Source organism: Solanum stenotomum, chromosome 2, assembly GCF_019186545.1.
Source record: "Solanum stenotomum isolate F172 chromosome 2, ASM1918654v1, whole genome shotgun sequence".
Taxonomy (NCBI): Eukaryota; Viridiplantae; Streptophyta; class Magnoliopsida; order Solanales; family Solanaceae; genus Solanum; species Solanum stenotomum.
Window position 1 is genome coordinate 52,700,857 of NC_064283.1, and position 144,179 is coordinate 52,845,035.

Here is a 144,179-nt window from a genome sequence, read left to right on the forward strand (position 1 = left end):
CTCTTATGGTGAGTGACCTTGTAAGTGGTGTTAAAAATATTGGTCTCATGCCATCACAAAGTTTTAAAAAAAATACTAGAAGCACTTTTAAAATGCAAAACACATGACATGCTCCAACAACTTTATTTTTTCAGAGTACACACTTTCATGGAGCTTCTCGCACTATCAGTGACTTTCCAAGTGGTGTCACAATTAGTGACCTCATACCATCCGAAAGTCCTTCAAATAATTCTAGAAGCTCTCTTCAAACACAAAATTTATGGAATGCTCCAACAGTTTCATTTTCTCAGAGTACAAACTTTCGTGGACCTTCTCGTACTGTAAGTGATTTTGTAGATGGTCTCACAAATACTAGTTCCATACCATCAGAAAACCTTTCAGATAATGCTAGTAACTCTCGTCAAATGTAAAATTTATGGCATGCTCCAACTGCTTCATTTTCTCATAATACACACTTTCATGGAGCTTCAAGTATGGATTTTGTGGAAAATAGTACACATCCAACATTCTTCGAGCAATATACAAACTATCATGGTGGTAGTTCATCTGCTTCAACACATCAATCTAATGCTTTTACCCTGCCTTCAGGCGATCCAGTGAGATATTTAAGAGAACATGGATTATGGGACATAGGAAGAGATGTCTATTTCTTGAGAAATAATATTGATTCTCAATCACTTTCCCATGTAAGTGGTGAAAGTGTCGCGGTTACTTTTCTATCCTAAAATGATTACGGTCTGTGTTGATAATATCTTCACTTATCTTTTCTTTGCATATTTGAATCATAATCTTGGTAACTCTTATAATTTAGGGCTTCTAAATAATTTATTTGGACATGTAGGGTGGCATTATCATGGAGCCAGGTCACAGGGATGATCCTATTGTTATAGAGGTCAGAATTCTTTAATATCTAGTGTGATTTTAGTTTCCATTTTTACCTCTTTTTATTTTACCATTGAGCTCTTTAATAGTCATATTATATGAGAATACATAATACATGGTTTCCACTTGTTACTAAATGATTTTTCCAATTCATATTATACTTGTATGAGTAGCTAAAATTATTTTGTCTAACTATAGCAGAACATATCTATTCTCTTAGTTGTCCTTTATTTTTAGTAGTCAAAAGCAATCTTCATATGTTGAATATTTTATTTCTTGTCATACATACATTTCATGAAATATGTGGTAATGAAAGTAAGCAAAAGCGGTCCATTGCAACTGAGAATTTAAAGTCACAGGATGATGAAGAAGATGAACATGGTGATGCTCAACATGATGACATTTTTTATGATGGGGAAATGTCATATGAGGTAATAAACTAATATATAGTACATGAAAATGTGATATGATTTGAGTAATCGATCTTTTTTTTCAAACAACAAGTGATTTGTATTTTAGGCGTTATTGGAACTCCAAGAACATATAGGTGGCGTGGAAATTGGATTGAAGAAAAGTGATATTTCTAAACTTCTGAAGCAGAGCAAGTACCAATCAGCCAAGATGAAAAATTATAGTGAATCTTGTTGCATATGTTTGGTGAGGACAAAAAAAACTTTGGTTGCTTCCTCTTTCACTAATAAGCTTGTCTACGACCTTATTCAATTATATGTTTTTCTATTTTGTAATGTATAGGATACTTATGATGACGGGGCAGAACTAGGAATAATTAATTGCGGACATGAATTTCATTATCAATGCATCAGAAGGTGGCTGAAGAGAAACAATTCTTGTCCCGTTTGCAGAAGGATTGCTTTGACTCCATAAGATAGAAATCTTTGGTTCTCGTTTTAACCAACCAATTTCTCAAACCTAACATTTAGTTGATTGGTTTGGTTGACGCATTACATTGTTTTGTGTCTTGTTGATTGATGGAGTATGAAACGATGGAGTAGAATAATTCAAATGATAAACTATGGATGTACATTTTCAGTTTGACATCTTTCTTAGCTTTCGGTATGAGTCATCAAATCAATCATTTTATCACTTTTAGATTGGAAAATGTCATTTTTTTACTTTTTTGGTATGGTGTCTTTTCAATATGAACTAAGGTAGTAATTAATACTTTTGAGATTTTAGTTTCCACCAAAGTACTAGTAATATTATTACCTTATAATATTTTCTATATATTTCTCAAATTTCTCTGTCAATCTTTCCGGCATATCAAAAAAGTAGTGACATTATTAATTTTGATAGTTGATTGAATTGTAAAATTTTGATTAATGATTTTCTTGATAGTTGAAAATGATGATGTATCATGAATCAATAATTTGTGTTATTTTACTATGTTTTGGTGAAAATTCTGATAATTAACTCTAGAGATTTCTAATTGTTTATTGATTCCAAATATCTTATTGAAAAATAAATTTTTTCATGAACCTTATATAGAAGTGTTTGGTATAATAGTAGGTGTTTATATTTCAATATAAAATATTTGATTTCTCCGTCATGTTTATTTATTGAACAACCTCATCAAAAGGGACAGTCCTATGCACTAAGCATATGTTATGCATGGGGTCCGGAGAAGTGCGTTTCATTAGAATCTATTTTACTTAAATTTTATCTTTTATTATTTTGGAAGAGGCTTATTTCACACCTCGAAGTTGTGGCTTTATGATTACATGGAAAAAAATTATCAGTTATGCCAAGGCTCTCTTAAATTGAGTCAACATGACATTTATACCTTTTTTTGTTGATTAGTTTAGAGAGAGACCTTTACTAAAATCAAAAAGACTTTCCCACCAAAATTTAGTCAGAAATTTGTGTTATAAAATATGATTTTTCTTCACAAATTTTCCTCTATAAACAACTCACTAACAAAATTCACGCTGGAAAACAGGTTACCACTAAAATATTGGTAATCTTTCTAATTTTTTCGTGTGAAAATACTATTATTTTTTATTTTCCCTCTGTTTCAATAAGAATTTCTATGGAAATATCAACGGAATAATTTTCAGTAAAAATATTTTATGAAAAAATACTGATTTTTTTAATAGTGGACACACTCATTTTTTATTTAAAGTCTACAATAGTTCGTTTGTTGAAAGTGTATGTTCATATAAATTGGCACCTTAATGACTTATCCTCATTTTAATCTTTTAGTTCTTGACTTGTATTTTTTAAATGAATCATTTAACACTGAATATAAGTTTTTTGTTGGGTTATAAAAATGCATAAATTTCATTACTCATATTAGATCAACTGAGGATAAGATAAGTTAGCTCTTTTCAGGTTATCATTGCCCTCATATTGTGAGGTAGATTCATGATTGACAAAGTTAATATGTTGTCGTAATGTACTCCATACAACTAATGTCAGCAAACCTCACAATGAACTCCATACAACTAATGTTGTCATAGCTTAAGCACAAACACTACGGCTGCTAACTCCAAATAATGGGTAGGGTAGTTCCTCTAGTGGGTCTTCAACTTCCGAGAAGTATAGGCAATCACCTTATCATTCTACATCGGAACTCCACTTACGTGATTCTAGAAACATCACAATACATAGTGAAGTGAACAACATCTTCGGGTAAAGTTAAAATAAGAGTCAACATTAACAAGGTCTTGAGGTTTTGAAAGTTCTTCTCAAATTCATCATACCATGGGAAACTCACACTTTGCCGAGTCAATCTATACAAAGCAGATGCAATAGCGGAGAAGCTCTAAACAAACCCCCGGTAATAACCTTCAAATCTCACAAAACTTTGGATCTCAATAATCGATGTAGGTCTGGTACAACCCCTAACCGCCTCAATCTTGGCTTGATCTACCCGAATACCCTTCTTGGACACCACATGTCTATAATCACTCATCGAAAACAACAATTCCCATATCAATTCTCTTGAAAAGTATCAACACAAAACACAATTGAAAAATTAAGGTTTGAAAACAAAATTTAATACTTCAAAACATTACACAAGGCTTTAAGAAGTTATTAGAGAAAATCATTTCGAAAAAGGACCTAAAAACAATTCAAAATGTCCATTTTAGTTTAGAGCTTGAGTTCTTGAAAAAAGGTCATCATTCCCCAATCAAAATCTCATATTTTGATGTTAAAACCCATAAATAATCAAAGCGAAATTAAGTTAAAGGATTATCTAAGCTTACCCAAGCGATTTAACAAAACCTTTCCATAATCGTCACCAAGGATTTCTCAAGCTCAAAATTGGAAAATAGGGCTTAAACCCCAAAATTTGCTGGCCAAAAACTCTTTCAGGTGTCGCAAAAGTGACCCTCAAAATGCTCGGGCATCAAAAAAGTGAAGCCTCCTTCGCTAAAGTGAAGGTCGCTTAACCGATAGATCCTTTGCTTAAGCGGAGGTCACTTAAGCAACAGGACACTCGTATATGCAAAGCCTACAGACACCAACAACTCAGCAAACTCTCAAAAATTCAAAAGGACCCTAAGTATATAGTCCTCGTACACACAAACCATATATGAAAATGAATTCTACTCGACGTTTCAGACACAATGGAACCGTCAAAACACAAATCTGAGGTCTCCTTGTCCCGATATCCATGAAAACTACAAGAAACTAACTCGCGCCTAAAAAGGCTAAAACAAGCTTGGGAACTCTCAAAAATTAACCAAGACATCACCTAGGCCTAAAATCATCCTCCTAATCTAATGGAACTCTCAAAATCCGATCCTAGCATTCGAACCTCGAATATTGACCAAAGTCAGCCTAAACACTATATTTTCCACAAATTCACAACTTAGGACCTCAAATCTTCAAAATGTAACGACATGCTCCCGTCTTTATAGAAAAGCTAACGGGAGAAAATTTGGGGTCAGAAAACTTTTTCGTAGTATTTGAATTTTCCCAACCTTGTCTAGATTTGGATGAAATCGGAGTCTTTGAGGTGTATGGAAATCTGGTAACAATCGGAGTCTTTGTGAAATGGGAATTGGAATTCTTGAAATAGCTCTCTGTTACATTTTGGCTGCTTTGGCTGGGACTTTTGCCGCTTTTCGTCTCCGCTGTGGCGGGCCCGACGTGAATTAAAATCATTAATAAACCCCTTAACGATCTCATTATGCACTTTTTGACTTTTTGAGCTAAGGAACGACCCCCATGCAACTCATACTTGTTTTTCACCATTCTTGAGGCTAAAGGTATGTTTTTCACTCCCCAAATCCATTTTTCGATCCGTAGAACATAATAGAATGGGTGAATATTGATGGGGAGGGTTTGGTTATGGATTCTATGGTGAAAACAACCCTAATTTGGATAATTGGGATCATGGGTTTTGTCATGACCCGATTTATCGAGTCATGATGGCACCTACTATAACCCACCAGCAGGTAAGCCAACCCGTAACCCGGAACAACAAGTAACGGGTCTGAGGGTAGAAATTAAACAAGAGTAGGAAAATAGCAATATAAACAGGCGGAAGCAAGCCAAAAACATATATATACAAATACAGGTCCCTCCCAGAACCTGGAAGTCACTAGTACAGAGCTACTACAAAATGAGTACAGGTCCTAAAACCGGACAACAGAGACTAGACTGTCTCGAAAGGAAAAAGACAAGTCTATATATACAGATGGAGACTGAGATAGTACAAAACGCCGTGTGCTCACCCCCGTCTCCGGATAAGTCTACTCCAAGCTCGATCAACGCTGGCTACTAGTGCTCGGACCTGCATCACAAAATAGATGCAGAGCGTAGCATGAGTACCAAAACAACAGGTACCCAGTAGGCATCATCGGCCGACTGAGCAAGATAAGCAAAAGTAAACTGAAATGCGAATAAAGGGTCACATCAAGTGCAAAGAGTAGTAAATGGGGGGTATGTACACGAGCGTACAGGCAACAAAGACAAGCAATCTAACTAACTCCGCCGGGCTCCCATAAACCCGACGGGTACGCTCGTGCACAATAAAAGAAACCACCTGCACGGACCCCCATAAGCCCGGCAGATGGACTGACAGTTGAAGTAAAATAATGGAGCTAGAAGGTCTATCACAATATTACCAATTTCCGGACTTGTAACTGAACCATTCCCAATCATATTCCAAGATCTCATTACGTCCCGGACTTTAACCGGAATCTCTCCAACCTCCAAAACCTCAACCTGCAGATGAGAGTAATCAAGACTAAACTGAAGCTTTAGTGAGGAATTGGGAATACACCACGTGCAAGCTGGACCACGGACTCGAACCGGGTACTATAGCTAATGAGTCAACCTATATGGGCTGGACCACGGACTCGAACCGGGTGCTGTAGCCAAAGGTCGGGCACGGGTGGGCTGGACCACGGACTCGAACCGGGTGCTGTAGCCAAAATCAGATCACAGGTAAGCTGGACCACGGACTCGAACCGGGTACTGTAGCTAAGCCTGGACATAAATGAGCTGGACCACGGACTCTAACCGGGTACTGTAGCTGAAACCAGATCACAGGTAAGCTGGACCACGGACTCGAACCGGGTACTGTAGCTAAGCCTGGACATAAATGAGCTGGACCACGGACTCTAACCGGGTACTGTAGCTGAAACCAGATCACAGGTAAGCTGGACCACGGACTCGAACCGGGTACTGTAGCTAAGCCTGGACATAAATGAGCTGGACCACGGACTCTAACCGGGTACTGTAGCTGAAACCAGATCACAGGTAAGCTGGACCACGGACTCGAACCGGGTACTGTAGCTAAGCCTGGACATAAATGAGCTGGACCACGGACTCTAACCGGGTACTGTAGCTGAAACCAGATCACAGGTAAGCTGGACCACGGACTCGAACCGGGTACTGTAGCTAAGCCTGGACATAAATGAGCTGGACCACGGACTCTAACCGGGTACTGTAGCTGAAACCAGATCACAGGTAAGCTGGACCACGGACTCGAACCGGGTACTGTAGCTAAGCCTGGAAAAAGTAAGCTGGACCACGGACTCTAACCGGGTACTGTAGCTAAGAATCAATATCCAACCATCCGTCGCGGGAAATATCACCAAACCGATTACCATAAATAATCCTTTTAGTCCGACCCTCATATACCCCAAATCGCCGAGGAAGTATCCAATAATGAGTAAGCTAGACCACGGACTTTAACCGGGTATTTGTAGCCGATATAAAAGCAGGGCATTATGGATACAAGGTCATAAGCTGAGTTACCGACTATCAGACTCAAGTCTGCTATATCAGTCTACAAGGAGCTAACCGTCCGAAACGACGTCGGAAAAAGTTCTACTGCCCAACGACATCCGAAATCTCGCAAGTCTATGGCAACACTAGTCTAAGCCTAGACTAAGGCCAAACATACTTCAAATCAATATTATCATATACACCACCAGATATGGCTATTCAATAATATCAAGAGACATGCTGTCATAATCCAACACTTTCCCGAAATAAGGTCTAAGGCAGGAATTATAGAAATTTAGCATGCTCGACACCCGAACCCCTCCATACTCAAGCAAATCAATAAACAATTGCCTAAACATGCTCAATCTCACGAGAGAAAACCATAGCCTACCTGAAAGCCGATCACGCGTGCTCCAACTCACGGTACCGGATCTTTTCCTCTCCGAACGGTCTCCAAATGCTTCCCCACTAACAAAAGGTTAATCACCTCGTCATTACGAATATATTGACACTAAAATTATATTTTTCGGAGACGGACCCAAAATCGGGTCTAAAACGGGATTGTGGGGCCCACACTTAGAATCTCAAAATCGAATCCGTGGAAACGTCCCAACTACCTTACTAAACTAATATCCCAAAATTTTAGCACAAACAGATGCCCACAACACCGCAAATCAGCCACAATAATTAAAAAGGACAGCCCTTTCATCATCAATTTCCGGAAAAACGAGACCCTTTCAACCCAAACAGATTATACCACGACGATCCTTGCGAAAAACTCTACAAGTTAGCCACAAGAATGACTCAAAACGGACTTACGATGATCAAGATCTCACATTTCAAAAATTCAACAACAAAACATCCGAAAATCACACTGGCAGTGGCTAAAAATTGATTTCTTACCTCAACGAAGCCTCCCCTCGCGTTTTCGAGATCACCGCTAGATTCCCCTCGAAATTCTCTTGAAGTTTGCCTTTTGAATCACTTAATTTGGATTAAAAATGAAGGAGCAATCTCAATTTGAAGTTGAACAAAAATTTGGACGAAATTCGTTCTTAAAAATCTGGAAATTTCCACCTCTGCCACGTGTCGTCACGTGGCTCTGCCACGTCACCGCCGCGTCAAAATTTTACAACCCTCCAAACTTAAATTTCGATGTTTCGGACTCGTTCGGAGTCGGAAAAATACAAACCTTATATGGAATCTGATTGGAAATGATATTTCGGACTCAATGGTGAAGGCGGAATTTCCATTTGGAGCTCGCTTCGACGAAAAGTGGGTCCCACACCCAGTATCATTTGAGCCAGATTCCACAATTGCTATCTAAAGTCTCGGGAAGTGAACAAAGGGTCGTTCTAGACCAAAATCGATCTTCCGAAGCTAACCTAGCTGTCAGAATTTTCATCTGAGCACGTCTTCCAAGAAGGTTGACCAAAGTCAACTTTTCAAGTTATAAAAATCTCCAAAACAGGAGAACGGGCCTAAAACCCAAACGAACGACCAGGCGACCGAACAGTCAGTGCCAGCAAGTCATAAATGACTTGGGGTCGCTACAGGAACGCTCTAAACGATGAAATGAATTCTTTAATTTAAAAATGACCTGGAGGGTCATTACAATATCCACTACTAAAAGAACTTTCGTCCGCGAAAGTAAGAGTCAAGAAGTACCTGAATGCTCAAATAAGTCGGGGAACTGTGCCCGCATCTCATGCTCGATCTCCCAGGTAGCCTCCTCAACTGGACGATGTCTCCAACGGACCTTAACAACAGGAATGGCTCTCGAGCGCAATCTCCTCACATCTCTGGATAGAATGGCAACTGGCTCCTCTACGAATGTCAAACGATCATCCAACTCGACTGCATCATACTGGAGCACATGGGACTCATCAGGAACATACCGCCGCAACATCGAAACATGAAACACTGGGTGGATGGCTGAAAATACTGGAGGTAGGGCCAACTCATAAGCAACCTCTCCAACTGTCCGGAGTATCTCAAATGGCCCAATGTACCTGGGGCTAAGCTTGCCCCGCCTCCCAAACCTCATCACGCCCTTCATGGGCGACACACGGAGGAATACCCGATCACCAACAGAGAATCTCAAAGGTCGACGCCTCTGATCCGCATAACTCTGGTGCCTACTCTGAGCCGTCCTGAGCCTATCCTGAATCACCCTCACCTGATCCAGGGCCTCCTGAAGCAAATCTGTACCACGCGGCCTAGGCTCTGTAGACTCAAACCAACCCACTGGAGAGCGACAACGCCTACCATATAAGGCCTCAAACGGGGCCATCTGAATACTAGAGTGGTAGCTGTTATTGTACGCAAACTCCGCCAAAGGCAAGAACTGGTCCCACTGACCTCCAAAATCCATAACACAAGCCCGCAACATATCCTCAAGGACCTGAATAGTACGCTCTGACTGACCATCCGTCTGTGGGTGAAATGCTGTGCTAAGGTGGACACGGGTTCCCAACTCTTCCTGAAAAGCCCTCCAAAAGCTGGAAGTGAACTGTGAACCTCGGTCTGAAATGATAGCAACAGGCACACCATGAAGACGAACTACCTCCCGAATATAGATACGAGCTAACCTCTCAGCACTGAAGGTAGTATGAACAGGAAGGAAGTGTGCTGACTTGGTCAATCGATCCACGATGACCCAAATGCTGTCAACACCTCTAGAAGTCCGAGGCAACCCCACAACGAAGTCCATAGTGATACGCTCCCACTTCCACTCCGGAATGGGTAATCTCTGAAACACACCACCAGGCCTCAAATGCTCGGCCTTTACCTGCTGGCAACACAAGCAACGGGAAACAAAGTCAGCAATATCTCTCCTCATGCCACTCCACCAGTAATGCTGCCTCAAATCGCGATACATCTTCGCTGTGCCTGGATGGATAGAGTATCTAGACTCATGGGCCTCAGAAAGTATCAACTGTATCAAATCTCCAACTCTCGGAACACAGATGCGGCCGGCAAATTTCAACACTCCATCAGGATCTAAGGTAGCCTGACCACCATCACCCGCTAACACTCGATCTCTAAGGGCCACCAAAGTATCATCCTCAAACTGGCAACCACGGATCCTATCAAGCAAAGAAGACTGAACTCCCATAAAGGCCAAGACGCATCTAGAATCTGAGATATCCAACCGAACCATGCTATTAGCTAAGGACTGAATGTCCAAAGCTAAGGGTCTCTCCTCAACAGATAAGAAGGCTAGACTACCCATACTCACTGCCTTCCGGCTCAAGGCGTCCGCTACCACATTCGCCTTGCCCGGATGATAGAGAATAGAGAGGTCGTAGTCCTTTAGGAGCTCAATCCAACGACGCTGCCTCGAATTAAGGTCCCTCTGACTCATGATGTACTGAAGACTCCTGTGATCGGTATAGATCTCACATCGAACTCCATACAAGTAGTGCCTCCAAATCTTAAGTGCGAAAACTACCGCCGCCAACTCTAAGTCATGGGTGGGGTAGTTGCGCTCATGAATCTTAAGCTGCCTCGACGCATAAGCAATAACCCGGCCCTGCTGCATCAATACACAACCCAAACCAACGCCGGATGCGTCACAATATACCGTGAAGCCCTCGCCCTCAACTGGAAGAGTCAATATAGGAGCGGTGGTCAATAACTCCTTGAGCCTCAAAAAGCTCGCCTCACACTCCTCTGACCAAACAAAAGGAACATCAACACGAGTCAATCGAGTCAACGGGGCTGCAATAGTAGAAAAGCCCTCAACAAAGCGTCTGTAATAGCCTGCTAGTCCGACGAAGCTCCGAATCTCAGTAACTGAAGTGGGCCTGTGCCAATCACGAATAGCCTCAATCTTCGCCGGATCAACCCTAATACCCTCCTTGGACACCACGTGCCCCAAGAAGGCTACAGACTCAAGCCAAAACTCGCACTTTGAGAACTTGGCATAAAGCCGCTGATCTCTCAAAGTCTGGAGCACTATCCTCAAATGCTGCTCATGCTCACTCCGGCTCCGCGAGTATACTAGTATGTCATCAATGAAGACTATGACGAAGGAATCAAGATAAGGCCTGAACACACGCGTCATCAAGTCCATAAAGGCAGCAGGGGCATTAGTCAACCCAAACGACATCACCAAGAACTCATAATGGCCATAACGAGTCCTAAATGCGGTCTTAGGGATGTCCGCTGCCCTAATCCTCAACTGGTGGTAACCGGACCTCAAATCAATCTTAGAGAACACTGAAGCTCCCTGTAGCTGGTCAAATAGGTCATCGATCCTAGGCAGAGGATATCGATTCTTCACTGTCACCTTGTTCAGCTGCCTGTAGTCAATACACAATCGCATAGTACCGTCCTTCTTCTTCACGAAGAGGACTGGGGCACCCCAAGGCGATACACTAGGCCTAATGAATCCCTTACCCAAGAGATCCTGAAGCTGAACACTGAGCTCCTTGAGCTCTGCAGGAGCCATCCGATATGGCGGAATAGAAATAGGGCGAGTACCTGGCTCAAGCTCAATCGGAAAGTCAACATCACGCTCTGGGGGTAGGCCAGGTAGATCAGTAGGAAACACATCTATGAAGTCACGAACAACAGGAACTGACTCAACCGGAGGAACCTCCTTACTCACATCACGTACATAGGCCAAATATGATAAGCATCCGCTAGCCACTAGCCTCCTAGCACGAATAAAAGAAATAACCCCAACTGGTGTGCTACCACGAGATCCCTGCCACACCACCGGAGGAATACCGGGAATGGCTAAGGTAACGGTCTTAGAAAAGCAATCTAAAACAGCGCGATAAGGGGATAACCAATCCATGCCCAGAATCACATCAAAATCAACCATGTCAAGCAATATAAGGTCAGCCCGGGTGTCACACCCCTGGATAGTAACTAAGCAAGATCGAAATACCTGATCCACTACTAAAGACTCACCCACGGGGGTCGACACACGCAACGGCGCTACCAGAGGCTCAGACATCAAACTCAATCGAGAGGCATAGTAGACAGAAACATACGAAAAAGTAGAGCCTGGATCAAATAAAGCCAAGGCGGGCTGCTGGCATAATAACACTGTACCTGTGATCACATCGTCCGAGGTCTCAGCATCTGCTCTAGCTGGAGCTGCATAAAAGTGGGCCTGGACTCCCCTACCCTGTGCATCGACTCTGCCCCCTAATCTGCCTCCTCGGGGACCACCCCGTATACCCTGGTGACCACCCCTACGGTCCTGTCCCTGGCCTCTGCCTCTAGCTGGAGGTGCTGGCGCATGCCTAGCTGCCTGTGGAGCGGGTAAGGCTAACCTGCGATGGGGACACTCGCGGGCCCAATGATCTAACCCCCCACATTCATAACACCCCTGGAACTGTCGACTGAGAGCTGGAGGTCGGCTACCCCGGCCAGAAGAACCCATCTGTGAACTATCTCGGCCCCGACTAGGACCGGCACTAAAACCAATATGGCGGTGCTGATCACCCTCTGATGCCTGGAGAGCAGCCTGGAAGGGGCTACTAGACTGACCCGACTGAAACCTCTGCTGGGATCTATCATAAGACCCTCGGGGTCTGAAACGGCGCCTATCATAGCTATCCTCCTGTCTAGGTCTCTTGCCGCTGCCCCCTTGGGCCTCGCGACGGAGCTGCTCGATAGTGCGGGCATGGTCCACTACATCTAGAAATGAGCGGCCCGCTGAGACTAAAGACTGAGTCTCAATCCGCAACTGTAGTCTCAAACCCCGAACAAAACAACGAACCCTCTCCTCCTCAGTAGGTAATATCATGGCGGCATGCCTGGAGAGCTCGTGGAATCGGGCCTCATACTCTGATACTGTCATGGAGCCCTGCTCTAACCGAGCAAACTGATCTCTGAGCTGATCTCTGATGCTCCTGGGAATAAATCGGGCCAAGAAGGCCTCTGAAAACTCAGTCCATGTGACCGGTGGAGACCCAGCTGGCCTGGTCTCTAAGTATGTACGCCACCACTGCCTGGCGGGACCGTCTAACTGGTAAGCGGTGAAGTCTGCCCCTCTCGACTCCACTAAACCCAAAGTCTGTAGCCGCTCGCGGCAAGTAACTAGAAACTCGTGGGCATCCTCCCCCACTGCCCCAGAAAACCTCGGCGGTGATAGTCTAAGGAACACACCGAGCATCTTCTGCTCCCGTAGTGGCATGACGCTCTCCAAATCGTCAGGCTGGACAATCGGTGCCGCTGGTGTAGGCTGGCCCTGCGGTACTGGAACAACTGGAGCTGGGGCCTGCTGCATACCCCCAATGGCAGCTAGTATCTGTACGAGCATCGCCTGTATATCTGGAGCTGCCACAGGCTCGGGCGGTGGCTGGGCTGATCCCGGACCCATCGGCTGCTGCGGTGCTGGAGCTGCTGGTGGCTCTATCACCGGCTCTGGAGTTTGCTCTCGGTCCTGGGCTGGTGCTGTAGCTCTGGCACGACCTCGAGGTCGGCCTCTACCCCTAGCTGGGGCCCTACCACGCGTGCGAGCCATCCCTATAAAAGAGTGGTACAAGTAAAATTTTCAGAAATCGATAAGACACACAATGCACGACAGTGATACAAAAGCAGCACGTTCCTAAAGACATCCTGTAGCCTCCCGAAGATAAGTAACGGACGTCTCCGTACCGATCTGCAGGACTCTACTAGACGTTAGCTCTGTACAAGTGAGACCGACGAACCTGGGGCTCTGATACCAATTTGTCACGACCCGATTTATCAAGTCATGATGGCACCTACTATAACCCACCAGTAGGTAAGCCAACCCGTAACCCGGAACAACAAGTAATGGGTCTGAGGGTAGAAATCAAACAAGAGTAGGCAAATAACAATATAAACAGGCGGACGCAAACCAAAAACTTATATACAAATAAAGATCCCTCCCAGAACCTGGAAGTCACTAGTACAGAGCTACTACAAAATGAGTACAAGTCCCAAAACTGGACAACAGAGACTGGACTGTCTCGAAGGGAAGAAGACAAGTCTATATATACAGATGGAGACCGAAATAGTACAGAACGCCGTGTGCTCACCCCCGTCTCCAGATAAGTCTACTCCAAGCTCGATCAACGCTGGCTACTAGTGCTCGGACCTGCATCACAAAATAGATGCAGAGCGTAGCATGAGTACCAAAACAACAGGTACCCAGTAGGCATCATCGGCCGACTGAGCAAGATAAGCAAAAGTAAACTGAAATGCAAATAAAGGGTCACATCAAGTGCAAAGAGTAGTAAATGGGGGGTATGTACACGAGCGTACAGGCAACAAAGACAAGCAATCTAACTAACTCCGCCGGGCTCCCATAAACCCGACGGGTACGCTCGTGCACAATAAAAGAAACCACCTGCACGGACCCCCATAAGCCCGGCAGATGGACTGACAGTTGAAGTAAAATAATGGAGCTAGAAGGTCTATCACAATATTACCAATTTCCGGACTTGTAACTGAACCATTCCCAATCATATTCCAAGATCTCATTACGTCCCGGACTTTAACCGGAATCTCTCCAACCTCCAAAACCTCAACCTGCAGATGAGAGTAATCAAGACTAAACTGAAGCTTTAGTGAGGAATTGGGAATACACCACGTGCAAGCTGGACCACGGACTCGAACCGGGTACTATAGCTAATGAGTCAACCTATATGGGCTGGACCACGGACTCGAACCGGGTGCTGTAGCCAAAGGTCGGGCACGGGTGGGCTGGACCACGGACTCGAACCGGGTGCTGTAGCCAAAATCAGATCACAGGTAAGCTGGACCACGGACTCGAACCGGGTACTGTAGCTAAGCCTGGACATAAATGAGCTGGACCACGGACTCTAACCGGGTACTGTAGCTGAAACCAGATCACAGGTAAGCTGGACCACGGACTCGAACCGGGTACTGTAGCTAAGCCTGGACATAAATGAGCTGGACCACGGACTCTAACCGGGTACTGTAGCTGAAACCAGATCACAGGTAAGCTGGACCACGGACTCGAACCGGGTACTGTAGCTAAGCCTGGACATAAATGAGCTGGACCACGGACTCTAACCGGGTACTGTAGCTGAAACCAGATCACAGGTAAGCTGGACCACGGACTCGAACCGGGTACTGTAGCTAAGCCTGGACATAAATGAGCTGGACCACGGACTCTAACCGGGTACTGTAGCTGAAACCAGATCACAGGTAAGCTGGACCACGGACTCGAACCGGGTACTGTAGCTAAGCCTGGACATAAATGAGCTGGACCACGGACTCTAACCGGGTACTGTAGCTGAAACCAGATCACAGGTAAGCTGGACCACGGACTCGAACCGGGTACTGTAGCTAAGCCTGGAAAAAGTAAGCTGGACCACGGACTCTAACCGGGTACTGTAGCTAAGAATCAATATCCAACCATCCGTCGCGGGAAATATCACCAAACCGATTACCATAAATAATCCTTTTAGTCCGACCCTCATATACCCCAAATCGCCGAGGAAGTATCCAATAATGAGTAAGCTAGACCACGGACTTTAACCGGGTATTTGTAGCCGATATAAAAGCAGGGCATTATGGATACAAGGTCATAAGCTGAGTTACCGACTATCAGACTCAAGTCTGCTATATCAGTCTACAAGGAGCTAACCGTCCGAAACGACGTCGGAAAAAGTTCTACTGCCCAACGACATCCGAAATCTCGCAAGTCTATGGCAACACTAGTCTAAGCCTAGACTAAGGCCAAACATACTTCAAATCAATATTATCATATACACCACCAGATATGGCTATTCAATAATATCAAGAGACATGCTGTCATAATCCAACACTTTCCCGAAATAAGGTCTAAGGCAGGAATTATAGAAATTTAGCATGCTCGACACCCGAACCCCTCCATACTCAAGCAAATCAATAAACAATTGCCTAAACATGCTCAATCTCACGAGAGAAAACCATAGCCTACCTGAAAGCCGATCACGCGTGCTCCAACTCACGGTACCGGATCTTTTCCTCTCCGAACGGTCTCCAAATGCTTCCCCACTAACAAAAGGTTAATCACCTCGTCATTACGAATATATTGACACTAAAATTATATTTTTCGGAGACGGACCCAAAATCGGGTCTAAAACGGGATTGTGGGGCCCACACTTAGAATCTCAAAATCGAATCCGTGGAAACGTCCCAACTACCTTACTAAACTAATATCCCAAAATTTTAGCACAAACAGATGCCCACAACACCGCAAATCAGCCACAATAATTAAAAAGGACAGCCCTTTCATCATCAATTTCCGGAAAAACGAGACCCTTTCAACCCAAACAGATTATACCACGACGATCCTTGCGAAAAACTCTACAAGTTAGCCACAAGAATGACTCAAAACGGACTTACGATGATCAAGATCTCACATTTCAAAAATTCAACAACAAAACATCCGAAAATCACACTGGCAGTGGCTAAAAATTGATTTCTTACCTCAACGAAGCCTCCCCTCGCGTTTTCGAGATCACCGCTAGATTCCCCTCGAAATTCTCTTGAAGTTTGCCTTTTGAATCACTTAATTTGGATTAAAAATGAAGGAGCAATCTCAATTTGAAGTTGAACAAAAATTTGGACGAAATTCGTTCTTAAAAATCTGGAAATTTCCACCTCTGCCACGTGTCGTCACGTGGCTCTGCCACGTCACCGCCGCGTCAAAATTTTACAACCCTCCAAACTTAAATTTCGATGTTTCGGACTCGTTCGGAGTCGGAAAAATACAAACCTTATATGGAATCTGATTGGAAATGATATTTCGGACTCAATGGTGAAGGCGGAATTTCCATTTGGAGCTCGCTTCGACGAAAAGTGGGTCCCACACCCAGTATCATTTGAGCCAGATTCCACAATTGCTATCTAAAGTCTCGGGAAGTGAACAAAGGGTCGTTCTAGACCAAAATCGATCTTCCGAAGCTAACCTAGCTGTCAGAATTTTCATCTGAGCACGTCTTCCAAGAAGGTTGACCAAAGTCAACTTTTCAAGTCATTACAGGTTTGATCTAGGGTTGGTATAATTGTTAGTAATCCGGGTAATTAGTGATTGTTTATTGATTCCCATATTATATTATTTGTTTGTAGACCAAGAACAAGCGGAAGGAATCCAGAAAGGGAAGGATCAAGCTTCTTAGGGTTTCAAGTTTGTTTCGAGATAGGTGATGGTTGTGATTCTATGATTGTGTGATGTATTCTTGTTCTTGCTTCATTATAATACTTGTATATGTATGAATGTTGCAATGTTGATCACACTTGTTGTAAATGAGATAGATAATCGATGAATGCCATGAAATCATGACTTAAATGTATGATCTTGATGAAATACTTGTGTTTGTGATTGTGGTGTGTTGAATGGATCGGTTACCACGTTCCGGCATAACTAACTTAGATCGGTTACCAGTTTCCGGCATAACTATGGAATCAGTTGCCACGTTCCGGCATAAATATGGGATTGGTTGCCACGTTCCAGCATGCTAACTATTTGGGTTTGGGTTCCATGAGAGGACCAATGATTTGACATAAAATGTGAGTTGATTGTTGTTCGCAAATGTTGATAATATTGAATATGTTGATATGTATGCATGTGATTATAATGTTGTTTGACTTGTTTATGTTGCATTAGTGGGATAGTCGTGTGATCCTACCAGTACACTGTGGTTGTGTACTGATTCTGCACTTGGTCTTATTTTGTTGAGTACAGGGCATCTTCAAGCGACTATTGACAGACCTCACTTAAAAAATCAGTGATCGTCGTTCGAATTCAAGGGTGAGCCAACTCTTTCGGGCTGCCATGGAATTTTCTTTCGTCTATGTCCACCATTTCCGGACTTAGACATTTGTTTTAGCTAGATGATTAGTTCATTAGTACGGAGTTGTATCCCTTCTTGTTTAGACTTGGATCATTGTTAGATGTTTTGGTACATTGACTTTCAGGTTCTAGGTTGTTCTTCCGCATTTTTAGTTATTATTGTTAGACTTTTGTTAGAGTTTATAGGAACTCTATTTTTATTTACGTAGTGTTTGATTTAAATGCCTTAGTTTTCAGATTATTTGCTTGGTTGGGTTGTAGTAGTAGTTTTCCCACCGGAGTGGTAGTGTGGGTGCCAATCACGACGATCTGGGTCGTGACACAAAAAGACTCAAAAACTGAAATCGAAAACTATCAAAGACTAGATTCCACAATACATAACGAATGAAATCGACTGAATTCCATCCCGACACTCGAAACTCCAAAAGGCTCCAAAATCCACTTTCTTAATAATATAAGCCTTCCAAATTCAAAACTTACAAAATTCTCAACTTCTAACTCAAATTTGAAAATCAGCTTTTCAAACTCAATCATATAAGACTCGTGGTTGATATCGGGAGGGACAAAATGATAAATTCACATAACTTTACAGCAATGACCGACCGGGTCATTACATATATATTAAGTATCACTCCTTCGATTGTTCATTTTCATTGCATAGTCAAGAGTTCTTTGTTTGAAAAGTTATTTGAAAACATAATTAACTGCAATCACCAATAGCTGTATATATCTAACATTCACCCACTTTAATTCTTCATTTTCATAGAGTAACATATATTTCTCTGCTTGGAATCTATTTAAAAATATTAAATCATATCATTAATGTAGCAATTAATTCTACAATCACCTAATTAATTAAACACTAACCCTTCAACTGTTTATTTAATTGAATAATAAATATTTCTCTTTTATTAGGATATGTTCATCATTCACCTCTTTTAACCGTTCATTTTCACTACATAAAAAAAATCTTTAATTTTTCATTCTTGCAAAATTGGTGAGTTTTATTCTTTTCACTTTTTTTACTATTGAAATTAGGATAAGCATTTTAGACTAGAGATCTGTATAGATATAGATCTTGGTTCGTAAATTCAATTATTTGTGCCACCATGTTTTTTTGAGAAATCATGTCGTTTGATCCATAAAAAATTTCGCATATATATGTTTTGATATCTGATTGAGTCACTGGTCAATTTGTTCATTTTCTTATAATTTTGTACTTGCTCATTCGAATCGAGATTATTATGTAGGGACAACATATTAGTTTTAATATCACTAGATCCATAAGTTTTAATGTATGCTTCTAAATTCACATAATTCTATCTTCTCTCAAGAGGCAAATTCATGATTGAGATGACATCAAATTTTATGCTTGTGATTTTTTAACTCATCCATTTTTTTATTTATTTCATAACTGAGATTGTGTCTTGCCTTCGTTTAACTAATTGATTGTTTGAAACTATATATCATATTGATTGTCATGCATGGGGTTTATTTTCTAGGTAAATTCAAGAAATGATTGGCTAAAATGTGCCATGATCCAAAAATGAAGAGATGGCACTTGTCTATTCCAACCAAGACAAGTCAGCATCAACCCAACAAAATGAAAGGAATGCATAAAGATAGAGCAAGAACACGATAAAAGCAGAAAACTTATTATTTCTATTAACACCCCAAAACTTGGTTGTCATGTGATTATGCCAATAATTTAAAAACAGAATCCGAAATACAAGTCTCAATATTTTTGTTTTTCAAGTAGAACAAAACATAAGGTAAGGGAACAAGAGGACCCACCAGAACGACAAGCAACTATCTCATAAAATCCTTAACAAGCCTAAGAAGAAGAAGAAGAAGAAGAAGAAGAAGAAGAAGAAGAAGAAGAAGAAGGAGAAGGAGAAGGAGAAGGAGACATGGGTCCGGCCTAGGAACCTACACAGGTGTAGAAGCAAGGAGTGAGTACCAACAACATGGTACCCAACAAGAAACTTAATAAACAACGTAACCTATCTAGAATTCGAATACTCTTTTTCATCCCAACCGAACCTCCTCAACTACAACCTGCACAGAAATCAGCCAAACCTGAGAGTTCTACAATATACAGTTCACAAGGCCTCAAAATTCACAGTCCAAAGTCACAAGCCAACAACCAACACGTATCATGTTGTCGAATCACAAGTATCAAATAAATCAATCAAAATTTACCAATAAGTCAATTATAAGCGTCAAAATGCATCAAAACACAATATCCAACTATCCCCGGAACCATTTCCCATCAGCTTTATGTCATATCGCTAGCCGAAACCATTTTCCATTGACTTTGTATCAAATCACTAGCCCGAACCATTTCTAATCGACTTTAAATCAAATCACTAGCTGGAACCATCTCTCATCGACTTTATATAAAATCTCTAGCCGGAACAATTTCCCGTCGACTTTATATTAATTACACTCGCCGAAAATGACCTCGACATCACAAGCATTTGTCAGAAAACACCTCGACATCAATGATCATCATATGTCACATCACCTGTTCAACAATCAATGCACACAAGCAATATCACACTACATGAAAATACAATAAGTCATGTAATTCAACCCCACATTCAAGCCATCAAGACATTTCCACTAATCAATCAAATAGGGTCACAATATTGCAGTAAAACTTTGTCGTTATCATCACGAAACCTTTTCATTTACCCCTTCTTTATTTATTAACATTAATCAAGTGGAGCAATAAAACCCCTCACCTCATTCCCAATTAATCCCCAACACATATCAAATTAAGAGATGTAGATAATTCTACTAGATTACAAAGTTTAAGAGATCACTTGCCTTAAACCAATCAATTAATTATTCCAAGAGTTTAGTTTTCCCCTTCTGAATCACTTCTGAAGACACACAACATATATACAAGTAAGTATTCATAATAATTTCTTGGAAACAATAATACCCACATCAATTTCCTTGAAAACCTTTCAGATAATGCTAGTAACTCTCGTCAAATGCAAAATATATGGCATTCTCCAACGGCTTCATTTTCTCATAATACACACTTTCATGGAGCTTCAAGTATGGATTTTGTGGAAAATAGTACAGATCCAACATTTTTTAGCAACATACAAACTATTATGGTGGTAGTTCATCTGCTTCAACACATCAATCTAATGCGTTTATCCAGCCTTCAGGCGATCCAATGAAATATTCAAGAAAACATGGATTATGGGACACAGGAAGATATGTCTATTTCTTGAGAAATAATATTGATTCTCAATCAATTTTCCTAGTAAGTGGTGAAAGTGTCGCGGTTACTTTTCTATCCTATAATGAATGTGGTCTGTGTTGATAATATCTTCACTTATCTTTTCTTTGCATATCTGAATCATATTCTTGGTATTCTTATAATGGAGGGAATCTTTATAATTTATTTGAACATGTAGGGTGGCATTATCATGGAGCCAGGTCACAAAGCTGATCATATTGTTATAGAGTTCAGCATTCTTCAATATCTAGTGTGATTTTAGTTTCCATTTTTACCTCTTTTTATTTTACCATTGAGAAATTTAATAGTGATATTATATGAGAACACATAATACATGGTCTCCACTTGTTACTAAATGATTTTTCCAATTCATATTATGTTTGCATGAGTAGTTAAAATTATTTTGTCTAACGATATCAGGATATGTCTATTCTCTTAGTTGTCCTTTATTTTTAGTTGTCAAAAGTAATCTCCATATGTTGAATATGTTATTTCTTGTCATACATACATTTCATGAAATTTGTGGTAATGATAGTAAGCAAAAGCGGTCCATTGCTACTGAGAATTTAAAGTCACAGGATGATAAAGAAGATGAACATGGTGATGCTCAACATGATGACATTTTTTATTATGGGGAAATGTCATATGAGGTAATAAACTAAGATATTGTACTTGAAAATGTGATATGATTAGAGTAATCGATCTTTTTTTCAAATAATAAGTGATTTGTACGTTGGGCGTTGTTGGCACTCCAAGAACGTATAGGTGGTGTGGAAATTGGATTGAAGAAAAGTGTTATTTCTAAACTTCTGAAGCAGAGCAAGTACCAATCAGCCAAGATAAAAAAAAATTATAGTGAATCTTGTTGCATATGTTTGGTGAGGAGAAAAAACTTTGGTTGCTTCCTCTTTCACTTTTAAGATTGTCTACGACCTTATTCAATTATATGTTTTTCTATTTTGGAATGTATAGGATACTTATGATGACGGGGCAGAACTAGGAAAAATAAATTGCGGACATGAATTTCATTATCAATGCATCAGAAGGTGGATGAAGAGAAACAATTCTGGTCCCATTTGCAGAAGGATTGCTTTGACTCCATATGATAGAAATCTTTGGTTCTCATTTTAAGCAACCAATTTCTCAGACGTAATATTTAGTTGATTGGTTTGGTTGACACATTACATTGTTTTATGTCTTGTTGATTGATGGAGTATAAACCAATGGAGTAGAATTATTCAAATGATAAACTGTGGATGTACATTTTCAGTTTGATGTCTTTCTTAGCTTTTGGTATGAGTCATCAAACCAATCATTTTATCACTTTTAGATTGGAATATGTCATTTTTTTTACTTCTTTGGTATGGTGTCCTTTCAATATGAACTAAGCTAGTAATTAATACTTTTGAGATTTTAGTTTCCACCAAAGTACTAGTAATATTATTACCTTATAATATTTTCTATTGCTCAAATTTCTCAGTCAATCTTTCCGGCATATCAAAAAATTAGTCACATTATTAATTTTGATAGTTGAGTGAATTGTAAAATTTTGATTAATCATTTTCTTGATAGTTGAAAATGATGATATATCATGAATCAATATTTTGTGTTATTTTTCTATGTTTTGGTGCAAATTCTGATAATTAACTCTAGAGATTTATAATTGTTTATTGATTCCAAATTTCTTATTGAAAATTAAATATTTTCATGAACCTAATATAGAAGTGTTTGGTATAATAGTAGGTGTTTAAATTTCAATATAAAACATTTGATTTCTCCGTCATGTTTATTTATTAAACAACCTCATCAAAAGGGACAATCCTATGCACTAAGCATAAGTTATGCATGGGATCCGGAGAAATGTGGATCATTAGAATCTATTTTAGGTAAATTTTATCTTGTATTATTTTGGAAGAGGCTTGTTGATGAGTCCACAAATTGGAGTCATTTAGGGTAATATTTTGATAGAATTAGTGTCCTCAAATGCATATTTTGTCTCAATATCTGATGAAAATCCTTAAGTTTTAGGTATTTAGAGTTTGAGGCTAAGCTTGGACACTACTTGGTAAGACGGAACAAAGCGGCTAAAAAGAACGAAGAAATGAAGGCTTGAGGATCGCCGAGCCCAGATGGTGAGTCACCGATCAGCCTGGAGATCACTTTTTGTTCCAGTGTGTTGAGCCCTGAAGGGATAGATCAAGTTGCCGATGAAATGGAGCAGTCGGCATGTCGCCGAGTAGTTCCATAAAGAAGTACCATATCGCCTAACGACTCAAAGCGCGAAGATGTTGAAGGCCAAAGCAAGAAAGCGATGAAATCGACCAAAAGGTGATCGCCGAGTGTATCGGTGATCGCGACTAACTGCGTCGAGTGATCCGCTATAGCACAAATTTTCAAACACTATAAATACTTGCTTAAATTTCTATCTTAATATCATATCACTATTATTATTAGAACTTTTTACAGTTTTTGAGAGAGTCTAAGTTTTAGAGGGTTTTGGAGACTTTGTTCTAAGACCTTGAAGATTCAAAGGGTTTCAACTCCAGAAATTGGACGTGGGTCTCTAACATTCTTCACTCTTGACGTGTTTTAAGACTTAATTTTTCATACCCAGTTGATGGAAACTGATATTGGTATAGATTTTTATCTCTTTTACATGTCTAGCTAAAACCGCAATTCTTGGGGTGTGATTTTGTGAATATGGGTTAGATTATCTGTTGGGTCTTGCTTGTTGATGGTTTATTAATTGTTTAAATGTGATTTCGTTTAGTAGTTGTGTATGAACTTAATGGGATTGTATTTGCATATACGATGTCATCTTAGTGTTTGTGGCTTGCTCGAGAGAGAGGTCGTAAAACTATGACTACTAAATTGATAATCGGTGGTGTTAGGTCGACATGGGTTTAGATCGAGAGAGTGAACCCTAGTCCTTTTTCCCACACAATTGGCTCGTGAGAGTGAATGGTCAAAGGCGGAGGTTGTGCTTAATGCGGTGACTAGGTGTTCGAGAGAAACCGAGTTGATTCGGGGTAAGTTGCTCGAGAGAGAATTTACCCCCACTATTGTCTAGCCTAGTCACAAATACTCAACATTTTACTATCAAAAGCATGTACCCGATAATTTAGTCTATCCTGTATTCCTATCACATCCTAAGAATCCTGTCTCTCTATCTCATTTTCTTATATTTTTTACTATTTTTGTTATTAGTATAATACAAACCCCACATTGATAGTTGACGCTTGCATCATCCCTTTGATTTAGTATGTTTTTATCCGATAATGTTTTTAGCTATGACTAATTAGAAGTAGATTTTATTTTTCTATTAATTCTCAAAACCACTCACTATGGGAACGATCCTAACCCTTGGTTAGGTTTTATCACTACACGCGATCATATGGCACTTGAAATGAACTAGTGTCAGTTGATTACGTCTTTAAATATCAAAATGGAGCCGCTGCCGGGGAGTGGTGTTATTAGAGAATTTGTAGTTAAATAGGATTTTCGTTCTTCTTAGTTGTAGTTTACTAACTTTATTTTTAGTTTTATTTTTCTTTAAGTTGTTGTTATAGGAAGATACCCTGAGCATGGCTGAGGGAAATGGTGGCAAATTGGCTTAGGCGAATCACGAAGTCGAGAGGGACTTCAAATTAACCATACTGGTAACTCAGCTGAACAATTTGGCCACCAAAATATCAGAGGTGGAAGACTAGTGCAAAAGTCAAGGGAGGTACATACCCCCTCATGAGAGGAAAAGGTCTAGAGACAGGAAGACAATAGTGTCGAGGATACACTACAAATCATTCTCCAAAAATCACCGAATAAGATCGAGTGCTGGGAGATGAAAGAGAATATTGAAGTGTTAAATCAGATGATTGGCTCTCATTCTAGATCTATACAGCTGATCAGGACACTCATGAGTTATGCATTGCCTTCTTTCCACTCAAATGAACTATTGGGGTTACCTAGTAACACTAGGGCCAACCGTAATGACGGAGAGTAAGTAAAAGACTTGCGTCGGGCCACAATGTTAACTAAGGCGCTTCTTGGGAGGCAACCCAACGTCTTAAATGCTTTAGTTTTGTTTTTGTAAATAATGGTGTGTTGGTTGTGCAGGTATAAATGCGGAAAGTCTTTGAATAATGTAGAGTGGCGAGCAAATGGTCCAGTCGGTGTATCGTCGAAGAGGTCAACGTGCCCAATTTGATCCGTCGTGTGACTCAACACAATTTCAACTAAGAGCCTGTAAAACTCGGCGAACTCAAGAGCAGTTTGGCGAGTCACCGACTAGGTCGGCGTCTACGATTAAGACCGTCGTCTTAACCCCCAAAAAATGAAAGTCATGTAGAAATCAGCGGGGTAAGTGACCACTCGGCGCATCACCGAGTGGATCGGCGGACACGACTAACGTCGCCGAATGGACGCGAACAGGGCAGTTATATATGGCCAAAGGTTTTAAAGTTTCAAACTCTTCACTTTCCCTCGCTTTTAAACTGCACAAACTCACACCAAGTTAGTATTTTCAATATTCTTGCTTTCAATAAGTATTTTGGTTGTTGATTGGTATTTGGAACTAGGATTTCTTTGCCGTCTAGCATTTTAATCCTATTTTAATCGGCATCTAAGGTTGGTTTCCGAATCCTGAGTTTACTTTAAAAAAAATTGTACTCATTCGCAATGATCATATCGTCTTGTCATGTGTTGGGCCTCTCTGAAAGGATTAGATTGTTTAAATGTCAATTTTAAGTTAATAATCTTGCTCGTATTGTTTTGATCATCAAATGCCTATCAATTTATACTTTTAGATGACTGAAATTTTATGGGGTTGTGCTTGCGTGTTGTTTAGATTGGGTGGGTGAAGTCAAAGTAGCCCATGTTTGCGCTAATTGACATATATTTCTCAATGATAGAACGGGTGACACCCTTCTTAAGGGCAATTGTCGTCAAATGGCCAAAATTTGGCAAAACCGAAAGAAGTCTGAGTATTCTGGGGTGATGGGTGCTATGGGTCTGAGCCTAATTTAGCTATTGCATGTTTTGATTTTGTTTTTGGGGGTTGCGGGGTTGAATTCGAGAAAGTGGATTGAAAATAGGCACGTTGGGTCACTTGGCGAGCTGGGTCGAGCTCGCCGAACCACTCAGCGGTTCTCCAAATCACCTTTTATCGCCTTAAATTTCTGGCTATATGTGTTGTTTGATTCTGTAACTTTTGGCTAAAAACTTGAGGTCACCGAAAACACTCGGCGACTCGCCGAAAGTATTCTTGATCTCCCATTATTTGCACCCCTGAACCTTTGTTGCACTATAACTTTCACTAGACAAACCTTTGATCGCTGAAAGTACTCGGCGATTCGCTGAAAGAGCCTTCCTGAAATGACCCAAAAAGTTCTCAAAAATGTGCTTCGGAAGTTACCGGAAACTTGTTTAGCTATATAAAAAAAAATCCGTTTCATTTTTCGAAAATCCAACTTCATATTCTTGTTTAGGGGGTGAAATTGAGTGGGAAATGGGTCTAACCCAAATTTTAGAGCAACCGTATCAAAATCCGAAATTTCCAAGTAAAGCCTTTTTCGAGGGTCTACTTTGGAGGGTCATATCTCCTAGCACACAAATAATTGGGTGGCCCATAACATATCCATGGAAATCCCTTTGAGTTAGCTACCTAACGCACTTTGTTTCACCTCATTCACAGTTCGGACGAAGAAGTTATGTCCATTTTCGTAAAATCTGTCCGGCAGGAAATGCAATTTCCAGTGAACGTTTTTACTGTTCACCCGCCTCATTTTTTTTTCGAAGTGTTGGACCATTTTTTTTCCAAAGGGCATATGTTATTTCCTATATACCATTAGTCAAATTCCCATCTCTAAAACATTTCCCAAAACACCTCTCCCATACTTAGACACATTTCTCTCAAGATTCTCTCACGAACCCTAATCCAAAACCTTCCTCAAGATTGATGAGACTCTTGCTCCAAGTTCCAAGCTTCCATTGAAGACACTCTCAAGACCTTCATAAGAACTCAAGGTATGTGGTGTTGAACTCATGGGTCCTTCCACCCATAGTGCCTAGACTCTATTCTACTCACTAATTCATGGTTTAAGTTAAGATTCATAAATTAGTCTTGTTCTTTGTAATAATTTCCTGCACATTGAATTTTAAACATGAAAAGTGATTGTTTTGACCATGTTGTGACTTTAGAACTTGAATCCAAATTTGGAATGGATGTGGAGATTTTCATGTGGTATTGTGGGTGTTAAAAGGTTTTGTTGTAGGTTGTTCACTGGTTTGGCTACATAATTACTACCCTATTTACCATGCTCTTTGATTCCATTACATGCCTTCAAGGTGTTTGACAAAATGTCCAACTATGGAGAATTGATGAATCGATGTTTTAAAGCTTGAGTTATGAGATGTATGGAAATCCGGAGATGTGTTGATGACAAACTAAGCTTCTGTATATGTTCATTCCATACGTGAGATTGCATTAGAGCCTAATGGGAATTTCCTATATAAAGTGTTGCATGACCATGCCCGATCCGGGGGAAAAGAACCGGACAACCATGTGAGAGGTTTATATCTCACCACCTAGGATGCTTGGGGTGTGACCAACATCAACTATGTGAGAGGTTTATATCTCACCACCTAGGATGCTTGGGGTGTGACCAACATCAACCATGTGAGAGGTTTATATCTCACCACCTAGGATGCTTGGGGTGTGACCAACATCAACCATGTGAGGGGTTTATACCTTGCCACCAGGGTGTCCGGGTGTGAACGGCATCCCCCATCCTAAGTTGGGGTTATAGATTGGTTGGATCATGCATACACATATGATATCTACTATTAGTATAGATTTACTTAAACATGTTTTGACTTCACTTTGATCATGCATCCTCATATTGTTATTCATAATGCCTATGAAACTATTTCTTGTATTTCGATTGTGTCCTTGTCTATTGTTGTGTTGCACCCCGCATACTTAGTACATTCCAAGTACTAACGCATATTTTGCCTACATGATGTCACCATGTAGGGACCGGAGCTACTCTTGATCCTTCTCTCCATTCACGTGGCTAGTACGGTGCTTATCCGAGTTTGTTGGTGAGTCCTCAATGATTCGAGGGCTATGTTATGTTTCCTACTCCTATGTTTTGAGACTTTAGCTTGCAATTGTATTTTGACTATGAGGGGAGCCGGTAGTATGTCATGGCCCCCGTCCTATCTATGTATGTAGAGGTGTGCGTTGGACAAGTATTTTGTAAATGAGCTTGACTCTTGTTCTATGATGTCATTTTGAAATGGTTTGCCCTTAGTCCCTATTTCCCGTTAATTAATGTTGATTGTACTTCCGCGACCGATGAAGTGTGATGACAAGTTTGAGAGGCTTGTTTGGGGTTCCTTCGGGTTCCTCATTCGCCATGTCACGTCTAGGCCCTAGGCTTGGGTCGTGACACTTCCCATCGCCGCCTTGCTATAATTTTTGAGACATTCCCTTCGGCGAACCCGACCTAGCTCGCCAAAGAGGGTCGGCTAGTTTGTCTGCATAAGTTTTCTGTGCTTCAATGTGATTATTATTTAACTTGTCTTTAATGTTTTGCAGATATTGTTCGAACTAATCTAACCACGCCGCCCTAGAAGAAAGCACGGGGCATTACTATAAACGAATGGGGATCAGGTCCTCCAAAGAAGAGAAGGCAAGAACTTCTATCGGGAGACAAAGGCAAAAGAAAGAAGCACATAGCTAAGAAAGTAGCCGCGGATAACCGGGCTGAGTTGTATGAACCTGAAGACGAGCATCCCTTAATTTCTCGAAGGGATGAGATCCAAGATAGATCTCAAACGATGTCCACCAGAGTCTCTTTAGATGACATTCCTCTGGCAACAGACTCAGTGCCAACTCAGGCACCTCATGTGATCCCCATGCCTCATGTCGTCCTTCCTCCCAAGCTCCTAAACAGATTAAAAGGTGATGGTTTAACAACCATCCTTGAAGAAAAGCTACTTTCAATAGAAGGTTTAGACGGGAAGTATTCAGAAGTGAGTGAGACCCTCCACTACCATGAGTTTGAGAAATTCACCGGGCCCCGAGGCCTTTACATTCCTACCTGGGTCCGGGAATTCTATACAGCTTATGGGGAGTTGGTGCCCAAGAGCAAGAAAAAGACGAGCGAGTTCAGGCCAGTAAAGTTGGTCATGGTCAGAGGTAGGAAAGTAGGGTGCAACAGTGAATATACTAACATTGTTTTGAATAGACCATTGCACTCTAAACTTCCTTACGAGGGGTTGCCCATTGCTCAGTCCCATAGATGACTTGAAGGGTTGGTTGGCTCTTCTGATTTCTAACACCAGCCCGAGGTGGATGGATGCAGGGCCTCCTATTAAGACGAGCGACTTGAGCATTGCTCCTAGGTTCTGGTTTGGCTTTATCAGCAGCACCATAATGCCATCCCAGAACGAGCCCATTTTGCGCCATCCGAAAGCAGCTTGCCTTGGTTATATCATGTCTAGGAGACGCATCAACCTAGGGTTACTAATCTCACAGGAGATGGCCATGAGAGCCAAGCAGAAGCAGACTTTTGTGCCATTCCTAGTCCTAATCACTGAGTTGTGTCGGCATGCCCTTGTGACACTGTGAGGGATATTGAGGTCACCCCTTCATCCTCCACTGAAATCCGGCGTATTGAGGCCGAGTACACATAAGAGGGGGTGGACAGAAGGAGAGAAACTCCGACAGACATTTCGCCAGAGGTTGATGTTCACTCACTACCTGCAGAGGTATCTTCGCCTACTCCGGGCCCTGGGCCTTCTGGTACATCCTCTCCTTCCTCTTCTTCACAGGACCCAAGTGTTTCCTCCTCCTCCCAGCCTGTTAGGATTGCTCATGCCATTATCCTGAAAATGGGGTGTTTGGCCCAATCAGCTGATATGTGGGCGACCCGACTCAAGATATCCATTCCAAGGATGATAGAGAGTGTCATACTTGTTGCACTCACCCCACATCAGACTTCTGTTGATGCGTTGACTGTGAGAGTCATAGCTTGTGAGAGCACACAGGGAGAATCCGCCGAAGTAATGGCTTTGAAAGCCGATGTAGCAGATCTGAGGAAGGACGTACACTATCTAAAGTCTACTAACTTCAATTCATTAATAGGAAAGGTAGATTACTTGGACGCTCCTGAGATTTCGATCACCACCGGAGATGTACACAGAGATGCAACAACAGATGAGGAGTCGGAGGCAGAGACTAACAAAGAGCATATGGTGGTGCAGGATGATGAGATGATACAAAGCCAAGAGGAGACCATATTTAGAAATTTGACATACAGCAGGTGATCTAGACATCACCGACCGAGATGTCCACAGCAGCCCCTAGTGGATCTGGCACTGCTATTCCTTCTGAGGTGACTCAGGGCACTGATGCCCAAGTACAGACTGCTGCACCGGGCGCTGAGGCCCAGACAGATGGAGAAACTGCATAGACAGAATCCCTTCTTTACCTCCCTCTCTATCTTACTTTCTTTCACTTTTTGGATACTTTACTTCTTTTGCATTTGAGGGGAAATGGTTTTTATTTGTGGTGGGGTGAGACCCACCTTTTGTGTGAATATTGATGTTCGTGTTTTGTTTATATATGTTGGGTTGCTGTGTTTAAAATTTTGCTATACACTGCTTCTTATGGATGTTTGAGGTTGTGGCTCCTTTTATTTTAATTGCAAATGATTTTGACCCTTCCGAAAAATTTTAAATTTTTGCCACCTCTTGTATTTACTTAATAGTGGCTGTTCTTTAGAAAATTTAAGTCTCGGTTTTGATCAATACCGATGAATTGAATAGTGCTCATAATTGAACGAACATGAATGTACGACTACGATGACACCAAATGAAGTTGCATAGATAATATGTGAACTCTTTGCATCTCGTTGTGATTAGCCATGTATCAAATTGATTCTCTTGCGATAAACGTTGCACACCAGCGAAAGTGTGGAGTATTGTTTGACTTTAGTGTCGATGCCTTGTGTGATGAGCTTATTGTGAACCTTGTATGATAACCCCTAGAATTTTCCCCGTTGGTCCGGTCAACTAAATAAGGCTATCTCTTGATATAATCTTAGGCAACTTCGAAGAGTGTGAGCCAATTAGACATATACCTCTTTTGTGGCTTACCTTGTGAGTGTGTGAACCTCTCTTGAACACCCCTTGAACCTTACATTTCTTTGGAAGAAACTTGATGACAACATGACCTTTCTTGACCCATTACCCTTAATCCTCATGAATTGTGGTTGATTGAATAGCCAACTTAGGCCAAAAGCCTAAGTTGGGGGTGTGGTGAAAAGAAAAGGGAAAGTCAAGAAGTGCAAAAAAAGTCCCCTTTAACCCATGATGTTGAGAAAAATGGAACCCCTCCATACAAAAAAAAAAGAAAAGAAAAGAATGAAAAATAAATGTTGTGGAATAAAGTACAAAAGAAATGGGGTTCCTAAACAATCCATGGGAAGTGAATAATAGGATGACATAAGAGCACTACAGAAAATGATTAAGGAAGAGGAAAGGAAGTGTTGTGAGCACCACATTTCAAGAGGATGAAAGTCACTGAGCCTAAATGACCATACATTTGCACCCAGCCCCATTACAAGCCTTGTAAAGACTTTTTGATCTTGAGTGAGCTGAAACAAATATCGATTGAAAAATACGGGAAAACCTATGGGTGAAAGCATGCATTGTGTTCTTCTTTGTGAGAGTGAGCATTGAATTCGATTCTGTAACTTTAAATAATTAAACCATTGTGTGTGAGTATGGAATCATCCTTTGTGTGAGGGCATTCAAATACTTTTGTTGAGCTTGAACTTGCATTTGAAGCAAGTATTGCGAGCATGAGAATCTTTGGTAATGGTGTGTCACAGCTTGAATCTTTGGGTACACAGTTGATCCTGGCATGAGTAAATTAAGTCTTGTTGTGTACATTCATGATCGAGTCTTGTGTAGCACTGTTTGAGACATCCTTTTTAAATTGTTAAACTTGAGTTTTACTTGAGGATAAGCAAAAGTTTAAGTTGGGGGTGTTGATGAGTCTTCAAATTGGACACATTTAGGGCTATATTTTGATAGAATTAGTGTCCTCAAATGCATATTTTGTCTCAATATCGGATGAAAACCCTTAAGTTTCAAGTATTTAGAGTTTGAGGCAAAGCATGGACACTACTTGGCAAGAAGGAACAAAGTGGCTGAAAAGAATGAAGAAATGAAGACCTGAGGATTGTCGAGCCCGGTTGGCTAGTCGCCAATCGGCCTGGAGATCGCTTTTTGTTCCAGTGAGCTGACCCCTAAAGGGAAAGATCAAGTTGGAGCTGAAATGGAAAAGTCGGCTTGTCGCCGAGTAGTTCCGCGAAGCAGTACCATATCGCCAAATGACTCAAAGCGCAAAAATGCTGAAGGCTAAAGTAAGAAGGCGATGAAATCGACCAAAAGATGGATCACCGAGTGTATTGGCGATCCCGACTAACTGCGTCGAGTGATTCGCTGCAGCACAAATTTTCAAACACTATAAATACTTGCTTAAATTTCTAGCTGAATATCATATCACTATTATTATTAGAACTTTTAACAGTTTTTCAGAGAGTCTAAGTTTTAGAAGGTTTTGGAGACTTTGTTCTAAGACCTTGAGATTCAAAGGGTTTCAACTCCAAGAAATTGGACGTGGGTCTCTAAGATTCTTCACTCCTGACGTGTTTTAAGACTTAATTCTTCATACCCAGTTGATGGAAACTGATAGTGGTATAAATCTTTATCTCTTTTACATGTCTAGCTAAAACCCCAATTCTTGGGGTGTAATTTTGTGAATATGGGTTATATTATCTGTTGGGTCTTGCTTGTTGATGGTTTATTATTTGTTTAAATGTGATTTTATTTAGTAGTTGTGTATGAACTTAATGGGATTGTAGCTGCTAATACGGTTTCATCTTAGTGTTTTTGGCTTGCTCGAGAGAGAGGTCGTAAAACTAAGACTACTAAACTGATAGTCGTTGGTATTGGGTTGACATGGGTTCAACTCGAGAGAGTGAACCCTAGTCCTTTTCCCACACATTTAGCTCGAGAGAGTGAATGGGCTAAGGTGGAGGTTGTGCTTAACGTGACAACTCGGTGTTCGAGAAAAATCGAGTTGATTAGGGGTAAGTTGCTCGAGAGAGAATTTACCCCCACTATAGTCTAGCCTAGTCACACATACTCAACAATTTACTATCAAAAGCATGTGCCCGATAATTTATCTATCCCATTTTCCTATCATATCCCAAGAATCCCGTCTCTTTATCTCATTTTCTTATATTTTTACCGTTTTTGTTATTAGCATAATACAAACCCCCCATTGATAATTGACGCTTGCGTCATCCCTTTGATTTAGTATGTTTTTATTCAATAATATTTTTAGCTATGACTAATTAGAGCCAGATTTTATTTTTCTATTAATTCTCAAAACCACTCCCTGTGGGAACGATCCTAACCCTTGGTTGGGGTATATCACTACACGCGATTGTATGGCACTTGAACCGAACTAGTGTCAGTTGATTACGTCCTTAAACATTACTTATTTCACACCTCGAAGTTGTGGCCTTATGATTACATGGAAAAAACTTTATTAGTTATGTCAAGGCACTCTTAAATTGAGTCAACATGCCTTATATACCTTTTTTCGTTGATTAGTTTAGAGGGAGACCTTTACTAAAATCAAACAGACTTTCCCACCAAAATTTAGTCAGAATTTGTGAAAAATAAATTTTTCATCTATAAACAACTCACTAACAAAATTCACATTGGAAAACAGATTGACACTAAAATATTGGTAATCTTTCTAATTTTTTTCGAGTGAAAATACAATTATTATTTATTTCCCACTGGTTCAATCAGATTTCTAAGGATATATCCACATAATAGTTTTCAGTAAAAATATTTTTATGAAAAAATAGTGATTTTTTTAATAGTGGACACATTTATTTTTTATTTAAAGTCTACAATCGTTCGTTTGATGAAAGTGTATGTTCATATAAATTGGCACCTTAATGACTTATCCTCATTTTAATCTTTTAGTTCTTTACTTGTATTTTTGAAAAGAATCATTTAACAGTGAATGTAGGTTTTCTATTGGGTTAGAAAAATGCATAAATCTCATTACTCATTATAGATCAACTGAGGATAAGATAAGCTAGCTCTTTTTAGGTCATCATTGCCCTCATATTATGAGGTAGATTCATTGACAAAGTTAACATGCTGTCGTAATGTATTCCATACAACTAATGGCAGCAAATCTCACAATGAACTCCATACAACTAATGTTGTCATAGCATAAGCACAAACACTACGGCTGCCAACTCCAAATAATGGGTAGGGTAGTTCCTCTAGTGGGTCTTCAACTTCTGAGAAGCATTGGCAATCACCTTATCATTCTACATCGGAACTCCACTTGTGCGACTCCAGAAACATCACAATACATAGTGAAGTGAACAACATCTTCGGGTAAAGTTAAAATAGGAGTCAACATCAACAAGGTCTTGAGGTTTTGAAAGCTCTTCTCAAACTCATCATACCATTGGAAACTCAAACTCTACCGAGTCAATCTATGCAAAGGAGATGTAATAGCGGAGAAGCTCTAAACAAATCCCCGGTAATACCCTTCAAGTCCCACAAAACTTTGGATCTCAGTAATCGACGTAGGTCTGGTGCAACCACTAACCACCTCAATCTTGGCTTGATCTACCCGAATACCCTTCTTAGACATCACATGTCTATAATCACTCAACGGAAACAACAATTCCCATATAAATTCTATTGAAAAATGGGTTAATCAACACAAAACACTATTGAAAAATTAAGATTTGAAACCAAAATTTAATACTTCAAAACATCACTCAAGGCTTTAAGAAGTTATTAGGGAAAATCATTTCAAAAAAGGACTTAAAAACAATTCAAAATGTCCATTTTAGTTTAGAGCTTGAGTTCTTGAAAAAAGGTCATCATTCACCAATCAAAATATCATATTTTGAAGTTAAAACCCATAAATAATCAAAGCGAAAAGAAGTTATATGATTATATACGCTTACCCAAGCGATTTAACAAAACCTTTCCATGATCGTCACCAAGGATTTCTCAAGCCCAAAATTGGAAAATAGGGCTTAAACCCCAAAATTTGCAGGCCAAAAAACTCTTTCAAGTGTCGCAAAAGTGACCCTCAAAAAGCTCAGGCATCAAAAAAGCGAAGCCTCCTTCACTAAAGTGAATGTCGCTTAACTGATACATCTTTTGCTTAAGCGGAGGTCGCTTAAGCAACAAGACACTCGCATATGCAAAGCCCAGACACCAACAACTCAGCAAACTCTCACAACATCAAAAGGACCCTCGGTATATAGTCCTCATACACACAAACCATATATGAAAATGAATTCTACTCGACGTTTCACACTCGATGAAATCGTCAAAACACGAATCTGAGGTCCCTTTGTCCCGATATCCATGAAAACAACAAGAAATTAACTCGCGCCTAAAAAGGCTAAAACAAGTTTGGGACCTCTCAAAAATTAACAAAGACATCACCTAGGCCTAAAATCATCCTCCTAATCTAATGGAACACTAAAAATTCCGATTCGAGCATCTGAAACTTGAATATTGACCAAAGTCAAAATAAATGCTATATTTTCCACAAATTCACAACTTAGGACCTCAAATCATCAAAAAGACTCAGAAACTAAAATCGAAAACTATCAAATACTAGATTCCACATTACATAACAAATTAAAGCAACTAAATTCCATTCCGACACTCGAAACTCCAAAAGGCTCCAAAATCAACTTTCTTAATAATATAAGCTTTCCAAATTAAAAACTTACAAAATTCTCAACTATTAACTCAAATTTGAAAACCAACTTTTCAAACTCAATCATAAAAGACTCGTGGTTGATATCGGGAGGGACAAAATGATAAATTCACATAACTTTACAACAATGACCGACCGGGTCATTACATATATATTAAGTATCACTCCTTCGATTGTTCATTTTCATTGCATAGTCAGGAGTTCTTTGCTTGAAAAGTTATTTGAAAACTTAATTAACTGCAATCACTAATATTTGTATATATTTAACATTCACCCAATTTAATTCTTCATTTTCATAGAGTAACATATATTTCTCCGCTTGGAATCTATTAAGAAATATTCAATCATGTCATTAATGTAGAAATTAATGCTACAATCACCTAATTAATTAAACACTACCCCCTTCTACTGTTCATTTCATTGAATAATAAATATTTCTCTTTTATTAGGATATGTTCATCATTCACCTCTTTTGACCATTAATTTTCACAACATAAAAAAAAACCTTCAATTTTGCCTTCTTGCAAAATTGGTGAGTTTTATTCTTTTCACTTTTTTTACTATTGAAATTAGGATAAGCGTTTTAGATTAGAGATCTGTATAGATATAGATCTTGGTTCGTAAATTCAATTATTTGTGCCACCATGTTTTTTTGAGAAATCATGTCGTTTGATCCATAAAATTTTTTGCATATATATGTTTTGATATCTGATTGAGTCACTGGTCAATTTGTTCATTTTCTTATAATTTTGTACTTAGCTCATTTGAACTGAGATTATTATGTTGGGACAACATGTTAGTTTTAATATCACTAGATCCATAAGTTTTAATGTATGCTTCTAAATTCACATAACTCTATCTTCTCTCAAGAGGCAAATTCATGATTAGGATGACATCAAATTTTATGCTTGTGATTTTTCCCTTGTTATTTTTTAACTCATCGATTTTTTTATTTATTTGATAACTGAGATTGTGTCTTGCCTTCATTTAACTAATTGATTATTTTGTTCATGCCATTGAAAGTTGAATCTATATATCATATTGATGGTCATGCATGGGGTTTATTTTCTAGGTAAATTCAAGAAATGATTGGGTAAAATGTGTCACGATCTAAATATGACGTGGTGGCACTTGTCTATTCCCACCAAGACAAGTCAGCCTCAATCCAACAAAATGAAAGGAATGCATAAAGATAGAGCAAGAACAAGATAAAAGCGGAAAAATTATTATCTCTATTAACACCCCAAAACTTGGTTGTCATGAGTATAAGCCAATAATGTAAAAACAGAATCCGAAATACAAGTCTCAATATTTTTGTTTTTCAAGTAAAATAAAACATGAGGTAAGGGAACAAGTGGACCCGCCAGAACGACAAGCAGCTACCTTTCAAAATCCTTGACAAGCCTTAGAAGAAGAAGAAGAAGAAGAAGAAGAAGAAGAAGAAAATCCTTGACAAGCCTAAGAAGAAGAAGAAGAAGAAGAAGAAGAAGACGTAGAAGAAGGAGGAGGAGGAGGAGAAGGAGAAGAAGACATGGGTCCGATCTAGGAACCTACACAGGTGTAAAAGCAAGGAGTGAGTACCAACAACATGGTACCCAACAAGAAACTTAATAAACAACGTAACCTATCTAGAATTCGAATACTCCTTTTCATCCCAGCCGACCCTCCTCAAACTACAACCTGTACAGAAATCAGCCAAACCTAACAATTCTACAATATACAGTTCACAAGGCCTCAAAATTCACAGTCCAAAGTCACAAGCCAACAACCAACACGTATCACGTAGTCGAAGCACAAGTATCAAATAAATCAATCAAAACTAACATATATTTCTCCGCATGGAATCTATTTTAAAATATTAAATCATGTCATTAATGTAGAAATTAATGCTACAATCACCTAATTAACTAAACACTACCCCCTTCAACTGTTCATTTCATTGAATAATAAATATTTCTCTTTTATTAGGATATGTTCATCATTCACCTCTTTTGACCATTCACTTTCACTACATAAAAAAATTCTTCAATTTTGCATTCTTGCGAAATTAGTGAGTTTTATTCTTTTCACTTTTTTTACTATTGAAATTAGGATAAGCATTTTAGACTAGATATTTGTATAGATATAGAACTTGGTTCGTAAATTCAATTATTTGTGCCACCATGGTTTTTTGAGAAATCATGTCGATCAGTTCATCTCGTTTGATCCATAAAAATTTCGCATATATATGTTTTGATGTTTGATTGAGTCATTGGTCAATTTGTTCAATTTCTTATAATTTTGTACTTAGCTCATTTGAACTGGATTATTATGTTGGGACAACATGTTAGTTTTAATATCACTAGATCCATAAGTTTTAATGTATGCTTCTAAATTCACATAACTCTATCTTCTCTCAAGAGGCAAATTCATGATTGAGATGACATCAAATTTTATGCTTGTGAATTTTCCCTTGTGATTTTTAACTCATCCATTTTTTTATTTATTTCATAATAGAGATTGCGTCTTGCCTTCGTTTAACTAATTGATTATTTTGATCATACTATTGAAAGTTGAAACTATATATCATATTGATGGTCATGCATGGGGTTTATTTTCTAGGTAAATTCAAGAAATGATTGGCTAAAATGTGTCACGATCCAAAAATGAAGTGATGGCACTTGGCTATTCCCACCAAGACAAGTCAGCCTCAATCCAACAAAATGAAAGGAATGCATAAAGATAGAGCAAGAACAAGATAAAAGCGAAAAACTTATTATTTCTATTAACACCCCAAAACTTCGTTGTCATGTGTATAAGCCAATAATGTAAAAACAGAATTCGAAAAACAAGTCTCAACATTTTTATTTTTCAAGTAGAACAAAACATAAGGTAAGGGAACAAGAGGACCTACCAGAACGACAAGTAACTATCTCACAAAACCCTTGACAAGCCTGAGAAGAAGAATCAGAATCAGAATCAGAAAAAGAAGAAGAAGAAGAAGAAGAAAAAGAAGGAGAAGGAGAAGAAGACATGGGTCCGGTCTAGGAACCTACACAGGTGTAGAAGGAAGGAGTGAGTACCAACAACATGGTACCCAGCAAGAAACTTAATAAACAAGGTAACCTATCTAGAATTCGAATACTCTTTTTCATCCCAACCGAACCTCCTCAACCTACAACCTGCACAGAAATCAGCCAAACCTAAGAGTTCTACAATATACAATTCACAAGGCCTCAAAACTCACAGTCCAAAGTCACAAGCCAACAACCAACACATATCACATTGTCGAACACAAGTATCAAATAAATCAATCAAAATTAACCAATAAGTCAATCATAAGCATCAAAATGCATCAAAACACAGGAATCTCTCGCCAGAACCATTTTCCATTGGCATTATGTCATATCGCTAGCCCGAAACCATTTTCCATTGACTTTGTATCAAATCACTAGCCTGAACCATTTCTAATCGACTTTATATCAAATCACTAGCCGGAACCAGTTATCATCGACTTTATATCAAATCTCTAGTCGGAATCATTTCCCGTCGACTTTATATTAATTACACTCACCGAAAAATGACCTCGGCATCACAAGCATTAGTCGGAAAAGACCACAACATCAATGATCATCACATGTCGCATCACGTGTTCAACAATCAATGCACGCAAGCAGTATCACAATACTTAAAGAGACAATAAGTCATGTAATTCAACCACACATTCAAGCCATCAAGGCATTTCCCTAATCAATCAAATAGGGTCACAATAAGGCAGTAAAAAGTTGCCATTATCATCACGAAACCCTATTATTTACCCCTTCTTTATTAATTAACATTAATCAAGTGGAGCAAAAAACCCCTCACCTCATTCCCAATTACTACCCAACACACATACAATTAAGAGATGTAGACAATTCTACTAGATTACAAAACTTAAGAGATCACTTGCCTTTAAACCAATCAATTTATTTCAAGAGTTGAGTTTTCCCCTTCCAAATCACTTCTGAAGCCACACAATCTATATACAAGCAAGTATTCATAATAATTTCTTGGAAACAATAATACCCACATCAATTTCCTTGGTATGGGTCAATCAACTCGAAACTCAATTCTAAAATAAAAATTTGAATCTGAAATTTAATACTTGGAAAAAGATGTTCAAGTCTTTGGAAACTCAATGGTGAAAACCATTTTGAAAAAGGAATCAAAATTAGTTCACAATCTCCATTTAAGTTTAGAACTTGAGTTCTTGAAATACATTACCATTTACCAATCAAAATCTCATATTTTGATGTTAAAATCCTTAAATAATCATAGGGAAAAAAGTTTGAGGGTCATGAAAGCATACCCTAATGATTTAGCACAAGAAAATATTTCACGAATCGCCTCCAAGGGTTTCCCAAGCTCAAAAATGGAGAATATGACTTAAACCTCAAAAATGGCAGGTCAAAACCCCTCTCGGATGTCGCTTAAGCGACCAGTAGGTTAGCTTAAGTGAACCCCACCAAAATTGGAGGTCTCACTGTTACAAACCAAGTTCCACATAAACGACCTTCTCTAAAGCGATCCCTGATCCACTTAAGCAAATCCCGCCCAAAAGGTCAGCCTCGCTTTTGTGAGCCGACCTTTGCCAAAGAGGAGATCACAAAAGCGAAGGCCCTCCGCAAGAGCGAGGACTACAATACCAGAAACATTAACCAACTCTGAAGGCACTAAAAAGACCCTTGGGATTCGTTTGGAACCCCATGCACACAAATCAAATATGCAAATTGATCATATTCGACGTCCAAAGTCAATGGAACCATTGAAACAAAAATTCAAGGTCTCATTGACTCGACATCTGTGGAAACCACAAAAAATTAACACAATGACTAAAAAGTCTAAAACAAGCTCAGGACCTCAGAAAAATGCATGAAGACTTCACCAAGGCCTAAAATCATCCCCAAATCGAATAAAACTCTCAGAATTTCGATCCGAGCATCCAAACCCCGAATTTTGACCAAAGTCAACCCAAAGGATAAATTTCCACAATTTTTACACTAAGGACCTCAAATCCCGACAAAGACTCTAAATAATAAACAGACAACTCTCATAGACCAGATTTCACATTCTATAACTAATAGAATTGACATAATTCCATTCCGACACTCGATACTCCAAAAGACTCTGAAAACCACTTTTAAGCAACTTAGCCTTTAGAAATCACAACTTGCAAAATTCTCAACTCTTAACTCAAAGTTTAAAACCATATTATAGAACTCAAACATAACAGACTCGGGGGCAAGGTCGGATAGGGGAAATGGAAAATCCATAAGACTTTTTGAAAATGACCAGTCGGGTCATTACATTATGCACCATTAAAAATCATATTCATCCTTGAACAAAAAGCAAAAGAAAATACTTGAAGCCTTGAAAAGCTGAGGATATCTCGCACGCATATCCTACTTTGTCTCTCAAGTTGCCTCACCAACTGAATGATGCTTTTATTACACCTTCACTGAAGCAATATGTTTGCTCCTAAGCTTTCGAACATGCCTACCAAAATGACTATAGGTTCCTCCGCAAAAGATAAATCTGGACCCAACTCAACCGAATCAAGGGAAAGTACATGGGAATCATCTGGCATGTACTTCCAAAATAAGGAGACATGAAACATATGATGCACAACTAGCAAGCTAGGCAGCAAGGCCAACTTATAGGCCACCTTTCCCATGCGACTCAAAATCTCAAAAGGACCAATGAATCTAGGGCAAAGCTTTTCCTTATTTCCAAACCTCATCACACCCTTTATGATTGACAGTCAAAGCCAAACATGGTCACCCTCCATGAACACTAGGGCTCAAACTCTCTGATCAACGTAACTCTTCTATTGACTCTGGTTGTAAATAGTCTACCCTAGATCATATGGACCTGCTTGATAACATCTCTAAGAAAGTCTATACCTAATGATTCTATCTCAACTGAATCAAACCATCCAACCTGATATCTACACCATTAGCCATAAAACGCCTCAAATGGGGCCATCTAAATACTAGAGTAATAACTGTTGTTGTAGGTAAACTCTGCTAAAGGCCAATGTTGATCCCATCTAGCACAAAAATCAATCACACAAGTTCAGAGCATCTCTTCCAACACCTGAATCGTCTGCTCAAACTAACCATCTGTCTGAGGGTGAAAACTTGTACTCATATCTAACTGAGTACTAGAACCATATTGAAATGCTTAATGGGAAGTGAACAAAGAATCTCGATTAGAGACAATAGAAACTGGGACTCCTTGTAGTCACACTATTTGACTGATATAAAACTCAACTAACTTCTTCATCGTATACTTCACCCCAACCAAAATTAAGTGAGCAGACTTGGTCAACCAATCAACCATAACCCTAATAGAATCATAATCACCCACCGGGGTAGGTAGTCCCACAACAATATCCCTAGTGATCCGTTCTTATTTCCAAGTAAGAATGACCATCCTCTGAGATATACCCTCGGGCCACTGGTGCTCGCACTTAACCTGTTCACAAGTCAAATACCTCAAAACAAATCTGTATCTCTCTTCATCCCACATCATTAATAATGCATGCTTAGATCATGATACATCTTCGCCGCCTTTGAGTGGATAGAATATTGGGAACAATGGGCCTCCTCAAGAATTAATCTAATCAACTCGCCCACCTTTGGCACATAGATCCTACCCTAAATCCTCAAGATACGCTCAGAATTAGGGACAGCCTACTTGGCTTCCCTTCTCACCACCTTGTCTCGAATGAGACATGACTTCTCTTCATCAAACTAACACTCACAAATCTGCTCAACTAAGGAAGAACGAGCCTCTATAAATGCTATCAAATCACATGTCTGCTAAGAAATTTGTAGCTGGACAATATTGTTGGCTAATCTATGAACATTTTTAGCCAATGGTCTCTCATCTGCACTAATAGTGATAAGACTTTCCATGCTAGAAGTCTTCCTACTCAAAGCATCGGCCACCACATTGCTCAAGCCACCTACGCTGCCTGAAGTTCAGATATCTCTGGCTAAAGATGTACTGAAGACTCCGATGATCGCTGAACACCTTACAATGTACCCCATATAGATAATGTCGCCAAAGCTTAAGCACAAATACTACAGGTGTCAACTCCAAATCATGAGCACGGTAGTTCTTCTTATGGGTATTCAACTATCTAGAAGCATAGGTGATTACTTTCCCTTTCTACATCAGAAAACACCAACTAACCGGACTAAAGAAACATCACAATAAATGGTGAAGTCAACACCCTCCTCAAGTAAAGTCAATATAGGAGCCAAAGTAAAAAAGGTCTTAAACTTTTGAAAGCTCTCCTCACGCTCATCACCCACTGGAAGCTCATACTCTGTCGAGTCAATCTGGTCATAGCAGATGCAATAGTGGAGAAGCTTTGCATAATCGTCTGTAGTTTCCTGCAAGTCCCACAAAACTATGTATCTTAATAATTGACATAGGTTTAGTCCAACCTCTAACTACCTCAATCTTTGATGTATCTACCCGAATACCCTCCTTGGACACCACGTGTCCCAAAAATGTTGTGGAATCAATCCAAAACTCGCACTTTGAGAACTTGGCATAAAGTTTATCATTCCTCAAAATCTAGAGTACAATTCTCAAATGTCGATCGTCATCCTCCCCAATCTTGGAGAACACCAAGATGTCATCAAAGAACAATATCACAAAAGAATCCAAATAACGTTGAAACACCTCGTTCATCAACTCCATGAATATTTAGGGGCGTTAGTTAAACTAAAAGACATCGCAAGAAACTCATAGTACCCATAACGAGTTCTGAAAGTTGTCTTAGGGATATTAGAACCCCTAATATTCAACTACTGATAACCAGACCTCAAATCCATCTTAGAAAACAAAGATGCACCCTGAATCCCCGCATTTATGGCATTTCATACATCATTGATCAATATCTTTGCGTAATTGGTAGAATCCAAATCAACTGTGCTCTAATTTGAATTAATTGACTGCGGGGGTGTGATACTATTATGGGTTTGATTATGAGTTTGTGCTATAGGGGCTTGAGTTTCTTTGACCTGGGTTGCGGGGGTTGAGCTTGGAAATCGCGTAGAACATAAGCGTGTTGAGTCAGTTAGCGAGTCGGGCTTAGCTCACCGAATCACTCGGCTATTCGCCGAACTGCCCTTGTCGCCTTTCATTAAAAGCAAAGTTGGGTTATTTAATCTGTTAAAATCGGTGAGAAACCTGCTATCGCTGAATATTTTTGGTGACTCGCCGAGAGGTCTTTTAAATCGCCCTTCTTGCCTACACCTTTAGTTTCGTTATGCACAGATTTCAATAACTAACCCAAGTGAATAAGCATGTCACCAACTAGTGTGACAAGGTGATTTTATGCGCACCAGACTCCTGCTCTGTCTAAATACTTTCTAACTTGTCCCAAAGCCTTTGCCGAAATGGGAAGACCAAGAGTTGCAGGAAGAGACAGGCCACCCCAACAAGTAAGAGCAAGGGATTTCAAACGAGACAAAAAGATAGTAGAACTGGCCAAAGAAAGAAGGGAGCTTAAGAAAGCAAGTGCCAGTAGGAAAATTCCCATTGGTCCCGCCATTCCTTCATAGAGGCGCGGATTATACATAGCCGTGAATTCCTTCTTGGCGGCCCATGATGTGGATAGAATGGTCGAAGTTAACATCGCTGTAGAAGCTAGAACAAAGGAACCTAATGAAACCCAGAATGACAATTCGGGGGCCATTGTCAAGTTTCAAACTAATGCAGCTCTGACAGATGAAGCAAGCGTGTAGACAAGATTCCCCTTTACCTCTCTCTATCTTTACTTGTCTAAACTTTTGGATACTACTACATGCATTTGAGGACAAACGCTTTTTTTTGTGGTGGGGTGAGGCCCACCTTTGTGTGTTCTTTTGATATTTGGGCTGTCTCTTTTAAATTGTTTTAAATATTGCTTTTCTATGGATGTTTGAGCTCATGGCTCCTGTCGTTTTACTTGCAAACTAATTTTGATCCTTTCGAAAGGATTTTCACCACCACTTGTGTTGAAAGTGGCTGTTCGTTTGCAAAAATTTAAGTCTCGATTTCGATCAATACCAGTGACTTGAATAGTGCTCATAATTGAACAAACATAAATGCACGGCAACGACGAGGCCAAATGAAGTTACATAGACAATATGTGCACTCTTTTCATCTCGTTGTGACTAGCCATTTATCGAATTGATTTTCTTGTGAGGACCGTTGCACGCTAGCGAACGTGTCTAGTCTTGTTTGACGGAAGTATCGATGCCTGGTGTGATTAGATTACTTTGAACCATGCATGAATAAACCTAGAATTTGCCCGATTAGTCTGATCGATTTAGAAAGGTGTACTCTTGAGATGATCTTAGGCAATTTTAAAGAGTGTGAGCCAATTTGACATATACCTCTTTTTGTGACCTACTTGTGAGCATGTGAAACTCTCTTGAACACCCCTTGAGTCTTACCTTTCTTTGGAAGAACCTTGATAAACCCTAGACCTTACTTGATCCACTACCTATAATCCTATTGATTTGTGGTTTAGTGAATAGCCAACTTAGGACAAAAAGCCTAAGTTGGGGTGTGGTGAAAAGGAAAAGGAGAAGTCAAGAAATGCTATAAGAAATCTTCCTTATAGAACAATAGAACCCCTAAAAAAAATTGGAATAAAGTACAAAAGAAATTTGGGTTCCAATGCAATTCATGGAAGGTGAATAAAAAGGTGACTTAGAAGCACTAGACAAAGAATTGATAAAGGAGAGGAAGGGAATGTCTTNGAAGTCAAGAAATGCTATAAGAAATCTTCCTTATAGAACAATAGAACCCCTAAAAAAAATTGGAATAAAGTACAGAAGAAATTTGGGTTCCAATGCAATTCATGGAAGGTGAATAAAAAGGTGACTTAGAAGCACTAGACAAAGAATTGATAAAGGAGAGGAAGGGAATGTCTTGAGAATACCACATCTCACGAGGAAAAAGTGACTAATCCTAAATGACCATACCTTTGCACTCAACCCCGTTACAAGCCTTAGAAAGACCTTTTTGATCTTGAGTAAGCCAAATCGAAAGTCAATTAGAAAATAAGGGCAAACCTATGGGTGAAAACATGCATTGTGTTCCTCTTTTTTAGTGTGAGCATTGTATCTGATCCTTGATCTTAAATTGACTCATATATGTGTGTGAATATGGAATCATTCTTTGTGCGAGGGAATTTAGATACTTTTGTTGAGCTTGAACTTACACAAGTAGCAAGTATTGCGAGCATGAGAATCTTTGGTGATGGTGTGTCACAATTTAAATCTTTGAGTACACAATTGATTCATGCATAAGTGAATTGAGTCTTGTTGTGTGCATTCATGATTTAGTCTTGTGTAGCACTATTTGAGACACCCTTTTTGAACGGCTGAACTTGAGTTTGCTTGAGGACAAGTAAAATTTTAAGTTGGGGGTGTTGATGAGTCCACAAATTGGACTCATTTAGGGCTTTATTTTAATGGAAATAGTGTCCTTGAATGCCTGTTTTACCTCAATACCTGATTAAAATGCTGAAGTTTCAGGTATTTGAAGTTTTAGAAGAAGCATGGACAATTAGGCGCAAAATGGAGCAAATAGGGATGAAAAGAACAAGAAATGAAATCCTGCGGATCACTAAGTTTAACCTAGCGAGTCGCCAAAACGACATGAGCCTCCCTTCGTTCCAGTACGCGAAGCCTTGAAGGAAGTGGATCAAAAGGCGAGGAAAGGAGTAGTCGGGGTCGCCAATCAGTTCCGCGAAGTAGTACTGTACCGCCCAATGATCCAGAATGTGAGGATGCAAAAGGCAAGACACTAAAGGCGATGAGCTGACCAAAAGGCGGATCGTCAAGTTCATCGGCGATCTCGACTAATGTCGCCGAGCAATCCTCCACAGCACAATCTGTGAAAGCTATAAATACTATTTAGAATTAGAGATATAGAGAGTGGAACATATTATTATTATTTTTCACTTTAGAACATATTCTAGCTAATATTTTTCTCTCAAGTTTGGAGAGGGTTTTGTGGAGACTTGAAGAAGAAGTTCTTATTCCCCAAGTTGGAAGTGGGTCTTCTCTATTCACTTTCCTTTGCTTAATTCAAGGTTTAATTTCTTATACCCAATTGATTTCATTATCATGTTAGGTATAATTTCTTATTTCTTGATGTGTGGCTAAAAACCCCATCTTGGGGTGTGATTTAGTAAATATGGGTTGATATTCTTGTTGGGTCTTGCTTGCTGATAGGTTATATGTATTTTAATGGTGATTTCACCTTGTGGTTGTGGTTTAATCTAAAGGGTTTGTAGTTGCAAATACAAACACACCCATGTGTTTTCGACTTGCCCAAGAGGGAGGTCGCGAAACCAAAACCACTAGACTGATGGTCTAAGGAGTGGGTCGACATGAAATTCATCCTGAAAAGGTCAGCCCTAGTCCCATATCCTAACACTTAGCTCGAGAGAGTGAGTGGGGTAAGGCGTAGGCAGGTTTTCATGCGGCAAATGGATGTCCGAGAGGAACGCATTTGAAACGGGGTAAGTTACCTGAGAGAGAACTTATTTCCATTTAAATCTTAGCCTAGTCATTATTATTTTGCAAATCTCTAATCGAAAGCATGTACCCAACAATTTATCTCTACTTGTATTGCGGTCACATCCCAAGAACCTTTCCCCATACTTGATTTTCTTATTTATTTTGTTGTTTTAGTACTTGTTACAAAACTCCCTTTTGATATTTGACACTTTTGTGTCACCTCTTTTGCATTTACAATGTCTTTTATTGCAAATGTCTTTAACTACAACTAACTTGAATGAAATTCTAATTGGTTATTAATTCTCAAAACCGCTCCCTTGGGACACGACCCCAACCCTTGGTTGGGTTACTATATTATTGACGATCATAAACACTCATATCGTAGGATAGTGTCGTTGGTCACAATAAGTATCAGCTGCTTAACCAAGATTATCCTTTGCCTCCTTCTCTGTTATTCTCTATTTGTACTTTCGAATGTTTGTTATTTACATTTGAGGACAAATTGCTTTTATTTGTGGTGGGGTGAGGCCCACCTTTTGTGTGTTGTTTGTGACTCGTGTTTTTGCTATGTATTTGGGCTTTGAGTTATTATTGTGTTAAATATTGCTTTTCTGTGGATATTTGAGCTTAAGGCTCCACTTACTTTTAATTGCAAAATGATTTTGGCCCTTCCAATTTTTTTTGAATTTTTTACACATTTTTGCCACCCTTCGTGAGTTGAATGCGGTTGTTCTTTTGCAAAAAAATGAGTCTCTGTTTTGATCAATATCGATGACTTGAATAGTGCTCTCAATTGAACGAACATGAATGTACGACTACGATGAGACCAAATGAAGTTGCATAGACAATATGTGAACTCTTTGCATCGCGTTGTGATTAGCCATTTATCGAATTGATTCTCTTGTAATGACCGTTGCACACTAGCGAAAGTGTGTGGTCTTGTTTGACTTAAGTGTCGATGCCTTGTGTGATGAGCTTACTTTGAACCTTGCATGAATAAACCTAGAATTTGCCCCATTAGTCTAATTGATTTAGTAAGGTGTGCTCTTGAAATGATCTTAGATAACTTTTGAAGAGTGTGAGCCAAATTTGACATATACCTCTTTTGTGGCCTACCCGTGAGCGTGTGAAACTCTCTTGAACACCCTTTGAGCCTTACCTTTCTTTGGAAGAACCTTGATGAACCCTAGACCTTACTTGATCACCACATATAATCTTCTTGATTTGTGGTTTAGTGAATTGTCAACTTAGGCCAAAAGCCTAAGTTGGAGGTGTGGTGAAAAGGAAAAGGAGAAGTCAAAGAGTGCAAGAAAAGTCCCCTTTAACCCATGGTGTTACGAAAAAAATGGAAACCCTCCATATATAAAAAAAAAAAGGAAAAGAAAAAGAAAAGAAAAGAATGAAAAAGAAGAGTTGTGGAATAAAAGTACAAAAGAAATTGGGTTTCCAAGCAATCCATGGAGGTGAATAAAAAGATGACTTAGAAGCACTTGAAGAAGAATTGATAAAGGAAAAGAAGGGGATGTTTTGAAAACACCACATCTCATGAGGAAAAAGTCACTGAGCCTAAATGACCATATCTTTACACTCGGTCCCGTTACAAGCCATAGAAAGACCTTTTTTATCTCAAGTGAGCCGAACCGAAGATCGATTGGAAAATAAGGGCAAGCCTATGGGTGAAAACATGCATTGTGTTCCTCTTTTTGAGTGTGAGCGTTGCATCTGATTCCTGATCTTGAATTGATTAACCTCTATGTGTGAATATGGAATCATTCTTTATGTGAGGGCATTTAGATACTTTTTGTTGAGCTTGAACTTGCACAAGTAGCAAGTATTGCGAGCATGAAAATCTTTGGTAATGGTGCGTCACAACTTGAATCTCTGAGTACACAATTGATCCTTGCATAAGTAAATTGAGTCTTGTTGTGTGCATTCATGATTGAGTCTGGTGTAGCACTGTTTGAGACACCCTTTTTGAACGGCTGAACTTGAGTTTGCTTGAGGACAAACAAAAGTTTAAGTTGGGGGTGTTGATGAGTCCACAAATTGGACTCATTTAGGGTTTTATTTTAATAGAAATAGTGTCCCAAATCCTTATTTATTCTAAATATCTGATGAAAACACTTAAGTTTCAGGTATTTGAAGATTTAGTGGAAGCATGGACATTTAGGCGCAAAAAGGAACAAAGAGGTTGAAAAGAACGAAGAAGCTGAAGTCTGAGCATCGCCAAACACGCTTGGCGATTCGCCGAAAGGACGCACTCCGCTCTTTGTTCCAATGTGCTGAGCCCTGAAGGAAATGATCAAGTCGGTGGAAAAGGGAGCAGTACTATGTCTCCCAATGACACAAAGTACAACGATGCTGAGGTTGGTGCAAAACGGCGACGAACTACACTAAGGGCGAATCGCCGAGTTAATCGGCGATTTCGACTAACCTCGCCGAGCAATCCGCTAGGACTATTTTCTGAAGTCTATAAATACTAAACTATTTATTAATTTTAGTAAAGAGTCGAACAATTATTATAATTTTCACATAGAATAGTACTTTTTGATATTTTTACTCTAAGTTTGAGAGGGTTTTTAGGAGACTTAAAGAAAGGAGTTCATCTTCCCCAAATTGGAAGTGGGTCTTCTCTATTCTTCTTCCTTTGCTTACATTAATGTTTAATTTCTTATACCCATTTGATTTTGCTATCATTTTTGGTATAATTGTTTATTTCTTGATGTCTGATTAAAATCCCACATTCTTGGGGTGTGATTTAGCAAATATGTGTTGATATTATTGTTGGGTCTTGCTTGCTGATAGGTTAGATGTATTTTAATGGTGATTTCACCTAGTGGTTGTGGTTTAATTTAATGGGTTTGTAGTTGCAAATACAAAACCACCCATGTGTTTTCGGCTTGCTCGAGAGAGAGAAAAGTCGCAAAACCAAGACCGCTAGACTGATGGCCTAATGAGTGGGTCGACATGAGGTTCATCCCAAGAGGGTGAGCCCTAGTCCTATATCCTAACACTCAGCTCGAGAGAGTGAGTGGGGTAAAGTGTAGGCTGGCCTTCATGCGGCAAATAGGTGTCTGAGAAGAACCCATTTGAAACGGGGTAAGTTTCCCGATAGGGAACTTATTTCCATTTAAAGCTTAGCCTAGTCACTATTATCTTGCAAATTTCCTATCGAAAGCATGTACCCAACGATTTATATAATATATATATAGCAGTCACACCCCAAGAACTTCTCCCCATACTTGATCTCCCTTTTAAATTTTGTTGTTTTTATTACACTTGTGACAAAACCCCCAAATCAATATTTGACACTTTTGTGTCCCCCTTTACTTTACAATGATTTTAATCGTTAATATCCTTAGCTCTGACTAGTTAGAACTAAATTTTATTTTTCTATAAATTCTCAAAATCACTCCCTTGGGACACGACCCCAACCCTTGGTTGGGTTACTATATTATCGACGACCATAGACACTCGTACCGTAGGTTAGTGTCGTTGATCACGATAAGCATCACTTGTATTGGACAAGAATTAGTGCAATTGAGGCACATTCTATAGTAAATAAGTTTACTAATTCCAATACTTATGTACTTTGGCATGATCATCTGGGACATCCTGGGTCTATAATAATGAGACGAATTGTAGAAAATTCAAATGGACATCCATTTGAATGGTGAATTTTCTTGTAATGCTTGTTATCAAGGCAAGTTAATAGTGAGACCATCACCAATGAAAGTTGAGATTGAGTCCCCTGCGTTCTTGGAACGTATACATGGGGATAATTATGGACCTATTCGCCCACCTAGTGGGTCGTTTAGATACTTTATGGTTCTAATATATGCTTCTTCTAGATGGTCTCATGTGTGCCTATTGTTATCTCGTAACTTGGCATTTGCAAAATTATTGGCACAAATAATAAAAATAAGGGCAAAGTTTTCTGATAATCAAATTAAGTCTATTCGCCTTGATAATGCTGCAGAGCTTTCATCTCAATCATTTAATAATTATTGTCTATCAATTGGGATACGAGTTGAACACCCAATTGCTCATGTTCATACTGAATGGTCTCGCTGAGTCATTAATTAAATGTTTGCAATTAATATCAAGACCATTGCTTATGAAAACTAGGTTGCCCACTTTTGTGTGGGGACATGCAATTTTGCATGTTGCAACACTTATTCGTCTCAGACCGATAAATTGTCATAAATTTTCTCCATTGCAATTGGTTATGGGTCAAGTACCTAATATATCCCATCTAAGAATTTTTGGATGTGTTGTACATGTGCCTATGGTACCATCAAACCGCACTAATATGGGCCCTCAAAGAAGGTTAGGAATATATATTGGGTTTGAATCACCCTCCATTATTCGCTATCTTGAACCATTGACTGGAGACATGTTTACTGCTCGATTTACAAATTGTCGGTTTGATGAGACAGTTTTCCCAAAATTAGGGGGAGAAAATAGTGAAATAAAACAAGAAATTTTGTGGAAAAATTTATCATTGTCTCATCTTGATCCATATTCTTCTATTTGTGAGCAAGAAGTACAAAATAATATTCATCTCCAGAAAATTGCAAATCAAATGCTAGACTCATTTACATATTTGAAAAGGATTACTAAATCACATATTTCTGCAGAGAATGTCCCAATTCGATTTGATGTCCCTATAGGACCATCCACTAGTGTCATAGCTAATGAGTCAAAAGTACGCCTAAAGCATGGTAGACCATTGGGTCCTAAGGATCAAAATCCTAGAAAAAGAAAGATTAAATGCCAAGATGACACTATGAAAGAATCTCATATGGAAGTTCAAAATTTGAATAATTATATATAATGAAGGAATCAATGAACTTGAAACTCAAGGAAATAATGAACAATCCATAAATTTAAGAGATGTTGAAACTAATCTGAATCGATCAAAAACAGTGGTTGATTATGTCTTTTCATATAATGTTACAACAAAAATCATGCAAGATAATGAAGATCTTGAACCTCAATCTGTTATAGAATGTCGAAAAAGAAATGATTGGCCAAAATGGCAGGAAGCAATTCAATCAGAGTTGAATTCACTTGCCAAGCGTGAAGTTTTTGGACCTATAGTTCAAACACCTAATGGTATTAAATCTGTTGGCTGTAAATGGATTTTTATGCGTAAAAGAAATGAGAAAAATGAAATACAAAGGTATAAAGCACGCCTTGTGGCACAAGGATTTTCACAAAGGCTTGGTATCGATTATGAAGAGACATACTCACCCGTTATGGATGCAATAACATTGCGTTATCTCATAAGTTTCACAGTCCATAAGAAACATGAAATGCATTTGATGGATGTGGTTACACCTAACTTTATGGATCACTTGATAATGAGATATACATGAAAATTCCTGAAGGATTTACGATGCCTAAATCATGTAATTCAAAATCTCGGGAAATGTATTCAATGAAATTGCAAAGATCATTATATGGTTTGAAGCAATCTGGACGCATGTGGTATAACCGTCTTAGTGAGTATTTAGTTAAGGAAGGTTATACAAATGATGCAATTTGTCCATGTGTCTTAATAAGAAAACAACACTCGAATTTGTTGTTCTTGCTATTTATGTTGATGACAAAAATCTTATTGGAACTCCAATAGAGCTTCAAAAGGCAATTGATTATTTAAAGAATGAATTTGAGATGAAAGATCTTGGAAGGACAAAATTATGTCTTAGTTTGCAAATTGAGCATTTGACAAATGGTATTTTTGTTCATCAATCTGCCTACACAGAAAAAGTGTTGAAAAGATTTTGTATGGATGAAGTGCATCCATTAAGTACTCCGATGGTTGTTCGTTCACTTGATGTGAATAAGGATCCATTCCGACCACAAGAAAAGGATGAGGAAATCCTAATTGGTTCTGAAGTACCATATCTTAGTGCAATTGGTGCACTAATGTATCTTGCTAATACTACAAGGCCTGATATAACTTTTGTTGTTAATTTGTTAGCAAGGTATAGTTCTGCTCCTACTAGGAGACATTGGAATGAGATCAAACACATATTGCGATATCTTAAAGGGACAATTGATATGGGCTTATTTTATTCTAACAATTGTAGTCCCAATCTTGTTGGTTATGCTGATGCAAGATATTTATATGATCCACACAAAGCTCGATCACAAACAGGCTATATGTTTATATGTTAGAGGACTGCCATATCTTGGAGATCTACAAAGCAGTCCATCGTAGTCACTTCATCAAATCATGCTGAGATAATAGCTATTCATGAAGCAAGTTGAGAATGTGTGTGGTTAAGGTCTATGATACATCTCATTTGAGAAAATGTGGTTTGGAGTGTGATAAAATACCCACCACTTTATATGAAGATAATGCAGCATGCATAGCACAACTTAATGGAGGATTCATAAAAAGAGATAGAACAAATCACATTTCACCAAAGCTTTTCTATACACATGAACTCCAAAAGAATGGTGATATAAATGTGCAACAGATTCGTTCAAGTGACAATGTGGCTGACCTATTCACCAAGTCTCTACCAACTGTAACTTTCAAAAAGATGGTGCACAAGCTTGGAATGCGAAGATTCAAGTCTCTGGATTGATGTTCTCATTAGGGGGAGTTAATATACGTTGTCCCTTACGAGGTTTTGTCCCACCGGGTTATCCTTGTAAGGTTTTTAATGAGGTAGCATAGATGCGTATTAATAGATATGTGTACTCTTTTCCTTCACTAGAGTTTTTCTTTTTTTAAAGATTTTTTAGTAAGGTTTTTGACGAGGCACGTCATTTATGAATTAGACATTCAAGGGGAGTGCTATAAAGTATTTGTATTATAGTGAATGTCTATTATGTGGAATCCTTTTAGGGTATGGTTAGGAATCCTACTTGGGACCAAGTTAGATTTTCCTTATAAATAAAGGGGATAAAAGTCTAAAAAATACCTCAACTTTGATCGGATTTGCTGTTGCGATACTAAACTTTCATGAGGATCTATTACCTCCCTAGACTATTTAATACCGTATTTTAAACATATATATTTGCCCACGTGGACATAAAAAATAATGCAAAATTATAAATAGTAATGTGTCCACGTGGACACATATATACCTTTAAAATACACTATTAAATAGTTCAGTGGGTAAAAAATACGGTATTAATAGTCTAGGGAGGTAATAGATCCTCATGAAAGTTTAGTATCGCAACGGCAAATCCGACCAAAGTTGAGATATTTTTCTGACCCTTATCCCTAAATAAAGAGGTTTTCCTTCATTGTAAATTAGATCTGAAAATCTCTAAATATCCCTCCAGAGAAATAATAAATCTCCTCTTCTCTCTACTTTCTTCTTCGTATTCTATAATTTCATAACATATTTCATATTTTCGAGATCCTAAAGATGTGTACTGTGTCATCAGGTTTTGACATATTAATTTAATATTTTTCGCTTTTGACACTTGTTTTATGAAAAAATTTATTTAGGACTTACTTCTCTATTTGAGTTATTAATTTACACTTTCTTTGAAATTAATCAAATATTTGGCATGGATTTACTTACCTATAGGATTGAGATATGTATTATCAGCATTCCAAAAATTTGATTGTGACAACTCATTTTGTGCCAAATATAATATTGAAAGGATAAAGTTCTTTTATTAAATGAGTTCGAACTTTGTAACTTTTATTAAGGTTATGTTGGTCTTAAACAAAGCCCCATATACTTACCGCTTACGTGATATTCTATTCATTTTTTGTTTATATAGATTTAGTTCAATTTTAAAAAAAGTAATTTTATTTTTAAAATTTTATGATATTAAATTTAAAAGATGTAGCATGTAATAAGATATTTTTAATTTTTCAGTCTTAAACATATCATTTAGAAAATTGAAATAAGAACTAATAAAAAAAGAAAAATAATCTTTTTTCTTAAAATCGGATTACGAAGAAAAAAAAGAACAAATTGAAATGGAGTAAAGTTTAAGAAAATATAAGAAAAAGAAAAAAAAGAGAGGAAGACCCAAAGCAACAAAAAAAAAAAACGAAAAAAACGAAAAAACAAGGCATTACACCAGTTTGTTTGTACAGTATGTTTTTTTTTTCTTTTTTCCATGTGATACAGAGTTTGTTCAGTCAATTCAATTTTGCATAAAATCATCTTGACACTGTTATTTCTCTTTCTTGTTGTTGTTCATTTCCAGATCCAAAACGACCAATTTCAACCCAATAAGCAACTGATTGATTCTCAGATCCTTCAATTGCATCTTCCCCAGATCTCCATTGATAGCTTCTGCTCTCATTTTGCAATTAAATCAACTTGTAAACAGTTAAAATAGTCAGCACTCCTGGACCTGATCGATCTTTCCCATAGTTTCAAGACGGACCCAATCATGAACCCCTTTTCCTCCGGCACGCGTCTCAGGTTAGTATTGTACCAACTTCCACATTTTCCCGCATTGTCATTGTCATTGTCATTGTTATTTTTCTTAGTTGCATAATTCCATTGTTTCATAGAGGATCTATATAGTCCACCTGACTAGTTTGGAATTGAGGATGATTGTTGTTGTGTATTACTGGTAATTGGTTGGTACCCATGTTTGGGTTAATGTTGCATTTATTTAAGGGATATTTCAGGTAATATGCTACTTGGTTGTAAGGGATTTAAGCTTGAATTAATAATTGTCTTGTCACTTTGTTTAAACTTTTTTTTTTTTTTTTCAATTTCTTCTTTTAAGAAATTGTCCATGGGGTTTATTGGTTTAGTGCTTTGCTGAAACACAACATTTCAGAAATGGTTGACGTTGCATGGTTTAAGCTTAAAGTCTGGAACTGTGTTGGTTCTGGGCTTAGTTAAGAGAAAGAGGGGACTATTGGAATTGGATGTTTGATCAAAATGCAGATGCTGATCATACCTAGACTGGACAGTGGACACAAAGGGTGTGTTCCGCTTGAAGGAAAATATTTTCTAGGAAAATAAGTGGATTTCTTACTTATTTTCTTTTGTTTGGTTTGTAAGCAAAACATATTATCCTAAACACATTTGCTTATAATCTAGACAAATACAATGGAAGTTGGGGGTGAGGGGTGGGGTGGTGGGGATGGGGCAATGGGGGTAGGGCTGAAGATAAGGTGTGATGGAGGGTGGGGAGGACAGAATCAATGTGGAATACCATTTGTGAAACTTGTTGTCCATACTTTCATTAGGGAAGCCATTTTCCTTATTTTTAAGAACTTAATTTCCTAGAGAAAATGTTTTCCAAAGATTTTGTCCAACTGAGGATGGAAAAATTGGATTTTTTTCCAAAGCTAACACACCCAAAATCTCAAAATCCATGATCCGGTGTCCTTTAAAGTTAAACCATGAAATATGGTGTTGAGTAGATGACCTGCGCAGCTATGAAGCAATAATATCATGCAAGTGTTATGTGATGTGGCTCCCTAGAATGCAGTATTGTAGTGATTAGTACCATTAGTGGCCTTAATTCTATTAACTAGATAGTTATAATCTTAGCTTTTGTCTTTTACCACCAGAAAGACTAGTTTTATAGCAATCAAAATTTAATTGCTTGTTTTTTCTCTACCCTTTCTTTAATTCTCATCATTGGATTGTTAGTCTTAGACTTTGCAATCTGGACAAAAAATAAGAAATAAAGATCAGCCACATGTTCCTTTTTTTGTATCTATATCGAGATAACAACAACATACCAAGTATAGTCCCACAAGTGAGGTGTATAATATCAAGATATGTATGGAAACTTCCATCATTATTTTGTTAGCACAGGAAGCTTCATAGTAATCCTAGATTGCTGATAAATGAAACATATAAATGCATTCACCCATTTTCAGATTGTCACAGGAAGCTTCATAGTAATCCTAGATTGCTGATAAATGAAACATATAAATGCATTCACCGATTTTCAGATTGTTCTGTAATGCCAATCTGAGAGAAAGATCAAACTGAAGGATCCTCCCAATGTGCCACGTTGTCTGTTCTTTTGTCTTATTGCTTGATATCATGTTTACATAGTATTCAAACCCTTTGGTGGTGGCTTCTCTAAGAGCTGGTTTCTTCTTTTCCTCGATGACTTGGCCTTAGAAGTGAGAGTGTGGACATCGTCCCTTGTTATGATGTTGGATTTTCCATAACCTTTATATTTAGTGTATGGTGCTTTGAAAAAATTGTTGGTCACTAATATAAAATATGGCTAATAAGTATGAAAGTTGGGGTTATCTGTATATGATATTTGACTAGCTATGGAGGAATGATATTTCAGATGTAAGGATTTGCTTAACGTAATCTAGAGATTCGAAGTTATGAAAATATGTGATTTTTCATGAGTCTGTGATTGGTTATTCTTTTCTACACTGAAGCATGCTACTAGTTCTTGGCTGCACGAGCTGGAAGCTCACTCAAACTTGTTTGGAATTGAGGCATAGTAGTTGTTGTTGTTGTGTTTGTCTACACATTATTCTGCGAACTTGTGGTTTTAGTTTTGTCCAAGTTGGCAGTTTGCTAGCTTCTTTTTTGGACTCCCATTAGTTTTCACAAGAGTTGGTAGTTGGCAGGTTATTTGTTTTAAATTAAACCAAACTGAACTAAAAGTTTTTACTTAATATAAAAACACTTTTAGCTTAGTTTGGTTTAATTTAAATGTGTTCTGTTTTCTACATATTCCAGGTCACATGTAACACTTATACATATGGTTTCAGTTACCTCTGAATTGATGGTTTTACAGCTTTGTTGGCGCCTCTGCTGCCTTGTCGTATAGCAGCATCACACTTGACATTTCATCTGATATAGAATAGATCTGTTTTTCTTTCTCTTTATTTAGCTGCATGATGCTTTACATTTCATCTGATATAGAACAGTTTTGCTATTCTTTCTCTTTATTTAGTTTTGGAATTGTTTCTGATGGGTAAGGCAACAGTGTGGATGTATCCTAAGAGGTGTAACCCATTAAAGATTATTTTATTCTCACAGAAAGTGTTCAGGAAACAGGAATTACCTGCATTACAATATTTTTTTGTGAAACAAGATTTCTCTTCAGCTACTGACTGACTATATCATTTTATTTATCCCATCCTTGCACAACCATTCCCACAGGAAAAAGAAAAAGTGTGTAAGGATTCTGATGCTAAGTTTCTGTGTCAGATTATGTTTGGTTAACTAAAGATGCTTAGTTCATAAGATAGCGTAGATGTGATAAAGATGATGATGTACCCTTATTATTCCGATGCAGGGACATGATTCGGGCTATCCGTGCTTGCAAAACTGCAGCAGAAGAGCGTGGCGTAGTAAGAAAGGAGTGTGCTGCTATTAGAGCTTCAATCAGTGAAAATGATCCAGATTATAGACATCGTAATCTTGCAAAACTAATGTTTATTCACATGCTTGGTTACCCTACACATTTTGGTCAAATGGAATGCTTGAAGTTAATTGCATCTCCGGGATTCCCAGAGAAACGAATAGGATATCTTGGTCTAATGTTGCTGCTTGATGAAAGACAAGAAGTTCTAATGTTGGTTACAAATTCTATAAAACAGTATCCATTTCAGACTTACTGCTTTTATTGTGGTCTTTCTTTAATTTCTTTCTTTCTCTACATTAGTAGAAGTCACTTGAATAATTAGACCAAATTAAAATGATTGAAGAGAGAATTGCTGGAGAAGGGTTTTTTCATATCTTCTCTTTTGTTTCTTTCAAAAACAAGTTGATTTGTCCCCCCAAAAGAGAAAAAAATAGAATAAGAAAAGTCTATTGCTGGTCGGTTCGTTCGGAAGATGGAATTTGATTTTATGAGATACCTTAACTTTTAATAGAGATCTAAATCACACCAACCAATATATTGTTGGACTTGCACTTTGCGCCTTGGGAAACATTTGTTCAGCAGAAATGGCTCGTGATTTAGCTCCTGAAGTTGAAAGGTTACTTCAGTTTAGAGATCCTAATATCCGAAAGAAGGTAAATCTTATATCTCTTGCTAATAGATAAAGTTCTTTTAACTTGTTGAAGTTCCATTCCAATGTGAAGTTCTGTGGGATTAAGCTTGCTCACACAAACTCGTTAAATTTTAATTTCTTAAAGAACTCATTGATGGATCAATTAAAGTTGAGGTCCATCTGTACAGAACTGGGGGGATGGTGAGTTAAAAGGAAAAAACAAAATGCTTAACGCATGCGTGGAAACACTGATAGCTTAATAAGAATTTCCATGTGTTGTGTTAGAGAAAGTGAACTTGCTCAATTTTATTATGATGTCTGAGCCAATCTGTGCATGAGAAACAAGGAATTTATCAGGAATTTCAGGATTTGTTATTAGAAGGTGACTTTTCCTGACCAACAGTAATATGGAGACTGTTCTTCAGATCAGAGGTTGCTGGTTTGTAAAATGTTGAGATGGAGTCTTTATAATTGAAGCCTTCATTTATGCTATCCTAGATTGTGAAATTTGTATTATACTTTTAGCAGAGCTGTCATCAAACTCCATGTAGGAATTGGGAATAAATATGGATGAGAAATTGACAATTGATTATCCTAGGCAATTAAATGTTCTTGCTTGACATTGATCGCTCAACAGAAAATTGACTCCAGAATCAAATTAAATACGGGGAAAAGCAGACTCAGACTACTTTTGCTTAGTTTAGTCACCAATGCAGACCATTCATTGTTTTATCAGTAGCTATTACCATTAGGTCTGTGGGCATATCTCATCAGATCCTTTTGGAACCGTGCATTTATATGAGTCCTTCCCATAATCAACCGTATTTTTTTTTTTTGTGAACTATCATTTGGGCTCCACTAAGGAAGGAGTAGCTCAGTGAAAGGACTTCTACCTCCAACTGTGATGTTGGAGGTTGGAGTCACCAAGGAAACAAAGTGGGAAAGGGCCACTATTTACTCCTGCATAGGAGGGCGGAGAAGAGGGGTTTGGTTATGGTTGGGGTTTGTCATATAAGAAAATCGATCCTCTTGGGCTCCAATTCTAGTTTGCACTCTTCCTATTTCTCTGTGGCCTCCTTTGAACAAGATTGACTTATGCAAATTATTCAAAGTAATCCATCGATCTTTAAGTATTCTCTTTTGTGTATTTAAGTACTAGTGGTCTGATGTGTCTTTGTTACTCACATATGTTTGTTACCAACATCTATTCACTTTACTTTGGTCTACTGGTCTACTGTAGGCAGCACTTTGTTCTATAAGAATTATAAAGAAGGTCCCAGATCTAGCCGAAAATTTTGTTAACCCTGTAGCTGCCTTGCTAAAAGAGAAGCACCATGGAGTCCTCATCACTGGTGTCCAGCTTTGCGCAGATCTATGCAAAGTTAGTACAGATGCCCTTGAATATTTTAGAAAGGTAAGGTTAATATGGACAACATTATCTTTTGCTACTTGTACATTCTATCACTAGGAAATCTGTTACCTTGATATTGCTCGTTCTTTCTCATTTTTGTGACATTCTGCTCTTGAATGTAGTTCTGAGAAACTATTGTTAAGAAAACAACACATCTTCATTTTAACTGGTGTACAACTCTAAATACAGACACAGTTACGTAAAGAACCAGCATTTTTCTCTTTCTATAGCTCTTTCCAACTCTAGTCAGGGGATCTGATCTTCTTAAATTAAATGCGGGAACCTGGGCCCAAAAGAATATCATACGATAATCAAAATTGATGGGAATATATGCACTGACAACTATTGTGGGAACCTAAGACCTCCCAGTCAACCAAAAAAAAAGGGGAAAATATAGAGAAAGGGGAAAAAGGATGGTGGAAGATATTCTGATTGGTATTAAGATTTCCACTTCCATGGTCTTACTCTATGTACTTGTTTGGAGCATGACGTTTGTGATGGTAACTCCAGATTTTACTGTCTTTTATGTTAGGATTTTGAGTTTCTTTGCCATGTGAAATAGTGCTTTTTGTCATTTAGGGCTTTGACGATATCATTCTTGTGTCTACTACTGTTCTTTTTCCCACTTTTGGTTCTACAAGGATATATTTTGTTTACCCTTTAAAAAACAAAACAAAAAAGAATTATTTTGTTTACACAAAATTCCTTTATTTGCTGATTTATTGCTTGTCCAAATTTAGGGATCCTTTTCTTTTCTTGATAACGTTGGGAAAATCTGTGACTGGTACTTGTGACTAACTGGTTTGTCTGAAAGGTAAGAAAGGAATGCCAAGAAGAAGTTCTAGAAATTTCTGTTCTCTTATTGGGTATGCTAAATGGAATTTATAATCCTCTCGGACCCACAAGATTTCTCACTAGATCAACAAAATCTCTTATTTTCTTTCCTGTTCTCTCTTTCAGCCCAAAAAGGAAAGTTAATACTTTTCTACTACTCTTCCCGTTTTCCCTCATTTTGTTTCTCTTCCTTGCTCTGTCCTTTTCTAGTCTCCAAACCAAAGGGTAATAATCTGCTTTGGTGCGTCAACCTGTCCTTTTCTAGTCTCCAAACCAAAGGGTGTCAACCTGGTAAAAAGTGGAAGATGTTCCCCAAGGGGCTGGGGTGGGGCGCCACACTAGGAGAGACATTTTGTTATAAATTAAATATCGTTTATTAATTTTCAAGATGGTTCCTAAACTATAAGCCTATAAGAGGTCATTTGATTGCTGGTTAGGAGGTGATTTATTCATGTATTAAATCCTGCAGAACTTGTACATTTTTTGGTAGCATTTTTTTGGTATGTATAAAATTCAACACACCAAATATGGTGTTTGAATAGCAATTTAGGATCCTGCGTAACTATACATGTATAAGTTGTGGGAGAATCTATGTATTATTTTCTACATGATAGAAGATGGAATAACTAATACATTAATAACTAAAACCTGCATAACAAAATCCTACATAACTAATTCCTGCATAACTAATACTTGCATAGCTCTAAACCAGCAACCAAACGACCCGTAAGTTCATTTGGGGTTTGTAAGCTACTGTCATTCTCCTGTCAAGCCTACCCAACTACCTGTACCAGAAGATATTCTTTCTAAATGCCAAAGTGCATATGAAACAATAAGAACTCTTACCCTGATAAATCCTCCCAACCTTCTGTTTCAAATGCCTAAAAGAGGCATAATGGGCTAGATTTCCATGCTGCTTTCGTTCCATGTACATGTTTTGGAGCAGAAATGCTTGGTCAACCTATAATCTATTTTTTTGCTTGTTGTAATTTTAAGTTTGCAATATTTTTATGGAAGTAGTATTATTTGCTGAGATTTCTGCTTTCCAGAAAGTTTGTTTTATCTGACCTGTTAAGTTAGATTATGATAATATGCCTCTACTTTTATTGGTCGAAGAATGTTAATAGGATCTCGTCCAATCTTTCATTCTGATTCTTCCTTTCTACACCACTAACTCTCTTTTTGGATGTTCCAACTGAAAAGAATGACTAAACTTGCACAGGTAATTTCTTAAATTCACTTGTGTAATGATTGATTGGGGTGAAAAGACAAGAGGTGGGACATTATGAAGTAAAAGAGGAGGCATAATTTTGTGTCTCTTTGGTTAAATATGAGGTATAAGGGGTAATGAGTTATTCTTTCGGTGTCTTGACATCTCTCATATTGAAGGGGAGGGTGATGTAAATTTTGTTTACTCATCTCCTTTAGACCAAAAAACTGGAGGTAAACGATGGACGTTTTTAGCCAATGGCAGTAATCAATGATCCCATCTCCACATTTTTATGCCTCACCTTGCCTTCCATTGTATTAAACATTTGTTGATATATTCTGTGCATAAGCTTTAAACTTAAATGCGTATTTGAATTATGAGATAGATAAGATTTAAAGGTTCATTTCAGTTCCACTAGGCATTTACATTTTCTTTTTTGTTTTGTTTCCGTTCATCTGTGGTTATAGAAATGCACAGATGGTTTAGTGAAAGTGTTGAAGGATGTTGCCAACAGCCCGTATGCACCTGAATATGACATTTCCGGCATTTCAGACCCTTTTCTTCATATAAGATTGCTCAAGGTCTTACGTGTTTTGGGCCAAGGCGATGCTGATGCTAGTGATTCCATGAATGACATTCTTGCTCAGGTCAGTTATAGCTCAGTGATCTATTGAAGCATATGTGAATGTCATGGAGTTGTACAGTTTTGAATTTTTCCGAATGCCTTCCTCATAGGCTTGTTTTGTCAACATTTTGGCAGTTGATGTGTGAATCTTGCATTGGAATGGCCTATTCCCTTGATTAGTCTGTAAAGATAGAAGAATGAGTTTTTTTTCCTCTATGTGTGTACAAGATAGAAAGATTGTTGTTGATAAATGATTACTTATAGTCAAGGATAAAGAAAGCAAGGTATATTTGTACTTGATGATGCTTATAGTCAAAGTTAAAGAACAAGTGTATATAGTTACTTTATGTTCACTGGGTGTTAGATCACGGCTCTTTTCATTTCATTTTGTTTCCTGTTCTCATTGAAATCTTTATTAATACTCACAATCACCCTGCTGGGCTAGCTATCTTTATTTGGAAAATTTATTGTGCGAATCCTCGATGAGGATACTGAATGAAGCTAGTAAATGGTTGTGTTGAGCATATGCATCACATAATAAGTTTTTTCACAGTTCAGAAACTCTGATTAACACAATCATCATAGCAAATACAACAATCTGAGGCTATTGTCTTTTTGTTTTTTCTCCTGGCTCATTTTGACAACTAATTTGTGGCAAGTTGAACTATGTTACCATCACTGAAACTACTATTAACTGTATGAATAAGAAGAATTGGAATTCACTTTTCATCAGGGAAGTTATTATGTATAGTGAAAAATAACATTTTCTTATTCATTGTCTAACAATTTTAAATTACTTTTTAGGTAGCAACGAAGACAGAGTCAAACAAAAATGCAGGCAACGCTATTCTCTATGAATGTGTTGAAACCATCATGAACATTGAAGATAATGGTGGTTTACGTGTGCTTGCTATTAATATTTTGGGAAGATTTTTGTCCAACCGTGACAATAATATCAGGTCATCTTCAGTCATCTAGTTAAATTTTCTTCCGAAAATTTGTCTGGGTAATCTTCCAATTTGTTGGGACTCTTTTTCTGTGTCTTAGGATTGCACCTTAGAATATTCTTTGGTTGAAACCGAATTAATCGTTTTCAAAGTTTGTGCACCTTCAATATGTGATTTCTTCCTGAACATCCTCCAATTGGTTTTTCAGATATTTTGGGAAATGAGTGGTATGTATTATTTCTTTGCCTGCCGCACACCTTGAATGTACAAGGTCTTGTGTTATGATTCTATTGGTGTTACATCAGGAGTGGAACTAGAAAAATAATTTGGTCCAAACCTATAATTACAAAGTGGCAGAATATCTAAAAGCTCCCCTAAAATTTTGCATGGATTATTAGTTGCTATTTGTGGTGATAATTATGCCTGAACTTAGCTATTTGATAGTATTACCCCCCTCCCGGATGATCTCATCCCAGGGAAGTGGCATGGACGTGCCTGGCTTGCCATGTGGATTTTACTTTCCATGTCTTATTTCATTTAAATAAAATATTCTTTTACCTTTTGAAATTCATTAATTTTTTAGGTCATCTTTTTCCGGTCAAATTTGTAAAAGAATTTGCCTAGAACTCCCTTATTTAGGCTAAATTTTTTTATTTTGCTAAAAATGATGAAGTTTCAGTTAATTATTTTTACAAATTTGGCCTACAAAAAAAGTCATTGCATCTAAAAAAAGATATAAAAGAAATACACAGTTAAAGCTTAGTTGCATGGACTCTTCACTTTTGATGCCACACCCGTTTCGGATTCTCCAAAAATACACTACTTTTGGCGAATCCGACACGCGCCCGTTGGCACTCTTGAAGAGTCTGAGCAACATAGAGTTAAAAGTTTATTATTTTGGCTAAAAATAATGAAGCTCTAGACAAGGATGATTTTGCCAAAAAAGAAAAATACACAGTTGAAATAAATAGAAATTGCATCTAATTAAGAAATAAAAAAGTAGACAGTTGCTATGTCATTAGTTTTGCTATAACTTTTTTATTTGGCAAAAAATACTGAGCTCTAGTCTAGTTTTTTTTTTTTTATTGATTTCACCCGAAAACAAAAGTACACGGTTGAAATAAATAACTAGTGCATCTAAAGAAAAGATAACAGGAAATACACAATCTGTTCTCCATTATTTTAGCTAAAACATTTTTATTTGGCTAAAATGGAGTTCGAGCCAAGTTTTTCACAAATTTTGAACCCAAAAAGAAAAAAATACATAGTTGGGACATATAGTCATTGTATCTAAAGAAGAAATTAAAAAAAAAATCAAAGTTGAGGTAAAACATGCATTGTATAATAAGATGATGAAAGAAGAAGTTCAATATCTCCCAGGAACAGAGCCAGCAGCCATGCAGATTAGAAATCGATCGATGATTGAGGAGAAGGGAGACAACGAATGTGTCGAGAGAAGGCGTGTCAGGAGAAGTAACAGTAGAAGTTGAGCAGCAGTTAATAGAAACAACTGGCAGGGAGTTGGGGGAGAAAGAGACCTACAATATCAAAAATAGATTAATTGAGGTTGGGGAGAGAAACTCACTATAGTAGGGGAATGGGATATTGAGGAGGCAGAACCACTGCAAGTCCAACAACAACAATCAATAATATGCAAGGAAAGGGAAACATCATTGTGGGTGAAGCAGAATATAATAAAACCGGAGAAAGTGCTTGGAGCAGATTTTCAAGGACATGAAAAAGAAGTTCTGGAACTACTTCTACCGGTGGATAGTTCTCGACAAGCCAGAAGAATGGAGAATGTGAATTTCTGTAAGAACACAAGATTTAGAGGCTCCCAAGAGCTGAAGTGTCTTGTGTCTTTTGATGTCAAATTCAACATAATGGGAATAGGATAAAAGGAGATCGGTTAAGAGTCAAGTGATAGAATAGAATGTAGATTTTTTTATTCTGCAAGAAATAAACTAGAGGGGAATTTATCTGAGGAGGTGAAACAAATTTGGGGAGGAAGGTGGGTTGGATTTGCTCGCTTAGAAGCTAGTGGCACTAGAGGGGGTATGCTATTGGCTATTGCTATGGGATAGCACGACAGGGAAGGGAGAAATCTTGGAAATAGGTGCTTACTCATTAAACTGCAAATTGAGGCACAATTGCAAGACTTCTCTTGTCATATCACTGTGGTATATGCCCTAACTGCTACATAGAAAGACGATTAGTATGGGAGGAGATAGGGAGGCAGTAAGGGGTCTGATGGAAGGTCCTTGGGTAGTATGTGGGGATTTTAATGTGGCCAGATTCATCTCTGAAAAGAGAAACTGTCCAAGAAGATCAAGGGGTATGAGAGAAATCTCTGATGTCATTGAAGAGTTGAAGCTGATAGATATACAACTTGAAGACAACCATTATACTTGGTTCAAAGGGGATAACCAGAAGATAGCCTCTATGATTTACATAATCTTGTTTTCAGAAGAATGAGATGAAAGCTTCAACAATTTAAACAAATGCCTTTGCAGAGACTAGGATTTGATCACTCACCTATTGCCTTACAAGGAGGACTGTGGAACAAGGACAAAAAACTACTTCAAATTTGAAAATTGGTGGCTTGGCACAGAAGGATTTAATGATAGAATATAAGGAATGGTGGAGCACTTTCAACTTCTCTGGAAAGTCGGATTTCATCCTTGCATCCAAGCTTACAGCTCTAAAAAATAAGCTTAAGGAATAGAGCAAGAGTGAACAAGGAAACTTGGGAACAAGAAGAAGGAATTTACTCAATAAACTAGCAGAGTTTGACAAAATAATGAAAGAAAGAAAGCTTACCGACGAGGAGACAAGAAGGAGGGCAACAAGTTTGTTGGAATACGAGGAATTGATTAAAAATGAAGAAATCTCTTGGAGGCAAAAGTCAAGGTCATTGTGGCTAAAAGAGGGTGATAGAAACACCAATTTTTTTTCACAAAATTGCAAATGCACACAAAAGGTACAACATTGACCAACCCATGATTTAGGGGGAATTATCTCAAGATCCAGGAAGAACTGAAGGGGAAATTGTGGAATATTACAGAAAGTTATATTTTGAAACCACAAGCTGGAGACCAACTTATTTGTTTCCTGTCCCAGACTAACAAATGAGGAAAAAGAGATGCTACAAAGGGGTTTTGAGGAGAGTGAAGTTCTGAGATATCTAAAACTATGTGCAACAGACAAAGCACCTGGCCTAGATGGCTTCACAATGGGTTCCTTCATAAAATGTTGGGTGATACTGAAGCAAGACATCATGCTGGCCTTTTAGAATTTCCATGAGCACAAAAGGTTAGAAAGAAGTCTTAGTGCCACTTTCATAACTCTCATTCCAAAGAAAAAAGGAGCCAAAGAGTTGAGGGATTTTAGACCAATCAGTCTGATAGGCAGTATGTACAAGTTATTTTCCAAAGTACTGGAAGAAAGGTTAAAAAGACGTGATAGCCAAGTTGATTGATCCACAACAAATGGCCTTCATCAAAGGTTGACAATCATGGATGCAGTGCTAATAGCTTATGAAGTTGTTGACTCCAGACTAAAGCAAAAAAAATCCTAGAATCTTGTGTAAGCTAGGCATGGAGAAGGCATATGACTATGTTAAGTGGGAGTACTTATTGGATTCTATGAGAAGAATGCGTTTTGGTTAAAAGTGGATACAATGGGTCAAATACTGCATCTCAACGGTAAGATTTTCAGTGCTTATCAATGACTCACCGACAAGATTTTTCAGTGCACAAAGGGTTTAAGACAAGGAGATCCTTTGTCACCCTTTCTCTTCTTAATAGCTATGAAGGGTCTTAATAGCATGATCAAAACAACAAACATGAATGGGTGGCTCAGAGGATTTGATGTGGCCAAAATTGGAGAAAGGAACCTAAGATAACTCACTTTCAATATGCTAATGATACTATGATACTGTGTGATGCTGAAGAGGATCGACTCAGGACCCTGAGGGTGATTTTGGTACTCTTTGAAGGAATTTCTGGACATTAATTGGAGGAAAAGTTTCCTCTGTCCTATTAATGAGGTGCAAAACATGGAGATTTTGAATGTAATCCTAGGTGGGGAATTAGGGAATCTACCCACCATCTATATAGGGATGCCATTGGGAGCAAAACCACAATCAACTGAAATATGGAATAGTGTAATTGAAAGGTGTGAAAAGAAATTGGCAAGATAGATGACTCAGTATCTCTCTAGGGGAGGCAGACTAACTCACATCAACTCAGTCCTTGATTCACTCCCAACCTACATGATGTCTATTTTTACCATTCCAGATGGGGTTATTAATAGATTGGACAAGGTGAGGATAAAGTTTCTCTGGCAAGGAAACAGTGAAAAGAAGGGTTATAATCTGGTTAAATGGGAAGCAGTGATAACTGGCAAAGGACAAGGGGGATTGGGAATCAAGAACATGAAATTCCAAAGCAAGGCCCTTAGAATGAAGTGGTTATGGAAGTATAGCAATATGAACTAGACTCTACAGAGGAATGTGATTAATGCTAAGTATGAAGAGGAAGACCACTGGATGACGAAAGAAATAACAACACCCTATGGAGTTGGTTTATGGAGGTCTATCAGAACATTATGGAGTGAATTCAAAACCAACATTAAGATTAAAGTGGTAAAGGGGCTAAAACTGATTTTTGCAAAGATGAATGGCGTGAGGCAGGAAGACTGGAAAATTTGTTCCCAGATATTCATGCACTAGTCTCTCATCAACAAAAGACTATTGTAGAATTTTTGACACCCCGTGGATGGAGATTCAACTTTAGAAGGCATCTAAATGACTGGGAGATCCGAGATCCAAAGAGTTGCATATTTCTTCAATACCATCGAACAATTTAATGGACCGGAGGTAGGTTAAGATACCTTATGGTGGAAAGGTAATAAGAATGGCCAGTTCAAAGTGAGTAATGCTTACTGGTGGATGAATCAAACACCTCAATGCATAAGCAACTGGCCATGGAAAGGCAGCTGGAAAAACAAAATTCCACAAAGTGGCCTGCTTTATTTGGTTACTAGCCAAGGAAGCAGCTCTTACCCAAGACAATCTAATGAGGAGAGGGATGCCACTCTGTCCTAGGTGTTTTCTTTGTGGGAAAAAGGCTGAGACAGTTGATCATCTATTTCTTCATTGCAAAGTCACTGGACAGCTATGGAGGATTTTCTTAAATTCCAAAGGTATCTCATGGACTATGCCCGGAAATATTACTGAAGCAATCTAGAGTTGGGAGGAAGCTGGTGTGCAAGCAAAAAACAGATATAGATGGAGAATTGTCCTTGCTTGTATCTGCTGGACAATTTGGAAGGAGAGGAATGCTAGATGTTTTGATAGCACAGACAATAGTGTGCAAAAGATTAAAGCTAAACTGCCTTTTCTTACTATGTTTTTGGTGTAATCAAATATATTCAAATGACACTATCTCCATACTTGATGTTCTAGATTCAATTTAGGTAGGAGTTAGCAGGATTTTGAAGTAAAATTTGTAAATATGGTTTTTAGTACAACCTATGTACTGTTTGTGAGAAATATACGAAGTTACCTGTTAAAAAAAAGAAAAAAAAGAAATACACAATTGTAATAAATGGCTTTAACATATGTTTGTTCTTGAAAAGAAATTTAAAATGCTCTCAGGCACAAGAATCGAGGTCAACCTGCCTGTAGCTTGAATTTCAAATTACTTTCCTTTTCTGGGGGGATTTTTCCGGTAAGATGTTAAAGTCTTGCTCAACAGGGGAAAATAGCATTTACTACAATGCTGGTTTTAAGTCGTATGAGATCACAAAATGTCAAACGGAGGCAGAATCATGGTTGGAACAGAGCAGATACTTATTGCGGAGAGTTAAAATCAGCCATAAAGTCCTGAGATGGCTAACAACAGTATTTATTGAAGTGTCAAAGGAACAGGGGGAGGTAGTTCGGAGATGGAAAACAAAAGACTACTTCTCAGAGTTTTTTTGCACTCTTAAAAACAATGAGAATGTAAGATACATCAGCTTTATAGCCATACAAGGACAAAACAAAGCAGTAATTATTACACCTGAAACTACTTTCAGAGGGGGATGGGGGAACATTGCTCACTAAATAGCAAAGTTCATATATGAACCAGAAAGAATACAGGAGCAGCAGCAAGTGTCTACTAAGAAACTTGAATCTTCATACAAAGATGCCTTCAAGTCTAGTAGATGGATGACGGAGAGCACAAAGAAGGCGAAGATACAAAACAGAGCAAGTGGCATCAAGATCTCTGGAGAGATGAAAACCTCCGACAGGGATCTAATGAACAGGTGCATAGCCGACAAGTTTCAACATGGCTTCTCTGGAATGCCACAACTGGACGATGTGAGAAGATGGGCAAGTAACACCTAGAAGACAGACAGAGGCATCAATGTATATGCTATGAATGATGGCATGTTTCTGTTTGAGTTCCCGTCACGGAAGACATCAGAGCATGTTATGGAGGGGGAATGGTCTTGGAGGAGAATGCCACTGAAGTTAGAATGGTGGAAACCGAACTACCGGATGCTGGCCAGCGGAAATCAGGAGGGACTGGGTATGGATCAGAGTTTTAGGGATTCCTCTGAATCTGTGGTCAGAGGAAATCTTCAAACTTATCGGAGAGATTTGCAGAGGCTTTATCAAGACGGAAGAGGAGATCACACTGAAAAATCATCTTCATTGGGCTAGCATCAAGGTGAAGGGAGATGGAGCAAGAGTTCCGAGAGAGATAGAGGTTAACAGTGAAGGTTTCGTCTACCAAATTCCGATATGGTGTGAGACGCCGGTGACAGTAAAGAAAGAAGGGACGAAGAAGGAGGGTTCAAGGTATTGTCCAGAGGACAATAGAGAGCATGAATCCTTTTTGGTGAAAGAAGTGACATTTCCACAACATGAATCCTTTTTGGTGAAAGAAGTGATATTTCCACAGCTGTCACATGTGGGGACATCCAAGGAAGGTGGCTTTTTGAAAATTGTAACACATGGTAAGGGGGAAAGGACAAAGGGCCAGTCTCAGCAACTTTGGGCCAAATTAAAAGAACAGATCAATTGGGCCTACTGGACCCAATTGCTATTTTCCAATATAAAGGCTCTAATTCAGAAGACCAGCTGGTGGACATAATAAACATTGAAATATTGGCCAATACACAAGACAACACAACTTCTAATAGCGGTGAAGAGATGGGGAACCTGTTGGGAGAAGGAGAAAGTCGAGCAATTGATTGTATACAAACGAAGACAATTGCACCACTAGAAGTTGAGTTACAAGTCAATCAGGGAGAAGAAAGAGAGAGACAGATCGAAACAAATGAAGGGGAAACAGACAGAATAGCAGAGGAAGCAAGACCTTTAAAAATTCAAATGCTAAATGAAGAACCACAGTGTCTTAGCCCCTCAGAATGGATTCAGCAGCATATTATGAGGCTGAGCACATAATTTGGAGTAGATTTCAGAGGATGTGAAGAAACAGCAAAAGAATTATTTTTGAAGATAGACAACAAGAAGCAGGAAAGTGCAGAGAAAAAAGGGACTCGTCAATAATAAAGAAGAAAGGGGTGTATGAGTTGAAGAGGCTAGTGATTGATTCCAATTTCATAAGTAATGGCAGTAGAAGTAGGGGGGGATATCTAGCCATCAAGAATGAGGTCCCTCAGATCCAGCAACTAGCAAATAGCAAAGTGGAGCATTTGCCTACCATATACCTGGGCATGCCCCTGGGTAGCAAACATAAAACAATGGAGATATGGAATGGTATTCTGGTGAAAACGGAGAAGAAACTTGCTAGATGGAAGGCGCAATACCTATCCCTAGGGGGTAGATTGATCCTCATAAACTCTGTTCTGGACTCTTTACCAACCTATGTGATGTCCTTGTTTCCAATCCCAGTAAAGGTGGTGAAAAAACTAGACAAGCTTAGAAGGAACTTCCTATGGAAAAGCAATAAGGAGGGAAAGGGTTATAACTTTGTCAACTGGAAGAATGTTCTTCTTAGCAAAGAAAGAGGGGGTTTAGGGATCAGAAATTTGAGGCTGCAAAATGAAAGCCTTTTGATGAAATGGCTATGGAGATACACTGAGGAAGATGCATCTCTCTGGAAGGAGGTTATAGTAGCAAAATATGGAGAACTAAATCCCTGGTGTACAAAAATCACCTCTGAACCATATGGGGGTGGGGGTATGGAGGACAATCAGGAACCTATGGCCACAAATGGAAGGAAATGTGTATATTAAGGTGGGTAATGGAAACAAAACTAAATTTTGGAAAGATGGTTGGATAGACCAAACCTCTCTTAGAGAACTTTTTCCAGATTTGTTTCTAATCAGTGAGAACCCTGATGCTAGAGTGAGTGATTGTTGATAGAACAGGGATGGGACATATCTTTAAGAAGACTACTTAATGACTGGGAGGTGGAGAGGGTGGCAGCGCTTCTGGAAAAACTAGCTGGAATGATTATAACTACAACAGCAACAGACAAGATCCTGTGGAAACATAGCAAGGATGGAGTCTTCTCAGTCAACAATGCCTACAAAAGAGGACTAATGGGAATGACAGGGGCCCCAAAATATAATTGGAACTACTTTTGGAAGAGTGACATTCCTACAAAAGTAAAGTGTTTCACCTGGTTAGTGATAAAGAGAGCATGTTTAACAGAAGAAGTTCTACAAAAGAAAGGCAGACAACTGGTTCCTAGGTGTTTTTTGTGCAACTTGACAAGGGAAACAAATAACCATCTCTTCCTGCATTGTAAGTTTACTGCTCAAATTAGGAACTTGTTTCTCAACATCACAAGCATGAACTGGACAATGCCAGAACATACATCAGATCTGTTGAGCTGCTGGATTAGGAGGGGAGGCAGTAAGAGTCAAAATAGATGGTGGAAGCTAATACCATCATGTGTATGGTGGTCAGTCTGGAAAGAAAGAAATGGAAGATGTTTTGAAGATAGATCCAATTCCATCCACAAAGTTAAATGGAATTGTATAGTATCTCTACTTTTTTGGTGTAAACAGCTTTGTATAGATGATATAGACCAGATTATAGATTTGATAGGAAATCTGTAATTATCCCTTTTTGGAGGTAGCCAGCATACCCTTAATGCTGAAGAATTCAACCTTAACCGTTTCAAAAAAAAAAAAAGCCATCAAGAATTAATGAAGTTGAACATAGTATCATGGAATGTGAGGGGGTTAAACTGTGCAAAAAAGAGAAGTATGATAAAAAAATTGTTGCAATCCTGGAAGGTTGATGTAGTGTGTCTACAGGAAACTAAGTTAGAAGGAGACATTGGAAAAATGATAAAGGAAATGTGGGGAAATAGATGGTTGAACTATGTTCAACTAGAGGCTAGTGGCACTAGAGGTGGAGTAGTGATCAAAGTGAAAAACGATATTTGAAAATTGGAGTTGTGTTTGGCCATAAATACAAATTGGAGTTGTTTTTGACTTTTTGTGAGTAATTTGGAGTGAGAAAGTGAAAACACCTTTTTATTGTTTTTTCATATTCTTGAAAGTCTGAAGTTGAAATAGATAGAAATAGATGAATTAGAACTAGTAGATTTGTTAGGATCTCTGTAAGTGGCTTCCTCATACTCTTTTTGTTTTTGCTTCTTTTTGAAGGTCTCCAACGTATCCTTAATGCTGAGGAATACAATGCTACCAGTTTCAAAAAAAATAATATTTTTGAAGTTGAATTTCGTAATTTTATGGCGAAATGTGAACTCTGGAAAAAAAGTAAAAGAATTTCATGGCCAAATGGCCACTCAATACGATTTTGGTGGTTGCAGTGAATTTGGGTCTGTATTGAGTGCTATTCATTCTGTTATGCTTGTTCTATTCGTGTTTTAATTAGTATCATCTATATGTATCAATTGTTTGAATTATGATAGTTCTATAAACAAATTGTTTGGTATCTTTAAAATTTTAAAGAAAAAATATCAAGGAGACCAGTGTCAATGGCGAAAACCTTTAAAAAGTGCTCTCAGGTGTATTGGGCTTCAAGTGCAGTTAAAGCCCGGGAGAAATGAAGTAAAAATAGAAAACATATATATGTAAGAAATTAACAAATTCATTCATAATGTTTTCCTTAACAATTAATATATCTTTTTGCCGATTACATTTATTGTTTAGTACCAACCGATTCAATATAAAATGCATGGGCAATGAGGCACATGTCTTAGTCAGTTGCCTGCTCTGAAGCGCAACTTAAGGGAGGCAAATGGCCTTCCATGAGTTTTTCTGTGCTTCAGCGCGTCTTAAATGAAGATGACAATCGTTACCAAGTGGCTTGAAGTCTAGAAAGCTGGAGTAAGGAACTTAAAGAAAATATACTCATTCTGTTCAAATTAATATGACGCTCTTTTCATTTTGTCATGTTCCAAAATGTTTGACACGATTCCTTTTCATAAAACTTCCATGGTAGCTAAGAATAAAGATTCATCGAACTACTCAAAATTTAAACTTCAATATGATGTATTATACTAACTTTAACTTCACTTTAATTTTTTTTTTTTGATTATCACTAATATAATTTTTAAATTAAATTAAAATTTCAATTCCATGAGTGGTTGGATAACGTTGTATAAAATGAAATGAGTTGGTAATATTTTTCATGTGTTCCTGATGTAAATGGATGAAAGCTACTCAATGGTGAAAGGGGAACTCTTTGGTAATACATAAGACATGCCACCTTCCATTTCTTCCTCAATGCTGTACCTTTATTATGTGCAGTCAAAATGAGACATGCTTTTGTCTCAATACATCCCTGGTTTTGGTATGATGTGCATGTGACTGCAACCTGCATGGAGGTTCAGTACAAAAATTTTCATGCTGTCAGTCAGCTTACCTTTATTGCCACCTTCAGATGCTCCTGATTGTGTTAAACAATCCTGAAACAAAATCTGTTTAATTTTCTTTGTTTGTTTTTCTCTCTTTTGGGGGAAGGGAGGGAAAAGGGGGTTTCCTTCTGTGGATTGAATGCCATTTTGGCTGCATAATTACTTCTATTCTTCTGCAATATGCTTTTCATTTTATTGAGATTCAATTATTTCAGATATGTCGCCTTGAACATGCTGATGAGAGCTATAGCTGTAGATAGTAAAGCAGTACAAAGGCATCGGGCAACAATTTTAGAATGTGTGAAGGTATACTGCCTTTATATTTTATTGTTTCTTCTCATAAACCATAACAATTTACTGCTTCACGTTTTTCCTCTTCTTCAATCTGTGTCCTTTTACTCTCACATGGAGTACCTTCTACATAATACATCTCCAGCGTATGTTTAAAATTGTTCTAGCCAGAGCTTTTCATGATTTGTGCTCTAGATATGCAGTACTCTGGGTTTATAAGGTCCGTCGTAAAAGTTATGTAGATGCTGCAGGGGAATGTGTAACGCATACATATATACATTATTAATGGCATCTTTTCATGCTGGTACCTCCGTTATTATATGGCTTCTTGAGTTGAAATGCAAATGTCTGACATCTTTTCCCAAAGTTCACATTTATCATTTCTGTTGTGACTTATGTGCTTATTTAATTTTCAGGACTCCGATCCATCAATTCGTAAAAGAGCCCTTGACCTAGTGTACCTATTAGTAAACGAAACCAATGTGAAGCCATTGACCAAGGAGTTAACTGAACATCTCGAAGTAAGCGATCCAGAGTTTAAGGGCGACCTGACTGCCAAAATCTGTTCCATTGTAGAAAAGTAAGTCAATACTGAATAAGTGTCAAACTTATCATCTCTTATTTTTGTAAAAATTCACAGAGAACTCCTGCTTTTGAATATTCTGGAAATAGATCTTTTGGTTGTTACTTTGCTATTTCCTATTTTTATTTCTGTTTATTTTTCTGGCCGTCTCCAAGGGGATTATTGTGTCGTAATATGATTACATAACTTTCCTGAACATGTGGGTTCATTCTCTTCAAATGCATCTTGTGCTTACAACTGCTTATGGTGAACTAGGTTCTCCCCTGAGAAAATTTGGTACATTGATCAGATGCTCAAGGTCCTTTCTGAGGTATGCATCAACTGTTAGATTCATAAATATAAATCTCTTTTTCGTTTATTCAATAAATTTATATATCTTGATTATCGTTTAAATCAATAGTCTATGGTGCTCCCATGTGTTTATTGTTGGTGTGCAGGCTACAATTTGATTTTAGTTCTGTGGCAATGTGATGTGGTGTTTCTAACTTTTAAGCCATCTTGTCTTTCCCTTAATGACCCTTTTATGTTTTATTACATGGACAGGAATGTAGCTAACTATATTCTATGCGCCCAACTTTGGTAATGCAGAGGTTACAGTAGTACGGAGTTTTTATTATATGTGACGGCTTTCCTCTTATTTGTGGAGTAAAAAGCTCTTATTAAATTTCTATTAGTGATTGCTGATTCTGACAAGTTTACCGCCATTTCACAAATATATGTTAGTAGGATGATCCTTTACAACAATAACAATTATGCCACAATTCCAGATTAGTTGAGTTGGCTATATGAATCCTCTATATCAATTTTATAAAATTTTTAAATCAGGTAACATTTTGTATTCAAGCTAGTACTTAGGTAGTACTGAAAAACCATATTTACAAGAGTGAGATCAGATACAGAGTATGCCAAAAGTAAATCAAACCTAGATGGTATCTAGCACATCTAGGATTGATTCTGTATCCCCAGTGTATAATTTAGTACACCTAAAGCAAAATAACAAAATACAGTTTAGCTTAATCTTTTGTACTGAATTGCACCTATCCTCGAAGCATCTATAATTTCTTTCTTTCAAAATTGTCCACCATATACATGAAGGGATGATCCTCCATCTCTCTCTGTTACTGGCTCCAGCTTCCTCCCAGCTAAAAAGAGTGTCAGCAATCTTGCTTGGCAATGCCCATGCTATGCCCCTAAGATTGATAAAAATCTTCCATAGCTGATCTGTGATACTGCAGTGTAAGAACAAGTGATTTACTGTCTCAGCTTCCTTTTCACATAAACATCTTGATCATATATCTTCCTCTTAATCAACTTCTCATGAGTCAGAACAGCTTCTGTAGTTAGAAGCCAGGCAAAACATGCAAACTTATATGGAATCTTGGTCTTCCAGATCTGTTTCCAAGGCCAAAAAGTATTCATTGGTTCTATCTGATTCAACAACTTATACCCTGAGCTGACTTTATAAAGTCTTTTAAGGTGTCCATTCCACCACAACAATCTACACCTTCTTGCATCCCTTGAAAGCTTTCTAGTTGTTTGAATAGTTCAACCACTCTTGGGATCTCCCAAACATTCATCCCTCTTCTGAATCTCATGTCCCATCCTTGTTGAGTCCACATCTCAGCTACTGTATTGTGTTGATCTTGGGAAGGTCAAAAAGATCCGGGAACAGTACTTGGCTTCTTGCAATGACCTTGTCCCTTGTCCATTTATCTTTCCAGAACCTAGTCCTGACTCCATTGTGTACTCTGATCATTGAGTGTTTTTAAAGAAAAGGTCAGAAGGCCCTAATGGATCTCCACAAACTGACCCCATATGGAGTGGTGACTTCCTTGGATACCCGGCAATCTTCTTCCCCGTACTTGCTTTTTATGACACTGCCCCATAGGGTCTGAGGCTCTTGTGCATATCTCCATAGCCATTTGATCTTCAAAGCTTTGCCCTGGTGTTTCAAATTCCTGATGCCAAGCCCACCTTGTTTCTTACTTCTAATAATGTCCTTCCATTTGGTGGAAAACTCTTTTTTCCTTGCCATAAGAAGGACATCCTGAAGAGTCTAGTGTCTGAACAACACTTGAGGGAATTGGGAAGAGTGATAGCATGTAAGTTGGTAGTGCATCTAAAACTGCATTTACCAGTGTGTATCTTAACCCCCAAAGATAAATATTGAGACTTCCACCTGGTCAATTTTTTCTCACACTTTTCCAGTACTGAGTCCCATATCCCTTTGGATTTTGACTTTGTTCCTAGGGGGGTACCCAAGTAGATAGTGGAGAGCCTTCCTACTTCACCTCCCAGTATTTTGGTTAGTTGCTCCATATGAGGCACATGATTTATGGGGTATAGTATATTTAACTCTTTCTCCAATTAATGTGAAGACCTGAAATGGCTTCAAACAGGATTAGAATCACTCTTAAATACTTCAGCTGCTCTTCTTCGGTATCACAAAAAATTAAGGTGTCATCTGCATATTGAAGGTGGGTATTCTTCATACTTAGGTTGTTGTTTCTGGCAACTTCAAAACCCTGTACCCACAAACTGGAGTTTGCCACCTTAATCATACTATTGAGTCCTTCCATGGCCAGAATGAAAAGGAATTGGGACATGGGATCTCCTTGTCTAATACCCCTGTGAGCATCAAAGAAACCTTCAGGCCCCTCATTAATGAGAATGGAGAACTTCACAGTAGATATGCAGAACTTCACCCAGTTAATCCATTTTTCACCAAAAGATCCATTTTTATTTTGGTAATTTTATGCTAGCCGTCAACCCAACGCAACCTACCTATTTTACTGAACCTGGAACCAGCTATCAGAATTTCATGTAGGTGGCTTCACGTGGGTGGAGTTACTAAGCTAGTTCTTTAAGTTTATAATTCTAGATTGGAGTACAGTTATTATCTGTGAATTGCTGCCCTAGGGCTTCGGTCTAGTGATAAGAGCACAACAGCATGATTTTTGGATTAGGTGCATGTCACGGGCTCTAACCATGCCGCAGGCAAAAGTCTAGTTTCTAAGTGGAGAAGGGTACATGGATGAGTCCATTATCTATCAAGTTTTGGACCGTGTGCCACCTACTCTTGGAGATTTCTTGACTAGTCAAAAGAATCTATGAACTGCCTTTACTTTCACGAAATGAAAAAGTTGTTAATCATGAGGCAAATCTTAGTGGAGCCAAAAATGCTAGGTGATTTCTTCCTATTTGCCTAACTTTGGAGGGCAGAGTTATTCAGTACCTGTGTTGGTGGGAGGTAGCAAGTACTAGTAGAAAAGTCATGGTGCGTGCAAATTGGCAGAAGTACCATCATAAAAAAATGAAATGAAAAAGTTATACACTTAACTTGTTTATTGATAGTAGCTACCTACCATATCTTTTGCATTAGCAGACTTTGTTTTCAAGTACAATTGCTATAGAAAATTTATGTCTTAGAATACCTTTTACAGGTGCTCATCCTCCTCCCTCAGATTATGTACTTTTGAGAGAGATTGCAGGGGGAAAACACCATTTATCCGAAAATACTCATTGCGAAATGTTAATACAATTTTCATTCTCAGCAAGAAACAATTGCACTTAAAAGTTAAATTGAAGGTTTTTTTTTTTGGATAAAGGAAGCAATGTTTCACCAAAAGTTCCAGCGCTGAGATACAACTGATACAATAGCACAATCAAGCTCAGTTCTGCAATGAGTATACAAAATCTAGCAATTTCCCCTCATCATATATATCCACCAGATTACGTCAATAGCTAAATTGGACAAACATTTAAAATTCAAAATTTGGATGTGATTTTTTTTGGTTGTAAAAGCACCTTAAGTTTCTTTATCAATATAGTCCAAAAAACACAGCTAGGGATATCCTCGATATGTTATTCAGGCTCTTTGAAATACATCCAACTTGCCAAAGGTTTTGTCTCACTTAGGTTTCTGAATTGAGGATATTATCTTATTAATGCTAGTTATTATACTTTCCTTTGATCAACTTTTGTAGAACCAACTTCATAATCTCAGACGTGTAAAGACACTTGTGCTTCATTTGTTTTCCCGAAGATTAAGACGTTATGTATCTGAATACACATCTGAATGGCTAAGATGTTATCTCTGGGTCTGAGTATTGAATGATTAGGACTATTTGTTTTTTAGTATCTAAATGTACATAGTTTATTTTTTGTACACATAATAAATACACGATTCAAATAAGAAATTATTAAATTTTAGAAAAAAATAATTTTAATAAAATGAAATAAAACCATTGTTTGATTAAGAAAATGAAACAGTAGGTTCACTAGTGATGGTAGAGATGGTTTTATGATGGTGGTGGTGGTGGTAATGGTTGGTGTCAGTGGCTAGTAATGATGGTGGTGATAGTTGTGATGGTGATGGTAGTTGGTGTTGTAGTGACTGTGCGATAGGTAGTGGTTGTGATGGTGAAGTTTGTTGATGTTAGTAGTTGACAATGTTGATGGTGGTGGCTAAAAAATGTGCGGTCTTTGACGATGTGTCGGTGGTAGTTGGCAGCGATGCTAGTTGTGATGATAGAGGTTGTTTGTAGTACGGATTGACCGCAATGGTGGTGGAGGTTGCGGCATCGGTGACGAAGGTGGTGGTGATAGTAGAAGAATCTGTGGTGGTTGATGATATGTTGGTGATAGTTGGCGGTGGTGCTAGTTGTGATGATGGAGTACTTGGTTGGTAGTAGAGATTGGCAACAATAGCCGTAGTGGTTGATTGTGGTGGTGGAGGTGGCAACGGTGACAAAGATGATGGTGGCAATGAATATTTTTATAATGATTAAGGTGGTAGGTGCGGTAGCTGTCGATAGTAGTGGTTGGTAGTGGTGTTGGTTGCTAGCAGGGGCGGACCCACATGTCACGTTTCGGGTACTCGAGCACCCATTGACCCCAACGTAAATTATATATTGTTATATAGAAATTTCTTAATATTGTTATATAAAAACTCAAGAGCACCATAAGCTATAAGTCTGCGTGGGTGCTTTGGTTGAAATTCAGAAATAAGTGGCTACGTTTGCTTTTACGTTCACAATTCGATTCCCAACTACAACATTTTTATGAGCTCATGTTTTCTTTTCTTTATTTTTCTTCTTTCCTTAGTCTTTTACTTTCTTCATTCACTTTTTTATTTAGTTTTTAACTTTTGTTTAATGTTGCTTTTTGTTAATTTTTTTTTTTATAAAAAATATTATTGTTTTCAATTAGTTTTGCTCTTATGAGACGAGAGGGAGTTGCTCGGATGGTAAGCACCCCTCACTTCCAACCCGAAGGTTGTGAGTTTGAGTCACCAAGGAGCAAAAGGAGTGGGAGCTCCTAGGGAGGGTAAAAAAAAAGTTTTGCTCTTATGTAACTTTCTAAAATAACATATATTTTGAATCAATTATTTTTATAATCATGATACCTGAAAAGAATAATAGGGAATGGTTATGATATTAAATTAAAGGGAGATAACATTTGTGTGTCGCGTGGGTATTATACTAGTTTAACATTAAGGAAAGGTCAGCACCCACGACCTTAGAATCCTGGATCCGCCACTGGTTGCTAGTGGTGGTACTGATGGCAGAGGTGGTTAGTGGTGGTGGCGGATATTGCTGGTGAATATTATTCCACACAAGAATACCTCTTACAACCTGTTTGGCATTGCTGTTAAAAATTGCTTATTTCTAGAAGTGTTTTTTTAAAATTGCTTTTCTGAAAAGTGCTTTTCAAAAAAAGCAATTTGTGTTTGGCAAATTCATTTGAAAAGTGCTTTTGATAAGCAATTTGTGTTTGGCTATCTTTTTAAAAAGAGTGCTTTGAGAGTCAAATTACGAAAAAGGACAAGTATCAATGTGCTTTTAAGATTATTTTGTAGAGAGAAACTATTTTAAATATCTAATACATAACTTTAATTGAATCTTTATTTTAATTAAATTAAAATGTACATATTCAAATTATTAATCAATATTATACATAGATAAATAAATAAATAAAATATTAATATAATGTTTACATGATGACTTAAATATAATTAAAAATATCAAGCAAAATAAATTTAAAAACTATTCCACAAATAAAATCACTACATATGAAAAACTTACCACAAAAATAAATAAAGTTCTTCATACATCACAAATTTTTTCAATGATTTCATTCCTAATTTTATCACACAATATTTCCATAGTAGTAGACGATCTGTCTTGTCTTGTATTTCTGAAGGTATCTCTGAAGGCACCCCAATCTTCTTCTTCGATTTTTGTAATAATGTCTTCATTTGCAAAATAGTTGAAGTCTTTATCAGTGGTAGAATGTCGTTGTATGAAATTATGTATAGCCATAGTACTTGTAATAAGATGAACCTGAGTGTCGAATTTATAAAATAATATATAAAATATAAATAATAATAATAATATATAAACATAAATAAAATAAAAAGTTTATCATATAAAAATAAAAAATAAAATTCTTGAATGAAACTTAACAAAACTTTTTTTTTTTTTTTTGAACATTGGTAAAGTTGTATTCTTCAGCATTAAGGACATGCTGGCCACCTTCAAAATTTACAGCCCTAAGCGAAATTACAAGCTCCCTATTAATTCTATAATTTGATCTACATCTTCTATGCAGAGTTGTTTACACCAAAAAAGTAAAGATACCAAACAATTCCATTTTACTTTGTGAATGGAATTAGATCTATCTTCAAAACATCTCCCATTTCTTTCCTTCCACACTGACCACCATATGCATGATGGTATTAGCTTCCACCACTTCTTTTGAGTCTTGCTACCCCCTCTTCTGATCCAACATTTAAAAAGATCAGAGGTGTGTTCTGGCATAGACCAGCTACAACATGTGATGTTGAGAAACAGCTCCCAGATCTGCGCAGTGAATTTGCAATGTAAAAATAGGTGATTGTTTGTTTCCCCAGTCAAATTGCATAGGAAACACCTAGGGACTAGTTGCTTTCCTTTCTTCTGAAGCACTTCTTGAGTTAAGCAGGCTCTTTTGATGACTAACCAAGTGAAGCATTTCCACTTTGGTGGGGTTCAATCCTCTCCAAATACTCTTCCAGTGATGATGGTAGCCTCTAACCCCAACTTGTATGCCTTTCTTGTAAGCACTGTTTACTGTGAATTTGCCATCCTTGTTGTGCTTCCAAATAACTCTATCTGGTGCATTTGTTACTAGATTGGTTCCCCCCAATTTTCCCAGGAAAGAAGCCACTCTATCTACTTCCCAGTCATTCAATAGCCTTCTGAAGGATAGGTCCCAGCCTTGAGTTGTCCAGCATTCACATACTCTGGCTTCAGGATTGTTGCAGATTGAGAAAAGATCTGGGAATGACTCACTTAGAGGAATTTGATCAATCCATCCATCTCTCCAAAACTTGATCTTGTTGCCATTTCCAATTTTGAGAAACACATTTTCTTCCATAGAGTTCCATAAAGCTCTGATTGACCTCCATACTCCCCATCCATAGGGTTCTGACACTATCTCTGTACACCATGGGCTCAATTCCCCATACTTTGTCACTATCACCTCCTTCCATAGGGTTCCTTCCTCACTAGTATATCTCCACAACCACTTCATCAAAAGGCTCTTGTTTTGGATTCTCAAATTTTTAATACCCAGTCCCCCTCTTTCTTTGCTTAGCATCACAGTATTCCATTTCACTAAATAGTAACCCTTGCCCTCTCCCTCTTTGCCTTTTTTCCAGAGGAAGTTTCTTCTCAGTCTGTCCAGCTTTTTGATAACTATTGGAGGAATTGGAAATAATGACATAACATAAGTAGGCAGTGAATCTAAAACAGAGTTTATCAAGATCACTCTACCCCCCAAGGATAGATATTGAGCCTTCCATCTTGATAATTTTTTTTCTGCTTTTTCCAGAATTCCATCCCATATCCCCAACGCTTTATGTTTGCTCCCTAGTGGCATTCCCAAGTAGGTTGTCGGCAATTTCTCTACTTTACACCCTAGAATGCTTGCCAATCCTTGAATCTGAGGCACCTCCTTGACTGCAATCAATCTGCTTTTCCCCCAATTGACCCTTAGCCCTGATACTGCTTCAAATAGGATCAGAATCAATCTAATGTAGTTCAACTGTTCGGCTTCTGGCTCACAAAGGATGATAGTATCATCTGCATAGCAAATGGCTGATCTCCTTTCCATTCCCTATTCTGTCTCCTATTTGGAAGCCCTTAATCCACCTGTTCTGTGTAGCTATGCTCATCATACTGTCAAAACCTTCCATTGCTAGAATAAAGAGAAAAGGTGACAGTGGATCACCTTGTCGCAGCCCTCTTTCTGATGCAAAGAAGCCAACAGGTTCACCATTTACTAGTATTGAGAACCTGACTGTTTTAATGCACACTTCTATCCATTTTAGCCACTTACTGCCAAAGCCCATTTGTCTCAAAACATTCAGTAAGAGTGCCCAATTTACATGGTCATATGCTTTCTGGATGTCTAACTTGCATAATACACCCGCAACTCCACCTTTCATTCTTGAATCTATGCACTCGCTTGCTATCAATGCAGCATCCATGATCTGTCTCCCTTTTATGAAAGCCATCTGATTTTTATTGACCAATTTGCTCACCACCCTCTTAAGTCTTTCTGCCAGTAACTTAGCTATGATTTTGTAGACCCCTCCTATTAGACTGATTGGCCTATAATCTTTTAATTCTGAAGCTCCAGCCTTTTTAGGGATTAGAGCAATGAATGTTGCATTGAAACTTTTCTCAAAATTTTGATTGGAGTGGAAATGTGATAGAGTGTTAATTATGTCTTTCTTCAAAACCTCCCAAAAAGTCTCGAAGAAAATCATTGGAAAACCATCCGGTCCAGGCGCCTTCTCCTTAGCACACATCCTAATACATTCTAGGATTTCTTCTTCCTCAAAAGGTCTTTGCAACCATAATTGTTCCTCTCCAGTTATCATATTAACATCTTGAATGTTCAGATTAGGCCTCCAGTGTTCAGCTTCCTTATATAAATTTATGTAGAAAATTTGGACAGCCTCCTTGATCATATTTGGATCTTTCACAATGTTACCTTCTATATCAAGTTGTTCCATAGTATTGAACCTCTTACAAGAGGTGGCGATTCTGTGGAAAAATTTTGTATTCTTGTCTCCCTGTTTCAACCATTGTACCCTGGAACTTTGTTTCCATGCTATCTCCTCTTTCTTGGCTATCTCTTCAAACTCCATGGCCAGATTTGCCTTCTGTAAAATTTCATCATCAGTAAGCATTCTGTGTTCCTGTATTATCTCCCAGTTTGCTATCTGACTTAAAATGTCTTCTTTTCTCTGCTTCCAGTTACCTTTGTTTTCTTTGCTCCATTCTTTCATCTTTACCTTTAACAATTTCATTTTCTCAGCTAATATATATCCTGCTCTCCCCTCAATGTTGAAAGAATCCCACCATTCCTTTACCTTGTCTTTGAATCCTTCTACCTCCAACCACCAAGATTCAAATTTAAAATAAGATTTTTTCCATTCCCAACCACCACATGTTAGCATAATAGGATTATGGTCAGATGTTATTTTTGGTAGGACATTTTGTTTGATGTAAATGAAGCTTTCGCCCCATTGTGCACAATGAAGAAATCTATCAATTCTTGAAGCACTCGTATGATTGTCCCCTCTTCTCCAAGTATAAGATCCTCCAAATAAAGGAGGATCAATCAACTCCAGCTCCTCAATACACGAGGAAAAATCTGTCATAGCACCACTAACTCTGCGACAGTTTGTTCTCTTTGATGGGTATCTAGTAACATTAAAATCTCCACAAACTATCCATGGTCCTACAAACCTTCCTCTGATAGCTGTCAATTCCTCCCACAACACCTTTCTGATCTCTCGACTACAATCAGCATATACTGCAGTTATGTGCCAACTGAAGTCTTCACTTACCCTTGTGAATTTCCCAGTTAAGCTTTGCCTGCCAATCTCCACCAGTTCCCCCTTCCATACCCTTTTATCCCACAAAAATTGCAATCCCCCCACTGCTCCCCATTGCCTCCTTATGAACTTCTCCCATCCATCTATTTTCCCATATGTTCGGAATTAATCCATCAATATTGCTGTCACGCCCCGAGCTACCCTCGAGACGCGGACACGGGACCTAGGACCACAAGTGATCCCAAGCTAACCCTGCTGGCATGATCATGAGCATACTAAAGATAATAAACTGATGCGGAAGCTAATTCATAAATAAATCTGAAAAGATGGGGAATACCCATATACTATAACTGAATATATCAAATCTGAGAGTTTAATACAAAAGAAATATCAAACTCAAATACTAAGTTGAATCTAACTATGTCTGAAAATAGCCTCTAACTGACTAGAAAATGCTGGGACAGGCCCCAGCTAAGTCTAGCAAAACTGAAACTAAAGACAAACACTGAAAAGAAACTCATGACTATTGTCCCCGAAGAATGAGGACTCACCAACTGATTCTGCTGAACTGGAGATCGAGAATCGATCTAAGCGTGATCTGGATGCTGAGAACCTGAACCTACATCACGAGAAGATGTAGCGCACATATGCGTCAGTACTTGAAGGCTACTGAGCATGCAGGATAGAGTAAAGCTGAAATAACATATAACTGAACAAAACATACTGAACAATGATATAATCTAAACATGATATAGATACTGAAAATACTGAATACTGAGCTAACTGATGCAATGACCAAATTTAAAACATGCTGAGACTGAATACTGACTGTACTGAAATATGGTCAATGCAATAGAGTCTGACTGAACTGTGGGAGCTACTAATAACCGACATAAAACCACATGAGCTAAATGTGGAGTCCGATGTATACGCCCCATCGAGAGGACCCAATATACCCTGCCAGAGGTATAGAGGCATGCTGGCGTGATCACTAAACTGATGTTGCCCACAGAGGGGACTTACACCTACGTGGCTCGTAGTTCTGGGACTATATGGGTACGCTGAAACCCTAGTCCAACTCGGTATTATGCTACTCCCAATGAATTAAGTGGTTAACTGGTTATGACTGAATTTCTGTAAATACTGGATAGCTCGAAACTGAACATGCAAACTGAGAATGCAACAATTAATCTGATAATGATGCATTCATAAACTGAGGCATGTATAACTGAATATATTATGACTGAAATACTGAATAGCTTAAAATACTGACATGTAGATACTCATACTTGAAAACTCCTTTTTAGAAAACAATACTCTGATCATTGATGACTTGGGAAGTCATACTGCATAAACATTGATGGTATATCTAGATACCATACTATTCATACATTGATGACCTACTCAATTGTCATACTAATCATGTTTTAGAAGCTCTTTCTCAAAACTCATCTTAACTTTCTCAAAAACTCAGTTTAAAACTCAAGTGTTGTCTTAAAGAAAAGCTTCTCATGATTTATAACTCAAAATAGGGTTTATGCTGAAATATACTGATAATGTGGCATAAAACTGGAGCATGTATATCTGAATAACTGAAATATCTGACCTAGCATGTGTAATTCAAGAACTAATGAAATACATAGCTAGGGTTCTGAAATTTATGAAAGAAACTGAGCAATAACATGATAATCTGATTTGGAACAGTTAAATAACTAATTCATGATGATCTGTTGAGATTCTAGAAACCCTAGGTCTGTTCATAATCATGGAATCAAGAATCTGACTGAATTCTAGGGACCTAATGGGCGAAAGGAACCCACTAGTGAAATCCCACATACCTGGTGACGAATTCCACGGAGAAATCTTTCGATTTCGGGGCTGGAACTGAAGAAACCTCGCTGCGTTCTTGAACTAGGGTTCTTGACCTTTTTCTTCTCTCTTGCTTCTAATTCTTCTAAGTTTGATAATGATTTGACTTAGGTAAGTTCTAGTTATGTTTCTAGGCTTAAACTAATTAAAACCTCATGATTTAGGGTCTAAACGACGTATCTTAGGGGTTAAACGAAATAGGAAAAAACCAAAGGACCCCTGAATTAACTGCTGTCGGAGTGACCTACGGATTGGACCTACGGGCCGTAGGTCAATCTACGGTCCGTAGATTGCATCTGTAAGTCAAGCCTGCTCGACAGGCCTGCACTAAAACGAGCATAACTTTTTACTCGGAGGTCGGAATTTAGCAAACTCGGTGGCGTTGGAAAGATAATTCAATTATCTATCTAACCATAGGTCATGGGACACATAATTCATTTTGTGCTAAGAGTTATGACCATCTGAAGTTGACCCATCAGAATTTTCAGCTAACTGGCTGTTGACCTTCGATTTACGGTCAGACCTATGGACCGTGGATCGAATGACGGTCCGTGCTGGTCAACCGTAGTTCGGGATTGAAGCTAGGCTTTTGGGGCATCGATCCACGGACACAAACTACGGTCCGTGACCTGATTTACGGACCGTAAGTCCGGCCGTGGGTCAACACTTAGCCAAATTTTCTGACTGAGTTCTGGGGAAGTTTTCTGTCACGAACCATGGACCTGCAGGACGGACCGTGAGTCCATCTATGGTCCGTGGATGGTGTCCGTGAGTGCCACCTGTAACACCAGAAAATCTGAAATCTCTATTTTCGGATACGGGGTGTTACAATTGCCCTCCAGCTTTGTCTCAACTAATACATAAATATCTGCCTCCCATTGATGTATTAGTTTCCTAACAGTGTCCCTTTTATCACTCCCATTCAGCCCCCTCACATTCCATGAGATTATTTTCACTCTCATTGATTGGTTAGAGCTAAAACCCTCCCACTAGATCTTGGTTCCCCGTTTTTGAAATTCATATCAAAGAACAGATTTCTCACCTCTTTTGGGACGTCATTGTTAGATTTTATTGTCTTCATCTTCTCCCCTTTTCTGGTCTCCTTTTCCCTCCTTTGGTCTAGCTTAGCTAACATGGTATACGCTTCCTTTTTGCATCCTTTAAAATCGACACCAAATTGTTGACCTAATTTTATCATGTTCGGTTGTACCCATTCCGTGGCATTTGCAGCTAGGTCTTCCTCATGTGTGCTATTGTCAACCTGTAAAGGTTCTGGCTCTGTGTACATAACCAAGAGAGAGTTTGAGAAATCCATCTCTCCTTCTCCATTAGCTTGAGTTGGATTGTTCTGCCTTATTGATCCCCCTTCCTCCTGAATTCTTGCATGTGATTGTAATTGATTGTCCTACTCTTTCTCCCTTTTTTCCATTCTTGTTACTCCTGTCCCATCCAGTTCTCCCTCACCTTCGAATTCGACGAAGTTAGAACAGCGGCATGTTTCTGAATTTGACATACTAATGAGCTCAACAAAAGGCTCTATGAAGAGCTTTTGTTTTTGTTCTGGGCCCAATTCTTTTGGATCTATTTTATCCTTCTGTTTATTTGATTTAAAAGGAATGGACTTTCCACCATCTGGCCCACCACTTAAATAAACTGAAGGGGTCTTTTCTCTTTCTTCCCTTACTCCTTTTTCCAACTGTCCTCTACTGCTACTGGGACCCCCAACCCACTTCAATCTCTCTCTTGAAAAGGTCCCAACTGTGGTCACATGCCTTGTGTCAGCAAAGGACACTCCTTTTTTGTATACATCGATATCTGAAATGTATCTCTCTGTATCCTCTCACCCTTTTTGGTGAATATCCTCTGTAGCTCTAGATATACTAGGATTTGACCTCTCTCCTTGGCTACTGGTTTCAGCAGTCATCTTCTCCATTATTTTTTTCCGGTAGGTTGCTGGTTCTTCACACCATACCGGCATTGAGAAAACTAGGTTTTCGTCCTCGACTTCTATGGATGGTGGGATTTTTTCTCTAGGCCCTTTAACTCTGATTCTGGCCCACCGTAAGTGGTTTTTGAGCTCCGTTTCTTCTTCATTCTCCAGCCAGCCTCCACATTTGTCTCCTATCTTTCTCATTGTTTCAGAATTCCATAGATGCAGAGGAAGTCCCAAGACCCTAATTCAGTACCAATCGAATTTTGTTGTATCAGGGAAAACTCCCTTTGTTGGATGCCACCAGTCCAGTTTGAGAATTTGGTCTTGTCTCTTCCATTCTCCCATCAGAATATGTTCTGCTGCTCTTCTTGACTGAAACTCAGAAAGGAAATTGAGCCCATTCATGTCATACACCTGGATGTTTGGTACTCCTTTCCAGGTTTGAACTGCCCATTTTCTAACATCGTTGCGTGTTGGGGCCTCTTCTCCTCCAATGAATCTCCCAACCAAACATCTTCGTAGTTGAGCATTATCCTCCTGACCGACAAATTTTGCCACGTTCATGGGTTCTTTTCTAGCTTCAAGCCTTCGCTGCTCCCATTTAAGCTTTGTAATAGCTTTTTTGTAATTAGCCCCCCCCCCCCCCCCCACACACACACTATAGTGTTCCACCTTGTATCCCCTTCTGTAATAAAAGTGCCATGTGTATTTGACACTTTACTAATAAAATCTTCAATTTTGTGGACCAGTCTCCCCCACCCCTCATTAAATTGATTCTCTGGAAGAATGATGATTGTTCTGTTCTGGCCCGTAACAGCTATTATTGAGATGTAACGACCATATTTATTGAACTTTTGAGTGCAGTAAATGTAGGTTGCCATGTCTTTGCATCTCCATGATTTAAAGATTTTCCCCTCATTGCCCGAGGCTTCTTGCTACCTTTTGCACAGCCATACAAGAACTCCCCTGCTAATTGACATCCTCCTCACAGTTAGTCGTGATCTCTCTACCCAATCAAACCAGGTATCTGTGCCTGAGAAAGAGGCTGTGATATCAAAAGACTTCACCCCCATTCTGAAAAAAAGTTGGTTATCCATTTCTGGAAAAAAATGGAAGAGATTTGTAGAAGTTTTAGAAGGAAAAATGAAAACTCCGATGGTGGAAGACCACCGGAAAGGAATTCAAAAGCCCAGAAGGGACTTCTGAAAGTTTGCCTAGGGAAGTGTGCCTGAGAGCATCACTTTACACCTTACCGTGACCCTTCCTCATAGTGAAAGATACTGATAAACTTAACAAAACTTATGAAATATGTTAATTAATTAATGACAAAATGGTTTTGTGGACCCTTATACTCGTATTCGTTTGTATTGTGAACCCTTCTACTTAATCATTTGTCAGCTGAACCCTTAAACTAAATCAAAATGAGTCTTTTAAACCCCTCCAGCCATGTGTATAGCTCACTCTCCTTTACATAAATGACATGTCATATACACATCAGATATATTAATGCCATGTCATAATTATTTTAAAAATTATTAATCAAAATTGTTTAATAAAAGGCAAAATAATAAAAATTAATTATATTATTTAAAGTAAAACCCATTACAGTTTCTCCCCTTCCCACTGTTTCATGGTTTGCTGCCGTCGCCATTGTTGCCGGCGAAACCACTCATATGCCTTCCTTTACCTGCCTTCATCTCCGCCACACGTGACGACCATTTTCCTTTCCTTCTCCAACCTCACAAAACCAACAACCTAAGCCACCACACCAAATCTAGCCGAACACCATCACCATTTGCGCCTTCATCTCCGCCACACACCATCACCATTTTTGCCGCCATGATTAGATCCTCACACCCTTACCCACCTCGTTTTCCTCTCTACTGACCAGCCGCGCCTCTCTCTCACTCCACTGCGTATCAATAGTGTCTGGCGATCGCACCACCAGCGCCGCTCTCTCCCTCTGTCGGTGAATTAGTTGACTCAAGGAGGTGCCCAAGATAATCTAAATAAATGAAAATAGATTGTGGAAAAAAAGAAAAAAAGGGTTGGGCAGGGGATGGATATGGCTGAAAAGAAGGAGGTGTAATGGGTGAAGAAGAAGGAGTTTTTTAATTAATGGTTTAAAAAAATTAAAAAATATTTTTTTAAAAATAATTTTTAATATTTTTCTAAGTAAAAATGCTCCTCACTCGCCTTAATAGGCGTGTAGTTACACACTTTTTCCAACTCAAACATCCTAATGCCACATAAGCCTGGTCAATGGTCAGAGGGGTTTGTTAAATTGTGTTTTATTGAGTTTAAGGGTTCAGTTGACAAATGATTAAGTAGAAGGGTTCATAATACAAATGTATACAAGTATAAGGGTTCACTAGACCATTTTGCCTTAATTAATAAGAGATATATTGGTAAACTAGGTAAATTACCCGTTCTTCGCATGGGATTGAACATTTTATTAAGCTTACATATGATCATTCGGTAATATTCGTATTTTCGATACATACACTATATTGTCAAGAACATTTTATCTTAAGGCAAAGCGTTCCTTCGAAATCTTCAAGTGCTATATTTTTTTAATTTTCATTTTTGTTATACCAAAATTATGAGTCAAAGAGAGATTTTAAGTATAAGAAAGAACTCTAAGAAAATCTCCTTGGAAATAGTTGGTCAAAACTAATGAAATTTTTTAAATTCCAAGAAGTAATAAAGAACAACATCAGACGTTAAAAAAGAGACCAAAAAGCATCGAACAACAACACTCCCAAGTAAAGTGGAACATCACGTCCATACAAGATCATAATTTACTAATTCAAATGGACGACCCTGGACTCCTTTCTTATGAATCTCCATCAATCACTTTTTTATTATTGTATGCCATATCAAGTATATGCTAAAAATGACCCTATAATTGTTATTATCATATATGTTTTTTGTCATTGTCTCAAAATAGTCATTACTATTTTTAAGGTTTCATATCACCGGCCCCAACTTATTTGGATTAAACCATAGTTATTGTTATGGTTATAGTATGCAGTTACAAAGAATTAATGCAATTATCAACCAAGCAGTAGGTAGTAGGTGGCATCTGAATGTTCACAACGGGATATTCTAAACCAAAATTTTGACACATAACGTATTAAAATCCCACAACATAATTCTGTGAGCACTTGAACGCACAAATATCCAAAAATAATAATAAAGACGACCTTACTTTCCTAACAATCAAGAAGAAAAAGGCATGTTGCTTAACATATTTTTCCAAAAGATAGTCTTTCGGGTTGTATCCAAATTTACAGTTCACAAAATTAATTGAAAGAAGCCAAAAGAAAGAGTTATTACTTCTTTATCAAAAGAATGAGTTATCACTACAACAACAATGATCTTAACGGCAATTAATAGCTTAATTGTCGCTAAATATGTATTTTTAGAGGGAGTTGGTACTCTGTATAAATATCCCTAAAGTCTAAAACAACATTGAATCTAATGACAATTGATTAATGTCGGTAAAGGCAGTAGCACTCTTCGTGAACGTACATATTTATTACCGATAAAAGTTATTTTTGTTATAGTGTATTTTGGACATTTGTTAGTTTCACGAAAACTTGATATCTTATTATTCCCAAAAAGAAGAGAAGAAGAATATGACAAATTAGTTAACTTGCGATAAAAGATGTGGACTAATTGTCTTGATACAAATATCCTAGGAATAGTGCAATGGCATAAAAAATGTTTGTACCTAAGAAAAAACAATCAAAATAATATACTAACTGTGGCAAGCAAGAGAGCAATCATTTTGGTTCTTTTAACAAACTTCATCATTGGTTTCGTATGAGTTATCACATATTTGTTGTTGTGTGCTATCAAATATAGCACAACCCACACACAATTTTTCCAAAAAGTATATGAAGAAAACCTGTAGAAAGGGACAGAGGAGAAGATAAATTTTCAATCATCCTCACTGAAATTTTGAACATAATTAAAAAAAAGTCACCAAAATAGTAAAAAGAAATTGCAATAGATACATGAATCACTATGACTTATAGTAAAAATTTAAGCTTCATGAAATAAGAGGAAGAAAACATTGAGGAATGAAACACACTTCATAAGAAGCTTAATTAATGTATTTGAATTAAAAACATACAAATAATAATGGCATAAATAAAAGATTTGTTTACTAAAGAACCAAATGTAATGAATTCAACCATAAACCATTTCAGTAGCATTATGAGTTGTGCACTGAGAGGTCCAAGAGTAGTAATGTCGCAATGCAATTGAAATCAATTTTCTTTTTTTATATGAAGAAACAAGTAGATAGTGACAAAAGAGAAGATCAATTTTCAATCATCCATGCCTAAACTTTAACAGGGTTAAAAAAAAGGTCACCAAAATAGGAAAAAAAAATTGTCATAGTTACATGAATCCATATGACTTATAGTAAAGATTAAGCTCCATAAATTAGGAGGAAGAAAACTTTCAGGAATGAAACAAACTTCATAAAAACTTAATTAATGTATTTGAATTTGACTACCCAATAGCGAGAAAAAAACCTACAAATTATAGGGGCAGGAAATTCCTCTATTTATAGACAACATAGGGTTGTGTGAACAAATGTTTATTGCCTTATCGGAAAGGTCACAACATTATGGAAAAGTTACAACCCTTCGGAAAGGTCACAACCTTACATAAAAGTCAATGTTTTTCATAAAAGTCGCAACTCTCATAAAAGTCTCAACTTTTCAAAAAAGTCACAACTTTTCATGAAAAGGGAAGGCTAGTTTTGGAAATAAATAAATTTAAAAGGGAATCTTGGTTTATGGTGGCGCCACGTAGGCGGGCATAGGGTTCTCTTTTATATAAATATATGATATGTAAATATGTAAGGGATATTTTAGTCTTCAAAAAAATAATTTTCTGCTTTTGCTTTTTTTAAGAAGCAGAAATTTTTAGCTTCTTCCCAACAGCAAAAAAACTGCTTCTTCTTCTATTTAAAAGCACTTTTGAGGGATTGCCAAACACTTGATTTTTCAAAAAAAGTGTTTTTTTCCAAAAAAAAAAAGCACTTTTGGCCTCCCAACAGCAATGCCAAACAGGCTCTTAATGATAATAAAAGTTTGTTCAAGATCTGAATGATTAAGACCTATTCAAACCAATTAAGTGCTTAAATCTTAATGAAAACAAATGCTTTTATGGCCTAAAGTTTGAACCATTGAGATTCAGACTTCCATTAAGTGCAAACAAATGAGGCTTAGTTACTGATGAATCTGCTTATGCTGCTGGCTTTAGATTTGACTCTACATATTTGAAGCCCCTTGCTGGCCTGTTTTGGTTGATTACTCATTCTTCCTTCCCTTTTACTTTTGTGGTGTAAATAGTACTAATACGATAGGTGTGATATAGGCTGGAAACTATGTCAAGGATGAGGTGTGGCATGCTCTGATTGTGGTGATTACAAATGCTTCCGACCTCCATGGATATGCTGTACGGTCTTTGTACAGAGCTGTGCAAAAAGCAAGGGATCAGGTACATCACACTTTTCCTTTCTCTTATATCAGAATCTTGGTTCCTGTAACCCATGAGCAGTTTTCTGGTCTTGAATATGTCCATATTGTTTAGTGTATTCTTTTATTTTTTATTTTTTTGATGAACGTATTGTTTACTGTATTCTGTTTGATATTTTTTTGTTAGGAAACCCTTTTTCGAGTAGCAGTTTGGTGCATTGGAGAGTATGGTGAAATGATAGTCAATAATTTTGGAAGGCTTGACATAGAAGAACCCGCAACTGTGAGTTCATGCTTGTGGACAGTTGTTAGCGAATACGATCTATGAATATTTTTCTCCAAATCAGTCCTGCATCATATTCTTGACCAGCTTTTATTTTATTTGTGATCCAACATTCTCTGGATTAAGTTTCTCATTCATTATTGTCATCCTCTACGTAAATCACGATGTATGTGTTGACAATAACTATAATTGTTGAACTTTCTCTTACTTTAATTGGAAGTTCATTAATAATGAATTTATGCTCTGGTTGAATGTGGTAATGAATGTAACTTGTCCCATGTGATTTTTAAGTCCTTGATAAAATACAGGTCTCCAAGAAATTCCTTATTCCTCCAAAATACGTAAGAAGGAGAAAAAGGGGAGAGTCAACCTGTGAAAGAACGGAATGTTTTACCGAATATGCTGCTACTCGTGTATTTCAAGACCAGAATAGGATGATATATTGTGAAACATTGTTGTTATAATGTGCATCTGCCATCTAGTAATGTACTTTAGTAAATTAAAGATGTAACTTTGAAAACAAAGGATGAACAGTCCAAAAGATGGCTTATAATCATCACCATGACTTATCAAAAAGAATACTGAATTATTTTTGTATTTTATTGCAGTATTTCTTTAAAAGTGATTTAGCTTCTTGCCTATTTGAAGTTCGGTGCACGTTGTTTTCATTTCGGCTTTTTTAGTTTTCACCTTCTGGGGCCTAAATGATGTAGTTTCTTGGAGCAGGTGACAGAGTCGGATGCTGTGGATGTGTTGGAGACATCCATCAAAATCCATTCATGTGATCTCACATCTCAGGCGATGTGTCTGATTGCTTTGTTAAAGCTGTCCAGTCGCTTTCCATCTTGTTCACAGTATGTATTCTTTTCTACTATGCGTAAAATGCTCCCGTCTTCAGTATATGAAGCACACATATCTTATCCATCAGCTGACATTTCTGCCAGAATTAACGTTCATTCAGTTTGATATCTGTTTGTGCTGTTCAGCTATAATATATAGTCTATCATGTTCTATTTTTATGTGTGACTGACTCTTCATTCTGGTAAATAGTCTTCACAATCAAATCTGCCTCTTGTGCCTTATAATCTTCAGCCTCTCACTGCTTCTCAACTATTCACAAGTTTCAAAACTTTGTTCATTAACCGGTTTAATTTAAGCAATGATGTGATGTTCTGTTTAGGACACCAAACAACATTATACTCAAGCACTATGGATATAATGTTTCTTCCATCAGTATTATATGATTGGTTAATTGACTGATTCCTAAGTTTTTAAAGAGCCAATGAACTTTTCCTTTTTTTTTTTTTTTTTTGATAACCGAGAAATCCGTCTATGACCCGCCCTTTGGACCAATCACTACCTTCTAAACTTGGTGGATAATGGACCCGCCCCTCTACCCTTCTCTTCTTAAATACCGGGCTTCGCTTTGCATGGTGTGGGGCTTGAACCTACGACCTAAGCCACAAATCCTCCACCTTTTGCCACTTGAGCTAGGCCTTGGGGGTAACTTTTCTTTTTCTTTCAATAAGGTTTTATTGATGATTTTGAAAACCTGTATGTAAGTTCCATCCTATAATTCTGATATTTATTTAAGACAAATTAGTTCCAGCCTACAATACTGACACCACTGCCTTTAATGTCCAGTTGAGTGATCTCTTGCTAGTTTTCTGGTAGCCAGAGGCTGTTCTTATTTTAATCCTTCCTCCATATAACCTTGCCAAGTCCATTCATTTTGTCATTAATTAGCTCATTTGCCTTGATTAATTGATGTAATCCTAAAGTTATGCTGAGGCAACTCCTTTTCTTTTGTGAGCAGATGACATCTCTTGCATGGTTAATCAACATGTTCTAACACGTGTTGTATGGTGTGAGTATGTATTTCACATTCGTTATATTCTAGCCTTTGAGTTAGTATTTTCATACCCAATGTTGATCAACTTCAAGGCATTTCGTTCGGCAATCAAGTAATTTTGTTGAAGGAGTGGGTCTTTCGGTGGTAATTCTTGGATTTTCGCTTTCTACAAAGAATGTTTGATCTTTATAAAGGCTACCTGTCCATCTTCATTTCAATTCAATGCAACTTCTTTTGGTTCTATAATACTCCTCTTTTTTTTTTTTTTTTATAACTGAGAAATCCGCCTGTGACCCGTCCTATGGACCAATCACAGCCTTCTAAACTCGGTGGATAGTGGGCCCGCCCCTCTACCCTTCTCCACTTAAGTACTATATTACTCATCTTCTTGAAGAAGTATTCATTCCTTTAACCTTGTTAGACTCCCACGTTGGATAAGTATACGAGTTATAGTCTCATTATATGATCTTGGACAATTCTTATCACTTGGGCTAGTTGTTAAGTGGAGAAATAGAGACTCGGGAAGTTTTATGAAGATGCTTAAACTATATTATTACAGTGAACCCTATTTGTAGACTTATAATCCTTTTCCATGTAGGACACCATATGCAAATCCTATTCTAAAACTCCCCCTCAAGCTGTTGCATATAAGTCATATATATGAGCTTGTTACAAATGTAACTAATACGAGGATCATTGAGTTGGAAATATCTGCAAGTTGATCACTTGAGTTCACAAATTTTGAACAATACCTCTTAAGGGTATCTTTTCTCTAATAAAGTAAAGTGTCAATCAATCTCAACGTATGTGCTTAGTCCTCTCATGAAATACCAGATTTGATGCAATAATAAAGAGTGTTTGATTATCAACACAAGTTCCATCTCCATTTGACTTATTTCTTCAAATTTTAATCCTCTAAGCAACTGTTCAATCCAAACTAGCTCACAATTTGCTGCAACCATTGCTCGATAATCTGCTTCTGCACTAGATCAAGCAACTACATTATGTTTCTTACTCTTCCAAGACACTAAATTACCTCCTACTAAAACACAATATCTAGATATAGAATGTCTATCAATATGTAATCCTGCCCAATCAACTTTTGTGATCAAATGATTTGTTCATGGTCACAACTCACAACCCTCAAAAGAGTAATCTTCTCCTGGAGCTAACTTTATATATCGTAGAATGCTAACAACTTCATCCCAATGACTATCACATGGAGAATCCATACACTAACTTACATCACTCATAAGAAAAGATATGTCAGGTCTCATATATCTTTTGCAGATCACCGAGTGATTCTCCCTTCCTTGGCAGGAGTTTAGCATTCAGATCCATAAGAGTGTCAATGGGTCCACGTCTCATCATTCCCATCAAGGCATCAACTCAAGAATGTCTAAGGCATGCTTTCGTTGTGAAGTAACAATATCTGATCTGGACTGAGCAACTTCATTATCTATTAAATACTTTAATGTGCCGCGGTCTTTAGTCTGCAAACACTGAAAGAGACGTTGCTTTATATAGTGATACCATTCTTATCATTGCTAGTGATAACAATATGGTCAACATAAACCACCAAAAGTGTGGTAAATTGGAGAAGCTAATACCTATCTTTGGGTGGAAGATTGACTTTAATAAATAGTGTGCTTGATGCTATGCCAACTTAATGATGTCATTATTTCCTTTGCTCAATGTTATAAAAAGCGAGGAAAAGCGGGCTTAAAGCGCAAGGCGAGGCGAAGCGTAGCCCCTGCGTTTTTCTTCCCTGAAGCGAGGTGACATTCAAAATTCGATCGCTTCTATAGTTGAAGCGAGAAGCGCAAGAAAAGAAAAAGCGAGAAAAGGCGCGCTTAATTTGAAAAAAGCGCTAATTAGTGTTTTTTTTAAAAAAATTTCTGAAATCTTCTTTCGCGACTTCAAATATTTTCTTTGGACTGCTGCGAGGCTGCGACTACTGTTTTGGATACTGCTGTGTATTTTTCTATATTTTTATTGTTGCGAGGCTGCCACTGCTGTAAGTTCTCTTCTTCTCTTCTAGGGCTGAGCATAAATACCAAAAAATCGAAATACCGAATCGAACCGAATTTTTTTAGTATTTCGGTTTCAGTATTTCGGTTTTTGGTTCGGTTTTGGGTATATATTTTCATAGTTTCGGTATTTCGGTTTGGTTTTTGGTATGTGATTTTGTATATTTCTGTATTTCAGTAATATATATTAATATTATATATTATAAGGAAAATGGAAAATTAGGTCAAAAATTCTAAATTTTTTCACTTTTCAGTTGCCCCACAGTGCATCACACAACCCAGTCCCACTTTCCATCTCCGCACATTCAGTTTTCAAAGTTCAAAGACCAAAGTTCAACTCCGTCTCCCATCGTCGGCGCTGCACGTCCCAGTCCCACTTTCCCTCTTCCCACTTCCTGACGCCAACCAGCGACGTCGAGGCTCCGACTGTCGCGACCAGAATCCAGAAGCAGCAGACCAGCAGCAACTGACCGGCGAGGCGGCGACCAGCATGATTATTTTTTGTTTTCAAGATTTCTTCTTCCGTTTTCTTTTTCTTTCTTTCTTTCTGATTTTCGCTTTTGTTACTAGTTAGTACGTGATTCTGAAATTAATAAACTGATCTAACAAAAGCCGAACCGAAATAACATAAACCGAACTGAACCGAATTATTTCGGTTCGGTGTTCGGTACACTTGTTACACAAATCGAAAACCGAAAAAAAAAACTGAAACCGAACCGAGTTACCAAATGCCCAACCCTATTCTCTTCTTCTCTGTGAGGCTGCAACTGCTCTGCTACTGTTTTTTTTCTATTTTTGGTTGCTGTTGTGTTTTTTTCTATATTTTTATTGTTTTTTTTTTTCAATTTCTGTTGCTGCTCTGTTTTTCAATCTCTATAGCTGCTCTGTTTTCCAATCTCTATTGCTGCTTTGTTTTCCAATCTCTATTACTGCTCTGTTTTTTTTATTAATTTCTATTACTGCTCTGTTTTTTTCCAATTCTATTGCTGCTCTGTTTTTTTTTTTCTATACAGTGTGACTGTGATCAGTGATGTGCGTATGCTGGTTTCTGCTCTTAATAGTCTTTATTTTTCTTGCTTAGTTTATTTGTTGTTTTTTGTTACTAAGTTGCACTTCGTTTTTGCTTGTAGTAACTAGTAAAGTTGTAACTAGTTTATTTAATTTTTTTTATTTTTATACTAAATATCGCTTTACTTAAAAAAAGCGCGCGCTTCGCTTCTTGCTTCTCGCTCCTGTGAAGCGAGCCCTTGTTGCTTTTTTCCGCTTCTCGCTTCCCAAAACACTGCCTTTGCTAGGGAGTGTCTTAAAGAAGCTAGACTCCAACGGGAGGAATTTTTTATGGCAAGGAAATGGATAGGGGGAAAAGATGTATAACTTGGTGAAATGGGATGCTCTGATCAACAATAAAAAAGAAGGGGGAATGGGATAAAGGACCTTAAAGTACAGAATGAGAGTCTCCTCTTGAAGTGGCTATGGAGGTTTGTCTCTGGGGAACAAGGTTTGTGGAATGATGATACAACTTCCAGACGTCTGGGCTGGTCAATACCCCTTGAAACAGTTGTACCCTGTGATGTGATATATAACTTGAACCAACAAAAGGAGGCAACAATAATAGATGTTAGGGACAACCAAGGATAGAACCTCTCTTTCAGGAGAATGTTGAATGTCTAGGAGATAGACAACCTAACAGATTTCTACAATTCATTGGAGTAGGTCAATAACCTTAACACAAATGAAGACGGTCTACAATGGCGAAAGGCCAAAAATGGGAAATTCATAGTAAAATCAGCTCATAGGCCAGCTGCAATGCCCTTACCATGGTCTTGGAAGATGATATGGAAAGCTAGAACACCTCACTCGGTGGCTTGTTTCACTTGGCTGGTAGCCAGGCAAGCAGTACCGACTCAGGACAATCTAATGAAAAGGGGAAGGCAATTACGTTCTAGGTGCTTTTTTTTGTTAAACAGAAACAGAGACAAAAAACCATCTCTTCATCCATTGTAGACAGGTGTTTTTTAACTTGAGGGGTATCAGTTTGTCCATGCCAAGGCATACATCAGAAGCTCTAACATGCTTGAATAGAGAAGGAAATTTGTCTGGCCACAAGGAGAGATGGAAGACCTCCCCCGCTTGCATCTAGTGGACAATATGGAAGGAAAAGAACCAGAGATGTTTCGAAAACAAGAGCATCCCTTTCTCGAGTTTGAAATTGAATTGCCTTATAACCTTTTATTTTTGATATAACTATGTCATCCCCTAAAAGGTGGAGGATATTACTCACTTTTTGGATAGTTTAGGAGGGGTTTAGATGTTATATATCTTTGGTTTTTAGTTACCGTAAACTCCTGATGTAATTACTACTAAAATACACTATTGGTCTATTTTGTTTATAAAGTGTTAACTTTCAAAAAAAAATTACACAAATTTGGAGCAGAATGGCAATAAAACATAAAGTGATCAACTTCACTACGAGTCATGACAAGCTCCCAAATTATTGTGTTGACACCTAAACTAGGCTCAAGGATATTGTTTCAGACCGTAGAGTGATTGACACAACTAACATACAAGGCTACTAGACTCCCCCTTAGACAAAAAGACTAAGTTGTTTCCATAAAACCTTCATCCTCAAGGTCATCATGGAGAGGAACATTCTTAATGTCCAATTGATAAAGAGGCCATTGACGAACAACCATGACAGAGAAAGATGAATATATGCTATTTTACCAACTAGATAGAGAGAGACTCACTATAATCAAGCCCAAATATCTTTTTTTTTTTGAGGAACAGGTAACTGTGTATTCACAAAATTCCATCATCCAAGCAATGATAAGAGTGGGCACTTACATCCCATATATCTATGTAATCAAGCCAAAATATCTGTGTGTAACCCTTTGCAACAAGGCGAGCTTTAAGCCGATCAACTTGGCCATCTAGACCCACTGTTTTGAAAGGCGCTCGCCTTCTGACCAAGGGCGAAAGGCGAGGCGAGGTAGCATCGTGTGTTTCCGGCGAGGCGAGGCGAGGCGATTTCAGAATGGCGAGATATAGCGACAAAAAGGCGATAGGAGACATGGCGAGGCGATAGGCGTCGCCTTTTTAATTCTTTTTAAAAGGTCTGATTTAATAATTAAAAGCCAAAATTAGGGTTTTTTTTTTGGGCATTTTTGCAAACCTTTCGCGAATTGCTACTCTTCTCTCTATTGCGAGACCTCCGCTCCTCTTCTCCTCTTCCTCGCGAGTCGCGACCCCTTCGAGAGTGATGACGAGACCGTTTTTCTTCTTCATGACTGCTGCTCAACTCAGCTACGTAGTTCTTCTTCTATTTTTTTTTTCTTCTTCTTTTTTCAGTTGTAATGAGTGGATGAATGCTTTGTTTTCAATGGTAGTGACTAGTGAGTGTTCTATTTTTTCTTTTTATGTTGGACCTACTGAAGCTGAACTCTGTAATATATGTTATTGCTATTAAAATTTTGGATTTATATATATATATATATATATATATATATGCAATTAAAATTTTAAATTTTTGGTATTAATTGGCGCCTCAATTCAAAAAAGTGAGCGCCACGAGGCGAGGCAGGTCCTTGTCGCCTTTTGTCACCTTTCGCCGTCCAAAACACTGTCTAGACCAACTTTGACTGCATAGACCTAATGACAACCAACAATAGATTTACTTGAAGAAAAAAGGAACAAGCTCCTAAGTACCACTCACTTGTAAACTAGACATCTCTTCAATCATTGCCTGTCGCTATCTTGGATGAAAAAGTGCTTCACCTGTAAACTTAGGGATGAAATCAAAGCACAAAGATGATACAAAAGCATAATGGGGTCATGAATTTAAAAGGTATGATGAGGGTTATATTACGAGTGGACCATATACCTTTTTGAAATGCAATCCTTTGACTTGGAGGGACAAGTTCATATTAGATGTAGGGCCTGGTGCAGGACGTGAATCATTTGGGGCTGATGCTAGATGTGGGCGACGATGATAAGTTAGGAGTGGTAGCTCCGTAGATGGAGATGTGAAAGTAACCATAGATTCCCCCATAAGTTGGTATAAGTCAGACCTCAAAGTTATTAGGATAATCCGAAGAAGATGTAAAGTAAGGTCGAGACAAAAAGGGTGACATTGATTGACATAAGGTACCAAGAAAATTAGGTGAGTAGCAACGATTAGCAACGATACCCCTTTTGAACCCGACAATAACCAAGAAAGAGACATTTGAGAGCACGAATTTCCCTAGGGCTAAATTATGAACTGAACATGTGCTCTGAAAGACTCAAAGGGGAAGAGAGTATAGAGGTGCCCGAGGAAACAATATGATACTAAATAAGGAATCTGATTCTAAGTGGAAGATGAGGGCATTCAATAATTAAATATCAAGATGTGAGAATTGCATCGCCCTAAAAGCACAATCGGAACATGAGATAGAATGGGAAGAGTATGAGCAGTCTCAGTGAGGTACCTCTTCTTCCTCTCTGCTACCTCATTTAGCTAAGGGGTGTCAAACAAGATGTCTAATGAATAATTCCCTGGTGAGCCATATTATTGAAACTAGGAGGATAAGTATTCTAAGACATTATCACTACAAAAAGTACAAATAGAATCACAAAGTGATTTTCTATCTTAGCACTAAAACTATCTGAATATAATGAAAACAATTCAAAATGGTCATTCACAAAAGAAAAAAAAAAACCCAAGTACATCTTGAATAATCACCAATGAAACAAACAAAATAACAAAATTCTAAGGTTGAACGGACTCTGCTAGGACCCAAAATATTAGAATAAACTAATGAAAAAATTGGCTTTGCTAGACTCCCAACACTACGTGAAAAGCTAGTGCGAGTGTGTTTCTCAAGTTGATATGACGCACAATCTAATGTGGACAAACTAGACAAACTAGGACTATCTTTTGTAGCTTGAATAAATTTGGATGTCCTATTCTTGGTTTACCCATTGGTGGTCCCTTATGTTATATTGTCCATGCTTTAGTGGTGCAATTTGGGCGTGCGAGTAGATTTTTGTTGAAGTCTTACTTTAGTTGAGGGAATGGGATGTTGTCTTCTTCTATGATCTCAGGTAATCCTCATCTCATGTGCCACTTTTGGGTTGAGTTAGGTTCAAGTTCCAGTTTGCTTGCTCTAGCATTTGGGGCTGAATAAGGTCCATGGTCCGTTTCCTTAATATGGATTCGTAGACATTAGAAACAATAATCTTTGATGTTGGACTACCCAATGTTAACCAAGAAATATCTGGGTTATTTGGCCAGCCCTAGTTGGTGGACATGTCCAAAACTCTGAGGAGTATGGGATTCCCCCTTTATTCTCCTGCCACTTAAATATCAGGTTTTAGTATTTTGGTTGAGTTCAATCTTGTGATGTGCATTTACCTCACATTGCACTGTACTTCCTTCATTGTCGGACAAAAGCTATGAGGCATATTAGACTAGCCAATGTAGGGCCATCCATGATATGCTGCTCCTTCCAACTTTCACGCCCTTAGTTAGAACCCCACATGGATTAATTGTATGGGCTTCAGTCTCCTTATTGATTCAGGGTACTTCTCACCATTCGAACTAACTTTGCTGTTTGAGTTAGACCCAATATACATTTTCTTAACAAACCTGTTCTTTTTATCTACGCTGAAGGAAGTGTTGTATTAGACTTTTTATTCCATCTATTTGTTGTCTACATCACTCTCAGACTGTTATGCTGTATTGTTCCATGGGAATGTTATCTCTACTTGCAATCCCACATGACTCAAACTTGGTAAATTGTTTTTTTTCCTATTTAATATCTTTACTTGATGCTCGATGCCCTTGCAAATAGTTGGAAACTAATAAATGGTTGGTCTCATAGTGTGACTTGAGTTAGTAATCTGTAATGCTCTTGTTTGGTGCAGGCGGATAAATAATATCATTGGTCAGTATAAAGGAAGTTTTGTGCTTGAACTGCAACAGAGAGCTATTGAATTTAACTCTATTATCGAGAGGCATCAGAATATGAGGTTTGGTTGATATCTTGTAGAAAGTTCTTTCTATTCCTTTTGTTGTCTTTTTAGTGCGATTTATGCTGAGCAGCTATGTATGTTTTCAGGTCTTCACTGGCAGAGAGAATGCCGGTTCTGGATGAAGCAACCTTCAGCGGAAGGAGAGCTGGTTCTGTGCCAGCAGCTGTGTCAACTTCACAAGGAGTTTCTGTTAATCTTCCAAATGGATCTGCCAAGCTCAGTACGGCTCATGTTGCTGACTTGCTCGATCTTAGTTTAGATGATGCTCCTGCACCTAGCTCTTCTGGTGGAGGGTTTCTTCAAGATCTTCTTGGTGTCAATTTGATGCCACTGTCTTTGCAACCAGGTCACATTTACTGTGTATTGTATGAATCTTTCAGAATGCTTTTCCTGATTTATAATTCTGATCCTCACATTTTTTCTTTTTCTCCCTACTGTATTTAAAATTTAGATTGGTATCTTTTGACCAGTCTAAGCACAAACTGACATCTAACTTAAACTTGACTTCATAGTGGATTTTTCTCTGTATTCTCTTTGAATTTCAGATGCAAATCAGGCCCAAAAGAGTGGCTCTGATGTTTTACTGGATCTTTTGTCAATTGGAACTCCTCCTGCTCAGAGCAGCCCATCTACACCTCAGGTGCTATCCTCCAATGCAGACAATAGAAGTCCATTGGATATATTAGATAGATTGTCCACACCTTCAGCTCCTTCAGCTCAACTCTCTTCTACAGGTGGAAATTCTTCTATGTTGGATTTATTGAACGGGCTAACTTCCAGTCCACCGACGTCTGGTACTATCTCTATCAGCTCTGTAACCTCATATCCAGTCTAATTGTATTCTGGAAATGCTGACACCATCTATTTAAGCTACAGAAGGCAATGGTCCAGCACATTCACCAGTTACTGCATTTGAGAGCAGCTCCTTGAGATTAACATTCAACATCTCAAAGCAGCCTGGAAACCCACAGATGACACTTATTGACGGTAGTTTTACAAATAAGTCACAAGATGTTTTCACGGACTTCATCTTCCAGGCAGCAGTTCCAAAGGTAAACAAAGGAACAATCATCCATAGTTAATTTGTTGTGTTATTGTTTTTCTCTTCCTTATTTTCCACTTGGAATGTCGATTGGCATTTGTAAGTGTCCTAAGGGGTCGTTTGGTAGAGTGTATTAGAAAAAATAATGCATGCTTTAGTTTTATGTATTATTAGTACCTTGTTTTTGTTGCACTTTTTTAGCCTATGTATAACTAATGTTTGCATTATTTATACACTCTATTGTGTATTGAGGTGTGTATTACTAATACCATAGATTTTTCATGTATTAGTAATACTAAGGGTTTCAGCTCATGCGTTGAATTGATTAATGGCATAACTACCCCTCAAATCCCTCTCAAGACATTTCCTGTTTCCCAATGTTAGAGTGTGCAGAGTATTTTTGTAAACAAACATTTTTAATAAAAGTGATGCAAGGCTTGCTATTTCTAATACATCAAACCAAACAGTGTATAAGAAATAATCCCATCATAACAAATGCAAGCATTACTAATACACTTTATTTAACATTATTTTATACATTCTACCAAACGACCTCTGAGAGAATAGATTGCTGTCTCCTGGTGTGATTTTGGGCAATGGTCATGTCATGACTTGGCTTTTTTGGTTGAGTTAGATGCAATGTCCGTTTTCTTTACACTATCATAGTCAGTCCCATGCCAATTATTCTCTTACGGAATGTTAGGCCCTCATGTTGTCCACTCCCAGATGTATTAACCCTGGATGTGGAATTTGGTGGTGTGGTGTAGTGGTTGGTTGGGGATCAGCGGCTTGTTAAGTGTCCTACATTGGTTGAGGGAATGAGTTGTAATGTTGATTAATTGTTTTTCCCTCCTGGGCTTACACCATCTTGGTAGTTATACAATATACAACAGTTGCACTGCAGTTCCATAACATTGGGGTGGACTATTATGAATTGTTGAAGTATGTAAAAATCTCATTTAAAAATTTAAGCTGTTAAAGAGAGTACACTTTTATTTACTTAATTATATTCTCACACGCCCCCTCACGTGTGGGCCTCATTCTTTAATCATGCGCCAAGCACATGAAAATACTTTTTGATAATGCGTGGTGGTGAGATTCTATTCCAGGACGATTTCCTGCTCTGATACAATGTTGAAGTATGATACTATCTCATCTTAAAGTTCAAGCCGTAAGAGAGAGCACACTTAGTTATATTCTCAACATGAATTATCACTTGACCCTTTTTTTAAAATTAAATTCATCAATATTATATGAAATAAAAGCAGTGCTTTGTCGTCCTTCCTCACGTATTATAGTATAGATGCTTTTCATGTTGCCTTTTAGCGGAAAATGGACTTAATAGATAAATAAGGGATAAGCAAGAACATGTTCTTGAACTCTAGAGAACAGACGGAAAGAGGTTCATCAGGGTGATAGGGAAAGCTTATAGAGGGGTGGTCTTACTACAACAAATGAAGCCAAAGTTCCCTTTGTTCGGTATCTGTGGAAGCTCTCTCTATTTTCTAATAGCATAAAGAATCTCGATAGAGTACATAAGCGGTCGCTCAAACTTGCCTGTTTTATTTATTTAGATACTTGAACTAAAGGTTGTACCTATCGAACACTTGATATTAGTTGAAAGACATACCTATCTGACACGGTGCTGACATGGCACAACTTGTGTAGTAAACTCCACTGAGAGCATGAAAAGCCCTTTTCTCCTTTTTAGTTAGATTTTTGCTTCGATCTACCGCCACAATCTCTTCTCCACCAGTTCTGCAACCATAAAACCTACCTCTGCCTCCACTGTCGTATAGACCGTCCCAAACGAGAGTACTATAAGACTGATTCCAGAACCTTCTAATACTCTTGCTATAACCAACCAAATGTCTGAATTACAATATCAGAAAATAATTGTTGCCATGTGGAGACTTAATTTTATTTTTTGACATTTTCAGAAAATCAGACAACCTTTTCCGACCTATGGGACTTGACCAAAGATTCTTCAGGTTGTTAATCAGTTTTGATGGAGGAACTGGGGTTTTTGGAATGGAAGTTCCATACGTGTTTAGAATGAAAGTTGTGAGAAATGCCAATGGCAGTTACTATGGCCGTTGTTGCTTGCTGCTTGCAGGCTCGAAAATATTTGTTCGCCTCTTCTCCCTGTCTTAATTCTGATTGATTAGCTTCTTCCTTCGCGCAAGCTATAGTCTTAACGTCTCCCTTGTGTTGCATCTTGTGATCTTCCGCTTCAGTCTTCTTTTTTGGGATAGCTGGTCTATAAGTGATTAAAAAAGAGTTTTTTTGAGAATTGGCTAGAGCTAAGTAATTTTTATGGGAGAGAGGAAACAGATAGGGGTGGCAATAGAGCGGGTTGGGTTAAATTTGGGCGAGTCATAATGGGTTAAGACAACAATCGGGTCAAGACTCAACCCAACCCAAATTTGCTTGGGTTAGGTAATGGGTTATATGAGGGTCAAGACCCAACCCAACTCAAATTTTACTAAGCTTAATTGTTTTATTTGTTCTTTTAAACTATTTTAGTACCCCTAATAAAATTATTTTTTTCTTCATTATGGCTTATATATAACATATCAAATTGAAAAAACAAGTTTTTAAAAGTATTTAACAAGATTTCTCATGAGTCAATTTGGGTTACATATCAACCCAATTTTTAATGGGTTGAAATGGGTTGAACTTATGAATGGGCGGTTCAATAAACCGCCCAAACTTAAACGGGTTGGGTTTGATTTTGTCACCCCTAGAAACAGAGGATAAAGCTAATTTTTTTTGGAGATAGGCATGCCCCGTCTCAGCCGAACTATTGTTGTCTTGCTAGACACCATATATCTTCATTTAGCAATGGAGTTTTAGAAGTGAGAATTGACCAATCTGTGCCAAATTAGTAAGTAGTCAACTACCATTGTTTTTAGAAGAAGTAATCAATTACTACTTCTTGCATAACTATTAACAGAACTCCTTAGTATTGAACTATTTATTATTATATTTGTTTGATATTTTTGCTCTTGAAACCGCATCTGCCTTTTATTTTATATTTTATTTCTCCAAAAAAATAAAAAAATCTAAAAGGTAGATGCAGTTTCGAGAGCAAAATTATCACAGAAAAATATAGTAGTGAATAGTTCAATACTATGGAAAACACATTGGTAACTGATCTTCAGAATTCTTGATACTAATTTTGAGTTTTTTAAGAACTCAAGTTCAGTAATGGTGTGGTTCATGAAAATTGCTGATTTATTGTTGGAGATAGGCTGATGATGGTGCTATGAAGGTATTAAAATGAAGAAAATGGATGTAGTGGGAGGGGGAAAAAAGAACAGTGTTTTTTTTGTTGATGTTTTCCACGTGTTATTCATTGATTCATCTCTTCGCCATGTCAGTGTGTTTGGAAGTCACACACTTATATGCAGGAGATTGCCATTGAGGATCTAATAGGCACAATTTGCCGCGAGTTCCTGTGTCAATAGGTACAATCCTTGGTTTAAGTGTCTAAATAATTTTTTTTTGGCTAGTTTGAGGGGCAAAGCCTATGTATTCTGCCAAGAATCTCTGACAGGGATAAAAGAATAGATATAAAAAAAAAAACTCATAGAAAGCATAAGACCTAAGACAAACATACTATCATATTTTAAACATATTTCCAACTGATTGGCATAGCCTATAAAGATACTTCTCTTCCATTATGCTGTATCTTTCACCAAGTCTGCATAGATTTCAAGAAATTATAGGCCTTTTGAGACAACTTCCCTTCCAGGTGATTTTAGGTCTACCTCGTCTCCTAAAACACTTTCATCCACCATGTTCACACGTGTTAAAGAATGACAAAAGTCCCACATCGGTAGTTAATGAGATGAGTGGACTCCTTATAAGGCTTGGGCAATCCTCCTCCCTTTGAGCTAGCTTTTGGGGTGTGAGTTAGGCTTAAGACCTAATTTAACATGGTATCAGAGCCCGTCTCACCCGATGTTAGGGCGCCCAAAATCAAAATTGCCCATGCACCAGATGCTAAGCACTAGGCGTGAGGTGGGGTGTTAAAGAATGACAAAAGTCCCACATCGGTAGTTAATGAGATGAGTGGACTCCTTATAAGGCTTGGGCAATCCTCCTCCCTTTGAGCTAGCTTTTGGGGTGTGAGTTAGGCTTAAGACCTAATTTAACAACACGTATGTACCAAAGCATCTGGAGTTTGACATTGGACATAGTTAAACCATCTCAAACTACCTTTGTTCATTTTATCCTCAATGTGTGTAACTTGCACTTTTTGATGGATGTAGTCATTTCTAATCGTATCTAATCTTGTTTAATCAAACATTCATCTGAACATTCACATCTTTGCCACACTCACCTTGTGGATGGGTTAGATTTTGATGGCCCAACATTTACTCTTGTTGGTCTACTAGCTGATATAACTAATCTTTCACTTAGGTAGGCGAGAAAACATCGTAAATTGTCTAGCTTTATGCTAGCTACCAACCTACCCACTATCTCAATCCTCCATCTTTGTTCAAGCTTGGAACCGGCAATGTGAGCAAGCTCACATAGGCAGAGTTGGTAGTTATGAGGTATAAATTCAGTTAAGTATGTCAGTAAATCTTTTCTCTATACAAGGACATTACCATTGGTGTGCATTTCATACCTTGCAAATATCTCATCATGGTTGACTTTTCTGAAAGGCTAAGGCTGTTGTAAATAGGTCTACGAATTGTTCTAGGAAGTCACATATCCACTTCTTTGAAGTTCTGAAAGAAACAAATGAAAACAATTTGCTGAAGGTTTAAATGCATTGGGTAATTCTTGGTGTACAGGTCCTTCTTCAATTAATTGCAATTGAATGTCAATCGTAATAGTTTAAAAAAAGAAAAAGTCAATCGCAATATATGTTGGATGGACTAATTTTCGAATTCTCAGTACATGTACCATTTTTCATCTCTTGACTAAGCTTATTTGGTATTTCTATGAAGTTCCTTCAACTGCAATTGGATCCAGCTAGCGGTAATTCCCTACCTGCAAATGGTAATGGATCAATCACACAGAAGTTGAGAATCACAAACAGCCAACATGGCAAGGTAAGTGAATTGTTCATTTTCTGTCTTGGATCACTTTTACTAGACATTTTCTGGTTAGAAATAAATGTGTGAATCGTATGACTTAGAAACCTCTCTTTGCCCCTATTTTGTCTTAAAGCACAAATATGTCCCCGTATTCAAATGAAATAGGCCCAAATATAGTAAATGAACATAGATGATTACAACAACATACAGATATTTAGAACAACTTTCGAATAGTAAGGAGGTAGACTTTCCTAATAGAGCGATCTGGATCCCGAAGTTACCGGAACTGGCCATAACCTCTTTAACCGTGCTTGGCATCACCCAAAACATCCCAAACCATGTAAAAATCTCCCACTAAAATCTTGAAGCTACCAGAAAGTGAATGAGGAGATGGTCGACATCTGCACCCACACCCTTGCACATAAAGCACCAACTGACATAAGTGATCTTTCTTCTTCCTCAGTTTCTCTGCTGTCAAGATTACTCCACTAGTTGCTAACTATGAGGAAAAACATGCCTTTCTCGTTATCTTTGGGATCCAAATCACTCTATGAGGAAAGTCCACCTCCTCCGTATTCAAAAGCTTTTCATAATATGATTTAACCGTGAAAGCACCATTCTTTTGCGATAAATGTTCATCTATCGTGTTAGCAAAAAATATAGCCTCCATTGTAGATCTACCGGGCATAAATGCAATCTAGTGCTCTATCACTCTTGTCGTACTCCCAAGTGTTGCTCTGTGCCTCTGTCACTTTTTCACAGAGTTTCATCATATGATTCATGAGTTTAATGTCACACTTTCCTAAGTGTCTGCTCTATCTTTTTTTTCCAGCGTAAATAATTCATATTAAAAATATCATCTAGGTTCATTATCAATTTGATACTGATAATCTGGCAGGCTTGTTGATTGGCCAATCTTATATGAGTTTAGTTACAGTATTACGAATCAATACTAACTTCAAAACTTGGTTCCTTCTATTTGCTCATGAAGAGAAAAAACTATTACCGAATGATTGCACATCGATCTACAAAATTATAAAATGAAAATATGTTTTATGAGTTCAGGCTTTTACCATCACTACTTTTCATATGGATTCTGAGTGAATTGGATATGAAATGAGCGAGGTTGAAAACTCGTGAAATTGTTGGAACATTATTTTCCCTTGTGGAGGTTTGAAAAGATAGCTACAGATGTATGTTATTCTTTTAGCTATAAGAAACTGAAACTAGTAATGGAATTTGGTTTATCAGCTATTGGAACTGACTGTATTTCAAAATTACGCAGTTCGCATAAAGGTTGACACTGGGTGTACTTTTCACTACACCTTTCACTTTTCTCTTCGAATTCCTGTGGTTGCCTGTCTTCTATAGCATTTATAAAGGGTGATTTGGAATAACAACCAAAACGGCTCTTCTAAAGCTATATCTTTATCTTCATTTTCCCAGAAATCCCTTGTCATGCGCATACGGATTAGTTATAAGGTGAATAACAAAGATGTCTTGGAGGAAGGCCAAGTCAGCAATTTTCCTCGCGATTTGTGAGGTGGAATGGCCCTATAAGAGGATGCTTTGTAGCATTTCGTCTTTTTTTTTTCTTTCACTATGGAGAAGCTTCTGCTCGTTGTTTGTACTTCCTAGAGCAATATATTCAATTGGTTTGGAAGAATAAGCAATATTGGTTGGACTTCAAGTGGTGGCTTAACCTGGGATTGCTCAGATGCCTGACATTGCTTACTTCTTTGTATCTTCCAAGGTGGCACATTGTACATTAATTATCTGATTACCATGTAAGCCACTGTCAAACTCAATTTTGCTTATGTGGCACTCACAGGAGGAGATCATGTGTTGGACTCGTTAAAAAATTATGAGATATGCATTGTGCAAGTATTCTTTTGTTTCTAAGATTTTGGCTAATCAGATTCAAAATGAAAAATTGTAATGCAGGGTTCCCAATTGGCTATGTAATGTTTTATCACAATGCGTTTATTAGTGGGATATATTTAGTTGTAATGGAAAGCTCCTCAATTGATTATATAATATCTTATATCATAGGCCCGTCTATGTGTCACCCTTAGAATTCAGAAATTTACTTTTATGTTTTCCTTTCGCATTTTTAGGTGCTATTTGATTTTTACCTCTAAACTTGTTTCTTCAACTCTTGCGTCCCTTCTGAATCACAATCCTTAAATGTGAAAAGGTATATTCTCTTAATATATTTTATACTATAATATAAATAAATATAGAATATGTACTAAAATGGGTTTTTCTAAGAAGAATAGACAACTTAGAAAATTCGAAGTTTAATAACGTGAGGGAATCCTTTATTTATAGCCAATACCGCAGTATGAATATTTGTTTATTGTGCCTTTTTTAAAAAATGTGATCCATCAGAAAGGTCACAACTCATTTAAAAAGTTACAACTCTTTGGAAAAGTTACAACTCTTTGGAAAAGTTACAGCTCTTTGGTATAGTCACAATCCTTCTGAAAAGTTGCAACTCTTTGACAAGAACACAACTCATTGGAGAAATCACAACTTTTTGGAAAAGTCATACCTTTTTGAAAAAGTCCTAACCTTCAATGTGAAAAGGTATATGCTTTTAATATATTTTGAGTAATTTCCCTAGATAATTACCCATGTTTGGAAAATTACCTAGTAATAGCACTTATGTTTGTTTTAGGACTACAATATTACCCAACTTTACCTATTTTTCTCAAAATATACTTGATACAAAAAAAACATTATCTCTCTCCTAATGGGATGCCATGTCACATTTTTTTAAATTTATTAATAGTATCTTTTTTAATTCTTTAAATGTTTGTAGGCTCCTAATACTAAGTAGTTTAGTTGTGGAATGCCTACATTAGGAATTGAAGTGTTTGTGCCCCTGCTTGTATGTAGTGTTTGTGCCCCTGTTGCGTGTCTATTTATTTTAAACATTTAACCACCATTATAATCAAGGTTTATTTTAATACAAAGGGAGTAACAATTTAGATAGATAAAGAAAATAATAGATAGTTAAAATATGAAATTTGTGTTTCAATTGCATACTTAAATTTTCACCGTTCATTAAGTTAAGTACGAAATTCAATTTTATTTTTGAAATTAATTGTTGCATATATAATCGTAAAGATAAAACCATGTTGATTCTCGCAAGAAATCAAGAGCGGAGCTAACCTTCGGTTGCACATAATTTAGTTATATTTATGATTTTAAAATTATTAAAAATATATATAAAATATTGATTTAGAACTCTCTACTTTAAAGAAGTAAAATTTAAAACTTACATGTATGCTTAAAACTAGACACACGTGTCTATGCTAGCACGAGCCCAATATCTATTATTTTAATTTATGTGATATTGATAGAATTTAGAAAGTTAATTAAATTTTAATATTATTTTAGATATTTTAAGTTGTTAGTTACTTTTTGTTTGCGCAAATTTAATGTGAAGAGGTTCATTAAGATGTCCATAATTAAAGTATTTTTCGTCATCGATCATTGATTTTATACTCAAAGTAGCTACAAGCTTAAGATATTACCGACATCCAAAATAATAAAGCTACAACTAAAGAATAAGAATTTAAAACTAAAAGATATAATTTAAAGAATTAAAAAAAAATATTATTAATAAATTAAAAAAATGTGACATGGCATCCCATTAGGAGAGAGATAATGTTTTTTTGTGTCAAGTATATTTTGAGAAAAATAGGTAAAGTTAAGTGATATTGTAGTCCTAAAACAAACATAAGTGATATTACTAGGTAATTTCCCAAACATGGATGACTATCTAGGGAAATTACTCAATATATTTTATAATATAAATAAATGTAATATAATATAAAATATAAAAGATATATTAAATTTGATTTATCATGTATTTTTCATATGTTGCTTCTTAACCTTTCACATTCTTTATTCAGAAAAGTTAATATTTCAATTACTATTTTTCTTTTCTTTGTTAATGGTTAATACATGAATAAATTCGAGAGTCTCAACTATTATAACTATTGCTACTCATAACTTTTCTTGATTCTCCTACTTACTTGTAATTATATTTATTTCCTATATTTTTGTCAAGTTGGTGCCCTCCAAAATAACAAACATGTAACTTGGTTTGTTCATTATTTTGTAGTTTTTTTTTTTTTTTTGTCAAAGATCATGTATTTCAAAATATTTCAATTTTTTATATGATTAAAAAAGTTTTTAAAAATTTAATGAGATTGTTTTAATGATTTACCAATTCTGCAATAATCAAGGAACACACATTTGAGAATACGAGGGGTTAATATCTTTCACATGATAAATTTACTATGGCATATTTAGGGGTGTTTATGGACAATGACATGAACGAGCAAGGAAAACTAGTTGTTATTGGCTAAGGAATGAATAATAAATAGTCCATCAAATTGAGTATCTTATACTTTTTCTTGCACATGTATTAACACAATAGAAAAAGTGTAATTGACTAATTTATGAAAAATCATTCAATATTAAGAAGCCAATTATATCAAAGAACAAAAATTATATAATTAAAAATATGTAGAAGATAATTCATTAAAGAGTAAGAATTTCACAATCATTCAACTTCTTAATATATGTGACAATACCAAATTTCTAATATTAGATATTAGAAAATGATCATTCATAATCTTAATGAGGTCATGGATATATATGCCCATCGCTAGTTTAAGTTCTTCATTTCAGTACTATCAAAGATTTTCGAAGTGGCACATCACATCTCAAAATTAATAACAAACATAGCGAAAAAATTATTCTTCTCCTAATAAATATGGCGACCAATGAAGAAGATGTGATGACAACCTAATTGTATGCGTCTTCTTTGTTTACACTCAAATTCTGGCACATTGAGCAAGACAATTTTGTACATTTAATTTTCAACCATCCGCCAACTCTTTTATGGGAAACTGGATGTTCCTATGCATGCTCATTCCTCCCCAACACCATTCAGGTTTTATCACCCATTTTAAGAAATTTATAATAATTGAGGTGCTCGATCCCGTTTGTATGCATCTTAATTATAACAGATCATATGAAGTAATCCGTAATTCTATCTATCAATACTAAAAACAAGTAAAATGAAGTTTGGTTCGACTACATGAAATAGAAAATCTCATAATAACTTAAGTGTATGATAGGAAAGAAGTTTTTTTGTAGAGTTTTAAATCAAACACAAGATTAGATAAGAAATAATGAACCAAACACTTGATAAAAATAATTCATGTATTACTAATCTCTGTGTTATTAATCTCTGTATTGTTGATCTTTATATCAAACGATCCCTAAGCCTCCTCATTTCCAAGATGTTTCAATCTCTATTTCCTTGTATATGTTCTCTTCTTCTTTTTTGGGGGGGAGGGGGTGGGGTGTCCGAATTTGCCCTAGTACGAAAGGATTTAACTTTGCCTTTTATTAGAAGTTTGGATCATTCTTGTCCTCGCTGTTACAAATGTGGCCCTGAAATTGCCACAGGGCGCTAGTGACGAGTTCATGGCTGACCTTTATTAAGTATTTCGTGAGTTATGACTAACCAATATTGAGTGTTTCGCGAGTTCATGACTGACCTTTATTAAGTATTTCGTGAGTTTCTGGCTGATCAATATTTTAAATATTCCCTGAGTTCATGGCTGACCAAATTTTTAATTACAAGGGAAAATTTGAATGTTATCCCTACTATATATTGTTAGGAACAGGGCCAGCTCTAGCCTATGAATTTTTAGGCCAATGCCTTAGGCCCCCAATTTTTGGGGCCCTCAAATTTCTATAAAAAAAAAGTCATGTTTAATTTTTTCATGAAAAAAATTAATTATTTATAATAAAAAGTATATATATAATATATTATATTATATTTTTTTCGCCAACACTCACATTATTTATCCTTTGTAACCCCTTCTGCACTTTATTTCTTCAAATCTTTGATAGTTAGAGTAATATTCTGTCAAAAATATGAATCAATAGCCGAAAAGTGTTGAACAAAGTATATTACAAATATTCTTTTATTTCTTCGTAACTTTTCATATTAAAGTAATATATGCCAAGTTATCAACTTTTTGAATCAGATTCTATGATTCTAACTCTTATCTTTATTTAAAATCTATCAACTTATTACTTATAGAACTATATTATTTATTCATATAATAATTGTCTCAATAAAATGATGTTTTTCAATGTTGAATTGATAAAGTCTTGCTTAAAAATAATAATTAAAAAAAGTATTTGAAAAAATCATTTATAAAAAAGATATTAAGGAATAATTGATATCTAAACATTTAGAAAAATAAATAAATACAGATAAAATTTATTTAAAGGTTAGGCCTCTAATTAAAATTTTGTTTTAGGCCTCGAATTATGTTGAGCCGCCTCTGGTTAGGAACCCAGACTCTCCTAACAACATATTTGTAAACTTCCAAATGCAATACAAAAATAGTAACAACACTTCAGATGTAATTTACTAACACCAAAAAATAACATAAGTTTTACAAATAGCAATAGAGAATATTTTTAATAACCAAGGTATTTCGAGGAACCTTAACCTCCAAATCTGCCAGATAAAATCCTACCCAAATGACTGACTATCTTTTTCTTCTTCCTAGTACTATTTATTATAAAATAACTACCTAAACTGCTACGTAACTACTAGAAATACATGCACATAATAATTAATAGATAAAACAGATACATTTAGGCCTTATTTTCACCCTTCTTCCTGTGGCTATAGACCCTATTAATAGCAGGTCTAACAATACCCGCCCTAACGAGTTTCACCTTGTCCTCAAGGTGAAATTGAGGAAACTGTGCATCAATGACTTCATAGGATTCCCAGGTGTTCTCAAAGTCTAGTAAGTCCTTCCACTTAATTAACACCTCTTGGCAGCCATTCAAGAGTGTACGACAGTCTACTACACTTTCAGGTTGCACTTGCATTTCAAGCTCTTCAGATAAAAAATGAGGGAGCTGCTGAATTGGAGTTGAATCCTTTACTGAACGCTTTAGCCAAGAAACATGAAATACTGGATGGACCCATGAATGAGGGGGTAAATCAAGGCGATAAGCAACTTCACCAATTTTATTCAAGATAGTATATGGCCCATAGTAACGAGGACTTAACTTCTGATTAACCTCTTTAGCAAGTGAGCGAAGCTTGAAATGTTGCATGCGAAGATAAACCAAATCACAAGGTTGAAACACAACTTCACGGTGCTTAGCATCAGCATAAACTTTCATTTGAGCTTGAGCATGGTCAGATTAGCTTTGAGTTCATCTAAAATAGTGTTGTGATCAATAAGCTGCTGATTGACCTCTTCTACAACAAAAATTTCATTAGTGAAACGCAATAAGGAGGGAGGATATCGCCCATATAAAGCTTTAAAAGGGATCATCTTGGTGGAACCATGGTAAGTGGTATTGAACCAAAATTCAGCCCAAGGAATCCATCTTGGCCATTGTGTTAGATGTGCCCCTGCAAAACAACGTAAATAAGTCTCCAAGGAACGGTTGACAACCTCAGTTTGACTATCTATTTGAGGGTGATAACCTGATCTCAATTTGAGACTAGTACGAAACAACTTGAACAATTCTTGCCAAAATTGGTTGACAAAAACCCGATCTCGATCAAACACAATTGATTTGGGAAAACCATGCAAACGTACAATCTCACGAATAAATAGTGCAGAAACACTCTTTGCTGTATATGGATGAGATAAGAGGAGAAAATGACTATATTTAGTGAAATGGTCCACCACAACTAGTATAGTATCATATCCCATTGCTTTGGGTAATACTCTGATGAAATCCATAGAAATATCATTCCAAACTTTAGTAGGAATAGGTAATGGCTGCAGCAAGCCAACAGGACTAAGGGCTTCATACTTGTTCTGCTTACAAACTTCACAACTAGCCACAAAGTTTTGTACATCCCTTTTGATTCCACTCCAATATAACACTTGTGAAATGCGCTTGTATGTTCGGAAAAAGCCTGAGTGTCCACCAGTAGGTGAGGAGTGAAATCCTCGAAGGAGCATGTGAATGTGTATTGACGAACGGGGAATCACCAAATGACTTTTGAAAAATAGACAACCATTTTTTAGAACATAATTCGGTCATGAAGCTGGATCTTGAAGAAAATCCTGTGTCAATTGACGGAGTTGATCATCTTGTTGGATTTCTGTGGAAAGATCATCTAAGGTAGTTCTGTGTAGAACAGAATGCCATGAAATGAAATTGGCAAAATAAAGCATTAGCGACTTTATTTTCACAACTTGGGCGATATTGAATCTCTAAATCAAATCCCATCATCTTGGTGATCCATTTTTGTTGCTCCTCTGCCATATCATATTGGGCCATGAGGAATTGGAGACTTTGTTGATCTGTTCATATAATGAAATGGTGACCCATCAAGTAATGACGCCACTTTTGTACAGCAAACACAATGGCCATTAACTCCCTCTCGTATACTGATTTAGATTGAGCTCGAATAGAAAGTTATTGACTTAGAAAAGTGATTGGATGTCCTTTTTGCATTAGAACAACTAAGCATCTGTTTCAACAACGAATACTTTGTTAAAATTCGATAGTGCTAAAACCGACAAAGTGACCATAGCCTCCTTAAGAAAATCAAAAGCTAATTGAGCTTCTTTATTCCAACGAAAAGCATCTTTCTTGAGAAATCATGTGAGTGGACGGGCTGTTTTCCCATAGTCTCAAACAAAATTCCTATAGTAACCAGTGAGTCCTAAAAACCCCGAAACCCTTAACATCTTTGGGACCTGGCCAATTTATCATACTTGTTATTTTGGCGGGATCCGCTGAGACTCCAATTGCTGAAATAATATGTCCCAAATACTCCAGTTATTGCTGTCCAAAATGACATTTTTTTCGATCGACAACCAAGTTATGAAATTTTAAAATTTGTAGTACCTCCCGCAAATGACCCAAGTGAGTAGGAAAATTTGCACTATAAACTAATATGTCATCAAAAAAGACCAATACAAACTTACGTAAGTAAGGCCAAAATATTTCGTTCATCAAGGCTTGAAAAGTAGATGGAGCATTTGACAACCCAAATGGCATGACCAAGAACTCATAATGGCCTTCATGTGTACGAAAAGCTATCTTTGCTACATCCTCCTAGCAAACTCGAATTTGATGGTACCCTGATCTTAAATCCAATTTCGAAAATATAGTGGCACCCCCAAGCTCATCCAATAATTCATCGATGGCTGAAATTGGAAATTTATCGGGAACAATAATCTTATTAAGGGGCCGATAATCTACACAAAATTGCCAACTTCCATCTTTTTTGTGAACAAGTAACACTGGACTGGAGAAATGACTTGTACTTGGTTGAATGATACTAGCTACAAGCATTTCCTGTACAATTCGCTCAATCTCATTTTTCTGGTAATGAGGATAGCGATACGGATGAATATTAGGTGGATTAGATCCCTCATTAATTTGGATAGCATGATCATGACTCCTACTAGGTGGCAGCCCTTTCAGTTCCTCAAATAAAGTTCCAAATTCTTCTAGCAATTGCTGCAAATCCAAATTCTCTTGTTCTTCTCTAGTGGATAACTCATTGAAGTCAACATAAAACCCTGCTCCATCTGTTTTCAAGGCTTTTAACAGAGTTTTGAGTGAAGCCACTGATTTGGACAATGAAGGGTCTCCTCGAACAACTTGTGTTAGCCCTCCTATTTCAAATTTTAGCGTCAACATTTTGAAATTAGCTTGAATATCCCCCAAAGTCTACAACCACTCTAATCCCAACACTACATCGGCACTTCCTAAATTAAAACGGAAATAATCCTGTGTTATGCACAATTTATCAATCCACAATTCCACTTTTTTGTAGCTTTCCTTACGTTTTACTTGTTGTCCGTTCCCTACTTCCACCACAAACGACTTAGTTTCTATTTGCTTTAACCCTAATTCTTCAGCCAACCACTGTGCGAGAGATAAAATTTATTGATGTTCCACTATCAATCAACACAATAACCTTCTTCCCCAATATGGTTCCCCATACCTTTAAGGACTTTTTTGAGGTAAATCCTGCAATAGAATACAAAGCCAGTTCCATTAACTTTTGAGACTCTGGTTGTTCTTGAACATTTAAATGATCCATCCTTGTATTTATTATTTCATCTAAATGCTCTTCTATGTCTCCCTCTTCACTGTCCTCTACCGCTACAATAAGCAGATTTAACTGTTTTGAATTGCACCGGTGATTGGGGTCATATTTTTCATCGCAGCGAAAACAAAGTCCTCTTCTTAATTTTTCATGATACTCTGCATCAGATAGTATTTTGTATGCTCCTCCACGCCTTGCAGAAGTTTCAGATCTTGACTGCACGAGTTCTCCTCTCTTTTGCTCTAGAAAATGTCGTGGTTCTGTGGTAACTGTTGTACGGGCAGAATGATAAGGTGTTGTCGCTACACGCACATCGGGACTTGTAGCACTTCCTGTTCTTCTATTTTCAGTCATGGGAAAATATGTTGAACCCCTAGGAAGTGGCATAGGCATAAGTCTCGGCAAGTGGGCTTGGTTGAGAGCCCAATTCTTTTCTTTAATACGCTGACTTTGGTCCATAATTTGGGTTAGATTTCCCAACTTGCTAAGACGCAATTTTGCTTTGATCTCCCCTCTTGGTCCATTGATGAAAATTCCCATCAAAACTGCATCATCGGCATCTTTCAAGGGTGCTGAAAGCAATTCAAATTCTTCTCTGTATTGGGCCATGCTTCCAGTTTGTTGCAATCCTATCAAAACCTCATATAAGTTCCCTAATTGTGACAGAGTGAATCGTTGGAGTATGGCTACTCAAAACACATCCCATGTGGACATCGGCGTTCATGTCTCCCACCACTGAAACCAATATAGGGCTCTACCCTCAAGGTAAACCGCAACAACCTCCAATTTATCCTTGTCATCAATTCCATTGAAATGAAAATAACGCTCTGCTCTGTTAAGCCATCCATATGGATTATCACTAGAAAATAAGGGTAGTTCTAGTCTTGTAGGATGTGTTTCATCACGATATTGTGGCTGAACTTTGCGGAATTCATCACCTCTGTGATTATTGCTGATGGCATCTGTGTCTTTAATTGGATTTGTAGAACCACTGACTTTCCTTTCATATTTTGAAGAATTTCAATACCATGTTCATCTTTTTTTTGTATCCAATCTCGTAACTGCCCCAGATAATCACGTACTGAACCTATTTCTTCTTGTACTTTTTCCATTGTCTTCTCCAATCCTTCGATCCTCCCCTCCATTCTGGTTGAAACCATAAAGGCTCTGATACCAAAATTGTTAGGAATCCAGGCTCTTCTAACAACAAATCTGTAAAATTCCAAATGCAATACATTAATAGTAACAACACTTCAGATGTAATTTACTAACACCAATAAATATAATAAGTCTTACAAATAGCAATAGAGAACAATTCTAACAATCAAGGTATTTCGAGGAACCTTAACCTCCAAATCTGCCAGATAAAATCCTACCCAAAAGACTAACTGTCTTTTTCTTCTTCCTAGTACTATTTATTATAAAAACAACTACCTAAACTGCTAGGTAACTACTAGAAATACATACACATAATAATTAATAGATAAAACAGATACATTTAGACCTTATTTTCATCCTTCTTCCTGCGGCTATAGACCCTATTAATAGCAGGTCTAACATATATTAATTAGTATATCTAATCATTTAGATTACTACAGAAACTTGCCAGCACAACAAGTTGAACTTCCCAAAAAATACCTCCACGGCTTAGCCAATATTTGTCAAAACTAAGTCTCATTTGTTGTTATTATAGTTAAGATGTTTCAAATTTAGTGTACATTTGAATGGTTATTATGTTATCTCTATATCTGAACACTGTATAAGTAATACTGTTTGTTTTTAATATTTGAATGTGCAAAGGTTATTTATTTTTAAACATAATAAATGTACCATTAAAAAAAGTAATTAAATAGTAGGAAAAACATTAATTCACCAAAATTAAATCATTATTAGATTAAGAAAATGAGGTATTTATGTTCACTAGTGATAGTTTAAATGATTTGTAGTGGTGGTGGTTGTAATAGTTAGTGTTAATGGCAAGTACTGGTGATGGTGTTCACTCGATTATCTACCTACACCCTCCAATTCACCTTGTCTACACTCCACCCTCTATAACCCTATCCCAACCACCTCCATACCCAACATTTCATATTGTTTGCCTAAATTATATACAAGTACTTTTAGAATAAAATTTTACTTGTGTATCAAACATAAGAAACTAATAATACTAACATTTATTATAGCAGTATATTCTTTGTAACACTACACTCATATAATAATCATACCCAAATATAGGGTAATAATATTTTGCGATGGGATGACCCCCTCTGACCTTTGCAGTTGCGCGCGCCTGACTGCTTTCAGGACCTTTGCATTAGCGAAGCCTGGCCCGTGAAAGTGGGAGGGCCAATTTTACAGGGATCGCGTTAGAAATCAAGTGGTCACGTTCGTGACCTTCGTGAAAGCAAACTAGTGTTCACTTTTGCGAGATCTAGGAGGGTTTATGCTTGTCATTTTAGGATTTTACCTCTTTTTCCGCATTTTGAGTTTTGGAAAATTCTTGGAGGCGATTTTAAAACGATTTTTTGTTGTAAATCATTTGGGTAGGTCTTTGCAACCTTAAAACTTCAAATCCCTTTGATTAATTGTTGATATATGAGATTTTATTGACAAATGATAAGGTTTTTCAAGAACTTGAGTTCTAAAATAAAATGGTGATTGTGAACTTATTTTAACTCCTTTTTCGAAATTATTTTCACCAATGAGTTCCAAATGCATTGTGTAACGTTTTCAAGTAAAGATTTCGGATTCAAGTCTCATTTTTGGAATTGGATTTTTTAGTTGATTTGACCCATTTTTCAAAGTGTATGATATGTATGTTGTTATTCTGCATCTTATTGTGATTACTTGTTGAATTAGATTTTGTGGCTTTGGACATTACTCGGAAAGTAAAAGCTCAAGTATCGGATTGATTTTTGATTGAATTAAGACAAGTGAACTTTTAAGCCTTGAAGAATCTTGTATTTTCCTCCATTCTGTGTGTTGGGGGAATAATGAAAATGAGGTGACGCGTTCAATTATTCCACTTGATTGAACTTAATAAATAAATTGGGGATAAATGAAAAGGGCAACATGTTGATAGTTGTGCTTTATGAATTGCACTTGTTGCAGACCCTATTTTGTTCATTAATGAAATGCTTTGATGATATTATCGTGGACTTGAATTGCTTGGGTTATTGTCTCTTTCTTATGGTGTGAAATTTCTTATTTGCATTTATTTATGTGCACCATGATGAGACATATGATGATTATGCTAAAAGGAAATAATTCTGGCAAGTGATATGATATAAAGTCGAAGGGAAATAGTTTCGGCCATTGATATTATGCCGAAGGAAAATGGTTCCGGCAAGTGATATAATATAAAGCTGAAGGTATATGGTTCCATCTAGTGATATTGTGTCGAGGAAAATTATTCTGGAAAGTGATATGATATAATGCCGAAGGAAAATAGTTTCGGCTAGTGAATATTGTGCCAATTGGAAATGATTCCGACAAGTGATTGAGTATTGTGATTCGATGAACTTGATTTATGGTTGATCTACTTGCTACCTGTGATTGAATAACTGGATACTAGTGATTGCCATACGTGATACTTGTGATTGACTTACTTGATACTTATTGGTTGTTGAACAGTGACTGTTGGACTGTGATTGTTGACCCTTGGGAACTGTGCATTGTAAACTGTTAGGTTGAGATGAATTCTGTGCAAGTTGTAGTTTAGGTGGTTCGGTGAGGATTAAAGGAGTACTCATATTCTAGCTTAGTTTTACCTTGTTTAGTCGGTTACTTGTTGAGTACCGTGTTGTTTGGTACTCACTCTTTGCTTCTACACTTGTGTAGGTTTTGATCCCGGATTAGTATGACTTTTCTCCTTCATCTATTTCCTACGCTTTCAGAGGATGCATTGAGAGGTAGATGTTTGTCATTCCGGCGGGCCCTCTTGTTCCTTACTTTATATTTTCTTCTATTCAAGAAATCAAGACATTGAGACTTGTACTTATGTTTCATTTCTTATTAATACATTAGTGAATTGTACACATGACAACTAGGTTTTGGGGATGCTTTTATGAAATTGGCTAACTTTTCCGCTCTATTGCTATTATTGCCTTATCTTTCCGCTTTTCTTTCGTATTGTTAGGTTGAGGCTGACTTGTTTTGGTGGGATTTAACGAGTGTCATCATGTCCATTGGGTCGTGACATAACCTACACTTAAATACTTAATGAACTATTCAAATTCTATGGATTGTTATATTAACAAAGATTGGTTACTGATTAGAAGTGTTGGAAATTAAGCCAAGTTAAGAAAATGAAAACACAAATTGTAGGAATTGTAGAAGTTAGTAAAGTTATACATGATGTCTTAACTTAAAGAAATTAATTATGTATAATGTTACTTCCTCCGTTCCTATTTATATATCACTATTTTTTATTTCACGCGCATTAAGAAATTAAGTAAGTCAAACCCGACTCCAATAAAATCAGTATCTAATAGTTTACCATCATAAGGGAATATCATGGATTGAACCCCAACCTTGGAGTCACAATTAGAACATTCCTAGCTCAGAACCCAAGACCAATCCCATATAGTCAAATACGACCCAAATCCACAACTGAAAAACACTGAGGCCATAGCTTAGATGACTGGAATCTAATAAGCGCATAGTTTTCTTCAAGCAAAGATTTCATACAATCAGACCCAAGTCTGCTACATCAATCTAATAAGATATAGAACTGTCTGATCCGATGTCGGAGGATATTGTAAGGAAAAACAAACTCTAAATTGCAATGATACGATAATCACTAGCCTAAGCCCAAACTAAGGTCAAGAACAAACTATAATTTACAATATAAAAGGTATAAATCTCAACACAATAAGATAGACATTACAAAAAAGGTGAAAATATGCTTATTTCCCTGAAAATACCAAAAATAGGTTGAGGCACAAATGTTATAGTTTAAATGGGAATCATGCTAAAAACAACCTCAAAACTAGCTAAAAATCATATAAATACTATCTCAAGCCGAGTCTGAGGTCAGTAAGCCATAACCTACCTTGGTGTCGATCACGCGCGTGAAGTCTACCAAATTAGAGTTTTTCCCCTTCGACCCGCCTTCATTGATGTCACTCTACCAAATTAATGATCATGGTTTCAATAGGTCAAAATAATGCCCGTATTGCATAATTATATCACAGACCCAAAATTAGGTAAACAATGGGTCTGTGGGCCCCGTATGCAACATTACGAAATTAACTCCATCAACAAGTTCTAAAATGCTCAGGGAACTTGTGTCTAGAAATTGGGTACAATATGAGCCTTAAATGACATCAAAACAGCCCACACAATCCAAGAGAGTCAAAAACCACCATTAAAGGGTTACATAGAGGCCTGGGGATAAGAAATTACTGTAATAAAGAGTCCACAACGCTCCCTCAACGGCCCTAACTCAATGCCCAAACAACAATATGCGCTAAGAATGAGCTCAACCAGATATCAAATGGACACGAAATCAACTTTGGAACTTTGATCTTCTAAGCTAAAATTCGGTAATGGACTTTATTTAAAGAGACAAAATTCTTCATTGTTAGGGTCATGATCACGGATCAGTGGAAGACAGACCATAGTGATTGCAGAGGTCAATCCTCACAATCATTCTGACCAAAGTTAGTCAACCCTTCCCGATTGTTTATCGCGACTCTGATCTAAAGGTCATGCAACCACGATGAGAAGGTACAGTGTCCTTTTCAATTGCGAAGATCTTCATCGCGACCGCAAAGAAGGTTTTACACATGCACTGGATTTTTCTGTATTAGTTGGTTCCATCATGTCCGAAAATCCCCAACAAGGTGCACATACACAAATGAACTATGCTACCCCATCAAAATCAACATTTCAGACTCAATGGAGACGTCAAAATTTTCATCATAGATCTTCTTGACAAAAGGTGGATCCCATACCAAAGGCTCTATTATAGTCATAAGCTACAAGGTTGCTCAAAATGAGTCCAGAAGCCTCGGGACCGAACCAATGGTCCATCTAGACCAAACTCGATATTCTGAAGCTAACAGAATCATCAAAAATGGATTCTAAGGTCATTTACTTAACTTTTTGATTGAAGTAAACTGTTCAAACTTCAAGTCTCTAAAACATAAAAACTTGCATAAAAACCAAAGGAACGACCAAGTGACTCAACTGTTAGTCCCAACAAGTCATAAATGTCTTGGGGTCGCTATAGGAAATCTCTAAATGACGAAAATATACTGATATAGAGAAAATGACCCAATTGGCCATTACATATATCACAAAGGCAAAAATCTCTATCGAAGGGGAAGTCAAATAAGTGACTTGTGTTCATGGAGTCAAAATAACTTTCGTAGTTGTGATATCAGTGAAGTGGACCTTCCTCACCGGTGTGGTGCACAATGCATACTTCAGCAAAGTGGAATCATTCTCACAAAATTATACCTAGAAAAGCAACCAATCTATGAAGAAGCAGACCACCTTAAAACCCCTCAAGCTTGCAAAAATAGAGCTTCTTCGTCGAAGTGGCAAACCGAAGTAGGAAAAGGGTCATAGATGAGACCGTACTAGAAACAATAGAACCACCGTATCCAACTCACACCAAACCTTGGTTTTGGCTTGTAGATATCATTCAAAATCTCTTTAACATAAACTAATAGTTTAAATCTATCATAATGTACATTTTAGACGTATTAGAATCATCAAGTTCTCAATTTGAGGTTGTCTTACCGAATGTGGACCATGCTCTATAAAACTTCCTAAGAAATGGAATTCCACAGAAGAATCCAAATCATTCCCAAATACCTCACGTTTGGTGTAAGACATCCAATGAAGCTATAAATCACCCTCTAAACCTAGTGGAATCATCAAAAATGGAATTTGATCTCGCCAACCACTAATATTTATTTTGGTTAAATTTTCTAAATTTTAAATCTTAAAACAGAAAAATGCATTTAATGGCATTTAGAATCATTTCCACCTATTAACGCAAATCATAAACATCTACAAGACACTATGGGAAGTGTTAAAGAAGGAAAAATATATAAATAACAAAACGAACCTGAGGATCATTATAATTAAGCAAATAGACCAATCTTAGAATCAAGAAAAATATGCCCAATGAGGGAAGACGATTCAAACCAAGTCAAACTATAGACATTTTACAGTCAAATTGTTACTTAATATAGAAATGTGTCATTTTTTTGGGACAGACTAAAAAGGAAAGTAAGTCACATAAACTAGGACAGAGGGACAGAGGGAGTAGTTCTTTCAGTACACAGGTCTCATCGAAACTAACCATTGGTATCAAAGTCACATATTTCATTAAAGGCTAACACCTTAAAAAGCCAAAGATAGTTGCATCTCCTGGTGTTTAAGAAGGCCAATAATTGAAAGAACACCATGATTCAATGATAAATATTAATCCCAGAGGAAACCAAGAATGGAATACTTCATCAAAAGAGAAAATCTTGAGTTATGGGATATTATCATGGAAGGATCTAAAATCACTTCTACCACAAATGACAAGGGAAATGATACTATTCTGAATGACAAAGATGGAAACATCAAGGTCATCCAAAAGAATTCCAAGGCAAATAAGTTGCTTATTTATGAAATAGGTTCTAATGTTTACAACATAATATTTTCATGTACAACCATCACAAAAATGTGGGATACTCTGTAAACAACACATGAAGGGACAAGTTAGGGAAAGAAGTCTAAATTTCCCTATTAAATAGGTAGTAAGAGCTTTTTAAGATGTATGAAGGAGAATGCCTAGATGAAATTTTCAATTGGTTCACAAATATAACTAATGAACTAAGTTATATTGGAGTAATCATTCCTCAAGGGGAAGAATTGAAAAACTACTTGAACCTTAGGAGAGAAAATTTAATGCCATTATAATAGCAAAGGATTTGGATTCCATGATCATGAAAGAACTCATGGGAAATTTAAAAACCTATGACATGAAGCTCCAGACTCAAAAGAATACTCTCCTCAGAAGAAATGTTAAGTGTGAACCTGGTCCTTTCAGTTGCTCGGAACCAAGATTTTGATGAAAAATATATGACATTACTCAACCGAAGATTTGAAAGAATAATCTCGAGATATGGGTTCATAAATAAGGAGGAACCTCAAGGTCTTGACCTGACACAATCATTGTAGAAGATTACTACAGATGCATTAACTTAAGCCACTTTATTTGAGATTTATCACGTCTAAAGAAGATGGTAAAATGTCCCTAGAAGAAAGATGACCATTGTTCGAGATAATCAAATTGTGAAGATGGCATTATCTACCATGAAAATTTTCCGTTGTGATGAGAAAGACAATAAGATACGAAAAATAATCAATCATTCTTAGCTAATTACGAATAACTAGAGTTAGAAGATATCTTGACATTGATGGCCAATTTATACCAAGAGTTTGAAGATTAAAATTGTGAAGAACGTATCTCAGAGATCAAGTATACATATGATATGTCCATACTCTACTCAAGAAGGTGGTAGGTGCATATACTTCCCTTGAATCATATTTGAAAAGTTAAGGAGAAGATCGTGAAAGGTTGGAAGATATAAGGAGACATTTTCTTTGATTGAACTCATAAGATCAAGCATACTTATTAAGCTCTCCATACTCTATATAAGAAGAAGGTGGTATATGAATATATTTCCTTTGAATCATATTTTACTAATGATGGAGAAGATCATGAAATTTTGGAAGTAGAGGATGGATATAAAGAAACAAGCTCTCTCATTAAAATACAACAAATGTGTAAGATATAGGGAAATGGGAGTTTACATCCGCACACACAGAAGAAAAATACAAGGACAAACAAACTTATAAGGAACAAAGGAGCGAGCTCAAAGGTGTAAAAGAGGAGCTATATACTGAGCAAGAACAAATAGGATTTTGGAAGAAAAAATGAATAGAGTAAGGAATGAGAATAAGTGAGCACTTCAGAACGTGGTATGCATATCTATCTGAAACAATTCATCCCTACACTAGACACGTGTAAGTTACATGTATACCAAGGCTCAATGAATCATTTCATTAAACTACCAGCGAAAGTTCTACATAAGATCTGAGAAAATACTAAATAAAGCAAAAACTGAGAGGAGGGTGGAATAGGTGACAAAAACTGTCTCAACCAATGAGTAGTTAGGTACAATCCTAGTCTAAAGGGCATATTTTTCCCTCTCATGAGCTACTTAAACAATGTTTATTTCACTGCTTAGATAAGGTATTTCTCAACCTTGTAGTGAAGTACTTCCTCCGTCCCATTTTATATGTTACTTTTTTACTTGGCACTTGCATCAAGAAATTATGTAACTTTACCCTTCTACCCTTATTTAATGTTTTCTTAAGTCAACTTTATTAATAAATGACAAGATTAATTAACTATTCTATCAAGGGTATAATAGGCAAAATATGGTAATTTATGCATAAATTTTATAAGATGACAAGTGTTGTGGTCCAACTATTTATAGAAAGGGATGACATATAAAATGGGACGGAGGGAGTATCACTCTCCTCATAGAAGCGGGTAGAGAAGCATGGTTCACCTATTCAAGAAAATCATTTGTTGTTTGGAAAGTCCAGACCTGAACTGGAACTGAGTAGGCCTAAAAAAATCTGAGCTAACCTTTTCATCCTTCAGAAGCACACATTGCATGTGCTTAATGATCAAACATGGAAAATTAATCTTGACTTCACTATAGGATTAACAATGCTGTGTACAACCAGTTCTAGAGAATCAGTGGCAGTTTTGATAGGTATAATAGGTATTTTGATGGGAGAAGAGGGCAATACTTCCAAATCACGAGTGAATTTGAACTTATAAAAACAATAATTTTTTTTCAAGAAAGTTGAGTGAGAAACAAAGGTGATGTGAAAAATTTGTTGCAAATTCATCAGTTTATAGGTGAGAGAAAAGATGAAATATGTGTATGTGTAGAACTAATACCAGTGGAGACCCAATTAGAGTAAATATGCGATTGTTGATGTGATAGCAGTGACAATTTTTTTGAAAAACATGGAGACTCTTGAACTTTGATGGTTATTTTATTTTGTATCACAACAATTAGTACATGTAACATGAACTCTCCACTATTTCACTTTAGAGAGCATTAACCTATGACAATATAGAATATAACTGATAAGAACAATTTTATGATCACAATTGTTTTCTTGTACTGTTTCTCGGTGATGAGTCCACAATTTGGACTCATTTAGGGCTACATTTTGATAGATTTAGTGTCCTCAAATGCATATTTTATCTCAATAATTGATGCAAATCCTTAAGTTTAAGGTATTTGGAGTTTGAGGCAAAGCATGGACACTACTTAGCAAAAAGGAACAGGGCAGCTGAAAAGACGAAGAAAAAAAGGCCTGAGGATCGCCTAAAGCATTAGGCGAGTCGCCGAATGGCCTTAATCTCGCCTAATGTTTCAGTGTGCTGAGCCCTAAAGGAAAAGATCAAGTCGGCTGTGAAAAAGAGTAGTTGGCGCGTTACCGAGCAGTTTCGCGAAGCTGTACTCTATCGCCCAATGATTCAAAACGCGAAGATGCTGAAGGCAAAAGCTAAAAGGCGATGAACCAAATCAAAGGGGGGATCGCCGAGTGTAACAGTGATCCCGACTAAATGCGCCGATTGGGCCTTTGCATCACAAATTTTCGAAAACTATAAATACACATTTAATTCTGTAGCTTAGTATCAAGAAATTTATCAAGTTATAGCGAATTATTACTGATTTTTAGAATATTTTTCAGTTTGAGTTCTTAGAGTTTTTGGGAGACATTGTTCTTGAGCATTGAAGATTTGAAGGTTTACAACTCCAAGAAATTGGAAGTGGGTCTTGAAGAATCTTCATCCTTGACGTGCTTAAATACATTTCTATCGTACCTATTTGATGGAAACACTTTTTGGTATCAATTTCTATCTCTTTAGCATGTCTAGCTAAAACCCCAATTCTTAGGGTGTGATTATGTGAATATGAGTTACATTTACTACTGGGTATTGCTCATTGTTAGTCTATTTGCTGTTTAAATGTGATTTCGTTTAGTAGTTGTATTTGAACTTAATGAGATTGTAGTTGGAAATACGATTTCATCTTAGTGTTTTTGGCTTGCTCGAGAGAGAGGTTTTAAAACTAAAACTACTAAATCGATAGCCTGAGGTTATTGGGTCGTCGTAGGTTCAGCTCGAAAGAGTGAATCCTAGGCCTTTTCCCACACATTCAGCTCGAGAGAGTGAATGGGCTAAGGCGAATGCTGTGTTTAATTACTGCACCTCGGTGTTCGAGAGAAATCGAGTTGATTCGGGGTAAGTTGCTCGAGAGAGAATTTCCCCCACTAAAGTTTAGCTTAGTTACAAATGTTCAGGAATTTTACTATCAATAGCATTGACCCAGTTGTTCACTTTGTCCCATATTCCTATCACATCACAAGAATCCCGTCTCCCTATTTCGCATCTTTATATTTTTTCTGTTCTTGTTCATTAGTTGAATACAAACCCCCCATTGATAATTGCCATTCGTGTCACTTCTTGATTTTGTATGTTTTTACTCGTAAATATTTATAGCTATGATTGACTATAACATAATTTTACTTTTCTATTTAATTCTCGATTACTAACCGCTCCCTTAGGACTCGACCCCAACCCATTCAGTTGGGTTATATTACTGCACGCGATCGTTGACACTTGAATTTGAAGTTGTGTCTTTGATTACATCAAATATCAAAATGGCTCCACTGCCGGGGAGTGGTGTTAGTTGAGAAGTTTTAGTTAAGTAGTATTTTGTTCTTGTTAGTTATAGTAATACTTAACTTTTAGTTTTAGTTTGTTTTGTTTGCTTGTGTATCGCAACAGGAAAGATGAGTGAGAATGGTAATTTTGGGTATCTAACGGATCACCCCCTTTTGAAATTATTGAACCTAAGGGATAACATCCTAACGTTCAAGCAAGTAGGGGGGGGGGGGTGAAACTATCCATGAGATGTGGCCTAGGTTTAAGGCACTACTACAGCAGTGCTCAACTTATGGGATGCCTCATATATTGCTGCTGGAATGCTTCTATCGAGGGCTTGGTCTCAAAAATAGAACCATTGCTGATCAACTCTCTTCAAGTTGTTTGACACAACCTTATGAAGTGGTAGCCCAACTCCTTGGTGGCATGGTTAAAGCCAACAAAGAAGAAGAAAAGGACCAAGAATGGGCTGCATTATTGATTCAGCTGGATGATCTGTCCAAGAAGGTAATGAAGTTAGAAACAATGTTTAAGAAGAAGAACAAGTACCTTCCCTCTCGCAAGTGTAAAAATATGAAGCAACATGAGGGTCGACAAAATGGAGAGGTCCTCTCACTTATTCTACATAAAATCGAGGAACAATATAGAGTGTTGAATGAGATAAAAGAGAATGTCGAAATGCTGAATCAGATGACGGCCTCCCATTCCATGATCATTCAGTTACAAAACACCCAAATAGGCCAAGTGCTGTCATGTCTCTACTCACAACATAAAAAGGGGTTACTTAGTGAGACTATGACTAACCCCAAAAATGAGGTTTGAATGGTGACTTGCGTCGAGCCACGACATTAACTAAGGCGCTGTTTGGGAGGTAACCCAAAACCTTTATTGCTTTATTGTTTTTAGAAATAATGGTGTGTTGATTTTGCAGGTTAAAGTGTGGAGAGTGTTTGAAAATTGCAGGTTGGCGAGCTACAAGGTCCAATCGGCACATCGCCTAATAAGTCGGCGCACCCAATCTAAACCGCCATTTGACTCAAGACATCTTCAAAATGAAGTCTATAAAGCTCGGCGAGCCCAGGTAATTATTGGTGGGTCACCGACCTGGTCGTTGAACTCGACGTAGATCGCCGTTTGGACTCCCACATTAACTGGTGTGCCTGTAAAACTCAGCGAGGTGAGTGAACACTCGGCGTGTCACCGATTGGGCTGGCAAGCACGACTAATGTCGCCAAATGGGTGAAGAACTGGACGGTTTATTAAAGGCTAATGGTTTCAAAGTTTCAAAATCTTCATTTTCCCTCGCTTTCAAACTTCCCAAACTCACACCTAGTTAGTATTTTCAATAGTTTTGCATTCCATAAGTAGTTTGGTTGTTGATTGGTGCTCGGACATTGGATTACATTGCCGCCTAACATTTCAAAGTCCTTTAACTGGCATAAAAGGTTGGTTTTCCAAACCCCGAGTTTATTTTGATTAAATTTGTACTCATTTGCAATGACATTATCTTAGTGATGTGTGCTGGGCCTCTCTGATAGTATTAGAATGCTTGATTACCGATTATAATTTGATAATCTTGCCCGTATTATTTTGATCGTCGAATCCCCATAAATTTGTGCCTTAAAATGAGTTAAATTTCGTGGGGTTGTACTTGCTTGTCGTTGAGATTAGTTGGGTGAAGTCTGAGTAGCCCGTATTTGTGCCAAATGACGTAGTTTGCCTAATGATAGAGTGGGTGACTCCGTTCTTAAAGGAAAGGATCATGAATTTGCCGAATATGGCAAAACCGGGTGAGGTCTGAGTATTCCGGGGTAATGAGAGCTATGGGTCTAGTTCTAATTCGAGCATTGCATTGTTTGATTTTGTTTTCGGTGGTTGCGGGGTTGAATTTAACAAGTTGGGTTGAAAATAGGCACGTTGGTCGTTTGGCGAGCTGAGACGAGCTGGCCGAACCACTCGGCGGTTCGCCTAGTGTCCCCATCTCGCCTTTAATTTCATGCTGATGAGTAATTGAATTATGTAATTTTCGGCGGGAAGCCTAAGGTTGCCGAAAGCACTCGGCGACTCGCCGAAGGTAGTTTTGATTGCCCTTGTCTGCACCCCTGAACCTTTTCTGCACTATAACTTTCGGCGAACTATCCCTTGCTCGCTGAATGGGATCGACGATTCACCAATTTTTTTCCCTTCGCCAACTTGCCATAATATTTGAGCCAACTCTTTCGGTGAGCCCGATTCAGCTCGCCAAGGTTATTTGGCGACTCACCGAGTCCTTCTGCAACTGGTTCTATATGAAATTGATTAAGTCATATCTAACTTTTCCCAACATTTTGCAGACATGGCCAGACATAAAGTTGCAAGGCGAAACATGCCACCCTGAAGAAAAGCAAAGAGGATTGGACTCAAGGAGGATGCCACTGCATCCAGGGGCAAGGCAACTAAACTTCCCACAACTGGTGGGAAAGGCAAAGGCAAAGAGAAGGCACCTGCGTCACCAGAGGTCAGCTTCGACAGTGATGGCATATACAACACTCACCTCACCAGTTTCGAGAGTGAGGGTAAGCACCAGGAGCCCCAGATTGCAGCTTCTGATGATGATGAGCTTGTAGCAGCGCAGAGGGCAGGGCTACAATCTAAAAAGATGAATGATCCTTCTAGGATCAGAAGCCTTCAACTTACTATTCCTTCTCCTCCAGTTCAAAAATAGACTGTAGTCCTAGCCCCTCCTGTGCAGGGTCCTCCTCCCAAGTCGATGAATAGATTAAATACCGAGGGATTGAGGATGATTCTTGAGGAGAAGCGTCTGTCTACGAATGGGGTTATCGACAAGTACCCGGAGATAATGGATTGCCTGAAATCTCACAAGTTCCAGATCTTCACAAAACCTTGTGGCCCATATATTCCAAGTTGGGTTAGGAAATTCTATAGCGTGTACAGTGCATTAATACCACAAGGAAAGAAGCCAGCAGGTAACTTCAAGCCGGTTGACTACGTGGTTGTCAGAGGCTGGAAGGTAAAGTATGGTAGTGTTGCTATCAACACAGTCTTGGGCGTATCCACACGTATTGATGATGACTGTCAACATATGATCAGAACAAAGAAGTTGGACACTATGCAGAAGTGGTTAGCCCTACTGATTTCAGATGGTACTCCGAAGTGGTTGAAGGAAGAGCTCCAATAGAAAAGAAAGACTTGAATGTAGCAGCGAGGTATTGGTTTGGTTTCATCAGTAGTATGATCATCCCCTCCCAAAATGAGTCTATTCTTCACCTGGACAAGGCAGCCTGCCTAGGATGTATCATTGATGGGATGAGGCTTAATTTGGGGATGATTATAGCACAGTAGATGGTTATGAAGGCCAAGCAGCGTCAAACTTCCCTCCCCTTTTCGGTATTATCACAGAGCTGTGCAGACATGCTCGGGTACCTAGAGATGCAAAGACAGATGTGGAAGTAACTCCCATATCCTCTACTGATATTCGGAGGATCGAGGCAGAGTACTTAAAGAACCAGGTTGAGAAGACGAAGAAGGCAGCCCCGGTGGACTCATCTCCGGTTGTAGACACAAACTCATTACCTACAGAGGCATCTTTTCCTACTCTAGCCCCTGGGACTTCAGGTACTCCTTGTTCTATATCCTCTGATATTCCCAGTTCTTGTGCTGCTACACTGCCTCCTAGACCTGCTGTTGTTACTGTGTCTCGGACTCCAATCACCCAAGCTTTATTACTCCGGATGGGACATATTAGCCATTCTGTTGATCGTCGAGTTTCCAGACACGAGGTCTCCATTCCAGGCATGATTCATACTGCCCTGGCTGATGCCATATAACCATTGAGCTCTCCCATTAATGCCCTTGCGGCGAGGATAGCGGTGTGCGAGCGTGGCCAAGGGGCCACTGAGGAGGAGACGACCTTAAAGGCCGTTATAGTTGTGTTGTGTGAGGATGTGGATCAGTTGAAATCCACTAATATGTCCATGGTCTTTGGAACAGTAGAGATTCCAGATGTGCTCGAGATGCCTTCGACTACCACCAGACATGAGGATAGAATGGAGCAGACAACTGATCCTGAGTCAGAGGTAGAGACTGATGAGGAGATGCCTGAGGGGACTGAGGGAGCTGTAGATGAGGACCTGACTAAGACTAAAGCAGCCATGATAGGCTTCCTGGAAAATATACCTTTTGTTATCTCTAGTGGAGCTGACACCTCTGAGGTGACTCCGGGCACCGATGCCCAAATGTATACTGATGCACCGAACACCAACGTCCAGACAGATGGAGCGACTGTGTAGATAGGATCACCTCTTTACCTCCCTCTCTATCTTACTTTTCTTTTGACTTGAGGATATTATATTTTGTTTGCATTTGAGGACAAATGTTTTTATTTGTGGTGGGGTGAGACCCACCTTTGTGTGCTCTCGTGATTGATGTTTTGTTTATATATTGGTTTTTGAGCTTAAATTGTGTTAGATACTGCTTTTTGTGGAAGGTTTGAGCTTATGGCTCCTTGTTTTTAAATTGTAAATGATTTTTGACCCTTTCAAATTTTTTTTGCCACCTCTTGTATTTGTTGAATGTGGCATTTTTCTTTCAAATTTGAGTATCAGTTTTGATCAATACCGATGACTTAAATAATGCTCATAATCGAACGAACATGAATGTGCGGCTACGATGAGACCAAGTGAAGTTACATAGACAATATGTGAACTCTTTGCATCTCGTTGTGACTAACCAAGTATCAAATTGAGTGTCTGGTGATGAACGTTACACACTAGCGAAAGTGTGGAGTCTTGTTTGACTTTGGTGTCGATGCGTTGTGTGATGAGCTTACCGTGAACCATGCATGATGACACCTATAATTTGCTTCATTGGTCCGGTCGACTAAGGAAGGTTATCTCCTGATATGATCTTAGGAAATTTTGAAGAGTGTGAAACAATTTGACATATACCTCTTTTGTGGCCTACCTTGTGAGCGTGTGTGAATCTCCTTTGAACACCCCTTGAGCTTTACCCTTATTTGGAAGAAACTTGATGAAAACATGATCTTTCTTAATGCACTACCTATAATCCTCTTCATTCATGGCTGATTGAATAGCCAACTTAGGCCAAAATCCTAAGTTGGGGGTGTGGTGCAAAGTGAAGGCAAGTCAAGAAGTGCTAGAACCCCTCTAACCCATGGTGTTGAGAAAAATGGAACCCCATGCAAAAAAAAAAGAGAGGAGAAAAAGAGAAAAAAATAATGAAAAAGAACAAGAAAAAGTTGTGAAATAAAGTTCTGAGAATACAAAAAGAAATGGAGTCTCCAACAAACCATGGAAAGTGAATAATGGGATGACTTGTGAGCACAAATGAATTTGATGAGGAAAAGGGAAGGAAGTGTTGTGAGCACCATATTTCATGAGGATGAAAGTCACTGAGCCTAAATGACCATACCTTTGCACTTAGCCCCATTATAAGCCTTGAAAAGACCTTTTTGATCTTGGAAAATATGGGCAAACCTATGGGTGAAAGCATGCATAGTGTTCTTCTTTGTGAGTGTGAGCATTGCATTTGATTCCGGAACTTTAAATGATTGAACCATTATGTGTGAATATGGAATCATTCTTTGTGTGAGGGCATTTGATTTCCTTTGTTGAGCTTGAACTTGCATTTGAAGCAAGTACAGTGAGCTTGAGATTCTTTGATAATGGTGTGTCACAACTTAAGTCTTTGAGTACACAATTGATCCTTGCATGAGTAAGTTGAGTCTTGTGACATTCATGATTGAGTCTTGTGTAGCACTGTTTGAGACATCTTTTTTGAACTGCTGAACTTGAGTTTTACTTGAGGACAAGCAAAAGTTTAAGTTTGGGGTGTTGATTAGTCCACAATTTGGACTCATTTAGGGATTCATTTTGATAGATTTAGTGTCCTTAAATGCATATTTTGTCTCAATAACTTATGTAAATCCTTAAGTTTCAGGTATTTGGAGTTTGAGGTAAAGCATGGACACTACTTGGCAAAGAGGAACAAGGCGGCTGAAAAGACGAAGGAAAAAAGGCCTGAGGAACGCCTAAAGCATTAGGCGAGTCGCCGAATGGCCTTAATCTCGCCTAATGTTCCAGTGTACTGAGCCTTGAAGGAAAAGATTAAGTTAGAGATGAAAAGGAGCAGTCGGCGCGTCGCCGAGCAGTTCCGTGAAGCTGTACTATATCGCCCAATGATTCAAAACGCGAAGATGCTGAAGGCAAAAGCTGAAAGGCGATGAACCAAATCAAAGGGGGGATCGCCGAGTGTAACAGTGATCCCGACTAAATGCGCAGATTGGTCCTTTGCATCACAAATTTTCGAAAACTATAAATACACATTTAATTCTGTAGCTTAGTATCAAGAAATTTATCAAGTTATAGCGAATTATTACTGATTTTTAGAATATTTTTCAGTTTGAGTTTTTAGAGTTTTTGGGAGACATTGTTCTTGAGCATTGAAGATTTGAAGGTTTACAACTCCAAGAAATTGGAAGTGGGTCTTGAAGAATCTTCATCCTTGACGTGCTTAAATACATTTCTATCGTACCTATTTGATGGAAACACTTTTTGGTATCAATTTCTATCTCTTTAGCATGTCTAGCTAAAACCCCAATTCTTAGGGTGTGATTATGTGAATATGAGTTACATTTACTACTGGGTATTGCTCATTGTTAGTCTATTTGCTGTTTAAATGTGATTTCGTTTAGTAGTTGTATTTGAACTTAATGAGATTGTAGTTGGAAATACGATTTCATCTTAGTGTTTTTGGCTTGCTCGAGAGAGAGATTTTAAAACTAAAACTACTAAATCGATAGCCTGAGGTTATTGGGTCGTCGTGGGTTCAGCTCGAAAGAGTGAATCCTAGGCCTTTTCCCACACATTCAGCTCGAGAGAGTGAATGGGCTAAGGCGAAGGCTGTGTTTAATTGCTGCAATTCGATGTTCGAGAGAATCCGAGTTGATTTGGGGTAAGTTGCTCGAGAGAAAATTTAACCCACTAAAGTCTAGCTTAGTTACAAATGTTCAACAATTTACTATCAATAGCATTTACACAGTTGTTCATTTTGTCCCATATTCCTATCACATCACAAGAATCTTGTCTCCCTATTTCGCATCTTTATATTTTGGTGTTCTTGTTCATTAGTTGAATACAAACCCCCTATTGATAATTGACATTCATGTCAGTTCTTGATTTAATATGTTTTTACTCGTAAATATTTATAGCTATGATTGACTACATAATTTTACTTTTCTATTTAATTCTCGATTACTAACCGCTTCCTTGGGATTCGACCCCAGCCCATTCGGTTGGGTTATATTACTGCACACAATTGTTGACACTTGAATTGGAAGTTGTGTCTTTGGTTACATCAAACATCACTCGGCACAATTTAATACTTTATTATGTTAAAACAAGTCAATTATCTGGAATTGGGACACACAACTAAATGTGCTTGTTGGCTTGTACATTTAAACAACAACTTTTTTTTCATTAGCTAAAATGGCAAAAAGAGAACACTCATTCTAGACAATCATTGAGGTGAGGTCATGCAATTTTAATCATCCCCAAGTCTAACATATTATTTTCAAAATATTCCATACATGGTGCCAAAATCCATCTGTTGTTGTTTAATCCTGCAACTGGGTACAACATTTTCCAATTGAAAAACACTTTGGTGGATGAATCAATTTGTCTATTCATCGTTTCCCCGATCAATGTGCCCTTAGTCTGTTCAATAGTTGGACTAGGTGGTAGAACATGTTACTGTGCACCCTCATTGGTTTCAATTTCATCCTGCATGTTAGTCTTAACAAGAGTACTAGATTTATCAAAAACACCATGCTTATTTTCTTCAACAAAATTTGTCCTTTTATTCAAGACCCTATATGCTTCACTTTGTTGAGAATATCTTAAGATGATTCATTTATCACTCCTTGCATCAAATTTTTCCATATTATCTTTTTATTATTATGAATGAAAATTTTTCCACCAAAACTTATTTTGTCTCTTCTCCTTCTTACCTTTTTTGGTCCACAAAGATCCATATGGACCAACTCAAGGCAATTGATTGTGCTTCCCTAGTTCTTTATCTTAAAAAAAAGGCTCGCATTTGATTATCCCTTACACAAACACTACACCCTTTTTATAATCTCTAAATGACACATTCCGCCATTTTAGTAAAGTGAGTGAACTTTTGTTTGTCTTCAGTCATATTCCTTAAGAAATCACTATATATATCAATGTCACCTTTTTCCTTTCACCTACACCTAAAAAATAGTTTAGGGGTTAGTCTTTGGAACACAAAAAGGCTTGGGTCCTTTCTTATTATTAAAAGTATGAATAAGATTTCTTTTTTCGTATCTAGGCAACACGTTAGTGAATGTGTTTCTGTGTACAAGTCTGAAATTGTTTTTTTGCCAGTTTTTTGATCCTATTTATGAAACTAGCTACAACTTTGCTTCCAGTAGAGGGATATCCAAGTTATCCACAAATAACACAAATCCTCGGTGATAACAATTTCTTTATGGATGTTAGACCTCCCTTTTCATTATGAGCTTTTCCACTTAACTTTAATAATTCTAGAAGAGTTAGTCCATCTATTAGCTCGTTCAAGATCCAATTTCAACCAAGACACTTATAGATTCAATTTTCTCACATTTTCTTTCTCACAATTCTTTTTATCGATTTTACACTCCTTAAGATATGGTTCTATCTTTTTCTGGTCTTCACTCATGACTCTTTTTCCTTTTCAACAATGTACATCTTCAAATTCTCATATTTTAAGTTTAAATTAAGTGAATCATCTTGGTGAACATGTTCCTTTAGGGTGTTGTTATCATAATTAATGGAAGTCTTGTAGTTTTGAGTTCTACATATTTAAATTTTTTATTTGCAAGAGCATTTAACAGTTGATCCCAATCATAGGTTATTCTTGAAAGTAATCAATTAAAGCATTATCAACGAAATTAGTTTTTGTTTCTTAGAAAAAGAGATGCTATTTTCCTTTTAATTCAAGAATACTTACCTCACAATTTGCTGCCTCTTCTTCCGAGTTTGAGTTTCCTATAGCCAGAAATACAGACTCTTATGATCCAAATCCCCATGCACCCATCGTGGCATATTCCTTCTTTTGTTTACTCTCTGCAACCACTTTCTTCTTCATGTCATTTTCAACCCTTTCTTTCCTCCACTCAATTTCCCATTGTGGACAATTATTGACCATTTGGTCGGTTTTATCACACTTATAGAAGGTGTTTTGGGATTTATCATTAGACCATTTCTTGATACTTGTTCCTTTCCTATTATATTCCTTTTCTCTCTTGAAGAACTTCATGATATTCTTTGCCATGAATGTCACTTGTTCTTCATCAAAGTTAGATTCTTTACCATAATATGCTTTTAGCAATAGTGAGTTTTACTTAATCACTTCCTCTTTTATGAGATCATCCATGTTGATCTCAGAAGTTCTCAAGTTCCCTACCAATTCATCAAAAGTTATTATAGAGATATCTTTAACTTCTTTTATAGCAGTAACTTTCATATCCCATTTAGATTTATGGAGGACTCTCAAAACTTTATCAACCTATTCCTCAGTGGTAAGGATCTTCATTAGTGATGATAGCTCCTTAACCAATGCAATGAGTCTACTAATCATTTCTAGAAAAGACTCATTCATACTTAGTGAAAAACATGGACACCCTGAATGTCACGATCCAATGTACACCCTAAACATGACATGTCGTATAAGACCCCGAGAGGCCCTACACAAGCTATTTCACATGCATACAACACATCATATTCAACAAAAGTAGGAAAATCTTAGAAGAATAGGTAAGTTTGACATAAAAGAGGAAATCTACGCAGTCCTGAAAAGACATTCTAATGCATCAAAAGAAGTGGCTGGGAAGTAACCCGTTCACCACGTACAATTTCTGAAAACAAAAACATAAGAAAGAAAAGTAAAGGTGCCATGATCCTCGGAACATAAGGACTCACCAAATCTTCGATCCGCTAAGCAATCCACTAGCCCCGAACATAAGGAGGAAGATCGTCAGACCCTACATCAATTAGACAATGTAGGCACAATAGAAAAGGTTAGAAAATAAAAGAGTTAAATTATGGTCAATGCAAGCTTAACATATTAAAACACTTTGTGAGATACTTTGAAAGTAACCTAGTTCATTATTGTGGGATGTTTACCATTAAGCGACATTGATCATGTGAGATAATACATGGAATTCTGCATTTATCGTACACCGAAAAGAGATGTCATTGCTTTACGAGGCAACAACCTTAAACTTATAGCTTAAGTGGATTCACTAGCTAAGACAACCTACGGGGCACACAGTTAGGGAAAATGAGATTACTACTAGAGTTTTGACCTTTACTAATGGGACCACCTCCATCTCAATATCTTCTCGCTACTAAGTAAAGTTTCACTGAATAGTCATTAATCATATTCATTATATCATTCATGGAGGGGCACAATTAAGTTACCAATCCAAGCTAAATTTATTTATGATAGCTCCTTAAATCTTGATTCAA

General features: G+C 37.6%; 3 protein-coding genes and 1 long non-coding RNA gene across 5 annotated transcripts; 2 read left to right on the forward strand and 2 right to left on the reverse strand.

Annotated features, from left to right (window-relative positions):
* Nucleotides 1-473: 473 nt before the first annotated feature.
* Nucleotides 474-1,767, forward strand: LOC125856095 (probable E3 ubiquitin-protein ligase HIP1). Its single transcript, XM_049535668.1, has 5 exons — nucleotides 474-686; nucleotides 842-892; nucleotides 1,242-1,313; nucleotides 1,402-1,539; nucleotides 1,636-1,767. Exons 1-5 carry the CDS (start codon nucleotides 474-476, stop codon nucleotides 1,765-1,767), a joined length of 606 nt encoding a protein of 201 aa, XP_049391625.1.
* An 11,071-nt stretch (nucleotides 1,768-12,838) lies between these two features.
* On the reverse strand, nucleotides 12,839-13,256 carry LOC125855558 (uncharacterized; the record flags this gene model as incomplete). The annotated part of the gene is made up of 1 exon (XM_049535290.1): nucleotides 12,839-13,256. A coding segment is annotated over exon 1 (405 nt), but the record flags the coding sequence as incomplete, so codon positions are not given.
* An 11-nt stretch (nucleotides 13,257-13,267) lies between these two features.
* LOC125855559 (uncharacterized) lies at nucleotides 13,268-16,585 on the reverse strand. Its single transcript, XR_007445499.1, has 4 exons — nucleotides 16,516-16,585; nucleotides 16,004-16,080; nucleotides 14,112-14,170; nucleotides 13,268-13,575 (listed from the first exon to the last, which is right to left on the reverse strand). It is a non-coding gene; the product is annotated as an uncharacterized LOC125855559 (long non-coding RNA).
* A 39,067-nt stretch (nucleotides 16,586-55,652) lies between these two features.
* On the forward strand, nucleotides 55,653-113,760 carry LOC125855551 (AP-1 complex subunit gamma-2-like). 2 transcript variants are annotated; one of them, XM_049535282.1, is made up of 18 exons: nucleotides 55,653-55,969; nucleotides 58,788-59,090; nucleotides 59,368-59,509; nucleotides 60,728-60,901; nucleotides 63,410-63,589; nucleotides 64,372-64,526; nucleotides 75,586-75,676; nucleotides 76,078-76,241; nucleotides 76,500-76,554; nucleotides 95,336-95,458; nucleotides 95,624-95,719; nucleotides 96,446-96,573; nucleotides 105,506-105,610; nucleotides 105,700-105,959; nucleotides 106,159-106,407; nucleotides 106,484-106,665; nucleotides 111,620-111,724; nucleotides 113,156-113,760. In XM_049535282.1, exons 1-18 carry the CDS (start codon nucleotides 55,938-55,940, stop codon nucleotides 113,249-113,251), a joined length of 2,640 nt encoding a protein of 879 aa, XP_049391239.1. In that variant the 5' UTR covers nucleotides 55,653-55,937; the 3' UTR covers nucleotides 113,252-113,760. The 2 variants fall into 2 exon arrangements, with proteins under 2 accessions (XP_049391239.1, XP_049391240.1); XM_049535283.1 differs by having other exon boundaries at nucleotides 106,490-106,665.
* Nucleotides 113,761-144,179: the final 30,419 nt, after the last annotated feature.

Excerpts from the sequence above, each read along its gene's own strand:
- LOC125855551 (XM_049535282.1), top strand. The coding sequence starts at position 55,938 with ATGAACCCCTTTTCCTCCGGCACGCGTCTCAG. Across the intron at positions 76,555-95,335 it reads TGCTCAAGGTCCTTTCTGAG|GCTGGAAACTATGTCAAGGA; the intron begins GTATGCATCAAC and ends GGTGTGATATAG. Across the intron at positions 95,459-95,623 it reads TGCAAAAAGCAAGGGATCAG|GAAACCCTTTTTCGAGTAGC; the intron begins GTACATCACACT and ends TTTTTTTGTTAG.
- LOC125856095 (XM_049535668.1), top strand. The coding sequence starts at position 474 with ATGGATTTTGTGGAAAATAGTACACATCCAACATTCTTCGAGCAATAT. Across the intron at positions 687-841 it reads ATTCTCAATCACTTTCCCAT|GGTGGCATTATCATGGAGCC; the intron begins GTAAGTGGTGAA and ends TTGGACATGTAG. Across the intron at positions 893-1,241 it reads ATGATCCTATTGTTATAGAG|GATGATGAAGAAGATGAACA; the intron begins GTCAGAATTCTT and ends TTAAAGTCACAG.